The sequence below is a fragment of the Syzygium oleosum genome, unplaced genomic scaffold (genome assembly GCF_021117445.2).
Source record: "Syzygium oleosum isolate NSW1041296 unplaced genomic scaffold, Sole_v2.1 Sole_v2.37, whole genome shotgun sequence".
Lineage (NCBI taxonomy): Eukaryota > Viridiplantae > Streptophyta > Magnoliopsida > Myrtales > Myrtaceae > Syzygium > Syzygium oleosum.
In genome coordinates this window covers 2,120,270-2,264,448 of record NW_026607521.1, presented here as the reverse complement: position 1 = coordinate 2,264,448, position 144,179 = coordinate 2,120,270, and the positions used below count along the sequence as shown (strand labels likewise).

The following is a 144,179-nucleotide window of genomic DNA, read 5'->3' as shown; positions in this document are numbered from 1 at the left end:
TTCAATAAATTAGGCCACATTTTTTATCATTCATTTAGTCAAGTTCGTGTAATTGATCGATAGGCATTCGTTTCCAATAGAAATTTCCCAAAAAAAAAAATACATTGACTAATGGCAGTTGACCAATTAGTTTATTACTTGATCCAATGAGGCCGAAACCTTGCGCACCACATGACAACCTTGACGCGTCCCAAACCATATCCACACGTGCGATTGATTGGCGGTCCGTTTCGATGAATTCGTAATCGTACTGAGCCGTAACTACATAGCAATGTGTGCCGTAGTATTTGTGCTTTGGCGATGCATTTGCAGAAGGTGCAACATCTTGAATTAGAGTAAGGCGACTTCTTAAAAGTTGCAGGTATTGCTGTGACACGCGGGGTGTTGCAACCATCCATGTTTGCCAAACAAGTTACAAATACAGAAGTCGAAACAACCTTTTTAATTGATAACTGCAACGGCCGCACAGAAGCTGTATCTAATAACTTCTGAATACTCTTTGAGGAGCGGCATCTTATCAAGAGTCGTGATTCTCATATGATCCATCTTAGATGCGTCGGAACTCGCTAATTGGTTGACATGGTAAAAAAATCTGTTTAATTTCAGGTTACCAATACACTCGCTAATTGGTCGACGTGGTGAAAAGTCTTTTTCTTTGATAGAGCTAGAACTGCTTGTATATTTGTTTTTTGGTAAAGGTAAGAGTTTGTATTACTTTTCTGAATCACCAAATACAAGGAAATGACAAGAGAAAACCCCGAATCCCGAATCTACATGAAGTCCGAAAGAGGGGGGGCACTCAACAAGGCAAAAACGAAAAACTAACAACCAACAATGCTAGGTACAAGATAGAGAAACTACACAACCAAATTATGAAAAAATGGAAGGTGAGAGTTCCCAGTTCCTTTGGAGTCGCCTATTTGTAGGTGTGTCAGCAATTTTCCCTGAGGATAGAGCTTTATCCTTCACCAGGCTTGAGCAAGTGTTTGCGGATTCCGGAATAAAGATACTCTTGTTTCGAAAAGAGAGTTGTTCCGCTCAATCCATATGATGTGACAAAGAGCACCGAAGGAGAATCTAGCGATTCGGTGCCGGAAGGAAGTGCCTCCACAAACTTTGAAGGCCCACGAAAGAAGCTCCAGCCACGGACGATTGCGCCATGGCAGATTGCATTTGGTTGCCCAAAATGAGGCCAGCCTGCTGGTAACAGAATATTCGAAGAAGAGATGGTTGATGGAATCTGGGATAGTACGACAGAAAGCACATAAACCTGATTCAATCCGACGATTCTGCATAAGAAAGACCTGGGTAGGTAGCCGTTTTAATGACACAATCCATAATAAAAAGGAGTGGCGGGGGGTCAAGTGAGAGTCCCATATAAAGGAGTGCCAAGGTGCTGGATTGCCTTTCTTCCTTATGTGGTTCCAGGGCCCGGGCCACCGAGAAAGATTCATCGGGTTTGGACTCTAGGTAAAGCCTGTCCGAGTGTCATCATCTAATCTTGGAAGATGATCCATCCATTCCAGGATAGAGTGGAGGGTTGCTTGATGGTTGCCATGTAGAGTGGAAAAAATCCCGAACCGAAAAGTCCCGCGGGATCCGAGATTGGTATATTTCCGTATTGTTGAAAAGTAGGTAGAGGGGGCCTCTTGTGTGCCAGCAATCATACCAAAAGGATATCGACCGGCCATTGCCAATTTTCCACCTGAAAAGGGTCTGGGCTGAGACTCGCAAGTCGAGAATCTTCTTCCAAGTCCATGAGCAAAAGGTGGGCTTGGGTACAACCCAAAAGTTCTTCTTTAAAAAGTTAGAATGTATCCATTTACACCACATGGATTCCTTATCGGTGAAAAGGATCCATATGTGCTTTAGAGTCATGGCTCTATTATATTCAGTAAGCCTTCGTATCCCGAGGCCGCCTTCATCTTTTGGGAGACAGACAACATTCCAAGATACCTTTGCACCTCCCGTTCCTAAGCCAGGACCTTTCCAAAGGAAGCGTCGAAGGATAGCCTCAATGCTATTCAAGACCGATTTGGGGAGGGAGAAAATTGTGGCCCAGTAAACTTGGATGGAGAGTAAAACCGATTGTATGAGCTGTACGCGACCAGCAAACGATAGGAATCTTTGGGTCCAAGAACAGGCTCGTGCCGTTATGGATTCAATGAGGAATTTGCAATCCTCTTTACGCAGCCTAGAAGAGATAATAGGCACACCCAAGTATCGAAAGGGCAGAGACCCTTGTTGAAAACCGATGCATTGAAGAAGAGCACTACGGAGATCGGGATTACCGCCCGAGAGGTACATATTGCTCTTATTAAGATTTGGTCTTAAGCCAGAACAATTTGAGAACAAATCGAGGGATTCCTTTATGAGCTCTAACGATCTCATGTGTCCTTGCGAAAATAAAAGAACATCATCAGCAAAGAACAAATGGGATATACGAGGTTTCTTGCATCGCCAAAACCACCTGGAAGTCTGGACTGTCAGGTTTTGGACTTGAGGATAGGCTGAGAAGATTTCCATAGCTAGGATGAATAGGTACGACGATAGCGGATCGCCCTGACGTATCCCTCGGCTACTATGAAAATGGCCATGTAGTTCTCCATTAATGGAGACCGAGAACTTTGCAGTTGAGATGCATGTCATAACCATTTAATGAAAAAAGCCGGAAATTTGAAGGTCAGTGAGTACCCTTTCTATGAAGTTCCAATCAAGTGTGTCAAAGGCTTTATGAAAATCAACCTTAATGGCACATTTTGGTAGATAAGCTTCATGGTGAAAGTCCGCAAAAAGCTCTTGTGCAACCATGATGTTGTCACTGATTCGGCGGCCTTTAACAAATGCTGTTTGGGAGGATCCAATCAACGTCGGTATAACCTTTGCAATGCGCCCAGCAAGGATTTTTGAGATGCATTTATAAAGGGTGTTGCAGCATGCAATTGGTCTGAAGTCGCTCGTGGCCGATGCATTTGGGGATTTCGGTACCAACGTTAAGATGGTGTTATTAATCTCTTTAAGCAAACGACCTGTCTCAAAGAAGTCCTTTATAGCCGTCAGAATAGATGGGCCAATGATCCCCCATGTGTGCTTGAAGAACTCAACATTGTAACCGTCAGGGCCAGGAGCTTTGCTCTTAGCAAGTGAGAAGAGATTTGATTGAATTTCTTCCTCGCACTGTCGAGAAAGGATAGTCCTCTCGATTTCCATCTAAGACTTGGTCAATAAGAATCTCCAACTCGGGAACAGAAAGTTGGGCTGGTGCTGAATCGCCATTTAATAGACTCGAAAGTGGCGTACAATATGGTTCTTGACTTCCCGAGGTTCGATGAATTAGCACACCATCCTCTGTTGAAACAAAGGAGGATTCTATTGTGGAGTCTCCTCTTGTTAACAAAGTGATGAAAGTATTTAGTGTTCATGTCGCCTTCCTTGAGCCAACGAATTCTAGATTTCTGGCTGAAGAAAGATTCTTCTTGAGATCTCAAATCAGAGAAAGTTCGCAAGAGTGTGGCTTCGCTTGCATTTAGGTCTCGATCAAAAGGATTCGACTCCAAGGCTGTTTGAACGTCGAGAGATTCAATCTAGCCTCGCTTTCCGTCCCGTTGGAAATTTACGAGAAGGAAGCCCTATTCATAAGTTTCAACTTTGCTTTGAGGGCCTTGAGTTTACAGCAAACTATAAACATAGGGGTGCCAATGTAGTGAGTATCCCAAACTTGGGTAACTATGTCCATGAAGGCTGGATGAGAAGTCCAGAAGTTAAAGAACTTGAACGGCTTGTTGGAAGAACTAGGTGGAACAATCTTAATCACCATGGGGCTGTGATCAGATATTCCAGGCGGGAGAAAATTGGCTTCAGAGAAAGAGAATTGTTGGAGCCAACAGTCATTTATAAGTACCCGATCGATCTTACGCATTTTCCGATTTGCCCCTGAGGAATGTGTCCAAGTGTAACGACATCCTACATATCGAAGGTCCTCCAAACCGGCTTGGTTGAGGCCTTCTCTACATTCATCAAAAGATGGAATCCAAGGTGTTGAGCTGCCCACCCTATCCTCCGGATCTCTGATTGCATTGAAGTCCCCGGCAACAATCCAAGGTAAGTCGCCATTGGAGAGTCGGTATAGGTCAGCCCATAGTTGTTTGCGCTTTACAAAAGTGTGTTCACCGTATACAATTGTAAACAAGCAAGAATCCTGGAGGTGCAAAAACCGGAGCTGAAGATGCATTATTTGGCAAGAAGTATAAATGAGACTAATATCCAGCTCATTTGGGTCCCAGCCGAACCAAATCCTACCAAGAGGGGAGAAGCTGTAGTTGGAGAGCCAACGCCAGTTGGTGGATAAGCCTCTTGAAATCACAGCAAAAGAAGAGGCTTTAACTTTGGTTTCAATAATCCCAATACAGCGAAGGTGATTTTTAGTAATGAAGGCACGAATTTCAGCTTGCCTCAGGGGTGCTACTAGTCCCCGTATATTCCATACGCCAAAAAACATAAGTAGATACAGATAACTAACGCTGAGTTCTCCTTGGCTTCCTCCTTTTGGATTTCTTTTTAGAGGAAGACGGACTAGGGACTGTTCCAGGGTGCATTGCGTTATGTCCAGTACCGGAAGAGGGTCTAGGCAGTTCGTCCGAAGCTCCAGACAGAGAAGTGCGAGACCTTGTGTTGGGGGGGGAGGAAGGTGCTGCCCCCCTTTCCAGTATTCCTTCCGAGTCACTAGAGTTGTCCGGAATTGCCTGGGACTCAGGAGATCCTTCGGTGGAAGCCTGCTGAGGTAGAGAATGCTCCTCAGTCAGCTGATCAGTAGGATCTGCAGGACTTGAAGCAGAGGGCAGGCTTGGGCCTAGATCGGTGACCATAGGAGGTCTCAGGTCAGTGTCCCCTCTCTCAGGTTGCAGAGGTGAATGCAAAATAGCCGGAGGGGATTCAGTCGTGTTCAGATTCAAGCCTGAAGCAGGGCCTGGGATGAACTGCGCAGGAGCTGTAATTGGTGCTGAAAGGGACTGTCCAGCAGGTGCTTTGCCTTTATATTTGTAAGTCCCACTTTGTTCATATTTGGTCGTATATTTGTAAGTCTTTTTTTATTTATTTTTATCTAGGTCTTTTTTTAATCCTCTGATTAGACAAGTACCAACTCATTCAGAGTCTTTGTTTAAGTAAGTTGAAAAATTGAAAGATAAGAGTAATAGACCTGCAGAAAATGCTGTCATTTTTTTTTTGTTGTATTAAAGACAAGAAAAATTGTCAAGCAATAATTTGTGAGCATTTCTTTCTGGTGCCTCATATAATTGGCGGTTTCCTTTTTCTGTGTTGTATTAAAAATGAAGGACAAGCAATCTAAGAACAGATAAATCACACACCATCGATGGCTCAAAAATTATACACAACAAACCTCGTTCACACCTCGAATTGACTAAGTTTTGCTCTTGTTAGGTGTTGAAATTGGAGTCAACGCGAGGTCTCTATCTACCAAAACTCCCATTGGCGTTTTGCCAAGACCATATTCACTCCACCAGATGAGTTCATCTGAGAATTATAGTTTCCTATGAGACATCGGAAGAACAAGTCATGTTCCTCGTAGGTTCGCTTGTGTTTTGTCCAGTAAAACGAAAAGGAAATCGTGGATGTGTGTGTGAACATCGTGTAAGCATTTTCTTGTGCATCATTCGATATATATACGAGGATGCAAACGAGAGGCAATAAAAACACGCAGAGAGAGAGAGAGAGAGAGAGAGAGAGAGAGAGAGAGAATGGCTGATGCAGGAGCAGCCGAGATATCGTTAGAGTTCACGCCGTCGTGGGTGGTGGCTCTAGTTTGCTTCTTCATAGTCTTGATTTCTATCCTTGTTGATAGATTTCTTCTTTGCGCTGGCCAGGTGATGACTCTTGCTACCTAAGTTCTGAGAGTATCGACCTCTCCTAAAGTCTAACTCCGACATGCCGATCGCAATGCCTACTATTCTCTAACTCAAGTTTCCTTGCCGAATGCAGCTTTTGCAGAAGCGCAAAAAGTGGCCACTCGTCGGCGCCTTACAGAAGATCAAAGAAGGTGAGGGATCATTTTTTTCTCTTTTTTTTTTTGGACTATGTACAATGCTAATGTGCATGCATGCGAATTCTTTCCTTTGGTTTTTTGGGTACGATGATGATGCAGAGTTGATGCTACTGGGTTTCATATCGCTGCTCTTAGCGGTGTTCCAAACTAGAATAGGGAAGATTTGCATATCGGACCGACTCGCCAACTCCTGGCTTCCTTGCAAGAAGCCCAATTCCTCTTCCACTGTCGCCAGTTTCACTACTAGTTCCTTTGCTTCCAGCGGAGCAAGAGGACGCCGCCTCCTCGCTGAAGCTTCTGATACCTACTGCAGTAAAAATGTAATTTTACCAAAGCTGCTGCTGCTTCTTCTCCTTCTTCTTCTATAAATATAGAGATTTTAACGCTACAAAGGTTAGTTTAAAAGATTGACATACACAATTATATTGTAAACTGTAAACAGATATTAAAATAAGAGGGGATAAGAACACTAGAAGTGCCAAAACTTGTGTACGGCGCTCACTTTAGTGCCAAAAGTTTGTTTCGGATCACTTAAGTGCCACTTTTTTGAAAAAACGATTACTTAAGTGCCAACTCCGATTTGGGTCGTCGGAAATCTGACGTGACCATATTTTATTAATTTCTCAGTCCTACGTAGCACGTCGACGCTGACGAGGACAATATTTAATAATAATTTAATAATTTAAAATTTTTTTTGATTTTTTTTTTCTGTTTTTTCCTTTTTTCTTTTCTTTCTTCTTCTTCTTCGTTTGGCCAGTCACCGGACACCAGCCACTGGCCATGGTCGGCCGCCTGGCCTCGCCCAAACGAGGTCGCCGTCGCTCGCCACGGGCGAGGCGAGGCAAGGCCGCCGTGGCCTGGGCGACCGCCGGTGAGGCCGCCGTGGCCTAGGCGAGGGCCGGCCTCGCCTCGCACAGGCAAGGGCGTGCCCGGGCGAGGCGAGGCGAGCGAGGCCGGCCCTCCCCAAATCCGGCGGGCGCGGCCCTCGCCCGGGCCACGGCAGCCTCGCCGGCGGTCGCCTTCCCACAGGAGACCGCCCAGGCTAGGCCGAGCGGCCGGCCATGGCCGGTCCCGGCGAGAGCGAGGCTGGCCCTCGCCGAGATCCGGCGGGGCCGGCCCTCGCCCGGGCCACGGCGGCCTCGCCGGCGGTTGCCTTCCCCTGGCGACCGCCGGCGAGGCCATCGTGGGTTGGGCGAGGGCCGGCCCCCGGATCCGGCGAGGAGCCAGCCTCGCCTCGCTGGGCATGCCCTTGCCCGGGCGAGGCGAGCGAGGCCGGCCCTCGCCCGGGCCATGGCGAGGCTCGCCGGCGGTTGCCTTCTCCTGGGCGACCCCCGGCGAGGCCAGGCGGCCGGCCATGGCCGGTGGCCGGTCACCGCCCAATTGAAGAAGAAGAAGAAAAAAAAGAAAAAAAGAAAAGAAGGAAAAAACAGAAAAAAATCAAAAAATAATTAAAAATCGAAATTTACACGTGAAAATGCCACGCAGGACTGAGAAATTCAAAATATACACATGGAAATGCCACGTAGATTAACATTTTAATTAAAAAAGTCACGTATTAATTTGGCCGGAATTTCTCGCCATTGGCACTTAAGTGATCGTTTTTCTCCGATTTTGGTACTTAAGTGATCCGAAACAAACTTTTGGCACTAAAGTGAGCGCCGTACACAAGTTTTGGCACTTTTAGTGTTCTTCTCCCAAATAAGAGGATAGTGTTTTGTGACCCTTGAAGAGTGTATCATATCATTTAGGTTAATAACAATTTTCTATACAAGTCCTTGCTCATCTCCGGTGTTAAGAGAGATCTGAAGACTACAATGAATTGATACAATCTCTCACGGCGAATATTTGGTGCCATCGTCTTTTTTTCCAGGGGAAGGTGCCATTGTTGTCTGTTGAAGCACTCCATCACCTGGACATTTTCATATTTGTCCTAGCTACGTTTCACGTAGTCCTCTGTGTGCTCAAAGTACTCCTTGGATATGCTAAGGTATGGTGTGCTATGACATTGTTGTCACTTCAACTATTTCTTTCTGTTACTTCTGCTTACAACTTTCCCTCCACATTTAAGAAGAAAAATATATCGTACTTGAGTTTCGAAAAAACGTAAAAAGACCATATGTGATTCCTCGTGTATATTATTTGATATTTCAATAGGTTTCAAGTGCTTCGAGTCCTTTTTTTTGTGAGTTTTCCAATTTTAAAAAAGTCAAAAGTAAAACTCATCCAAAGTAGGAAAATCTCTAGAAAATTAGAGGTATGTCAAAAGTAACATAATTTTTGTCCTTCCATGCTGTTAGATACGTCAATTGAGCAAGTTGGAGGAACATGATGTAGGGAGCACGCATTATGATACGCTGAAAAGAGGTAATGTCGGCGAATTCATCCTGCTCAAGCAATGCCGTAAACGGGAGGCGAGGATGAGTGATCTTACTCACTAAAAATTCTTTTTCCAGTCTCCAAAAATTTTTCTAAATCTGATTGTGGAACTTCTATTCCGTGTGCATCTGCAGTATTCACGGAGAAGCTGCGTGATTATAACAACCGACGCCACAATGAATCAGCTGTACCAGGCTGGGCGGTAAGTCATTGAGTTTCTTAAAGTTCCCCACGACTGGAAATTTGTCCCGTTATAGTTATGGAATACGATATTTATGATTACCTGGAAGGAAGAGTTCTTCAACCTGAGACCCAACATTGTCTTACATTTTCCTTTTCTGCAGATATCATTTTTCAAGCAGTTTTATCCTTCTGTGACCGAGTTTGAGTACATCGCTCTTCGTCTGAACTTCATGGTGATACGTATTGGACATTCTTATTTGGAAATTCAATTTTGGTCCTCGTATGCTTATATTTTGCCTTGAAATGGTTCAATAAGTTCAAATTTCTGTCTTGTCCGCAGGCACATGATTTGAAAGATCCGAAGAAAGATTTTCAGAAGTACATAATTGGGGCCGTGCAGAAGGATTTTGAGAAAATGGTTGGAATCAGGTAGATAGATACCCCTTTATACAAAGCTATTTAATTGGATGTTGCCATGATGAAGGCTTGGTGATCAACGAATAGAACAGAAAGGAATGAAATGAGAGAGAAGAAAAATTTTCTTCTCTTTACAAGAAAGAACTCATTTTGCTAGGATGAAATAATTAGTCGTTGGTTTTACTCGCCCCGCTCCACATGACACAGGATAGATCTCTATTGCAGCATGTTGAATTACTCATCCTCATCTAAAGGCAATATATATGGCTGATTAATTTGTCAACTATTAATACGAGAATGTTATTGAGTAATCCAATCTTTCTTTCTACGACACTACGAAATTCATGAAAAACAAAACATTATGACTTTTCCACGAAAATAGTACTTCAAATATCAGAGAATGTTTAGTTCTTGTTCAGGCAGACTGATTTGCATTTTTATCATCATCGCAGCTGGTACTTGTGGTTATGCGCAGTGATATTTTTGCTCGTGAATGTAGCTGGTGAGTGACTTAAGCACATAAATTTATAATTATTCTGCATTTTAACATTAGCGGTAACTACAGAGTTGGTTACTAGCATGAGCAAAAATTTTAGGGAAATCAACTCAGGTCAAGTGCTAGTAAAGGACACAATACCCGGATCACATGGTCTTCCTCGAGGATGGTGATGACTTAAGGACATGAACATTCCGGTACTAATGGAGCTAAAATGATCAATTCTTACTATGCCTAGAGTTAGCCTAATCTGCATTGAAATATATCGTAGAGGAACGAAAGGAAAAATGCCTTCCATGATACAGTGTTTATCTTAAGGATGAGCAAATCATTAGTAGTGACACTGAAAAAATTGCTTTGGATCTTAACATTATTGGACAGTTAGTCTTCCTATTCGAAACCTGGAATATGCATGTCCAATTGGTTTCTGTCTTCTTCTTTTTTTTTCCTTTGAGATAACTAATAAGGTTGTATCATTTAGAAAAAAGGCATCCTTATTCCAATCCATTTCTGGGTACAATTGTTGCAGGATGGCATGCGTACTTTTGGATATCTTTCATTCCGTTTACTGTAAGTAGTGATAAAAACTCCCTTCCTAAGTCCTTATGTCTGGCAAATTCCAAATGATTCATGATGAAAAAAGAAGATGAGAGGGGTTCTCGCTAATTCTGCGCAGCTTTTGCTCATCGTTGGCACCAAATTGGAGCATATGATAACGCAACTAGCCAAAGAGGTTGCCAAAAAGCATTCACAAAATGAAAATAACTCTCCTACCATAGAAAGTGCAAAGGAGTTGGTTGTTAAATTTTCAGAAGACAAGTTTTGGTTTGGTAGGCCTCATCTCGTCCGCAACCTGATTCACATTGTGCTATTCGAGAACTCTTTGGAGCTTGCTTTCTTCTTCTTTATATTGGTGAGTATAAATAACTCAAATTGTCATTATCATTAGTGATGTTAAGCTAAGTTTCTAGCATATGGCAAAAATTCCAACTAATGCGCCATCGTATCTCTATGCAGTTCCAATATGACTTTCACTCCTGCGTTATGGGAAAGGTTGGTTTTGTCGTCCCAAGGATAGCAATTGGGTAAGACCTGTTGCTCATGTCATTTATATCATAGTCCTGTAATCTGTGTTGTATATTGTAAACAGTCGAGGCCTCACAATCAATTTCACATATGTGGCATTTGCCGCTCTCTCAGAGTGTTTGTCCAGTTCATGTGTATCTTCAGAACATTACCACTATACGCAATTATGAAGTCACAGGTGAGTTGAACTTACACCCTACTATGCTCTCAAGATTTGGAAGTTCTTTGTTTTTTTCCTCTCTTCGAGTTTAAATAACACGACTGAAGATGCAAAGTTCTTTTTATTTGTCTCATTAAGATGCATCCGAAGGAGAATCAATCAGATGAAGAGGAAGATATGTGGATTGTGACCAGGATTTCGAAGTGGATCGATGACAGAAAGAATTCAATATTAACAAAGGTGGCCACAAATACTGAATCGACCCAAACCGGTTCGAGAGAGGGATCTGCTGGAGATGAGATAACAGAATCCAGTGACATGAATGCGATAGGAGACATCGAAGCGCAAAATAGATAACCAAGCCTGCACCAACTTTAGTTGTTTCTTTTTTCTTATCGTGATATGTACATGTGACGAGAGCTCAAGTCTTGCTGCGCAATAATTCTTTCCTCTTCATTGGTGCAGCTTCTTTTATCTGAGCATCTGCTTCTTAGAGAGAGAGAGAGAGAGAGAGAGAGAGAGAGAGAGGACAACAATATGATATAGGGTTTTGCTAGAATGAAAGTCTTTGGACCACTGTGAGAGTAATGTCATGTTGTGAGTCACATATTCTTGAGGGACTGGATTTCACAATAAATTTTTATTATTTGTTATTTATTTTTTGTGGTCCATAACAGGTTATTAATTTCATAGTGGATTAAGGGCAGTCACTTAATCATTCTCCATGATATAAGAGACATTTACGTCCTGGCAACCGTCCGAAAAGAAAGAGACAACCTCCGATTCCTCACACGACAGAAAGGCAGTGCAAAGACAAACAGAAAAAGGATCCTTTTGGAAAAAACAAGCGAAAGAGATTATGCCAATGAAAAAGGTGAAACAAGCGACTTATTCGCGGGAAACCAAGGCCACCTGTGTCCCGACATTGCGACTACAAAACAGCCCGACCAGAGTTGCCAGACCGCTTTTGAGCCCTTGGGCAATTTCTTCCACATAGATAGTCCTTCCCACTTTGAGCTGAGGCAAAACCATATCCGGGAACGTTGGATAGAGATGCTAACAGTCAAGCACATTGATAACCTTCCATTCCAACCCGCCTCAGCATAATATGGATCAAGTTGTGTACACCTTCGGGGCAGCTCAAGGTTGTACTGCGAGATCATTCCACATGTTGAAAATATGTCTTGAGTTTAAACCCGAAGTGAAAATCTAAATATTCCGAATTGGGTATTTTACAGACGTCCGAATATATATTTCCTATTTAGTGTCAGAGTCCAAGTTGGATAAAGATTCCAAGAAAAAAACAGGGAAAAGGAAATATACGAAATTAGCTATCCTAGTATGTGTTGGAGTTCGGCCACTGAAAAGTCTTAAATTGGAAAGTCCGCATGGACTTTGAATTTGACCTTGATTCGAACATACATGGAGTTTATATATAAGTTTCCTGTTGAAGTTGAACTTCTTGTCTTGAAGCGCCTTTTCGTGAGTGCTTATGTGCCGTGGGCATTGTTGAAGAGTGCAGAGTGTGGTCTTCGTGCCGTTCATGTCCAGAGAAGAACTGAAGTGTCGAATCGAGTGCTTGATGTGAATCGAGTGGAATTACATCCTGGCGTTTTCTTCTTGCGTGAGTGATTTAGCAAATTAATTAAATCTTGTAGTAAGATTTGTAATTAATTCCTTCGTGAGATTGAGAGATTATTTCGTAAGGAATTGTGGAGCTAAATACTGCATGTGTTATTAGGTGTAATTGGGGCTTGGGAAACACCGAGAGTGTTTGAGCGATTCGAGTGTGATTGTAATCTCCGTTGTATCGCTTGATCTATAGTGGAATTTCGTGTTGCTCTCCCCATAGACGTAGGTCACTACGACTGAACCACGTGAATTTGGTGTCCGATTTATTTTCTTATTTTGTCAATTTTATTGTTCGATCGCTTGGCTTCCGTAATAATTGGTATCAAAGCGTGGCTTAGCTGAGTTGAAGCGAATCGATGGCGACAGAAGAAGGAAAAGTGAGAATCGAAAGATTTGATGGGAAGAATTTTTGTTTCTGGAAGATGCAAATTGAGGATCATCTATATCAGATGAAGCTGCACTTGCCCTTATCTGGAGAGAAGCCAGAGACGATGAAGCAAACTGATTGGGAATTGCTGGATAGACGAGCTTTGGGTGTTATTTGGCTGACGTTGGCACGTAACGTTGCGTTTAACATCGTGAAAGAGACAACTACTGCGGGTTTGATGAAAGCCTAGTCGGACATGTACGAGAAGCCCTCTACGATCAATAAGGTCTATTTGATGCGACATTTGTTTAACTTGAAGATGAACGAAGGTGCGTCGATTGCTAATCATATTAATGAATTCAATGTGATTATTAGTCAATTGAGTTCAGTTGACATTGACTTTGAAGATGAGGTACGTACTTTGATTCTATTATCCTCATTGCCTGATAGTTGGAATACTACTGTTACTGCTGTTAGTAATCCTCTGGGTTGATAAGTTTAACGTTTGATGGTATTCGAGATTTAATTCTGAGTGAGGATATCCGTAGAAGAGAATCTGGCGAACATGTATCTGCTGCTTTAGTAGGTGAAAATAGAGGAAGAACTGATACACGTGTTAGCAGAAGTAGTATGAATTCGAATAGACGAAGTCAGTCTAGGACTGGTAGTGTTGTTTGTTGGAGTTGTGGCAAGAGGGGGCATCTTAGAAGATATTGCCTTAAGCTGAAGAATGACAAGGGTAAGGGAATTAGAGTTGATCCTGCGGATGATGTTGCAGCTATAGCTGATGGTAATTCGGATAATGCTGATTATGTCTTGTCTGTCATTGATGATTTATCGTTTGATGGATGGATTATGGATTCTGGTTTGTCTTTTGTGACATCCCGAAAATTAGTCCATTTGGGATTTATAAAATACTGAATTTTATGAATGTACTTGTAGTTAGTTCTCACCTGGAACTGATCATTCCTGGGATACTAACCAGTAGGGAAAGGCTAATTAGGGATTTAAATTGGTACGACTAAAGAAAACTCGATCATGAATGGACTTTCGACCATAAAGTCGTCGATGTGATATGTTGAGCCACTGTTGGTCGATCCAAGGATAGTCAGGGGTCAGCTCGCCACTGTCATAGTTGTCACGCCCCGAACCCCATCGAGTACGCGACATCCCTCTTCGGTCAAATTAGTGCGACGTCCCAGGAAACGTCGCCGACCCAAACGAACCCATCAGAGTTTAATCGTGGCGGAAACATCAAACACCCAAACAATAATTCACTTAGGGTACTAGGGAAAATAAATTGCCAAACCACCAAATCATCAACTATACTTCGATTTAAGCATAATATCCATTTCTACATAAACTTATGCCACAACCGCCAATTTACAAACCACAAAGCAAAATATGCACAATGAACTACTAAACTGCAAACCACCGATATTACAGAAAGATCAGTAGCCTGGGTAAGCACTACACCAAAACGGGACACTTCCAAAGTCTTCTTCAGCTCCAAACTAATCCCTACGCTCTCTAGACGGCGTCCGCTCTGACTCACTCCCTTCGGAATCCTCGTCCGAATCCTCATCAGGTACAGCTTCATCCGACGACTCCAAATCGGCCTCAACTCGATCGGGAATTCTACCACATCATGATAAGTATGCATAACAATTCCAAATACGCGATGGTGGCGGCTGCAGAAGGTTCATGGCTCGGGCGGTTGATCTGAAATGGTTTGGTTGATACAACCATGAAACACTTCTCAATAAGTACACAACCTAACCCTTTTCTAGGCTACCACGTATTCCAGACAAGTCCAGACGCCGAATCAAGCAACACACAAACAACATCTGTGACATTCCGAATTTCGGCCCATTTTTGGGATTTATAAAACGTGTAATTCGTCAATGTGCTTATAGTAAAATCTCGCCCGGGAACTGATCACTCCCGGTTATTGTTTTAAATTTGAGATTTCGCTAGAATCGCATTTGATCGAATTTTGCCGTTATTTAGAGCCCAAACTTTGATGTCGAATTTCTCGGAGTTTCGGGATGAATTTAATTGGACGGTGTCGATATTATTGTGGCCAGCCTTGATATTGCCCGGGATATGTGAAAAGTGGATTTTTGACCGGGTGCAGATTTGGACTAGTAGACCTCCCTCGAGGTAGTTTGATTTAATTAATTTGGCCTTTGTCCCTTATTATATTTTAGGATTAATTTGGATCGGTAGATCGCTTTCGATTTTAAATATAGGCCATCGGATCGCAATTATTATTTGAATGTTTATTTATTTTTCTCTCTCTCTTTCTCTCTCTCTCCGGTCACTTTCCCTTCCTTCGCACGTCTGTCCCCCCCTGTTAGACCCATCCACTCCTCTCTCTCTCTTCCTTTTCTTTCTTTCTTCTTCTTTTCTTTTCTTCCTCTCTTCTTCTTCTTCTCCGTGGGTTTTCTCTTTCGACCGCGACTGCTTTGGCCTCCTACTTGCTGCTCACCAGGACCAGCCCAGCCACCATCCACCGTTCGCCTCGCGCCGACGTCGCCCGACCGAGCCGCGCCGCCGCTCGTCGCCCGCGACCGCCGCTGCCCGGCCACTGCTCGCTGTCGCTGGTCACCCCGCGTTACGCGAGCGCAGGCTTGTTCGCTCGCCTTGCATCCGCCGCGGTCCGGCGTCGCCCGAGCTGTCCGCCGGCCTTGTCCTCCGTCGCCCGGCCACCGAGACGCCGTCCCGTGCCACCTCCGGCCGCCGCGTGCCTCCTCTTCCCCGGTGCTTTCCCACGTCGGGCTCCCGGCTCGCCGCCGCCGCGTGCCGCTTCGTTCCGGCCGCCGCCGCTCCGCCCTCTGCCCCTCGGTCTTTCCCCTCGGTCACCTCCTCCGCCCAGTTGCCCCTTGGCCGCCACAGCCCCCTTTCCCCTACTTTTCCTTCCTCCCCGACGTCTCCCCTGTTTTTCTCTTCCCCGGCGTCGCCTCGTCCAGCCGCCGTCGCTGCTCCGTCCGCCACCACCCAGCCCCCAGCGACCTTGCTCAGCCGCCGTACTCGCCAGGATAGCCCAACCGCCGTTGTCGTCGCCGTCGCCCGAGCGTCCCGGGCCGTGGCCGAGCTCACCTAGCCGCTGCCCAACCAGCCCGAGCTTGCCCAGGCCGTGGCCGGACTGCCCCGGGCCGTGGCCGTGTGCCGAGCCTTGGCCGAGCTCCGCGCCCGTCGCACCCTCGTCGTTACTATTCACCCGGCCCGTTTTGAGCCCGTGCGAGTTTTTCCCCGGCCAAATTGAAATAAGTGACCTCCTAATCCTTATTTAGGACTATGGGTATTTTTAGACTTGTTTAGGATGTGATTAGTACTGGTTTAAGGGCTAAACGTGGATTATGGTCAATATTCGTATGTGCGTTTTTGTTAAATTAAATTGTGATAATTGTGGGGCTTAATTAGTGGTTAATTATGGTGGGTTAAGTATCCGTATTGTCGTGGCGTGTGTGGGAAATTTACGTGTGATTGTGGCCGGCTTGAATGTCGGAATCGTGAGCTTGTGAATTGGAATTGGGATGATTGTGGGTGCATGTTTGTGGCTATTGTTGGTGGGTTAATGATTGGTTTATCGTGGCATTTGTGAGTGGAATTGATAGCTGAATGTGACTGACTTGAAGGTCGGGTTGGTGGAATATTGTGATGAGCATGCCTTGAGTTCGATTGGTACGACTTGTGTGAATGGCGAATTGTGTGGTGATGCATGTGCATGAGAAAAGCCCGGATTGATCGGAGGGCTGCCAACCTGAGACGTGGTTACGCGGGTGTGGCGAGAAAGGCATGACCAGACCTGAGGCGTAGGTTACGCGAGTCATTGGAAGGGGAAAAATGTCCTGAGGCGTGGTTACACGGGACTGAGCCCGGCTTGATCTAAGGACTGAGCCTGAGGCGCAGTGGTGCGGGCTGTGAGATTGGGCCTGAGGCGCAGTGGCGCGGGCAGTGTGAGAGGACCTGGGAGGTCATGGAAAGTTGTTCGACCACGCATGCGAGTTGAGTGTGATTGAATTGATTGAACTGATTGGACTGGCTGATTGAATGTGTGATTGAATTGGTTGGATTGATTGAGTGCAAGTGTGATTGGCGTTTGATTGATTGTGATATGTTATTAAGTTAGTATTATTGTCTTGTCGCGTTTAACTAACGTGCAGAGCATGCGTTTGATGGCGAGGTAAGTACAATGACGTGAATTCTCTATGTTGAGGGTTAGATTGCTTGTACGACTTGTCTGGGTACGCATTGGCCTACGTAGGGTTTAGGGTGTTGCTTATTGAGACTCGTTCTCACGTTTATTATATAACCACTTTCAGATCCGCGACCGTGATCGATTCGGAGATGCCGCCAGAGTACTACAGGGATTGAAGGATAGATCAAATTTACCCTGTCTTTTGAGTACCTTTTTGTAGAGGAGATAAGCTTGTCAACCACCGCCCCCTTTTGAAAAGTGTGGTTTGAAATTAGTAGCCCAGGTGATCGTTCTGTAATAGTGACTACTTTATGATATTTTGGAATTATTGTTTTGCGCTATCCTTTCGTCATCATATTAGTTGTCTGGGTTGTTTTATTTCGCTTCTGCTTGCATAGTTCGTTTGGGTCGGCGACGTGTCCTGGGACGTCGCGTTCAATTCGACCATGGACGGATGTAGCGGGTTTGGTGGGGTCCGGGGCGTGACAACAACCACACAATCGTACTAATAATCACATGCGATCCTACCTGGGATCCATCATGCACATCCCTGCATGTTAAACAATAATACAGCCAATTCATTTATATCCATACTCATCCAGCACCATATCACGCGAGGCAAACCACACTCACACACTAACTCACGCCATGCGTCGACTTTCACAAACCTCACGCGTCAAACCAAATCCGGCTCACTCTCAACTTTTACACCACTACCTCGCCCGCATAAAACGCATCAGGCCAATGGTCTTCTGACCTCGTCAGGCATCGTCACCCCGTCGGGCCGGGCATCGTCACCTCGTCAGGGACGGCATCGTCCCATGTAAACGAACACGCCTCAGGACGGAATCCTACATTTTCAACTTTCCTTCTCTACCGCGCCCGCGTAAAACGCATCAGGCCAACGGTCTTCTGACCTCGTCAGGCATCGTCACCCTGTCGGGCCGGGCATCGTCACCTCGTCAGGGACGACATCGTCCCGCGTAAACGAACACGCCTCAGGACGGAACTTACCCCGCGTAAACGAACACGCCTCAGGGTATCACTTTTCCAACCAATCCTACATTCCCATACCTTCGTTCCACTCATTTCACACGCATCACACGGCCACACGCACACACGGCCACACACAATCTCACGCGTCACACTCACTTCGCAAATGCACATCCTTGCCACACAAACACCACACAATCACACATACTTGACACGTGAGCTCATTTCGCAATCACACCACACACCTCACGGCCATACACACAGGGCACACGACCACTCAATATTCAGCCCAACAATCATTCAGAAATCAACCAACGACTACAACCACTTTACAAACACACCATCCACATACAAACACACATTCAGGATCAATTCCCGTCACAAGGGCAGCAACTATTTAACCTCGACACCCCCACCATTTCGCTCACAAAAATGGACATATAAAGAATCGGGGTAACATTGGGCAGTTTACACAGTGACCGAAATCCCATTCAAATAAATAGTAAACAAACTCCAAAAATTCTGAAATTTGGATATGTTGCATAGAACAGCTTGGTAAACATTTTCCGTGAGGAACTCGAAACCCAGTTCCAACTGTAAACACCTCTTTTGGTCACTTGAAGTCAGATGAAAATCAACCCGTCCGGTCAGGCCGCCTGACCATAAAAATGCATCTCATCCAGTACCCAAATCACCTTGTAAAGCCTTGAAATTTTTATATGTCATAGTCACAAATGTCCCCAACAGGTTTTGTGAAGGAAGTATTTCGAAATTGGGTCTGGAAAAATTTATAAAAATTCGAACAGACCCGCAGCTCGGAGGAACAGTATTTCCAGCACACTAATTTCGGTCCAAAGATGGACTTTCGAATGGTCTCCAATGACTTCCACAAATTCTAAAATTAAATTATGTCATACTTCAAGATGTTAGGAGAAACTTTCATGAAGAAAACTTCCTCAAATTCAGCCCACACAATTCTCCACAAAAATAGCAAACCGGACGGGTACAATAACCGCGAATCCGAGAATCACACCAAACCTCCCGGATTCGAACCCCAATTGATTTCTACCGAATTTCAACCGCCAAAACTCATTCCGAGACGTCTAATCCAACACGCAACAGCCACTAACAGCCATGATCAGCCACCAACAACCACGATCAACACCCTAATCAACCCCTAAACTACCCTAAACCGCGTCTAAACGAGTCCGATAATACCCGATGTCCTAGGCAAGGGTTAGATTGCGACTTACCGAGTTCTAGACTAACGCGGCTAAAACGAAAAGCGGCGCCGAAAGGCGGGGACAGCAGCAAACGGCGGCGCGGCTTGGGCAGACGGCGAGCGGCGGCGGCCTTCCTTGGCCGACCAGCTCACAGCCAAGAGAGAGAATCGGGAGGGAGAGAGGACGGCGTGAGGGTCGGGGGCAGCTCGGTGGCGTGGTACGGCTGCGGTCCGGGCGAGAGAGAGAGAGAACGGAGGGGAGGCTCTCGGTGGGGGAGAGGGAACCGTGAGAGAGGAGAGAGAAAATGAGGAGAGAGAGAAGGTGGGGTCTTGACTAAATAGTGAAACTTGGACCAAAACGGCAAATTACGATCTTGCCCTTGTCTAATCTTTTCAATCAACGGTCCAGATTCGATCTTATCTTGAAACTGACGGCCGAGATCGAATCTTACCCAAAATATCCAAGGGCAATTTGGGAATTTCATACAATTTCAAGGGCAAATATGTCCAACCAAATATTTAGGGCAAAATTACCAAAATGCCCTTGCCCATTATAACTAACCCTTTATAAATCCTTATAGGTAAAATGGTCACTTTCTTCATTTCTCATCGAAATCGAATTTTCCCGAAGGAATCGGGACAATCCAAAATTGCATGATCCATTCACAACGTCATTCTAACGCCCCGTTGTGACTTCCTAATTTTTCCGGTGTCCGATTTGGGCTCAAACGAATAATTTAAATTTTATTAAACGCAACTCGAGCGTTTCTCAAACTAACGGGCGGCTCGTTGGGGAAATTCGCATATTCGAGCCGTGACTGATAATAAATTGGGTCACGTGCAAGTTCGTTCAGTTCGTGACGATTTTGGTTGTCATTTAAATCGCGAGGATCAATCACTAGATCCGAGGGGTACGATCGTTCGGTATAGGTTCAGGATCATTCGTCAATTCATTTCGTGGTCCGGCGGAATTACCCGCGATCCACTACTATGACAGTGGCGAACTGACCCCTAACTATCCTTGGATCGGCCAACAGTGGCTCAAAATGTCACCTCGGCGATTTTATGGTCGAAAATCAATTCACAATCGAATTTTCTCTTAGTCGCACGAATTTAAATCCATGATTAGCCTTTCCCCAAAGGTTAGTGTCCCAGGAATGATCAGTTCCGGGCGAGAACTAACTACGAGTACATTTATAAAACCAAATATTTCACAAATCCCAAATGGACAATTTTCAGGATGTCACAACTCTTCCCTCCTTACAAAAATTTCGTCCTCGAAATTTACAAATCCCATCACTACTCAAACAAATGGGGTATTGACGTTGCATTTGCTCTGCACTTTCTCACGTTGCGCCTTCTGTCCCGTGGTGCTCCCAAATAACCTTGACCATCGGGATAGTCTTGTTCCTCAAAACCCGTTCTTTCCAATCTTCAGTCTGTACTGGTTTCTCGACATATGACACCTTGTCATCAACTTCTATCTCCTCATAATTTAACACGAGTTGGGTCCGGTTCATATTTCTTTCTCTAACTTCGTCCCAACATTTCTACATGCTCTGCAATACAGCACTTCAAACGGTGCCATCCCAATACTCTGCTGAAAACTGTTATTATATGCAAATACTACTAAGGGCAATTGTTCTTCCCACTTACCTTGAAAATCAAGCACACATGCCCGAAGCATATCCTCTAAAGTCTGAATCGTCCTCTCAGACTATCCATCCGTTTGTGGATGATAAGTTGTGCTAAACTACAGCTTTGATCTTAATGCCGTCTGTAGACTTTTCCAAAAATTTGCGGTGAACCTAGGATCACGGTCCGACGTAATTGTCACTGGTACTCCGTGCAATCCGACAATCTGTCGCATGTACAATTTCGTACACCTTTCCGACTAAAAGTCCTTTCGCATTGCCAGGAAGTGCGTTAACCTGGACAATCGATCCACTATCACCCAAATAGAATCGTGTCCTCTCTGGTTCCTTGGTAGTTCCGTCACATAAATCATATTTATATGCTCCCATTTCTTTTTTGGGATTCCCAAAGTTCGCAATAATCTTCCAGGCTTACAACGTTGCGCCGCCACTTGTTGGCACGTCAACACTTGGCCACATTCCTTTTCAGATCACTCCACCGATAATGTTACCGTATCATCAGGCACGCACAATCATCCTTGAAACTTCAAAATTCTAACCTCGGACACTTGAAAGTCCGATTTCCCCTTAGCGCCATCCATTTCTAGACTCTTCCAAATCTCAGGGTCTATAGACTGCAACGCCTTAATCCTTGCTTGGATCTCCGGTTCGATTCTCAATGCAGTCATTAGATTAGACATCAGACTCACCTCGAACTCAAACCCTGAGTCTCTCAGCCTTTCCAACAAGATCTACTCCTTAACCATCATAAGCGCTATATTTCGACTTCCGACTTAGGGCATCCGCTACTCGATTCTCTTTCCCGGGATGGTACAGGATATCGCAGTCGTAATCCTTAAGAAGTTCTATCCATCGGCGCTGCCAACTCTAAATCATGCGTCGGATATTTCATTTCATGCGGCCTCAACTGGCGCGACGCATATGCAACTAATCTTCCAAGCTAAATTAATACACATCCCAGTCCTTTTTAATGGCGCGTTACCATAGACCTCAAATCTTCCTGATCCATACGGAATAGTCAAGATCGGGGCAGTTATCAGCCTATACTTCAACTCCTGACAACTCCTTTCACATTTTTCATCCCACTCAAACTTAGTTTCCTTCATACACAGTCGCGTCAACGGCCTGGCTATCGATAAGAATCCTTCTACCAAACGTCGATAATAACTGGCCAAGCCTAAGAAACCTCGAATCTCTATCACTGATACTAGTCTTAGCCACTTAGTCACGGCCTCAACTTTTAACGGATCCACAGAAATTTCATTTTCCGACATTATGAGTCCAATGAACGCTACCCTGCTAAGCCAAAACTCATGCTTACTCAACTTGGCGCAGAGTGTGTGTTCTCTTAAGGTCCGTAGCACATTACTCAAATGTACTTCATGTTCCTCAGGGTTTCTTTCGAATACTCTAGTATATCGTTACTGAAAACGGTGACGAACTGGTCTCGAAGTTCCTTAAACAACCTACTCATTATATCCATAACGGCAGCAGGGGCATTGGCTAGACCAAAGGGCATCACTGTGAACTTATAGTGCCCGTACCGCATCCTAAAAGCAGCCTCGGAATATTCTCTTTCTTGATCCATAATTAATGAAATTCGGTACGTAGATCAATCTTAGAGAACACTGGGGTTTCTTGCAATAGATCAAACAGATTATCAATCATCGGCAGTGGTTACTTATTCTTAATCGTCACCTGACTCAACTGCCGGTAATTCATACATAACCTCATCGTCCCATTCTTCTTCCTTACAAGCAGGACCGGCGTTTTCTATGGAAACACACTAGGACGACCGAAACCCTTGTCCAGTAGTTCCTGCATTTGGACTTTTAATTCCTCCAATTCTGACAACAACATCCTAAAAGGCAGCTTCGAGATTGGCTCAACCCTAGGGTCAACTCGATAACAAACTTTGTTTCTCTTACTGGTGGCAATCCCGGCAATTCCCGAGGAGAGACATCGGAAAATTGCACACCACTGCTATATCCTCTAACCGCACTTCCTCTGTCGTCAAATCAACCACACTTACTAGGTAACCTTTACAACCCTCATCCAACCATTTAGTTGCTTTTACTAGTAAAACTAATGGGATCAAGGTTCCTCTTCGACTCCCCATTAACTCGGGTTTAGGGTGTCCAGCCGGACTAAACTAAATCACCCAGCCACTACAATCCATCACGGCATTTTGATTAACTAACCAATCTATGTCCACAATTACATCGAGGCCATACATAGCCAGGACTGCTAGGTTTATCCTTTCTTCTCTATCATCGATCACAGAAGTGGCAGTCCTTTCTATCACCTCAGAATTATTTGCCTTGGCCCGCTCATAATTCTCCTTATAGTCCTTCAGACTCAGTGATATCGTCTGACTACAGAGGTCCGACTTCAATCCATCACGGAACCTCCGGGCTCTATCCAATGAGTCCTTCATTATTTTTGAGGCAAACCTAGATAACCGAGTGAACTCAGCCCCATACTGGTCCACTGTTCTCTGCCCCTGACGAAGCCTCATGAACTCCGCCAACTTCTACTCCCGGGCACTCTCAGAGGAATACTTACCATTAAGGGTTTCCACAAACATCGCTCAAGTCTGGGCGGTATCAACCGGGAACACTCTTCCTCTGGTGGCTTTTCACCAGTCATTTGCATTTCCTTGCAACTGATACACTACTAACGTTACTTTCTCCTCATCCGTACACCCCAATACCTCGAAGACTTTTTCTAATTCTTCTATCCAAAGTGATACGACCTCAAGATTATCTCTAACATCAAACTTAGGGGGCTTTAACTTCAGAAACTGCTCGACTAGCTAATGCATTAGTCGATTCGCATTTACCTGCCCCTGTCCTTAATTTCCATTGTTGCCATTAATGGCAACAGCTACAACGGCCTCAACCGCTTGGGCAATAGTGGCATATCGCTCCTGAGTCTGCCTGCCCATCAAAGTCCCAACTTCATCAAGGGTCCTTAAAATTCCATCCGCTCTGGGGTCTACTGCAACTCTAGCGTTAACCCCGATGTCCTCTACAACTCCAACATCAATTCTGGGGTCCTCCATAGCTCTAACTCGAGCACCACCTCGACTCCTTACTCTTCTTCTTACGCCCCTTCCTGTATCTCTTCCTGTTCCTCTTCCTACACCTCTTCCTTCACTGCTCATTATCCCAATTTCTATCACTCTCCTACCTACTATAATTCCATACAGGAATTAGAAACCTAGGCCAACTATACCAGTCTAGTCCTAGGCAGTGAATTACAACAATAATTCACTTAGCAGGCAATCCACCATCACAACACCAAATCACAATCAATGAGGTTCGAGCACATACCTTAGGTCCGGACGCACTTGCACTTCAATCATTACAACACTCAATTCAATTAGCAATCACCACAACAGTCTGGAAATACGTGTAGCGCTAGACACACCTATGGCTTACTAAGGTTTCCCTAGCCAACTACAGCTACCCTAGATGGCTACCCCAGGGTTCCCACTCCTTATCACTCCAGACTTCGACCGACCTAGATCGAGCTGTCATCGCTCTGATACCAATTCAACTAGGATGTCACACCCCGAACCCCATCGAGTACGCGACATCCCTCTTCGGTCGAATTAGTGCGACGTCCCAGGAAACGTCGCCGACCCAAATGAACCCATCAGAGTTTAATCGCGGCGGAAACATCAAACACCCAAACAATAATTCACTTAGGGTACTAGGGAAAATAAATTGCCAAACCATCAAATCACCAACTATACTTCGATTTAAGCATAATATCCATGTCTACATAAACTTATGCCACAACCGCCAATTTACAAACCACAAAGCAAAATATGCACAAGGAACTACTAAACTGCAAACCATCGATATTACAGAAAGATCAGTAGCCTGGGTAAGCACTACACCAAAACGGGACACTTCCAAAGTCTTCTTCAGCTCCAAACTAATCCCTACGCCCTCTAGATGGCGTCCGCTCTAACTCACTCCCTTCGGAATCCTCGTCCGAATGCTCATCAGTTACAGCTTCATCCGACGACTCCAAATCGGCCTCAACTCGATCGGGAATTCTACCACATCATGATAAGTATGCATAACAATCCCAAATACGTGATGGCGGCGGCTATAGAAGGTTCATGGCTCGGGCAGTTGATCTGAAATGGTTTGGTTGATACAACCATGAGGCACTTCTCAATAAGTACACAACCTAACCCTTATCTAGGCTACCACGTATTCCAGACAAGTCCAGACGCCGAATCAAGCAACACACAAACAACATCCACACAATCGTACTAACAATCACATGCGATCCTACCTGGGATCCATCATGCACATCCCTGCATGTTAAACAATAATACATCCAATTCATTTATATCCATACTCATCCAGCACCATATCACGCGAGGCAAACCACACTCACACACTAACTCACGCCATGCGTCGACTTTCACAAACCTCACGTGTCAAACCAAATCCGGTTCACTCTCAACTTTTCCACCACTACCGCGCCCGCGTAAAACGCATCAGGCCAACGGTCTTCTGACCTCATCAGGCATCGTCACCCCGTCGGGCCGGGCATCGTCACCTCGTCAGGGATGGCATCGTCCCGCGTAAACGAACACGCCTCATGACGGAATCCTACATTCTCAACTTTCCTTCTCTACCGCGCCCGCGTAAAACGCATCAGGCCAACGGTCTTCTGACCTCGTTAGGCATCGTCACCCTGTCGGGCCGGGCATCGTCACCTCGTCAGGGACGACATCGTCCCGCGTAAACGAACACGCCTCAGGACGGAACTTACCCCGCGTAAACGAACACGCCTCAGGGTATCACTTTTCCAACCAATCCTACATTCCCATACCTTCGTTCCACTCATTTCACACGCATCACACGGCCACACGCACACACGGCCACACACAATCTCACGCGTCACACTCACTTCGCAAATGCACATCCTTGCCACACAAACACCACACAATCACACATGCTTGACACGTGAGCTCATTTCGCAATCACACCACACACCTCACGGCCATACACACAGGGCACACGGCCACTCAATATTCAGCCCAACAATCATTCAGAAATCAACCAACGACTACAACCACTTTACAAACACACCATCCACATACAAACACACATTCAGGATCAATTCCCGTCACAAGGGCAGCAACTATTTAACCTCGACACCCCCACCATTCCGCTCACAAAAACGGACATCTAAAGAATCGGGGTAACATTGGGCAGTTTACACAGTGACCGAAATCCCATTCAAATAAATAGTAAACGAACTCCAAAAATTCTGAAATTTGGATATGTTGCGTAAAACATCTTGATAAACATTTTCCGTGAGAACTCGAAACCCAGTTCCAACTGTAAACACCTCTTTTGGTCACTTGAAGTCAAATGAAAATCAACCCGTCCGGTCAGGCCGCCTGACCATAAAAATGCATCTCATCCAGTACCCAAATCACCTTGTAAAGCCTTGAAATTTTTATATGTCATAGTCACAAATGTCTTCAACAAGTTTTGTGAAGGAAGTATTTCGAAAATGGGTTTGGAAAAATTTATAAAAATTTGAACAGACCCGCAGCTCGGAGGAACAGTGTTTCCAGCACACTAATTTCGGTCCAAAGATGGACTTCCGAATGGTCTCCAATGATTTCCAAAAATTCTAAAATTAAATTATGTCATACTCTAAAATGTTTGGAGCAACTTTCATGATGAAAACTTCCTCAAATTCAGCCCACACAATTCTCCACAAAAATAGCAAACCGGACGGGTACAATAACCGCGAATCCGAGAATCACACCAAACCTCCCGGATTCGAACCCCAATTGATTTCTACCGAATTTCAACCGCCAAAACTCATTCCGAGACGTCTAATCCAACACGCAACAGCCACTAACAGCCACGACCAGCCACCAACAACCACGATCAACACCCTAATCAACCCCTAAACTATCCTAAACCGCGTCTAAACGAGTCCGATAATACCCGATGTCCTAGGCAAGGGTTAGATTGCGACTTACCGAGTTCTAGACTAACGCGGCTAAAACGAAAAGCGGCGGCGAAAGGCGGGGACGGCAGCGAACGGCGGCGCGGCTTGGCGGCTTGGGCAGACGGCGAGCGGCGGCGGCCTTCCTTGGCCGACCCCGGCTCACGGCCAAGGGAGAGAATCGGGAGGGAGAGAGGGACGGCGTGAGGTCGGGGGCAGCTCGGTGGCGTGGTACGGCCGCGGTCCGGCGAGAGAGAGAGAGAACGGAGGGAGGCTCTCGGTGGGGGAGGGGGAACCGTGAGAGAGGAGAGAGAAAATGAGGAGAGAGAGAAGGTGGGGTCTTGACTAAATAGTGAAACTTGGACCAAAACGGCAAATTACGATCTTGCCATTGTCTAATCTTTTCAATCAACGGTCCAGATTCGATCTTATCTTGAAACTGACGGCCGAGATCGAATCTTACCCAAAATATCCAAGGGCAATTTGGGAATTTCATAAAATTTCAAGGGCAAATATGTCCAACCAAATATTTAGGGCAAAATGACAAAAATGCCCTTGCCCATTATAACTAACCCTTTATAAATCCTTAGGGGTAAAATGGTCACTTTCTTCATTTCTCATCGAAATCGAATTTTCCCGAAGGAATCGGGACAATCCAAAATTGCATGATCCATTCACAACGTCATCCTAACGCCCCGTTGTGACTTCCTAATTTTTCCGGTGTCCGATTTGGGCTCAAACGAATAATTTAAATTTTATTAAACGCAACTCGAGCGTTTCTCAAACTAACGGGCGGCTCGTTGGGGAAATTCGCATATTCGAGCCGTGACTGATAATAAATCGAGTCACGTGCAAGTTCGTTCGGTTCGTGACGATTTCGGTTGTCATTTAAATCGCGAGGATCAATCACTAGATCCGAGGGGTACGATCGTTCGGTATAAGTTCATGATCATTCGTCAATTCATTTCGTGGTCCGGCGGAATCACCCGCGATCCACTACTATGATAGTGGCGAACTGACCCCTAACTATCCTTGGATCGGCCAACAGTGGCTCAAAATGTCACATTGGCGATTTTATGGTCGAAAATCAATTCACGATCGAATTTTCTCTTAGTCGCACGAATTTAAATCCATGATTAGCCTTTCCCCAAAGGTTAGTGTCCTAGGAATGATCAGTTCCGGGTGAGAACTAACTACGAGTACATTTATAAAACCAAATATTTCACAAATCCCAAATGGACAATTTTCAGGATGTCACAATAGTAGTGGATCGCGGGTGATTCCGCCGGATCGCGAAATGACTTGACAAATGATCCTGAACCTATACCAAACGATCGTGCCCCTCGGATCTAGTAATTGATCCTCGCGATTTTAATGTCAACCGAAGTCGTCACGAACCGGATGAACTTGCACGTGACCTGAATTATTGTCAGTCACGAGTCGAATATGCGAATTTCCCCAACAAGCCGCCCGTTAGTTTGAGAAACGCTCGAGTTGCGTTTAATAAAATTTGATTATTTAATTTAGCCCAAACTGGACATCGGAAAAATTTGAAAGTCACAACAGGACGTTAGGACGACGTTGCGGATGGAACGTACAATTTTAGACGGTCCCGATTACTTCAGAAAAATTCGATTTCGATGAGAAATGAAGAAAGTGACCATTTTGCCCCTAAGAACTTATAAAGGGTTAGTTTTATGGGCAAAGGGCATTTTGGTCATTTTACCTTCAAATTTGGAAAAGACAATTTTGCCCTTGGACTTATTGAGAAATTACAAGATTACCCTTGGATATTTTTGGAAAGATTCGATCTCGGCCGTCGGTTTCAAGATTAGATCGAATCTCGACCGTCGGATCAAAAAGTAGAGAGAAGGGCATTTTGGTAATTTGCCACTTTGGGTCAAATTGCACTATTTAGGTCCAAATGACCGTTCTCTCTCCTCCATTTCTCTCTCTCCCCACCGAAAATCTCCCCCCTTCACCGTGAGCTCTTCCCCTCCGGCCGATCAACCCCTCCTTGGCCGTACGCCGGCGCCGCCGCCCACCGCCTGTCGAGCCGCAGCCACCGCCGTCCGTACGCCGCCGGTCACCACCCCGCCGTTTGCCGCCGTCCCTCCCCTTCTCTCTCTCTCCTCGTGTGGCCGTGGGTCTCGGCCAAGGCAAGCCGCGCCCCGCCGTCGCCGTTCTCGCCACCAAGCCTCGCTGCCGTTCACCGCTGTTCCCGATTAAGTGCCGCCGCTTTCCGTTCTAGCCACGTGAGTCTAGAACTTGGTAAGTCGCGCTCTAAACCCAATTTAGGACTTCGGGTATCGACGGGTGATTTTTGGTTGAAATCGGGTTTAAATTATGTGCGAATTTGCATGATTTAGGAGTGGAATTATGTGGCGGGCCTTAGGATTGAATTTGGAAATTTTTTGTGGAATATTTGAGAACAACAGTGGGCTGTGAGTGGCTGTGCAGTGGGCTGTGATGGGCCGATCGGGACGCAAATTGGATTTTTAGAACCGGTAATTAATGGTGAGAAAGTGTCGTGAATGACCGGAACTGATTTGACGCCATTTGTTTGGAGAAAAATGGCAAATTGTGTGTTTAATGCGTGTTTGATCTATGACTGAATTGTGGTGATTAAATTGAGTGCGTGGTTGTGTGGTTAAATGATTGAAATATGCCTGTTGGGTGCACGCTTGGGCCAGACTGATTTAATTGTTAGAATTGGCCATGTCAAATGCTGAGTGAGCATGGATTGTGTGTAATTGATGCGTGTACGGGCCACATGTGATGGGCCAGTTGAGTGTGGTAAATGCTTGTTGAGCATGTGCACGAGTAAGAAAGAAATGTGGTATGACATGTGTTTGTGGAAATTGTTCCGTCCTGAGGCGTGTTCGTTTACGCGGGACGATGCCCGGTATTACCGGAAGACTGCTAGCTTGAGGCGTGTACTTCAACGCGGGTTGCGCAGTATGTGACATCCCGAATTTCGGCCCATTTTTGGGATTTATAAAACACGTAATTTGTCAGTGTGCTTATAGTAAAATCTCGCCCGGGAACTGATCACTCCCGATAATCATTTTAAATTAGAGATTTCGCTAGAATCGCACTCGATCAAATTTGGCCGTTATTTGGATCCCGAACTTGACAGTCGATTTTCGGGAGTTTCGAGACAAAATAAATTGGACGGTGTCAATATTATGGTAGCCAACGTTGAGATTTTCAGGAATGATGGAAAAAGGGGAGTTTTTGACCACGTGCGAATTTGGACTAGTAGACCTCTCTCGTTATATTTTGGTCTAATTAATTTGGCCTTTGTCCATTTTTATATACGAGGCTTATTTTGGACCGGTAGATCGTTTTTGGTTTTGAATTTGGACCATCGGTTTGCAAATAATATTTGAATGTTCAAATTATTTCTTATTCTATTTCTCTCTCTCTCTCCTCCCCCTCTGCTGCGCACGATGGCCCCCTCCACGTGTCTCCTCACGCTCATTTGTTTCCTCGAGACCTTCTCTCTCTCTCTCTCTTCTTCTCTCTCCTTTCCTTCTCCCTTCTTTCTTCTTCTTCCTCCTTCCTCCCGCATCACGTTACGCTCCCCGCTTCGCTCCTTCTCCCTGCTGCGCGACGCCGACCGCTTTGAGCTCGCCAGCCGCCGCGCTGCGCCGCCGCCATCGACAACTAGCTCGACCGCCGCGCCGTCGTCCGCCAGTCGCCGCCCCGACCGGCTGGTTTCCCCCTCTGTTCCAGGTCTCGTTTCCCGATCCTTCCGCGCGCGTGTCTTCCACCGCGCCGCCGTTCACCGCCGCACGCCTCACCGCCCATCTAGCCGGTGTTCCTGTCTACCCGGAGCCGCTGTTCGTGCCGCCGATCGTCCGAGCCGACCGTCCCCGTCACTCCTTTCTCTTCTCTCTCTCCCTCCGGCTTGGGCCAGATCTGGCCGTGTCGGCGTTGCTCGCCGCCGCGAGCCGCGCTTCTGCCAACCGTTGCGCCATTACTCAGCCCGCCGACCGCCACCCCACCGCTCGGCCGACAACCCAACACCATCCCCTCCCCGTCTCGGGGTCACCGCTCTCTCCTCCTCGCTTCGCCTTCAACGCCCCTCGTTCCCGCCGCCGCCGCCGTGGCCGCCGCCGAACGCCGGAAGCCGCGGGCTGTTCCGGCGAGGCCTCGGTTCTCCCTTGTTGCCGCCGAGCTGTTGCTGCCTCAGCCGGACCTCCTTGTCGCCCGGCTGTGGCCGAGAGCCTCGCCAATCGCCGCCGCCGCCGCTGTTCCAACGACTTCCCCGCTGTCCAGCTTCATTTTATTGCTCAAATCAAGGTAAGCAACTCCCTAAACTTTGTCTAGGACATTGGGTACTAGTAGACTTGTTTAGGGAGCAATTAGTGTGGATTGAGGGCTGTTTAAGGACTGATTGGGTTGCTAGATTTGTGGACTGATGATGGCTGGATTTTGAATTGTTTATGGCTGATTCGGTGATTGAGTATGGTGGGCCTTAATGGCTGGTTTGATGGAGTGACATCGGTTGGGTTATCGAGTTAAATGCGTTAAATCGTGTTGGAATGGCGAGCTATGTTTCGGTTGAGCGTTGCTGGATGTGTGGGCTGATTTGGTGCCCGAATCGCATATGTCGATGGTTATTTTGATGGCTGGATTTTAGCGGGATGAGGAAGTGACGTTGGTTGGGTTATTGAATGAAATGCGGATTAATATGTGTCGGAGTGGCGAGTCGTGTCGCGATGAATTAATGCCGGGTTAGTAGGTTGATTTGACGCTCCATTGGCGTATAATATTCGTTGTTTCTATGGCTAGTTGTTGTTGCCTTGAGATAACCGATTGCGAGTGTGCATTTGTGATTTTAACTGTTAGAATCTCGGTTGTTTGATTTGCTAAGCGTGGCTGATTTTGTGGCGGGTTACGGCTGAAATTGTGGCTGAACTTATGGCTTGTTTGATGGTGGAATCTATGTCAAGAGCATTGGTTGTTTGTGTGTGATTCAATGCTCGATTGGCTGTCATTCATGTTGGTCACTTGTGATTGGGTTGACACAGTCTATGTGAGCTTGAATTACAGTGATAGATGTGCTTGTGTTAGCTTGACGTGTGACCGACACTTGGTTCGAGTGAATTGTATGGCGTGTGTGGTTGATTGAATAAGCCCGGATTGATCGGAGGGCTGCCAACCTGTAGGGTGTTGACCCGGGTTGTAAGAAAGGACCTGTAGGGTGTTGACCCGGGTCGTGAGAATGGTCCTGGGGCATGTTGACGCGGGACAAAGCCCGGATTGATCGGAGGCTGCCCGGCTGGAGCGTGTTGACGCGGGTGGCGAGAAAGGACGTGGGGTGTTGACCGGGTTATGAAAAAGTTAGATGAATGCGCATGTGTATTGTACCTAATGGAATTGGTGAATGTACGTGTGAATGACGTTCGAGTGATTGTGATATGTACGTGAAGTGTTATTGTATTACAGTGATTTGACTAATGTGTAGAGCTAGCGTGTGATTTGAGACAAGGTAAGTACATTATATGAAATTTGTTATGTGAATAATTAGATTGCCTTTTTTAGACTCGTCTGGGTACGCATTGGCCTATGTGGGGTTTAGGGGTCTGCTTATTGAGAAATATTCTCACGGTTATTATATAACCACTTTCAGATCCGCGACCGTGATCGACTTGAAGATGCCGCCAGAGTACTATAGGGATTGAAGGATATATCAATTTACCCTGTCTTTTGAGTATATTTTTGTAGAGGAGATAGGCTTGTAAACCACCGCCCCCTTTTGAAAATTGTGGTTTTTAAATTGGTAGCCTGGATTACTGTTTTGTATTAATGACTGCTTTATGAAATTATTGTTTCGTGCTATCCTTTTGTCATCTTGTTAGTTGTCTGGGTTGTTTTATTTTGCTTCCGCTTGCGTAGTTCGTTTGGGTCGGCGACGCGTCCTGGGACGTCGCGTTCAATACGACAGTTGAAGGGGTGTCGCGAGCCCGTTGGGGTTCGGGGCGTGACACAGTAGGTGGTAGATGTTGAGTCTGAGGCGCGTACTTCAACGCGGGTAAGAAATATGGCCTGAGGCGTGTACGTTTACGCGGGCCCGGAAGTGTTGTGGAAAGAGGTCGCAGCGTACCTGAGGCATGTACTGTAACGCGGGTCACTGGCGAGGCATGTGGAAACGAGATAATGAGAACGGAATGAGTGCATGTCATGAGATTTGTACAAGATTGTGATTGTATGTGATATGCCTGCTATGTGATGATTTGATTTGTGTGATTGTGTTTGTGTAATTATCTGGAGGTACGTGATAGCCTAGGTGGGGTTTAGGGGTGTACTTACTGAGATGTGATCTCATGGTTGTCTCAACCAATATTTTCAGAACCCCGACCTGAGCCATGAATCCTCCGCCACCGCCACCAGAGCGTTTTGGGGTGCCAGTGCACACCGAGAATAAGGTTGCAGAATTTCCGATGGGTGATGGAATGACCTGGATTAAGCATACCACAACGGTTTTCGTAGAAGTAGGATTACCTTTATGGGAGACTCATGTTTATACTGCCTGGTTCTTCCGGGATGTAGATGGGGATGAGTTCGGGCCCGTTAGGGGTTTTGATGTTTCGTTTGATCTCGTTGGGGATTGGGACCCGGCTGCCATACCCCCGATAGATGGAGAGTTGACCAGTACAGAGGTTAGCTTAGCGCAATCTGAAATGCATTCAGCACCCATCGCACAAGGATCTTCGGAAGCTGAGCACGCACCCGAGCCCGAAGCATCTCAAGCGGAAGACAATCCGATGGACATAGATTTAGAACGCATCCCCGAGGAGGAACCAGAGGAAGTGGAGCCCGAAGTGGAACCCGAGGACGAACCTGGCGAGTCTGAGGAGCCTGAGGAAGAACCGGAGTATATACTCTCGTATGAGCAGTATATGGATCCCAATTTCGTGCCTGAGTACAATTTCTTTGATTTTCTAGCCGAGGAGGATCAGAATGAAGTTCCAGCTGAGTCGGGTGACATTAATCACCCGATCGTGATAGAGGCAGAGTCGGAGTCCTCGGAAGAACAGGTTGATCAGGGAGGCTCAGATTCGGATGAAGAGGAGTCAGACTCGGAGTGGACGCCGAGTAAGGGTCGTAGGGGTTAGTGTAGGGATGGAAAGACAAGCTTTTAGCGAGTACCATTTTTGAGTGTAGGATGCCAGGTCATCGGACCTTTTTGAAAATCAGTGGTTTTAGATACGGTGTGCAAGTGTTCCTGGTGGTTGTAAACCGTAAATATTTTATAAGTATGAGAAATGAAAGTGTATATATTCTCCCTGACTTTCCCAGTTTCATTTTGTCCGGGTTGATTATGGTTTCTGCTGTGGAATTTAATCTCTGATGATATTATTAGAGGTCGGCGATACCCTGGGATGTCGCATAAATCGACCAGTAAAGGATGTTGCGTGCCCAATGGGGTTTAGGGCGTGACATCTTTTCACGCTATACCAAACAGGAACTGGTTTACTACTTATCAGTGCACGGATAGTAGTAAAGTGCAGTTGGGGAACAACGCTGAATGCGATGTTGTAGGTATTGATGATGTCAGAATCAGAATGCATGATGGTATTGTGAGGACATTGACTGGCGTGACGCATGTTCCAGAGTTGAAGAAAAATTTGATTTCCTTGAATGCTCTGGATTTAGCTGAGTGTCGGTATTCTTCAGAATGTGGAGTTCTGAAAGTTGTTCGAGGTACCTTGGTGATAATGAAAGGAATCAAGCATAATGGCCTGTATGAGCTTCAAGGTGAAATAATGACGGAATTCACTGCGGAGACGTCGAATGCATTGATTCGAGAGTCTGAATTGTGGCATATGCGTTTGGGGCACATTCGCGAGAAAAGCCTGAAGGATCTAAGTGAAAGAAATTTGCTGTGTGGTTATGTGGCTAATGAATTAAATGTATGCAGGTGCTGTGATATAGATCAACGGCGAAAAGTACAATTCAGTATGATTGTCAGAGAAAGCATGGAAATTATAGAATTAATTCACTTGGATGTTCGCAGGTTGTCGCGGTTTCCTTCGAGGAAGAGTGCCAGATTTATGCTAATAGTTATTGATGACTACTCGAGGAAGACTTGGGTGTTTGTGCTAAAGCACAAGTTTGATGCTGTTGTCAGGATAAGACAGTTAAAATCTTTGATCGAAAAGGAGATTGGTAAAACGATCAAGCAGGTGCGGACTGACATTAGTATGGAGTTTTGCTCGAAACTATTAAACGAATTCCGCATGAAGGAAGGCATAGTGAGACACCGTACTAGTGTCAATAAACCACAACATGTTGCAGAGTTGATGAGCAAAATATTACTAGAGATGGCCCATAAAATGCTCTCTAGTGCTAGTATGGCTAGGAGATTCCTGGCGGATGTGCTTAGTACGGCGAGCTACCTAAAGAATAGATCCCCATCAACTGTAATTAAATGTCGGACTCCCGAAGAAGTGTAGTCAGGTAACGATACTGATTATTCTGTTCTTAGAATTTGGTTGTCCATGTTATGTTTGAGTTAGTGATGGTAAGCTCGATAGATGGACAAGAAAGTGCATGTGCCTAGGTTATGCACACGGTGAACGGGGCTATCGGTTGTGGTGCTTGGAATTAAATTCACCTATTATCAGCAGAGAAGTTAAATTTGACGAGTTTCCAGTACTTCTGGCTAAGAGTGTTAATAGCAGTGTTTATACGGATCTGGATGGTGTTCAGCTTAAGGTGGAGTTGCAACCAGAAACTCCTGAGGTAGCGGGTGCTAGCGAAATCGACACAAATGGTGCTTGTAGCAAGGTGGAGCCTATTGAACCAACGGTTGTTGTAACTGCTGATATTGATAAGGTGCGTATTCAATCTCCCGATAGTTATGGATGCAACGATGATTTTGCTTTATCTGCGATTGAGGAAGTTGTGTCGGAAAATCTTTGTGAAGTGGTTAAAGGTGCATGTGGAGTTGGCGTTCTAATGAGGTCCACGGCTATGGTGAAGTTCAAGCCAGGCTTGGACTTGAAAGACATCTGTGGCGGTTGAGCCCATCGAGGGCTGTGGGAGAGTAGTAGCGAAATTCGGATTCTATCGAAGCGATTGTGACTTGGCTCAAACGTCGAGTCAATGTGGAGATTGTTGAAAATATGTCTCAAGTTTAAGCCCGAAGCGAAAATCTAAATATTTCGAATTGGGTATTTTACACACGTCCGAATATATATTTCCTATTTAGTGTCAGAGTCCAAGTTGGATAAAGATTCCAAGAAAAAAATAGGGAAAAGGAAATATACGAAATTAGCTATCCTAGTATGTGTTGGGAGTTCGGCCACTGAAAAGTCTTAAATTGGAAAGTCCGCATGGACTTTGAATTTGACCTTGATTCGGACATACATGGAGTTTATATGTAAGTTTCCTGTTGAAGTTGGACTTCTTGTCTTGAAGCGCCTTTTCGTGAGTGCTTGTGTGCCGTGGGCATTGTTGAAGAGTGCAGAGTGTGGTCTTCGTGCCGTTCATGTCCAGAGAAGAATTGAAGCGCCGAATCAAGTGCTTGAGGTGAATTTTCGTGGAATTACATCTTGGCATTTTCTTCGTGCGTGAGTGATTTAGCAAATTAAATCTTTTGATAAGATTTGTAATTAATTCCTTCGTGAGATTGAGAGATTATTTCGTAAAGAATTGTGAAACTAAACACTGCATGCGTTATTAGGTGTAATTGGGGCTTGGGAAACACCGAGAGTGTTTGAGTGACTCGAGTGCGATTGTAATCTCCGTTGTATCGCTTGATCTATAGTGGAATTTCGTACTACTCTTCCCGTGGACGTAAATCACTACGATCGAATCACGTAAATCTGGTGTTCAATTTATTTTCTTATTTTGTCAATTTTATTGTTCGATCGCTTGGCTTCCGCAACACCACATGCCACAGATTCAACCATGAAACATCATATTGCGTAGCATTGCATCCAACATCTTTCCCCCCACATTTTCATCATAGATGTCGATCCCCGAGGGAAGTATCCAAAGAATTCAAGATGGGAATTTCAACTCAAGTCGGCTTCACATATGTAACAGTGGTTAGTTCGCTCAATCATGATTAATGCGTTCCTAAACCTTTTTTGAAGCACATTAGTTCATAATTACAGAAAATACAACTGAGTTAAAGGGCATATAATCATCTGAACTGTTGTACCTCGTCATTAGTGAAATTTATAAATTGTTAGAGTAACTTAGAAAATGCAAGAAAAGGTTGGCAGCCGATGCGAAGCGGGCCACTGATCATGATACCAACCAACACGACCAATTCGTGAAACTCGACAGGTCCTCAACTTGAGAAACTTCAATTAATTCGGCCACGCTTTTCATCATCCATATAGTCAAGTGAACTGCCTCCCCCTCGGGAGATTCACAGCTCACTATCAATTCCCCAAAACTACATTGACTATTGATAGTTGACCAATTATTATATTATTTGGTCGACTATTTAAGTACTCCCCAGGAAACGATTCCTGTAACAGATTCAATGAGACCGAACCTGATGCCGAAGCGCGATAGAAATTAGGCTAAACAGAAGAATCGAAACGATAACGGGGTACAAACTGTTCTCTTAATCGATTAACAATCGATAAGTTTTCAAAATATCCAAAAACTACTGCCTCTCAAAACCCTAAAAACGAGTTTATAAAAGGTGTTAACCCTAATGACAAAAAAAAAAAACACAAAAAATACAAAAATACCCTTAATTTGAAAATTACTAAAATAATTGAAAAAAACCATCTAAACGACCCCGAATCGCGAAAATCCATTGTTAATCATAGCCAAAGGCTATATGTATTGATTAGTATGCCATTTCGCTTCAGCCGACCAAATTTGAGCTCAATCCGATATCGTTGACTTCAAGCCCGCCGGTTCGTCTAGCGCATAACGGGTCCGCTGGTCCCCTAGGTGCATCACCCTCCCCTGCTAGAGAAAGATTCGTCCTCGAATCTGCTTCGTCTTCATTATCATCAATCTCTTCAGGGTCTTCTTCCTCTTGAGTGTAGTAAGGTGACAAATCTGCTGCATTAAAAGTTCCAGAAACATTGTGCTCACCCGGCAACCCAGGTGGCAACTCTTCCGGTACGACATCAGCAAACTCCTCAAGCAAGGGCAGAACTTGGGTAGGAATTTTGGGACTGTCAGAATTCCGCTCCATCACCACAATGGTAAAAGCCCAAGCGCGTTCACTGCCTCTTCTAGAAATTATGACCTGGACAGTAGATTATTCTTCACTTCCTTTCTCAAATGTGAAGGACCTAGGGTAATGGTTCGGCCATCCTTCTTGAAGGTATAAGTATTTCTGAAACCATCATGCTGTGTCTTTCTGTCAAACTGCCACGGCCTCCCTAATAAAATATGACAAGCATCCATTGGGACTACATCACACCACACCTCATCGATGTAATTTTTTCCAATCGAAAATTGCACGAGACACCTTTTGCTCACCTTCACCTCGTTCCCTTTTCTAAGCCACGACAGCTTGTATGGTTGAGGATGATCTTCTGTTTTTAACCCCAACTTTTCCACCATAGTCATGGACACCACATTCTCGCAATTCCCACCATCTATTATCATGCTGCATACTTTTCCTCTACTAGCGCACTTAGTATGAAAAATATTATGTCTAAGTCATGATTCATCATCCGCTACAGCAACATTTAATATTCTTCTAATGACTAGGGACTCACCAGAATCAGCATAGATAATCCCTTCCTGTTCCGCATCCGCATCCTCTTCTTCGCCTTCAGATTCATCATAAACTGGACCTTCATCAAAGACTGGATTATCAACAAGCATTACAATCTGTCGGTTTGGACAATCAGCAGCAAAATGCCCGAATCCCTGACACTTGAAACACCGCTTGGCTGCAGTTCCTCCCCTGCTAGTTCCAACACTACTCTGCCCCTCCTTGGATGCAGGTTTAGAATTCGCATCCTTAACTGCAACTGGTGTCGAATTTGCTGCAGATGTTCATGTTTTTCCTCGGGATTCTTTATCTGACCACTTGGAACTGCTGCCTGACCATTTAGAATTACTGCTCTTTCTTTTAAACTGTCCCTCCACCTTTAGGGCTAGTCTGCACACATCATCATATGTCCAATACTGCTGTAATTGGACAACATCAGAGATATCATATCGCAGCCCTGCCAGATATCGTGCAATCGTCTGTTCGTCTTCCTCCACCATATCACAATGCATTCGCAAGCGATCAAATTCTTCTGTAAATTCCTCAACTGTTTTATCACCTTGCTTGACGTTATGATATTCGATAAATGCCTCTTGCCTATAATGGGTAGGCAAAAAAATTTTTTGCAATAACTTTTTCATCTTTTCCCAGCGATCCACCTTCGGCTTCTCCTCTCTAGCGCGTTGCTTTTTCACGTGTTCCCACCAAATCGATGCATGTTTTTGCAGCCTAATAGCCACTAACTTCACTTTTTGCCCCTCAGTTAGGTCTTTAAGATCAAAAATCCGTTCTACTGTATGTAACCAATCAATAAACTCATCAGGATGAGCCTTACCATTAAACTCAGGAATCTCGATCTTCATCCCGAAAATTTGCGAAGAGCGCTGATTTCCAGGTCGTACTCCTCGATTCCGCCCCTGGTTCAGAACCCCGAAAGGGTTTACGTCCTCCTCTTCATCATCGGATGGATCCTCAGATTCTGCTTCTTCTTCGGATTGAACGCCCAATCTCGCCTCCGCAAGTTGTCGCTCCAAATCCTGGATTCGTCTTCTCTGTTCTTCAATTTCTACGTCTCGCAGATCTCTTAGACGCGGTTGGTCGTCTGCTTCAGAAACGCCTCCACGCCCCCGGCCACCACGAGCCCGCCGTCCACCACCGTAATTCTGTTCAGCCATTGATTCAAGCAACCTGTGCTTTGATACCAATTGATGTCGAAGCGCGATAAAAATTAGGCTAAACAGAAGAATCGAAACGATAACGAGGAACAAACTGTTCTCTCAATCGATTAACAATCGATAAGTTTTCAAAACATCCAAAAACTACTGCCTCTCAAAACCCTAAAAACGAGTTTACAAAGGGTGTTAACCCTAATGACAAAAAAAAAAACGCAAAAAATACAAAAATACCCTTAATTCGAAAATTACTAAAATAATTGAAAAAAACCATCTAAACGACCCCGAATCGCGAAAATCCATCATTAATGATAGCCAAAGGCTATGCGTATTGATCAGCACGCCGTTTCGCTTCAGCCGACCAAATTTGAGCTCAATCCGACATCGTTGACTTCAAGCCCGCCGGTTCGTCTAGTCGCATAACGGGTCCGCCGGTCCCCTAGGTGCATCAGAACCTTATGCGCTCCATGTGATGAATTGGCGGTCCGTTCCATATAGTCACAATTGTACTTTATCGTAACTACGTGGTGGTGATGCGTGCTGTAATATTTGTACTTGACAATGTGTGTTTTGAAGGTGCAATACCTTGAAATCGAGTGAGATGGCTTCTCAGCAGTTGCAGGGTAATGCACCCTGGTGGTGTTGCAGTTGTCACACGTGTTCCAGAGAACGTACAAAAGCGGAAATACCCATTCTTTCTTTTTTTATAACTACAATGACTGCATAGAAGCTGTACCAAATAATCTCTAAATACTCATCAAAGAGTTATTGGATGTTTGTTTGTAAAACAAACAAAATAATGGTCTTTCCTTTGTCCCACATAGGAAAGTATTGAGAAAGTGGGCCGCTTTATAACTGTGAATATCTTCTTGCTCCTTAGAGTGAAGACAATGGGGTGTGTGCTAGTCCACAAAATACCCGCGTGCGGGTGCGCGAATAATTGCGCGATTTTGGTGCGATTATTAGGCGCACTTAACACTAATCCCTTTATATTTTTATTTTATTTCGTAAGGTTATCTTATTAATTTTTATTAGTTGAAAGGTCGTTTTTGTTTATTAAGTAAATTTCGAAATTATGAAAATTCGGAATTATATATATATTTATTTATTTTATTCCGAATTTTACGTGTGTCTTTCCAAGACAACTTTTGGAGATTATACCTGTTCAGTTTTCAATCTTTTCCGAAGGGTTGCATCTATTCAGTTTGCAACTTCTTCCGAAGGAAGATCTTTGTCAGCTTTGCAACCTTTCGTGAAGAGTTGCCAATGTTCTTTAAGACCGATTTCTATATATGTCAGTTTTTGGCAAGAAAGAAAACAGAGATCAATTTCTTCAAGTCTTCTTTCGAAAACTACAGCCATCATTTCTTTTGTTTCCTAGAGAGACCCTGGAGAAATACTAGAATTGCTATCTACTATTCTCATTTTGAGACTTTGTTGTATCCTGGAGGATTTTTGCCGGTGACCATTAGCAACAATTGTGGGGCAAATAAATCCTTAAGGAAAGTGATATCACGCCTCAAAATCCGATTTGATTGCTCTTTTGATTCGAAGCCATTTTACAAACAACAAGAGTGACATCTTATCAAGTGTCGTGATTCTCAGACTTTTCATCTTAGTTGATGTGGTAAAAAAGTTGGCCAGGGTCCCAATTTAATTGTGTGTTCTTCTTTGATAAAGCTATAACTGCTTGTATATTTGTAAGTCTTTTTTGTTGATATTTTATCGCACATTTCTAAGTTTTATTATCTAGCTCTTCTTTTAATCTTCTGTTTAGGTCAGAGAGCACGAGAAAGATGGAGGCAAGACTATTGCTGGCATCGATGGCGACATTTGCATATTCTCTCTGCTTTAAGTTAGCGGACAAGAACCATCTCTTTCAGAGAGTTCTTTTATACACCTCTTTGTTTAAGTGGGAGTTGACAAGAATAAGATAAGAGCAATAGACCCGCAAAAAAATGCTGCTATAAATTCTTTTATCGTAATAAAGACCAAAAAAATTTGTAAAGCAATAATTTGTGAGCATTATTTTTTGGTGCCACATATAGTTTTTTTTTCTGTGACGAATTAAAAAATTAATAAGCAATGTAGAATCGAGGAAAACACACCAGTGCATGTTCAAAAGTAATATACAACAAACCTCGTTCATACCTCGTGTTAGCGGGCTAATCATAATAATAGTTTCTATTAGACAAAATGTTGTTTTTCTCTTGTTAGGTGATAAGATTGAAGTCAACGCGAGGTACGTGTTTACCAAGACAAAACTCCCTCCACCAGATGAGCTTGTATGATAATTGCAGTTTCTTTGAGCCAGCGGAAGAACAAGTCACCAGATGCGTGAAAATGTACCATATGAGAATTCGAAGGCGGGGCATTTAGAGAGAGAGAGAGAGAGAGAGAGAGAGAGAGAGAGAGAGAGAGAGAGAGAGAGAGAATGGCGGATGCGGAAGAGGACAAGACATCGTTAGAATTCACGCCGTCGTGGGTGGTGGCTTTAGTGTGCTTTGGCATTGTGTTGATTTCTATCGTTGTTCATAGGTTTCTTCTTTGCGTCGGCAAGGTGATAACTTTCACTTCCTAAGTTCTGAGAGTATCGACCTCTCCAAAAGTCTAACTTTGACATGTCGATCGCCACATCGACAATTCGCTAACTCAAGTTTCCCGGTCGAGTGCAGCTTTTGAAGAAGTACAATATGTGGGCTTTCGTCGGCGCCTTACAGAAGATAAAAGATGGTGAGGATCCTTCTTTTTTTTTTTTTTACTATGTCACAATGCTAATGTGCTGCACATAAATGCTTCTTTTTTCTTTTTGGTTTTTTGGGTGACGACGACGTTGGCAGAGTTGATGGTACTGGGTTTCATATCGCTGCTCTTAGGGGTGTTCCAAACTAGAATAGGGAAAATTTGCATATCGGAGCGACTTGCCAATGTCTGGCTTCCTTGCAAGAAGCCCGACTCTTCTTCCACCGTCACCAGTTTCGCTACTAGTTCCTTCACTTCCAGCAGAACGCAAGGACGCTGCCTCCTTGCCGAAGCTTCTGTTGCTACCGATTTCTGCAGTCAAAAGGTAACTTTACTAAAGCTGCTTCTTCTTCTTCTTCTTCTATAACTATAGAAATCTTAAACATACAAAGGCTAATTTAAAAGATTGATGTACAAAATTATATGATAAACTGTAAATGGACACAAGTTTTTGTGACGGATTAAGAGTCTAACTAATCATTTATTATACAAGTCGTTTCAAATCTTCAGTGTTAAGACAGATCTGACAACTTAGACGAGCCAACACGATCTCTCACATTGAATGTTTCGTGCAACTGTCCTTATTTTTATTTAGGGGAAGGTGGCATTGTTGTCTGTTGAAGCCCTCCATCACCTTCACATTTTCATATTTGTGCTGGCGACCTTTCACGTGGTCCTCTGTGCGCTAAAAGTAGTCCTTGGATATCTCAAGGTATGGTGTGTGCTATGACCTTGTTGTCACTTCAACTATTTCTTTCTGTTACTTTCTGTTTCTCTTCAATATTTTACAAACAATATATTGCACTTAAGTTTCGAAAAGAAATGAGAAAACTATATGTGATCTCATGTGTACATTATTTGAGTTTTACAATTTCATAAAAATTCAAAAGTGAAAAGTAAAACTCATGCAAATCAGGAAATTCTATACAAAAGTTAGAGGCATCTCTTGGATCAACTTTGTGACATTATTTTTGCCCTTCCATGCGGTTAGATACGTCAATGGAGCCAGTTGGAGGAACATGATTCGGGGAGCACGCATCATTTTAAACTGCGAAATGGTACTGTCGTTGAATTCATCCTCCTCAAGCAATGTCGGGAAAGGGAGGGGAGCAACGTCATTGAATCCATCTATGTTTAGTCTCCAAAATTTTTCTACTCTGATTGAGATATTTCTATTCTTGGTAGAATTGCAGATATATTCAAGAAGAAGATGGAAAAATATACTAGCAACAGAACTCAACGCTTTTTCACCGAGCTAGGCAACAAAACAGCCGTACACGGCTGGGTGGTAAATCATCAAGTCTCTTGAAGCTCCCTCCGACAGCATAATGAGAAAGAGTTTGGAGGGTCTTGCCAAATTGAGTGTATCTTTACAACCTCAACTGTCATACAATTTTCAAAATGTTCTACAGTCTAATTTCATTGGATTATACTAAACTTCAGTGTTAGTTATGTGGATAAATATTTAACTTTTACATCTTTTTTCACGAACACAGTATGCTTCATGAACACAGTATGCTTAAATAGATCAAGTTTAGGGTATTTAGAAACTTAAAATGAGCAAAATATACCCAAAATTGTTACGGAAGATATTTATCAAAACCTGGAAGGAAGAGTTCTTCGACGAGAGGCCCAACATTGTCTTAAATTTTCCTCTTCTGCAGATGTCATTTTTCAAGCAGTTTTATCCTTCTGTGACCGAGTTTGAGTACATCGCTCTTCGTCTGAACTTCACCGAGGTACGTATAGGACATTCTTATTCTGAAATTTAATTTGGGTCCTAGTTGTATCATATTTGGCCTTGAAATGGTTAAATAAATAAGTTATTATTTCTGTCATGTCCATAGGCATATGATTTGGACAATCCAAAGGATGATTTTCAGTACATAATCAGGGCCGTGCAAAAGGATTTTCAGAAAATGGTTGGAATCAGGTAAATCGATTAGGCTTTACAGAAAGCAATTTAAATAGGTGTTGCCATGGTGAAAGTTAGGCTTGAAGAATGAATTGAGAGTGAAGAAAAATTTCTTTTTTTCTTACGAGAAAGAACTATATCATTTTGCTAGGGTGAAATAATGAATTGCGAGTGTCACTCGCCCCACTCTGCATGAGACAGGATGAATCTCCATTGGAACATGTCAAATTACTCATCCTAATTTGAAGGCACTACTACACATATAAATGTCTTTTGGCCAAAAAAAATATAGCACCAGACTTTACTTTATGAATAGGAGAATGTTATTGAACCAACCAATCCTTCTTGGACATTATTAAATTCATGAAAGACAATACAATATGACGTTCTCACAAAAATGATACTTAAGATATTGAAGAATGTTTAGCTCTTCTTCAGGCATACTGATTTGCATTTTTTTTTACAAATATTGCAGGTGGTACTTGTGGTTATGCGCAGTTATCTTTTTGCTCGTGAATGTAGCCGGTGAGTGACGTAAGCATGCATAATTATTCTGTTTAGTAGTGGTAACTAGAAAGTTGGTGACTATCATGGAGAAAAAGATGTTTGGTAAAGCAACTCAAGTTGAATGCTAGTATACAGACACAAAATTCCCAGATCACATGGTCTTCCTGGAGAATGGTTGTGAGTTATATACATTCTGGCCATAAAATGAGCTAAAATGATTGATTCTTACTATGCCTTGAATTAGCCCGATACACAATGTAATATGTGAAAGGAAAAATAAATTCTGTGAAACAGTGCTTCCCTAATACAAGGAAAATTTTCATTAAGGATGAGCAAATCATTATTAATGACGTTGAAAAATTGTTTTGGATCTTAATATTATTGCATTAGAAATCATATGAACACACTTGACTGTGAGTCCCTGTTTGAAACCTGAAATATGCATGTCAAACTGGTTTCGTTGTGTTTTAGCAGAACAAGAAGTGATGTTTTTCTGCAATTAAAGTTCGACTTTCCGAATGAAATCAATATTGGTTATGAATGGAGCTCGATAGTATCTTTCTTTTCTTATTTGCCTTTGAGAAGAAAGACATCATCATTGCAATCCGTTACTTGGTACAATCTTGCAGGATGGCATGCGTACTTTTGGATATCTTTCATTCCGTTGACTGTAAGTAGTGATAAAAACTCCCTTTCTGAGTCATTATATCTTGCAAATTCCAAATGATTTATGATGAAAAAAGATCATGAGAGGCATTCTCGCTAATTCTGCTCAGCTTTTGCTCATCGTCGGCACCAAATTGGAGCATATGATAACACAACTAGCCAAAGAGGTTGCCGAAAAGCGTTCACAAAATGAAAAGAACTCTCCTCCCAAAGAAAGTGCAAAGGAGTTGGTTGTTCAATTTTCAGACAATAAATTTTGGTTCGGTAGGCCTCATCTCGTCCGCAACCTGATTCACATCGTGTTATTCGAGAACTCTTTGGAGCTTGCCTTCTTCTTCTTTATATTAGTGAGTATAAATAACTCAAATTGTCATTATCATTAGTGATGTTAAGCAAAGTTTCTAGCATATGGCGAAAATTCCAATTAATGCGCCATCGTATCTCTCCGCAGTTCCAATATGACTTTCACTCTTGCGTTATGGGAAAGGTTGGTTTTGTCGTCCCAAGAATAGCAATTGGGTAAGACCTGTCGCTCATGTCAATTTTATCATTGTCTTGTAATCTGTGTTGTATATCGTAAATAGTCGAGGCCTAACAATCAATTTCACATATGTGGCATGTGTCGCTCTCTCAGAGTGTTTGTCCAGTTCATGTGCATCTACAGAATAATACCACTATACGCAATTATGAAATCACAGGTGAGTTGAACTTACAACCACAATCAAGATTTGGTAGTTTTGCTTTCTCTCCGAGTTTAAATCACAGGTCTGAGGATGCAAAATGTTTTTCATTTGTCTCAATGAAATGAAGATGCATGTGAAGGAGGAGCAATCAGACAAACGGAAAGAAATGTGTCGTGATCTTGAGGAAATTAAGACGCTTTACAAGGACCGTTCGGACAAATGTATGAAAAAGTGTCTTGATGATCTCGATGAAATTAAGATACAGTTGAAGGAGAATCGGACGGACGAAGAGGAAGAAATGTGGATCGTGACCAGGATTTCGAAGTTGATCGATAACAGAAGGAAACCAAGATTTTCAAAGGTGGACGCAAATACTGAATCGATCCAAACCGGTTCGAGAGAGGGATCTGTTTGAGTTGAGATAACAATCCGGTGACATGAATAGGAGACGTTGAAGCACAAAATAGACAACCAAGCCTTCACCAACATTCGAAACAAATGAGATCATAAATTGATTTGTTGATGAACTTCTGTTTCTTTTTTCTTTGCTTACTATGTACACAAAACGGGAGCTCGAGTCTTACTGCACAATACTTCTTTCCTCGTTGGTGATGCTTCTTTTACCCGAGAACCAATCGATGAGCATATGCTAGAGTCGTGCATGTAAGAGTTTTTCTGATATGACTTAAATTAATTGAGATTGTAATTTACCGTTATATGGGATTGATCTAATAAGATGAGATATAAAAATTCTTAACTTGTCTAATATGAGTCTGGCTCGCCTGTGATGAGAGGGCTTGTGGCTGAAAATTCTTTAAATAAAGCTCAAGTCTCTTCCGTAACCCCGATACACAAATAATCTCACATAAGTAGCAGTTGCAGAATATGATTGGTGAGTGGCAATCTCATTAAACTAGCGATACAAGGGGTAATAGAGGAGAAGCACTTGTGCTGAGGATTATCGCTATTTCGCATCAAGAACAATAGATCTTAAATTAGGTGCGCAAATCCCTTTTTTTTCAATTACAGTGTTCTCAATTCTAGCTATAGAGATCTTGGGTGTCCTTTTCGCAACTTACATGTGGTATTAGAGCCGCCATAGTCTAAAGCTAGAACCTTTGTATTTGGGCTTTTTTTCGGAATTTTTGGCCTATGAAAATTATTTTTGATCACATAAATGAAAAGAGCTCATCGACGCGAGCTTTTTGATGGGTGGCGCACCTCCAGGGGATGCCGCATGCACCGCTGCAGCGACGGCGTGCGATGCCCACGCACGCCACGCACGGGTATCGCCTAGCGCGCGCGTTGCAGGTGCTATGGTTGAGGTGCCCGGGGCTAATGTCATCATGACATCAACAATCCGCTGACGTGGGTTGACTCGGTTGACAGTGGGTCGACCCGACTTGAGGACCAGATCTGGGAACCAACCCGGGTTGACCGTTGACTGGTCAAAACTGGTCGGACCAGAAAATAAGGCCGAACCGAATCGGCAATTCAGGCCGGTTTGATCCAGCTAAGCATGTGCCACACGTGCTGCGCACTTAGGCAATGCTTGAGGGCACGTCCAGGCTCCGTTTGCAGCGTGCTTGGTATCGGCGTTCTCGTATCAAAATGCTCTACAATGTGGTGTATTTAGTTTACATGTTTGATGTTTTTAAAAATGTGCAATGTGGTCCCTGAACTTTTAATTTGTTCAATGTGGTTCAAGGACAACATTGAACATTTTTATAAAGTGCAAGGACTAAATTGAATATGTACCAAAAGTCCATGAATCACATTGAACAAATTATAAAATTCAGGGACCACATTGCATATTGGGATAAAGTTCATGGACCACATTGAATAATTTGAAAGTTCAATGACTACTTTGCACATCGGGCCTAAGATCAGGGGCTATTTGTGTCATTTTCCCAATAAGAAAACGGCATGAATATTGTGGTGGTTTCGCATCCTTCTTGACTGTAATCATCAGAATGAGGTGAGAGCACAACTCTTTTAATGGTTGTAAGTTTTGGGCAAGTGTACATAAGAAAGAGGTGGACGCGATAGCCGGTGTGATGACGAGTATTTAGGGGTGAGCATTGGGTCCAGTTCAACTCGGGAACTGAACCAAATTGTTCAGTGAACGCCGAGGTGGAAGCGAATCGGTTTACGAGAGAGAGGGCATTATTCATCATGTGGGCAAAATCCACTACCCTTTGCATCACCGCCACCTTTACGCCCCATCTCATAACCAACCCCAGAACTGATCCACGCAGGTGTTCTTATCCGTTATCGTGGCACTTACCCACATCTTCATGTTGCTCATGTGTCATGTGAAGTCCTAGCCCACGATCCGACCCGACCAACTGAGCTTCCTCACCGACTCGGCTAGCCAGCCCTTGGAGTCACTCATTCTTTAGGGGGAATAATTTAAGAAGAACAATTGCAAAGAACTGAAACCCTGTTCAGGTCAGGTCTGATTTAGGTCTAGGTCGGGGCACGTATGAGTAGCAAAAAATGTATAATGTGAAAATAAATCAATTTGGATCGGATCATTTTTTACCCAATTCAATCCACCCATTTGACGGCCCTAATGGCTATCAATTAAGGCTTTAATCGTGTATAATCAATGTGAAAATGTTGTTTATTTATTTTATTCATCCCCTTCTCATTATTTGTGTGTGCTGGTAACGTTTTGCTAATGTCCATCTGACCGTTGAATGTGATGCAAACATTACCTCATTTAATGAATTTAACAGTAAAATAACGTTATTAAAATTTGACCCAATGTGCAACAGACGAGATTTATATTGCTTAAATTTGAGAGGAAGCCTGGGACCAAAGAAATATTATCCGTGTTAAGTCAAGTTAATCACATAAAACATGAAGAAAAGTTGTATGGTGCCTATTGATTTCTACCTCAAAACAATAGTTTCCATACTCTTTCCACCATGTATTAGAACAATTAAGGTAATGGCCGTGTGGTCAACTGTTAAAACCTGTCTTTTCGATCAAGTTTAGCTTGAATGTGATGTGGCATTAGTTATGCAATAAAGGGTCCTCCGCTCGTAGTAATCTTGATGCCACACTCGCCACTCATGAATGGAGCATTATCCGGTAAACAAGGACGGAGCGATTATCTGCATTCATGGACATTAGTTGAATCTAGATATATGTACCACATTCAAAATACAACTAAATTGTGAGATTTTGTAGGACTAGTGTCAACTATCATAAAAACTTAAGCTATTAGATGAAGGCGTGATTTAATATTTAAGCTTTTAGAACATATGGAAGTGATCTAATATTTAATTGAGAAGACAAATGGAATCTGAAAAGATTTGAACTCAGGACCCTCAACTCTGATATCAGATTGAGAAATGTGAATGAACAAAATATTATTTTTCTCTTCCGTTCACATTTCCCAACTTAAATAAATCAAAATGCTATTTTTCTTAAGTCTGCCTCCTGTTTCAATACCCTTTTTGGTCTTGTCCATTGTCAACTCCCTTCTGTTTGGACAATTACAGCTAAACATCGATATTTGTTTCCACTGTTCTATTTTTTCCCCCCTTAAAGTCACTGGACAGTTGGAGATTAACAATAAAAATTGACTAATTGACATTGACCCAACTAATTTTTGTCGGCCTTAACATCGACCAATAAAGTTGACATTGCATAAAAATATTCCCCAACTAACGTTATTTGAAGCGGATTCATTGGAGCGGAAGCCCTTTTTTTCATTCTCATTTTTGTTAATTGGTCAAAATAAAATTATTTTTTTATTATGTCATGGAGCTTCTTCACCTCATATTGATAAACTCCGAATTCATCAACACCCCACCAATCATGATTCAAGACATATGACCAAACAGCTCGAATGAGTGAGCGAAGCGTGAAATTGACTTCACACTTGCTAATTGTTAGTTAAATTTTTTTGTCAGAAAACAATGGAAAAGATAACTTTTAAATGACGAACTTGCCTCTTGACAAAAAAAAAAATGACGAACTTGCCTGGTTGAGGGTTCATATGACTTGCACATGTCTTAAGTCTTTTCATCCGGGTCTTTTTTAAATCCTCTGTTTTAGGTGAGAGCACGAAAATCATGGAGTCAATGGTATTGCTCTTTCAGAAAATTAGATAGAGTCGTAAACACGCAACAAATGCTATATAAAAAAAGGGTTATAAGCAATCTAGAATCCACAAAAGATTATGGTTAATTGTTCGCTAAGAAATTACCACAAACCTCGTTGACTAGCTAAGAACAGTGAGCCAGTGAAAACATATAACATGCAAGTTTGCACAATCAATAAGGAAATCCTAAAGAAATCCTATTTGTTATAACGAAAGGCACGATAATGTGCAATTAAACACTATGAAAGTAGAAAACCACCCGAATTCACGTTGAAAAGACGGATTTTGAGTCCGAAAACGACCTCGAATGGATGCCTTGATTTGGCCGAGACATTGCATTCTGAACCAACTTTTCCATTTGGTATCGCAGGCCCCATGACTCCATCTAGATCAAACATTATGACTCGCTCATCGAGTATTGCGCGATTATTCATTTTGAGCCCGCCTTTTGGAATACGTTCCAAAAAGTCTTTAACAGCGACGTCCATGTCAAATAGGGACAAGAACTCCAAATTACACCTAGAATACCCAAATCTGATGATCACAACCATAGAGGAACCGGAACCGGGGTGCATAGATTATTATGAAATGAATTGGAGCTCAAACTTATACATTCTCCTGTCAGAAGCTTATGTTAAATCAATTTTGCATGAGCTGCCTTGTCTCCGTAGCTGTGAAGTTTGCCTTACAATATTTCCCGATTTTTAGCGACAAACTGGAGTCAACGGGAGGTGTTATTCGGGGCATTGGAAGAGCAATTTTCAAGTTCTGTATTGCCGCGTTCTTGTTAATTAAGTCCATCTTCATCGCACAGATGAGTCTGTGCACTGGTATTCTATTAACAAATAAGAGTAGCACATGGGTTCATATTTACGTGTCTATGTCATCCTATATATATGGGTGTGTGAGGATATGAAGGAGGGTACATCAAAAACACGCAGAGAGAGAGAGAGAGAGAGAGAGAGAGAGAGAGAGAGAGAGAATATGGCGGATAGCGGAGCAGAAGAGAAGACGTTAGAGTTCACGCCGTCGTGGGTGGTGGCTCTAGTTTGCTTCAGTATAGTTCTGATTTCTCTTGCTGTCGATAGATTCCTGCTTTGCGCTGGCCAGGTGCCTGTCTTCTTTCGCTCGTATCACCTTTCTAAAGATTTAGCTCCAAGACACCTCTTGGTATCAAAGAACGCTGTGTAACTTTGAGTTTACCGTCGAATTAATGCAGCTTTTAAAGAAGTCCAGATGGGAGCCGCTGTTCGGCGCCTTACGGAAGATCAAAGAAGGTGAAGGATCTACTTTTGACCCCTCCTTTTGACAACGTCAAATTCAGACGGGTGCGAATATGAATTTTACATTAACGTCATCAATGTTGGTGCAGAGTTGATGCTGCTGGGGTTCATATCGCTGCTCCTGGCGGTGTTCCAAACAAGAATAGGGAAGATTTGCATATCGGAGAGGCTTGCCAACGTGTGGCTTCCTTGCAAGAAGCTCGACTCGTCTTCCACCCCAGCCCGTTTCACTAATTTCTTTCGGTCCAGTGAAGCACGAGGGCGCCGCCTCCTTGCTGAGGCTGCTGCTTCAACTGATTTCTGCGGTGAAAAGGTAATTTTATTCCACCAGCCTGCCCCGCGAAGCTCTGTCTTCATTAACTTCGTTTATGTGTATTCTCCTTATCGTGACAACGGAGATGATATAAGTAATGATGGGGATACAAATGCTAGTTTCCTAATTTGTTTATAAAATTGCATGATTTACTGTAAGGTGAACACAACAAATAATCAAAGTGTGCATTTTAAATATTCATCAATAGTCTGTCACATCATTTAATAAATCAGCACAATTAAGTCTCTGCACATCTATAACGTTACGAGAGAGAGAGATATCGAAAAGATTATATGAGAAAAATATACAAGGTCTCACAAAGAACATTTTGGTGCAACTTTAATTTTTCCAGGGGAAGGTGCCATTGCTGACAGCTGAAGCACTCCATCACCTGGACATCTTCATATTTGTGCTAGCTACCTTCCACGTGATTCTGTGTGTGTTCAAAATAGTGCTTGGATATTGGAAGGTATGGCACATATACTACATTCTAAATCTCTCCAAACGTATCTTGGACCAATTCTGTGACACTCGCCTTCCACATTGCTGTGTTCATTAGATACATCGATGGGAAAAATTGGCGCACCCTGATGTCGGGAGCAAGCATTATCACGAACTGCATGACAGTAAGCAAAGACCGTCACACTAGACTCATTTGCTTCTCGAATTTCTGGTACCAATTGTCTCCGTTTGGGGGAAGAACAGCAGAAGTGCCAAAAGTTATCTATGGAGCTCACTTTAATGCCAAAAGTTTCATTTGGATTACTTAAGTGCCAAAAGTTTACGCCGGCGATCACTTAAGTACCAAATCGGAGAAAAAACGATCACTTAAGTGCCAACGGCAAGAAATTCCGATCAAATTTAATACGTGACTTTTATATTTAAATTTTAATGACATGTGGCATTTCCACGTGTATAATTCAATTTTTTAAATATTTTTTTTTCTGATTTTTTTTTCTTTCTTTTCTTTTTTCTTTTTTCTTTTCTTTTTCTTCTACCATGGCCGGAGGCCAGCCACCGGCCAGGTCGGCCTCGCCGGGCGTCGCCTTCCTCCGGGCGAGGCCCGGCTAGGCAGTCGTGGCCTCGGCGAGGGCCGGCCTCGCCGCATTTGGCGAGGCGAGCCCTCACCAAGGCCACGGCGGCCTCGCCGAGGTGTCGCCTTCCTCCGAGCGAGGCCCGGCGAGGTCGATGTGGCCTCGGCGAGGGCCGACCTGGCCGGATCTCGGCGAGGCGAGCCCTCGCCAAGGCCACGGCGGCCTCGCCGAGGCGTCGCCTTCCTCCGGGCGAGGCCCGGCGAGGCCACCGTGGCCTCGGCGAGGGCCTCGCCGAGGCCACGGCGGCCTCGCCGGGCCTCGCCCGGAGGAAGGCGACGCCCGGCAAGGCCGGCCATGGCCGGACGCCGGCCATCGGAAATAAGAAGAAAGAAAAGAAAAAAAAGAAAAGAAAGGAAAAAAGAAAGAAAAGGAAAAAAAAAGAAAAGAAATGCCACATCAGCCTCCGGCGAGCCACATCAGTCTCCGGCAAGCCACATCAGCTCGAGAAATTAATAAAAAAAATGCCATGTCGGATTTCCGGTGAAGTGGCATTTAAGTGATCGTTTTTCACAACTTTTGACACTTAAATGATCCGTTTGAAGTTTTTGGCACCAAAGTGAGCGCCGTACACAACTTTTGGCACTTCTAGTGTTCTTTCCCCGTCTCCGTTTTCTGTGAATCTGACTAAAGTGGTCATATCTATGTCGTTTGGACCTGCAGAATTACTACAGAAGCAACCAGAAAACCGAGGTTGTCTCGCTTTAGGCAATAAACCGAAAGCGTTTGGCTGGATGGTAATAGTCTCTATGAGTCTCTTGATATACAATGCAACAACACTCTTCAGTGAAGAAGTTCACGTAGAGCTATAGGCTTCTCTTTACATATCTTCGTGTTCTGCAGTGTTCATTTTTCAAGCAGTTTTATCCTTCTGTGACTGAGTTCGAGTATCGGGCGCTTCATTTGAATTTTATGGTATGCCATTCTTCTGCAAATGTAGAATTAATTTTCCATCGTAGACTAGTCATGCACTAATTTCGATGAAATGCTTCATACAATAATTTTTCCGTCTTCTTTACAGGCACGGCATTTGGATAAGCGGGGGGAAGCTTTTCGCAGCTTTGTACCTGGTGCCGTGAAAAAAGATTTTGAGAAAATTGTTGGAATTAGGTAATTACTAATTAGTACACCTTTGATGCTAACGAAGCATATTTTCTTTCTTTTTTTTGGGAGATTTAAACTTGGCGAGCGAGTAATCGAGTTGAAAATGACGGAACAAGAGAGAATATGTCACTTTATCGACAAGAAGGAATTATATTTCCACTTCAACTATTCCGTTTGTATTTTGTTTTTGGAAAAACAGTGCCTTTCTCTATGCTGATAGATTTTCGAAAGAATTGGCAAATGTTTGAATAAAAAAATGGAAACCGGTTATTTGATTTTTCGGTGAAATTATTAACTCGTTTTAATGATATGCAAATTATCAACTTTTCTTATCTTTTATCACAATTTATTTTGCCTTTCTTGTTAATGCTTCACAATAACTAACTCTTATATGAATTTTCCAATCTTTATTTTAGTAACTTATCAATTTTTTTTCCGACTAAATTACCAATTAGTTTTGAATTTATTAACTTTCATTTGTGTTACTTACCAATGTTTATTTGGTTTTTCTTTTGTTAATTTATTGATGTTTTTTACCAACTTTTATTTGTCTTTCTTACAAACTTTTGTATGAATTTTCAATATTTGTTTATGTGATTTACTAGCCCTTCTTCATTAGGTTACCAATCAATTTTGATTTATCAACTCTCGCTTGGATTATTTGTCAACTTGCAATTATTTATTTTTTAAAACCTTGCAATATCTCTATTGAGTTACCAACTGTTTTTTGCCCTACTTACTGCCCGTTAAATGTACCGACTAATATTTTTTAGAAATTACAAATCTTAATTAGAGTGATTATCAACTTCTTCCGTTGATTTACCAATTTTTTTTGTCTTGCTTACCAACCCGTTCAATTTATTGACTAACTTTAGAAATTACTAACCTCAATTCAAATGATTATCACCTTAATTCCCATTAAGTTACCATTTAGTTTTGTGTTACCCATTCTTATTGAGTTAGCTATCGATGTTTATTTGATTTTTCTTTGAATTACCAACTTCCCTTAATTTTGACAAACCAAAAACTTATAGTGTACCAACTTCCAATTATTTGCCTTTCTTACCAACGACTTAGACTTACCAACTATTGAAGGATTTTACCAACCTTCATTTGTGTCATGTACCAACTATTCTTCAATTAAGTTACTAAATTATTTTTGGGTTACCCAACCGTCCTTTAAGTTTATTAGCAATGTTTATTACTATTCTCTTAAATTTACCAAATTTTATATTTTTTTTTGGTCAGAACCAACTTTTCTATTGAGTTGTACAATTATTTGCCTTTCTTACCAACACTTTACCAAATCCTTTTAGAAATTTCCAATCTCAATTAGAGTAATTAACGACCTTTGTGCGGTTAAGTTATCAATTAGTTTTGCGTTACCAACTTTTTTTGAGTTAGTACCAACATCAAATATTGTTTATTTTTTAATTACGAACTCTTCTTATTTCTGGCCCCCCCAAAAAAAAGCTTCTTTTATATTTCACCAATGTTTATTTACCTACTCACGCCTTATATTAACCACCTATTATATGAAATTATCAACCTTTTATATGTGATTACCAACTTTTCTTCGATTAAGTTGTCAATTATTTTTGGTTTATCATAGAGTCGCTTAACGACTTATATTTGTTTCAAAATTTTACAACCTTTACTATTGAGTTACTAGTTTTATTGTCTTGCTTACCGGCCTTTTTTATGATTATATTACCTACTAGTCTTGCATTACTAACTCTTTTATGAGTTTGTTGCCCACATTTATTTGGTTTTTTCTCAACTTACAAACTTCATTTTATTTCTGACAAAAAGTTCTCTTATTTTTTACCAATTTTTTATTTACATTTCTTACCAATGCCTTAAATTTACCAACTATTATGTGAATATATCAACTTTTCATGGAGTGATTTACCTGTTTTTACACTTACCAACCTTTATCGAAGTTTATTTTGACGGAAAAAAATTCCACATTTTTGGCACTATATAATAGAATTCTGCTATTTAAGTTTGCTTGCCATTCGGAACGTGGTAATGCTGGTGTCTTTTGGGTTGGGTGTAATTGCCACTCCTAATCTCCAAACTCTTCTCATAATTAAGGCCCAATTATTCTCAACTAAACAAAATGAAAAAGAATTGAAAAGCTAGACGTAAGTTTAGTAATCGGAGACAAAGTACTGAATAACTACGGCAGTAATGACGGACTTTTCATGGAAGACAGTACGTTATGACTTCTCACAAGAATATATATAGTAAACAGAGAGTGCTGAGCTCTTGGCTTGTTGGTTTCGGTTTTTGGCCATTGCAGTTGGTACTTGTGGATATTCGCAGTGATCTTTTTGCTCGTGAATGTGGCCGGTGAGTGACTTAAGCACAATTCCGCAGCATTGTTTCATTGATGATAGTATTATCATGTCTATCGACTATGTATCTTCTTTCCTTTTGCAGGATGGAATGCGTTCTTTTGGATATCTTTCATCCCCTTGACAGTAAGTAGTGGCAACTTTACTAGTCATTATGTTTGCTTGCCCTTCAAGATATGGCATTTTGCTCATCCTGGAATTTACTCCAGAGAGTGGATGTCCCTAAGAAACGTTTTCCATCTGAAGAACAAGATGTGTTGCATTGTAAAATTCTGAAAAATATAAGATGTTTATTTCTCCCACGGAATTAAGGAGACTCCACATGTAACTGGTGCTTCTCACTTCTGTGCAGCTTTTGCTTGTTGCCGGCACCATACTGGAGCATATGATAACACGACTCGCAGAAGATGTTGCCAAAAAGCATCCTGAAAATGTAACCCGCCCTGATTGCAATGTTGTCGAATTTCAAAGTCACTATTTCTGGTTCCGTAACTCTCAATTCGTCCTCAACTTGATTCACATCGTGCTATTCGGGAACTCCTTGGAGCTTTCTTTCTTCTTCTTTATATTGGTGAGCATTATTACCCCTCAAATTATCATCCTCATTTCAATTAAGCAAAGTTACTGGCCATATTGGGGAAATTCCAACTGTATAATGCTTTCTCGTATCTCTATGCAGTTCCAATATGATTTTCACTCCTGCATTATGGGAAAGGTTGGTTTTGTCGTCCCAAGAATAGCAATAGGGTAAGACCTATTGCTCATGTCAATCATATCATTGTTCTATACTCCGTGAGTTGTATAGGGTTAATAATTGAGGCCTAACAATCGATTTCACTTATGTGGCATTTGTCGCACTCTCAGAGTGTTCGTGCAGTTCATGTGCATCTACAGAACATTACCATTATACGCAATTGTGAAATCGCAGGTGAGTTGAACTTACAACTTACTATGCACTCCAGATTTGGTAGTTTTTGTTTTTTTTTCCCTCTTTGAGTATAAATCATGGAACTGAACATGCCGAATTCTTTTTATATGTCTCAATGAAATTAAGATCCCTCCTCCGAAGGAGAAGCAATCGGACAAACAGAACAAAAGTCATCTTCTGAAGGAGAACCAATCGGAAGAATGTAAAGAAGAGCGTCTTGCTGATCTTGATAAAATTAAGATAGGGTTGAAGGAGAATGAAATGGACGAAGAGGAAGAAATGTGGATCGTGACCAAAATTTCGAAGTGGATCGATAAAAGAAAGAACTCAAACAAGGTCGCTGCAAAAAATGGATCGACCCAAACGGATTCGAGAGAGGGATCGGTTGGAGTTGAGGCAACAGAATCCGATGACAGGAACTCAAGAGGAGACATTGAAGCACAAGAAAGATAATAAAGCCTGCACCAACATTCGATACAAATGAGACCATATATCTCTTTATTCATGAACTGTTGTTTTCTTTTCCTTTTCGTAATATGAACACATTATAAGAGCTCGAGTCATGCTGCACCATAATTCTATTCTCTTCACTGGTGCTGCTTCTTTTATCCGGAATCGATCGATGAGCATCTGCTAGAGTTGGAAATAATAATAATAACAATAATATCAAATTTGCGTGTAGTCTGGTCGATCTAAGCAAAGAAAATATTTTTGATCGAATAGAGTGGCTACAGTCGCAACATATAACTCTCACCTGTTTATGTGAAGAATATTATAAATTTTTAAGGAGTTAGAAAATTGGTAATAAAATTACCGGCCACCTGATTCCCCCCCACCCCCAGCTTATTAAAAATCCTTTGAGACAGTTACGAAGGTGCCCACTTTTTAACAGTTTACAAATCACAAACTTTCTTTTTTTATCTCCTGCACCTTTAGATTGTTGTCAAAAAGTGATTTGCAAACTGTTAAAAAGTGACCAAAACGCCCACTTTTTCACAGTTTGCAAATTTGGTCACCGTTAAAAACTGGCGGTTGTCGTTAAAAAGTGATCTGGTCACCGTTAAAAACTGGCGACTGTTGTTGAAAGGAAGGTAAACTGGCGATTGTTGTTAAAAAGTGATTTGCGAACTGTTAAAAAGAAAGTTTCCAAATTCCAAGACATATAATTTATGTCTTGGAATTTTGATTTTTCTTTTGCGGGATGGCATATGTTCTTTAGGATATCTTTCATTCCCTTGATTCTGTATTTCTGTAAGTAGTTTTTAACCTTTCGGATGTTTGTTTCTCTATCGTAATTAAGAAGACTCTACATCCTACTAGGTTTCTCGCTTCCGTGCAGCTTCAGCTCATTGCTGGCATCATACTGGAGAATATGATAACACGACTCGCAGACGAGGTCACCCAAAAGCATTCAGCAAGTGCAGACCGCACTCGTAGCCAAAAAAGCGAAGAGGACTTGGTTGTCGAATTTTCACCTTACTATTTCTGGTTCCGTAGGCCTCAATTCGTGCTTCACTTGATTCACATCGTGCTGTTCAGAAACTCCCCAGAGCTTGCTTTCTTCTTCTTTATATTGGTGAGCATTCATGTAGCTCAAATTATTTTTTCATTTGTATTGAGCAATGTTTCTGGCCGTATTGGGGGAAGTTCCAATATGATTTTCCCTCCTGCATTATGGGAAAGGTTGGATTTGTTGTACCAAGAATAGTAATCGGGTAAGGCCACTGATTGCTCATATCCTTGTCCTTCGATTATCCCCATGTGCCAGATTAGATCGAAATTCCGAAAGCCGGTTGATGCTCTAGAGTAGCTGCTAGAAAATTCCGAATCCTCCTCGAATCGAATGCACCAATCCCTTTTTCCTCTCAAGGTCTTTATTCCCCTTCAGCGTTTCTATCTTCTGGCTCGCATATACTGCCTAGTGCCTAGTGTGCCCAGAATTCTCTCACAGTTTGCTCGAGAATTCTGTGCGAGAGGTTGCTGTTTGTGCCATGAGTTCTCTGTTATGGGTGTGTGCTCTGCCCCCGGAACTCATCCTCTCTGTTTTTGCTTCTTTTTCTTTTCCGGCAGCATCCAGTGACCGAGGATATCTCACTCCCCTTGGCCAATTGTCATCTCTCCTTTGTATCTCCGAACTGCACCCCTTTCTTCTCTTTCTCTCTATCTCTGCCTCTTTCTGCACCAAGGCTCTACCTCTCTCCTCTGTTCAGCGCCTATGCCCTGCCATCTCTTTGCTTCACTCAACCTTCTGCTCTTTCTCTGTTTTCTTTATCTCTTTTGGGTTTTTTTTTTTTGGTAAGGACTTTATCTCTTTTGGGTTTATCCTCGCCTGCACGAATAAGGAGTACTCTTCGTTTTTCTCTCTTCTTGCTAGCACCGACTGAACCCACTTTGTCATTTTGTGTGCCGATGACCTGCTTTAATCCTCGGTTGCTTTTTTTTTTATCTCCCTCACGATTGTCTAGCTGAAAGTGGCCTAAACGAGGGCCATTTCGGTGAACAAGAAGGAGGGAATGGTAATTAGGGGTGAGCAAGATGACCGCCCAAACCGGGATCGGATCGGACTGGACCAGACCAACCAGTTTTGTCCGGTTCTTGGGAATATCGGTCCGATTCCCAGTTCCTAAAAGTCGAACCGATTCCGGTTCTAGGGTGAGAACTGGACCGGACCGATAAATATATATTTTTCTAATTTTTTCATATATATATATTTATTTACATTTTAATTTTTTTAAAAAAATAGAAAGCTTAATCTAATTTCCTTAATTCTCATTTGCCTTTACCAATAAGTGATTGGTCCCATTGGAATCGGACTAGACCGATGATGGTCCGGTCCGGTTCACGGTCCCAAGACTAGCTGGTCCAGTCCCCGTTCCTAGAAACTGGGAACCAGTCCTCCCGGTCCACTTCTCGATTCTTGGTTTGGATCGGACCAGACTGGGAACTACTCACCCCTAATGGTAAGGATGAATTTGGAGAGATGGAGAGGGAGATCGGGCTTGTGGGATCAACCTTAAGTGACGGAATGGGATTAGGCTTCGCCTGGATGTTAGGGCCTTATCCAAAACCTCCATAAAAATTCTTGTTTAGGGTGTGTTTGTTTGGCCAAATTCCAAAAAAAACCCCAAACTTTAAACTTTGTCCCAATTATACCCTGAACTTTTTTTTTGTCTCAAGAAAAACCTCAAACTTTTCTCCCAGTCCCAAATCTACCCTACCGTTATAACTCCATCCAATTAACGTCGAAAAAAAAAAAAAAACAGAACCGAAGCGGCGCGCTGCCAAAGCCTTCGCCGGTGGCCGCCGCCACGACTCGGCCCGGGAAGGAGCGGCGGCCCTCGCCCGGGCCTTCCCGAAGGCCGGCGACCTCGCCGGCCCGGGCGAGTCGCCGGCCTCCGGAAGGCCCAGGCGAGGGCCGCGACCCCCGTGCGAGGCCTCGCACAGGGTCGCCCACCCTGGCGAGGCTCGCCCGGCCTTCTCGAAGGCCGGCGACCTCGCCGCCCGGCGAGTCGCCGGCGAGGGTCTCGCGGCCCGATCCGGGGCGAGGGTCGCGCCCTCCCCGGATCGGGGCCGCACCCTCGCCGGCAACTCGCCGGGGCCGGCGAGGTCGCCGCCTCGGAAGGCCTGGGCGAGGCCTCGCCCGTGGCCGCCGACCCAGGCGAGGTCCGCAGCCCCCCGATCCGGGGAGGCGCGACCCTCGCCCCAGATCGGGGGCTGCAGACCCTCGCCGGCGACTCGCCCGGGGCCGGCGATGTAACAGTCTGAATTTTCGATCCTTTTTCCCGGGATTTAGGAAATGAATTTGACCAATGCGCTATAGTGAGATCTCACCCGGGAACCGCGCATTCTCGGGATGCTAACCTTAGGGGTAGGGCTATTACGGGATTGAGTTCGCATGACCAAAGAACTCGACTGGGTTCGATCTTTGACTATATGGATTGACGAGGAATGTTTTGAGCCAACCGAGACCGGTCTATTTGATTGATCGTGTCCGAAGGGCACTAAATGATGACCCTCGCAATTATATGACGATCGAGGTCGCCTTGGTTCGAGCAAACTTAAACGTGATTTGACTGAGTGTCAGTCACAGGTCGAGAGCGCGTAATCCTAATGAGCCACCCGTTAGCAAGAGATAAGCTAAAGTCGCGATTGGTCAATTTTAGTCATTTCTTGGAATTCGGGCCCGGGAATCGAGAATTTTGAAAGTGACAATTTTGAGCGGCCGAGGACGTTTTCGGCTTGGCCAACCTTGGGGCCACCCATTTCTGCAAAAAAATAGATTTCGGTCCGGGGCTGGAAAAATTACGGTTTTGCCCCTGTGGACACCGATGTTGGATTTTGAGGTCGTTTGAGGTTATTTTTCGAGGTCAAGGTCATTTTAGAGTGGCCACGCATATTTGGAGTGGTTACGGCCAAAAATTAGAATTTCGACAAAAATTGGAAAAATAATATTATTTTATTCCCGGAACTTCGTAGTCGATTTTCGAGGACTTAGAAAGTGAATTTCGCGATTCTGACGCCATATTATGTTGGCCACGCACATATGGAACACGTATGTGCGAAAATTGGAATTTCGCCCCGGGACCAGAAAATTACGATTTTGCCCCTAGGCCTATTTTTGGGTATTCCGAATTTTGGGGATTTTGGAAATTGAATTTGGGGATTAAGTGTGGATAAATATCAGCCCCAAAATATTGGACAAAAACGCCCTTAGATATTTTGGTTTGGAAGAATGTGGACCAAGTGTTTTAGGGGCAAAATTGGAATTAAGAAAAAAATTGGTCAAACCTTGGACCAAATATTTAATTGTTTCTCTCCTCTCTCTCTCTCCTCATTCCCTCTCTTCTCTCGGCAGCCCCCCCCCCCCCCCAACAGAGAACTCTCTCCCTCTCTCCCTCACCAAAAATCCTCTCATCTCTCTCTCGGCCTTGGACCACCGATCATCGCCGGAGCATCGCCGGAGCAAGCCGCCACCACCGATCGCCGCCGGCCAGCCGTTCCCCCTTGCAGCTCTAGCCGAGTTAGTCTAGAGTTCGGGTAAGTCGCGATCTAATCCCTATTTAGGACGTCGGGTATTTTCGGACTCGTTCGGGTATGGTTTAGAGGATTTAGAGGTTAATTAAGGCGTTGATAATGATTATTGGTGGTTGATCATGGTTATTGGTGGCTGAGTATGGCTGGTAGTGGTTGTTGCGGGTTAGATTAGACGTCGGGAAATGACTTTTGGCGGTTGGAATTCGGTGGAAATCGGTTCGGGTTTGAATCCGTGAGGTTCGGGGTGAATCGCGGATTCACGGTTACTGTACCCGCCCGGTTTGCTATTTTTGTAGAGAATTTTGTGGGCTGAATTTGAAGAAGGTTTCTTCATGAAAGTTGTTCACAACATCTTGAGGTATAACATACTTTAATTTGGGAATTTTTGGAAATCATTTGAGGTCATTCGGAAGTCCATCTTTGGACCGAAATAAAACTGCCCGATTTACTGTTCACCCGACCTTCGGGTCTGTTCGAATTTTTATAAATTTTTCCAGGCCTATTTTCAAAATTCTTCCTTCACAGAAGTTGTTGGGGACATTCGTGGCTATAACATATAAAAATTTCAAAGCTTTTCAAGGTGATTTGGGTGTTGAAATAAATGTATTTTGAGGACAAATTATTCTGTTGGAGCAAACTGATTTTGGTCTGATTTCGAGGGACAAAAAGGCATGGTTGCAGTTTGAACCGGATTTCGTGTTCTGCCTAAGAAATGTTTATTGGAGTGTTTTTTGTGACATATCCAAAATTGAGAATTTTTGGAGTTCGTTTACTATTTATTTTGATGGGATTTTGGTCACTGTATAAACTGCCCAATTTTACCCCGATTCTTTGGATGTTCGTTTTTATGAGCGGAATGGTGGGGGTGTCGAGGTTGAATGGTTGCTGCCCTTGTGGCGGGAATTGAGCCTGAATGTGTGTTTGAATGTGGATTGGTGATATGCCGTGTGTGTTTGGCCGTGAGATGTGGTGGTGTGATAGTGCATTCGCGTATTGTATTCGCGTGCCAAGAATGTGTGATTGGGTGGCGTGTTCGTGTGACGAGAATGTGAAATATTGAAATGTGTGTGAGGTGTGCGTGTTTGGCAGTGTGTAGGTATGGCCGTGTGACAAATGTGATTTGAGTGGAATGAAGGTACTGGAATGTAGGATTGGTTTGAAAAGTGAGACCCTGAGGCGTGTACGTTTACGCGGGGTGAGGTCCGTCCTGAGGCGTGTACGTTTACGCGGGACGATGCCGTCCCTGACGAGGTGACGATGCCCGGCCCGACGGGGTGACGATCCCTGACGTGGTCAGAAGACCGTTGGCCTGATGCGTTTTACGCGGGCGCGGTAGAAGGAAAGTGTGTGTAGGATTCCGTCCTGAGGCGTGTTCGTTTACGCGGGATGATGCCGTCCCTGACGAGGTGACGATGCCCGGCCCGACGGGGTGTCGATGCCTGACGAGGTCAGAAGACCGTTGGCCTGATGCGTTTTACGCGGGCGCGGTAGTGGTGGAAAGGTTGAGAACGAGCGGGATTTGGCTTGACATGTGAGGATTGTGAAAGTGATGCATGGTGTGAGTTAGTGTGCGAGTGTGTTTGTATCGCGTGATGCAGTGCGCGATTATGGGGTAAAATCTGCTAGGCATGGTATGGGACGTGCCCAAGTAGGTTTTGCTTTATAATCGAGGCACGCGCGCGGCTGTGATGTACTGCTGTGGTATGATTGGCGTGTGTATTGATATGTGGAAAGTGTGTGATGGCATGTGTGCAAGAATTGTATGTTGGGATTGTGGGCTAACGTGCATGGTGCGTATGCAGAGAGTCCAGGTATGTGTGAATGTTTGATTGCTGGTTGTGTGGTTGTTTGGTTGCGCGTTTGGATGTGTCTGGAATTACGTGATAGCCTAGGTGGGGTTTAGGTTGTGACTTATTGAGATGTGATCTCATGGTTGTTTCAACCAAACCATTTCAGAGCCCCCACTTGAATGTCGAGATTGAGGTCGACTCGGAGTCGTCGGGTGAGCAGACAGCTGCGGAGGATTCAGGTGGTGATGCCGAGGACAGTGAGTCAGAGTGGACGCCTTCGAGAGGGCGTAGGGGATAGTTCTGGGAGGAGGATGCGCCCCATTTTTGGATAGTGCTGACCTAGAGAGCTGATCTTGATATTTTGGTGGTTTGGAGTTTATAGTTCGGTGTGCTTATAAATTATTTTGTGGTTTGTATTGGCGGATGATGTAAATATTTGGAAGTGTAATATATGCTTGGTGGTTTGACGATTTGTTCCTTCCTGGTGTTCTCCAATTTTAATGTCCGGGATTTTTTTATTGCTTCCGCCGCGAGTTAACTCTGATGGATCGTTGGGTCGGCGACGTTATTCCTAGGACGTCGCACTCTGTTCGACCGGAGGCGGGATGTCGCGGGCTCGACGGGGGTTCGGGGTGTGACAGGCGAGGGTCGCCGGCCTTCGGGAAGGCCCAGGCGAGGCCGCCGACCCCGAGGCGAGGCCTCGTCCGGGCCTTCCCGAAGGCCGGCGACCTCTGGCCCGGCCGGGCGAGTCGCCGGCGAGGGTGCACGGCCCCGATCCGGGGAGGCGCGACCCTCGCCCAGGATCGGGGCTGCGGACCCTCGCCGGCGACTCGCCCCGAGGCCGGCGGGCCGGCGAGGTCGCCGCCTTCGGGAAGGCCCGGGCGAGGGCCGCCGCTCCTTCCGCGGTATGGCCAGGCGGCGGCCACCGGCGAAGGCTTGGCCACGCCGCAGCTGCTGGTTCTGTTTTTTTTTTTTTTTTTTTTCTGACGTTAATTGGACGGAGTTATAACGGTAGGGTAGATTTGGGACTCGGAGAAAAGTTTGAGGTTTTTCTTGAGACAAAAAAAAGTTCAGGGTATAATTGGGACAAAGTATAAAGTTTGGGGTTTTTTTTGAAATTAGGCCGTGTTTGTTTCATGTAAAGTTTTTGGAAAATATTTTCTAGGAAAACTGTTAATTTTCTTTTGTCTGGTAATATATGATCGAAAACATTTCTTGGGGTTTGGATATTATTTGGAAAATGATTTTAATCTCATGAAATTTTTCGGACAAAAAAAATCGATTTTTTTTAATTTTTTAATAAAAAAATTCGAATTTTATATTATTTTTTATATTTATTTTCTTTTTCTAAAAATTCGAATTTTTAATGATTTTTCTTTTTTCTTTCCTTTTTTTTTCCTCTTCCTTCGGCCGCAAACTGGTCGGTCATGGCCACGGACGAGCTCGAGGCTCGGCCGATGACGACCACAGGCGAGCTTGAGCTCGTCGGCCTCAACAGAGCTTGGGCTTGCTTGGATCAACTAGTCGTCGGCCGTCATCGAGGCCGGCGACTGGCGAAGGAGGAAGAAGGAAAATAAAAAAAGAAAAATAAAGAAAAGAAAAAAGAAAAGAAAAAGAAAAAAACAAATAATAGAAAAGAGTAAAAGAAAAGAAAAGAAAATAAAATAAAAAAGAAAAGAAAAAGATTAAAAAATTCAAGATAGCAATTCCGGAAAGTGTTTTTACCTTCTTACATATCGGAATTCACCTTTCTAAATTTATACATGAATATTTTTATTGACCGGAAAGCGTTATTGGTTGATTGGTCATTTTCCGTGAACCAAACCGATGAAAGTCCGAAAAATCAATTCCCGGAAAATATTTTCTTCAAAATAAACGCACCCTTAAATTCATGAAATACTCCGAGTCGGATTGTGCAACAGGCCTGTTCACGATCTCGCCATAAGTAGATGTTCTATACGGAGATGCCATTCTAGAAAAAGGTGCCTAATTTCTAAATGCCAAAAATTGAATAAAGAATGCGAATGCAAGACTATGCCATGTCGATATTTTTTTTAGGGTCAAATTCCATTACTATCGACAAATTCAATCCCCAATTTTCTTACGAAATGCATAAATAGTTTACTAGCTAAAATTTATCTGTCAACACACAATATAGTACATCAATGCGATGAAAAGTTTTTGAATGATTCGGGTGTTTAAGAGCCTATTAATCTCAGTTGTTGAGTTATATGCCTGTGTTGATCATGTTGATCAGAAGGTTGATCATGTGATTCAACAGTTGAGATTGATTAGGCTCATGTGCACTCAATTTATGAAAGTATTGTTCCAACGTGACTCACAACCTGTAGCAAAAAATTGAAAGAAGAAAAAAGCGACTCCAGAGTCCTGTGCAAGTAAAGAATATTTCGTGTGGTCTTTGTAAGAAAAAGACCAAAAAGAGGAACATTACCTACGGTCCAAGTTGAAAAAATAAAGGAAAAATATAAAAATCACACCTTATCTTTTACCCATTGAACACTTATATACATCTACATTAGAATATACTCAATATCTAGTTGAGTTTTTACCTTTGAAGGCCACTTTGTACTTTCACATCAATTTTTCTTGTATCCTTATTTATGAAAGTGTACTTTTCTCCATAAAAACGAAAAATCCAAGCCTAAATCCTAAATTCTCACACCCATTCAAAATATTCAAAACCAACTAAAACCACACCACCCAGATCCTCAGAAATATGCTAAATCGAGTTTGCAAGGAGGGGCAATCAAGTCTTTTCAAAGTAGGGTTTTGCTTAAAGGTATGTGAATGGTATTTGCCTAAATAGAGGTTGTAAGCAGTCCCTGGATAAATGGTAAGATATGTTTTTGGTATATTCCCCATAAGAAAAGGACTCAGTCTAATATCAATGTAATCCCCGCTATACAAAATTGAACAACAAAATGACACACTGATTTGTAGAAGAAATGACGCAACAAACTTTGATTAGCTACTTGAACAAGTGAGTAATGTTTAAATATTCAATAAAGATGTATCACGTGGTTCACAACTCGGTTTCAAAAACTAGTTTTATATTTTTAGTATTAATAAAAAGAAGGGACAACACCAACATTTAGTTCTGTAACTCTTAATCAATGTTCAATTTGGTCGTAAATTTAATTTTGGTCAAATTAATCCTTGTGCTCTTTGATTCGAATCAATTTTTGATATGGTTTTGCAAACGAGGAATTAATCCTCATATAATAATTTATGACTAATATGATTAAACAATACCGATCCATTCTTTAGCAAATATATATGGTTTTGTTAGATAACGTGGATTTTCGATTTTTCAGATCAATATACTTTTATGAATGCATGCAAACCACCCTATTCATGTGTATATATAGCATCGTATAAGACTCCATCTATAAAATGGTGAGCACAGTCCTTAGATTATTCCAAGTGAGAAACACTAGGGTTTGAATATGATTCCGTTGTATCTTTACAAAACGTGTAGCTCTTAAGCCAATTTGTCGAGTGTTGAATGATTTTGATAATTCTCGCTTGAATATTTTTTTGGCATTTTGCAGAGTTACTGAATTCTTTGACTAGGTTGATCTATCTTCGATTGATGTAAAATCACTGGATATATAAAGAGAGTAACCTATATATAAATTATAAATTTGAACCATTTATTGGTCAAGTTTTTTATACTTGAAAGGGTGAGTAGACACAACTAGCGTGATTACCTCCTTTTGAACGTAACCCACACATAATTACAAATTTGGCTTATCGGATTCTCAATTTTAAGTTGGTTTAAGACGACTTTTCTAGACATGGAAGATAACCTACTTATCCTATGCAAGCATGCTAATATGATTTGCTAGATAATATCATATTCATTAATAATATTAATAGTCATGTTTGATGTGGTATCACGAAACATTTCACTAAACTAATCGTAGATACTAAGGGTGCGAATGATAACTATTATGTTTCTCTGTTTTTCTATTTTTCTATTCTCAGGAACAAGTTTAGAACATAAATCCATCTTGGTAATGCAATTTTATTTTTTTTTATTTTCGGGACAAATTTTTAGCCCGAATATAAATGAGAAGTAGAAATTTTCTACTTTTCTATTTCTGGAATAGAAACATAAATAAAAACTCTTTTCATCGGTCACCCTCGCCGCCCGCGGTCTTTGCCCATCGCCCGTAGCTGCGACCCGCCGGTTGCTGCCTACTGCCGCCCGTTGCTGGCTACCACCCTCTGCCGCTCGCCGTTGCTTGCCGCCCGTCGCCACCTCTCGCTCGCCGCCTCCCGCTGCCCTTTGCTTGCTGGCTAGTCGCCCGCCCGCCTGCCGCCCACCTGCCTTGAAATTTAAGGCTTATAAAACGAATTTATGTTTTGTTCCGGGAACATAAATTTGGTGTCGTTATCAAACGTGTTTCTCTGCTCAAAAACTCGTCCGGGGAATAGAAAGAGGAGATTTTATTTTTGGCCATAAATTATTGCCGGAAACAGAATGGTTATTATCGCGCCCTAAAGTTTCAGAAATGGATGTGCAAGTAGAATTAACATGGTATCGATTTGATGGTAAAGTATTAACCCGACAGAAAAGTAATAAGCATCATCCATGCATGAGATGCTTTTCTTCTGCTATTCAATGCATGAGATACCTTAGTTGTGTTCGTTCGCGGAATAATTGGTTCACTATTCTTTTACCTTCTTGGCTTTTTGAATATATACTTTCCTTTGATAAACAAGCAAGGAACCATTTCCATATGAACGCATATGGGATAATTACTTAGTCAGTCTTAAACTTATTTATAGATGTCAATTAAGTCCTAAAGTTTTTTCATATTGCTAATGTAGTTCTATGCCTTTGTGTGAAATTCCATATAGTCTTTTCGGCCAATTGCCCCGGAAATTATTGACGTAAAAACTCGATATTATTCATTTGTTGCCGCAAATTTCAATGTAGTCCTAACCATCATAATACTCGTTCATCAAGTGTAACGCGAATTTTTGTTCTCGCCTGTCCTTTTGAAACTCGAAGTTGCTCAATTTGAGCAGCTTCAATTAATTAGGCCCCGTTTTCACCCTCCATTTAGTCTATTCCCTCCTCCTCGGACAATCACGGTTAAACATCAATTCGTGTAATTGGTGGCATGGACATTAGTTTTCACTGTTGACTAATTGATATATTGACTATTGGGTCGCAGAATTGATGCTACTGGGTCTCATATCGCTTCTCTTGACGGTAATCCAAAATAGAATAGGGAAGATTTGCATATCAGAGCGACTCGACAATGTCTTGCTTCCTTGCAAGAAGTCTGATACAGTAAAAATGCAGAAGATGGCTGTGCTTTGCAAGCACCAAAAAGAAACCCAGAAAGGAGAGACACACTGGTTGAAGATGCTTACTGCATTCGTCCATCTTATTGAAATTAACAACTTAGCCGTTTTATAGGCTGTACATCAACAAGAGATCCCAACAAAAATAGCAACTACTTTGATTCAAAATGGTGAACGTGTGCGCAACATGCGCCAACTAAGTCCCGAAAACTAGGACCCACTAAGTAACAGAAACACACGACTAGCTATTAATTGAAAAACATAAAAAAACAACTTTGACTCTTTCTAACATGCCCTCCCTTAAACTAATACTACAAGTGATCAGTTTAAATGTGTAGAAATAAACTCTCCTTTAATCTGAGGCATCCATCGAACAAACTCCAAGGAGCTTCCTTAACTTCTGAAATGTGGCCATTTTAAGAGGTTTTGTGAACAAATCAGCAACTTGATCTTCACTTCTGCAGAAAACAAGACCAATCACACCATCTTTTATAAGATCCCTCAAGAAATGATACTTCACATTTATATGCTTGCTTCTCCCATGTAGAACTGGATTCTTTGACAATTTGATGGCTGAATTGTTGTCACAGAAAATTGTCGTTGCTTCTTCTAGTTTAAACCGAAGTTCTCCAAGAATCTTCCTTAACCAAATAGCTTGACAAGCACTCGAGGTGGCAGCCACAAACTCAGCCTCAGTGGTCGAAAGAGTAACAATTGGTTGCTTCTTTGAACACCATGAGACAGCCCCTGAACCAAGCATAAACACATAACCAGAAGTGCTTTTTCGGTCATCCATATCACCAGCGTAATCACTATCAGTAAAACCAAGCAAATCTGATCTTTCTCCTTTCTTGTAAAATAACCCAAGAGATGATGTCCCTTTCAAATAGCGTAAAATACGCTTTGTAGCCTGAAGGTGTTTTTCGGTGGGACTCTCCATGTATCTACTGATGAGACTAACACCATACATGATGTCAGGCCTTGTTGCTGTTAAGTACATGAGACTTCCCACAATTTGCTTGTACATAGTGCTATTCACTTTCCTTCCACCAGGATCCTTGGTGATCTTTAATCCAACCTCTATCGGTGTGGCAACTGAATTGCAATCCTTCAACTGAAACTTCTCTAAAATCTCCTGCACATATTTCTTTTGGCAAACAAATGTACCAGCTGCAGATTGATTAACTTCAATGCCTAAGAAATAGTGCATTAACCCAAGATCTGTCATCTCAAATTTATGCATCATGGATTGCTTAAATGTCTCCATCATGGCACCATTATTCCCTGTGTAGATGAGATCATCTACATACAAGCATACAAGAAGTAGTTTCCCACCATGATCAACCTTAATAAACAAAGTATGTTCATAAGGACACTTCGTAAAGCTTTCCTTCAAAAAATAAGCTTCAATCCTACTGTACCAAGCTCGAGGAGCTTGCTTTAATCCATATAAAGCCTTCTTTAATTTGTATACTTTATTCTCACAACCAGGCTTCACATATCCAGGAGGTTGGTCAATGAATACCTGTTCTTGGAGATCACCATGTAAAAAGGCAGACTTGACATCTAACTGATGGATAGACCACGATTTCTGAGCTGCTAGCGCAATCACCAATCGAATTGTGTCAAGTCTCGCAACTGGCGCGAACACCTCTTTGTAATCCACTCCGTATTCTTGCCTATAGCCTTTTGCCACCAAACGCGCCTTGTATTTGTCAATGCCACCATCCTTGTTCAGCTTTGTCTTGAAGACCCACTTGACACCAATAGTCTTGTGGCCTTTGGGAAGATTTGTTAAGTCCCAAGTATTGTTTTTCTCAATTGCTTTAATTTCAGCATCCATTGCATCTCTCCACTTTTGATGTTTTACTGCTTCATCAAAAGTAGTTGGATCACTATCTGCAAACAAAGCAAAGTGAGTTAACGGATCTTCACCTTGATCAACTCCAGACACCTCATAATCTCTCATCCATGCTGGCCTTTGTCGGTGACGTTGGGGGCGTTCATCATGTGTTGCGCAATATCTCGAATTGGCAGCTGCTCCTCCGTTTCAATAGGGTCGGAATCTTGAAGCGAGACCAAATTGTGTTGTTGGTCTTCCTCGCCAATCTCTTCAAAATCAGCTACAATTGGTGTAGCCCCTTCAGCTTGATCATTCCAAAGCCAGAAATTTTCTTCGTCAAATACTACATCACGGCTGATTATAATCTTCTTGGTCACAGGATCATAGAGTTTGTAAGCTTTTGTTTGATCACTTACACCAAGAAAGATGCATTTTACTCCTTTATCGTCAAGCTTTTTCCTTTTTTGATCTGGAACGCGGGCATATGTTATACACTCGAAAATTTTGAAGTAATCAACCGTCGGCCTTCGTCCATTCCAAGCTTCTTCAGGAGTCATATTCAGAACAGCAAGTGTGGGACTTCTGTTCAAGAGATGGACACTCCAATTTATAGCCTCTGGCCAAAACTTCTTCGGAATTCCACTACTTCGCAATAGACTTCGCACCATGTTGAGGATGGTTCGATTCTTCCTCTCACATACACCATTTTGTTGTGGTGTATAGGCTGCAGTAAGTTGCCTACGAATTCCATGCTTCGTACAAAAATCATCAAACTCAAGAGACTTGTACTCTCCTCCACGATCAGTTCGAAGAACTTTGATTGGATTGCCACTTTCTTTTTCGACAAGACTCTTGAAATTCTTAAATGCTTCAAAAGCTTCAGATTTTTCATGCAAGAAATACACCCACACCTTTCGACTAAAATCATCAATGAATGTGATCAGATATCGTTTACCTCCATTAGAAACCGGTGAAATTGGACCGCAAAGATCTGAATGAACCAGCTCAAGCTGCTTTTTTGCCCTCCACGCCTTGCCTTGTGGAAACTGAGCTCGATGTTGTTTACTGACAACACAATCCTCGCAAACTTCTGATGGGATTTTGATAGCAGGGAGTCCCTCCACCATTTGCTTTTGGTATAGTGTCCGCAAACCACCAAAATTAAGATGCCCATATCTAAAATGCCATATCCATGCTTCCTCTTTTAATTTTGCCACGTAACAAGCATGATCAGAATCATGAAGGTAAAGAGGAAACATTCTATTTGATGTCATATCAACTTGAACAAGCAAGTTCTGCTGCTGATCATAAATCTTGCAAACTCCACCTCTAAATACAATTTCATACCCCTTCTCAAGTAATTGGCCAGCACTCATGAGGTTTGTTTTCAATTCAGGAATATAGAAAACATCATTAATGGTCTGCATTTTCCCTCTTGAAGAAATTTGAACAGTACCTTTTCCCATGACTGAAATGGCAGAATCATCTCCAAGCTTCACTTTTGTGCGGTGGGCTTCATCGATAGAAGAAAATGCCTCCTTGTTGCCACACATATGATTACTACAACCAGTGTCAAGGTACCATAAATTTGGTGAAGACATTTCTTTCTCTTGACATGCCATTAGGAGCTTCTCTCCTTCTTCTTCATTTGCTGCAGCAAAATTTGTTGCTTCCACATGTCGACTAAGATTGGTTCGACATTCGGACTTGTAGTGTCCATATTTGTGGCGTCTAAAGCATTCAACTTTAGATTTATCTGTAACATCCTGAATTTTGACCCGCTATCGGAACCAGTAAAGCGTATATTAATTCTCGTGTGATTTTAGTGAGTCTCGCCCGGACTTGATCAATCACGGGATACTAACCAAATGGGAAAGGCTAAAATAGGAACAGGTACGTGGACCGAGAAAGACGATCGCGATTGGACACTGATTTCGAGAAACGTCGAGGGAATATCTTGAGCCAATATGGGCCGATCTTAGGAAGATAATAGATTTGATATAGTTAGTAACGTACGATTGGATCGCGGGTGATTCCGCACGACCGAAAGTACGCCTGACAAACAAATCCCAAATTATATCCTAACGATCGCGACCCCCGGTACTAGTGATAATCTCTCACATTCTCTCGAGATTTGAGACTATCGAGACTCGGACAGTCTTAGGTCGATACGCGTAACACCTAAATGGCCACCCGTTAGTGAGAGATCCTAAGATTTCAAAACGAGTTATTTTGATCGCGATATTGAGCCGAACTCCGATATCAAAATTTCAAGGGTAATTATGACTATTTTATAGGAGGGACGTCATTTTATAGTGGCCAAGTAAGTTTGGGACAAGATCGGCTGAAAATAGGAATTTCGACAAAAATTGGGAAAATTACGGTTTTGCCCCCGTGGGCACCGGGGCGGGATTCGGAGGCCGTTTGAGTTTATTTTTCGCGGCCAAGGTCATTTTGGAGTGGCCACGTACATTTAGAGTGGTTTTGGACAAAAACGGGAATTTCGGCAAAAAATTGGAAAAATAATATTATTTTATTCCCGGGACTTCGCAGGCGATTGTAGAAGGCGTAGAAAGTGAATTTCGTGAATCCGACACCGTATTATGTCTCCCGTGAACATATAGGACCGGTATGGACAAAAATTGAAATTTCGGTCCGGGATCGGAAAATTACGAAAATGCCCCTAGGCCATTTTAACTTATTCCGAAATTTGGATAAAATTTGGGGACTAACTAAGGTTAAGTGGACCAAACCAGACCTGGTCAGCCTTGGTTAGGGGCATTTGACCTTCTCACCCTTGAATTATTGGAGAGAAGTGAACCTAAGCCATTGGATTCAAGGGCAAATTGTCCAAACCCTTGGATTGTTGACACTTGGATTCCACTCACCCAAGTTTGACCACTTTTGACTTGTTTCTTCTCTCTCCTCAGACCTCTCAGCTCACGTTCTCTCTCTCTCTCTCCCGAGCGGCCTCACGATCGTCTTCTTCACGCCACTCCTCGGTCGTTCTGCTCCGCCGGCCACTGTTCACGCCGGAACAGCCGCGCCGCCGGGGCTGCTGTCCTCTGGCCGCCGCACAGCACCCCCTGGCACCGCCCCAACCCCCGTCGACCAGCCCCACCCTCTGCATTGTCCGCCCCACAGCAGCTGTTCCAGGCGAGGGAGGGAGAGAAACACCGCCGGTCTTCACCTCGCCGGCACCGCGCCGCCGTCCACCGCCGTGCGCCGCCCTCGTCGACCACCTCACCCTCACCGTCTCTCTCTCCACCATCCTCAGCCCGTCCGCCCAGCAGCTCCCCTGTTCCGATTGGGTGTGTGGCCGTGAATCACACCGGCGCCGCCGTGACCGCCGGCTTGCCACCGGAGCGCCGCCGTCGATTCTCACCGCGTGTCGGTAATCGACCGCCCGCTCCCGTCGCCTCGAATCGATTTTAGGCGAGTATAAACCCCTAAACCCTTAATTAGTTTATTTGTGCATTTTAGAGGGTAATTAGGGGGTTAATTAAGCCTAATCATGGTCTAGATATGCCTAATGTTGTGTGGGGTGATTAGGGGGCCTAATTAGTGCCTAATGAGATGATTTAATGGTGGATTAAGGCCCAAAACAGCCCTTGTTCTGGTACTGTTCACAAAGCACCGAAAATGTGCATATTTGTCTAAGTTTTGCACAAATTGAATTCAATGATTCAAGGCTTGGAATTAGATAATTAAGGTGTTAATTAGGCTCATTTGAGGCTTAATTAGGTGTATTTGGTGGTTGGATATTTAGGGTAAGTGATTAGGCCCTAATGAGATGGTTTAAAGGTGGTTTGGTACCTAAATGTGAACTATTCCTGGTACTGTTCATGGGGCTCCGAAATTGTGTAAAATTGTCTAAGTGTGGCACTAATTAAGTTCAAGCACTAATGACTTGGAAGTGGATGTTTTGGGGATTATTTAGGCTTATTTGAAGCTTAAGTAAGTGTATTTGGTTGTTGGGTGATTGGGGTTAAGATTAGAGCCTAATGAGGGTGTTTAATTGTGGTTTAGGGAGCAAAATGTGTCCTCCCCTGGTACTGTTCATTGAGTACCGAAATTGCGCAATTTATCCAAGTTGAATGCTTAGTTGAGTCATTGGTTGATGGCAAGGAATTAGGCATCTTTAGAGGTTACTTAGGACTTATATAAATCCTATCTTGTGACCCCGTACCAATGAGAATGAGAACTAAGTTCGATTTACCCAAGGCGGGCCTTAGGTGCATTACATTGAATTGTAATAAATGCGCGAATCAATGTCGGGTGGATTGGGTGAGAACGGAAGTAAATTGATTGTTTTGAGGATGAGTTGAATGCGTCTAAGTCGAGAATGAGTATGCTTGGTACATTAGTGTGGGCGATTAACCTTGAGTGCCTTGGCTTGTATTCATCTCTCGTGACGTTGATTTATCAATATTGGACGCATTGGTGTACATGTTTGAAGTGATTGAAATTGTGGCCTTCGGGTCGGGCCTTCGGGTCGAGAGAGATTGTGGCCTTCGGGTCGAGAGAGATTGTGGCCTTCGGGTCGGGCCTTCGGGTCGAGAGAGATTGTGGCCTTCGGGTCGGGCCTTCGGGTCGGGCCTTCGGGTCGAGAGAGATTGTGGCCTTCGGGTCGGGCCTTCGGGTCGGGAGAAATTGTGGCCTTCGGGTCGGGCCTTCGGGTCGATTTACTCGCATATGTTTTATATTTATATTAAAAGTCTAACCTGCAGGACAAAGTAGTGAATTGGGCTGTGGGCCCGGGTGAGCTTATTGATTGTTGTACTGGTTTATTTATCTATATATGTGTTTTATTTACCCTCTGGAGGTGCACGTTAGCCTAGTTTAGGATTAGTGGTTTTTACTTGCTGAGTTTTCTCACGGTTGTGGTAAAACCGACTTTTCAGATCTCCCGCCATGAACTTCGACAACGCACCGTTACGCTTTGGGATTCCCCACCATATAGAGCGTACGCTGACCGTGCACCCCGTGGGGAACGGGGAGAAGTACTATAGACACTATGCTTTAGTATGGGTAGACGTAGGCTTAGCTCACTTTGAGACTCACGAGTATCTAGCCTGGTGTTTCCGGGATCGTTTTGGAGTAGAGTTCGGTCCCATCAGGCCCGCCGACGTTCCGTTTGTGGGAGAGGGTCTGCTAGATATTCAATGTCCAGACGGTGATATAGTAGATGTCGATATGGAGGGCAATCCTGATTCTGAGGTTGAGTACGAGATTGTGGAAGAAGAGGAAGAGCACGAGGAGCTTGGTGCATTAGCTTTTGAGCCGGAGATAGTCGATCCAGCTCCAGAGCAGGTGGACGCAGAAGCCCCTGAGCCTATGGACGTAGACGAGTACGAAGAACAAGACCCTGAGCCAGAGATGGAGTTGGAGGCCATGAGTTCTGAGGAGGATCAAGAGCGACTCGAGAGTTCTTCGGAGTCGTCGGGTTCTGATCCTGACTGGGTACCGTAGGTTAGATATCAGCATAGGAGTGAGGGTCGACACTTTTTGACCGTACCCCTCCGGTAGTTAGTTTGACACCCCTAGGTCACCGATCCCTTTTTGTTCGTGGCCTTTTGATGTACCTTTTTGTTTGTAGACGGATAATGTATATGGGGGTTTAATCAATCGTAATTTATTTTTCTCTTGCCACTCGTGGTTGCTTTTAAATTGTCTGGGTGTATATGTATATTTATTACATATACGTCGTTTCTGCATGTGGCGTGTTTTCTCTGATTTTGGTTTTCGGGTCGGTGACGTAACCTGGAAGCGTCGCGCTACTATTTCGACCTATAAGCGGGATGCTCATGCTTCGTGGGGTACGGGGCGTGACATCTATCTGTTGGTTTTGGCTTGAAACCACCTGAATACCAACCTCGACCTCCACTTCGTGCATCATTAGAAGAAGAGCCTACAATTCTTGGATTGATGTTGCTGTTGCGTTGGTGGAATCCTCTTCCTCTCCCTCTACCATTATTCATTCTTGTTGCTGAAGAATGACGGAAATTAGTAGAGGTCTTCAAGGCTTGTTCTTCCGTATCTTGGTGTTGGAGCTTCTGTTCATGAACCAATAAAGAACCTTGCAGTTCATCAATTGAAAGTTCTTCAATATCCTTAGCTTCTTCTATGGCGCAGACAACAAAATTGAATTTTGGCGTCAAGGATCGAAGAATTTTTTCAACAATGGTGACATCCTCCGTCTTGTCACCGTGGATTCGCATCTTATTAACGATTGCCATCGTTCTTGAGAAATAATCTGTGACCGACTCCCCTGATTTCATTCGTAGCGTTTCGAACTCCGTACGAAGAGCTTGCAGTTGTTGCCTCTTTGCTCTTGCAGAGCCTTGATACTTCTTTTTCATAGAATCCCATATTTGCTTGGAAGTATCCTTGCAAAGGATTGTCTCCAAGACAGATCTGTCAATGGCCTGAAAGAGATAGTTCTTGGCTTTAAGATCTTTCAACCTAATTGCTTCTAGAGCCGTCCGCTCTGCTGCTGTCAACGTGGCTCCTTCTTCCGGTTCAGGAATTCCAGAAGAAACAACTTCCCAAAATTCTTTGGACCTTAGAAAATTTTCCATCAACATGCTCCAATGGTCATAATGACCATCAAAGCGAGGGATTGCCGGTTGGACAAAATTGGAATCTGTGGCCATGATTGCTGCTGCAAACAAAGTGTCAAGAAAAAAAAACTTTGCGGCAAGACTCTCTTTCCTCACGTGTTTAACTCTCAACACTCAACCCTCACTTTCTTTTTTGCTAACCTGGCTCTGATACCACTGATACAGTAAAAATGCAGAAGATGGCTGTGCTTTGCAAGCACCAAAAAGAAACCCAGAAAGGAGAGACACACTGGTTGAAGATGCTTACTGCATTCGTCCATCTTATTGAAATTAACAACTTAGCCGTTTTATAGGCTGTACATCAACAGAAGAGATCCCAACAAAAATAGCAACTACTTTGATTCAAAATGGTGAACGTGTGCAGCAACATGCTGCCAACTAAGTCCTGAAAACTAGGACCCACTAAGTAACAGAAACACACGACTAGCTATTAATTGAAAAACATAAAAAAACAACTTTGACTCTTTCTAACAAAGTCCGACTCTTCTTCCGCCGTTGCCAATTTCACTACTAGTTCCTTCGCTTCCAGTGAAACACGGGGACGCCGCCTCCTCGCCGCGGCTTCTGATACTATGGATTACTGCAGTCAAAAAGTAACTTTACCAGAGCTGCTGCTCCTTCTTCTATAATTATAGTTAAAAATGCAAAGGCAAGTTTAAAAGATCGATATACAAAATTATATGATAAACTGCAAACGGCTATTAACTAAGTTCAATAGTGTTTTGTGACTGATTAAGAGTCCAACCGTATCATTTATTACACTAATTTTCTATACAAGTCTTTGCACATCTCCAGCGTTAAGAGAGATCTGAAGACTACGGCAAATTGGTACGAAGCGAATATTTGGTGTAACTGTTTTTTCTTTCCTTCTTTTCAGGGGAAGGTGCCATTGTTGTCTGTTGAAGCAGTCCATCAGCTGGACATTTTCATATTTGTGCTGGCTACCTTTCACGTTGTCCTCTGTGTGCTCAAAGTAATACATATGGTGTGCCACGAACTCCTTGTCACTTCAACTCTATCTTTCTGCTACTTTCTGTTGCTTCTGCTTACGACTTTCCCTCCGATATTGTAAAAGAAAATATCGTATTTAAGTTTCGAAAGAAACATGAAAGTATTTGTATGTGATTCCACGTGGACATTGGTTGATATTTCAAAAGGCTTCTAAGTGTTTGAGTATCCCTTTTTGCGACTTTTCCAATTTTTACAAAAAGTTAAAGTTGAAAAGGAAAATTCGTCTAAATTAGAAAAATCACTAAAAAAAATTAAAGGTATCTCTTGGATCAATTTTTTAACGTTAGTTATTTTCGTCCTTCCATACTGTTTAGATACTGCAATGGAGCAATCTGGAGATATATGACACAAGGAGCAAAAATTATGACATCCAAAAAGGTGGTAACGTTGTTGAGTGCATCCTCCTCAAGCAATGCTGTAAAAAGGAGGAGAAGATGAATGATCTCACTCCCTCAAAATTCTTGTGCAGTCTCCATTTTTATTTTCTAATCTGATGGAGAGGTATGTCTATTCTGTGTGAATCTGCAGTACTCACAAAGATTCGGGAACATTATAACAGCCGACTTTACTTCTTCAGAACTTTGGTAAGTCATTGAGTCTCTTGAAGCTCCCCGCGAGTGCAAAAGAGTCTTGCGAAATCAAGCATATCTTTGCGACCTCAACTATCATCCAATTTTCAAAATATTCCGCAGTATAATTTTATTGGATCATACTAAACTTCAACGTTAGTTATGTAGATTTTTATGATTTTCTCTTTTCGGATATTTCAACTATCCATCTCTGTTCACGAACACAGTATGTATGTTTAAATGTATTAAGTTAAGGGTGTTTAGAAACTTGGAATGAGCAATATACTTGCTACAATTGTTATGGAATGCGATATTTATGATTACCTGGAAGGAAGAGTTGTTTGACGATAGGCCCAACATTGTCTTGCATTTTGCTCTTCAGCTCTTGCCAAGTCTGCAGAAAGCGTATACTTCTTTGACCGTGTATGAGTATATGGCCCTTCGTCAGAACTTCATCGCGGTACATAGAGGACATTCTTCAGCTGAAATTTTAGCTTTGGTCCTCGTTGTGATATAATTGGCCTTGAAATGGTTAATTTACTTGTCATTTCTGTCGTGTCCGCAGGCACGTGATCCCAAGGATTCAGGGAAAGGTTTTCAGAAGTACATAATGAAGACTTTGCGAAAGGATTTTGAGAAAATGATGGTAATCAGGTAAAACGATAACCCTTCATACAAAGCTATTTAATTAGGCCTGGTGAGCATTGAATGGAGCAGAAAAGGATGAAATAAGAGAGAAGAAGATTTTCCTTTTTTCTTTACAAGAAAGAACTACTTCATTCGAACACGTCAAATTATTCGTCCTAATCTAAAGGCACTACTATATATGTTAATTAAGTCGCCTCACTTTTGGCCGAAAATGTTATCGGATCGACCAATCGTTCTCCGACATTACTAAATTCATGAAAAACAATACAATATGACTTTTCCAGGAAAATATTACTTAAAATATCAGAGAATGTTAAGCTTTTCTTCAGGCATACTGATTGCATTTTTATCAATATCGCAGCTGGTACTCGTGGTTAGTTGCAGTGATTTATTTGCTCGTGAATGTAGCCGGTAAGCACATATATGCGTACTTATTCTGCATAGTAACTATTTCAATATTTGTTACTCTTAAATCATGTCTTGCGTTTGAGCCCATGAAGGAAACATGATCCAACTAGTATTTCCAAAATCCAAATTGGACTTGAGGTATGATGTCCGAATGAGTTAGAAACTATTGAACTACTTTCCATGTTAGAGTTGGATTCGTAGTTTGAGTAGGCTTTCTAGTTTGAGTCGGCAAGTCACATAAGAACATATAAAAATGTAATTCTTATTACTCACTATAGCAAACAAGATTAGTGTTAGGGTTTTCTCTCTATAAGTCTTCTGAATGAGTTATTTGTGAGTGATTGTGAGATCACACTTATGGGTTTTACTTTAGATGTAACTAGAGTTACGAAACGCTTGAACAGTTGAGCGATTATAATCTCTATATTTTTTGGATTCATAGTGGATTTCTTTGCGATTAGCTCTCCTCATGGGTTAGTTACTTTGGTGTTTCTTGTTGATTTCTTTGCTAATTTCTTCTTCTCATATTAAATATGAATTAGAAGATCCATTAGCTTCCCCATTATTTTATAAGAGCGACTATCATAGAGCAAAAGATTTTTGGTAAAGCAACTCCGGTTTGAGTGCCAGTAAAGCGGATCACGCGGTCTTCTCGAGAACGGCAGTGACTTAGGTAGATAAACATTCTAGTACTAAAATGATCGATTCTTATTACGCCTAGAATTAAGCCTAATACGCATCGTGATATATCAATTAAAGGAAAAAAGAATTGAGTGAAACAGTGTTATTCTAATATAAGGAAAATTGCCATTAAGGATGAGCAAATCACTAGTGACACTGAAAATATTATTTTGGATCTTCTGTTACTACATTATAATTCACATGAACAGATTCTACAGCGAGTCTTCCTATTCGAAACCAGAAATAGGCATGTCAAACTGGTTTTGTCTAAGTGTCTGCAGAAAAGCAGTGACGTTTTTCCGCAATCAAAGTTCAACTTACCGAATAAAATCCCTATTAATCCTGATTAAGCTCGACTGTATCTCTCTTTCTTTATTGGCCTTTGACAATAAAGACTTCATTGTTGGAATCCATTTCTTTGTACAATTCTTGCAGGATGGCATGCGCACTTTTGGATATCTTTCATTCCACTTACTGTAAGTAGTGATAAAAACTCTCCTTTGAGTCATTATGTCTTGCAAATTCCAAATGAGTCTATTTTTGTATCTAATTAGGCATTCTCACTAATGCTGCGCAGCTTATGTACATTATCTACGTGAAATTGGAGATCATGGTAGTGCAACTCGCCCGACAAGTGGCCGAAAAGCATACACAAAACGAAAATGAGTAGCAAAAATAGTGCGGAGGGGTTGGTTTTTGAATTTTCAAAAGACGATTTCTGGTTCGGTAGGCCAAATTTGATCGGCAACCTGGTTCACACCCTGCTATTTTTGAACTCTTTGGAGCTTGCTTTCTTCTTCTTTATATTGGTGAGTATAAATGACTCAAAATGTCATTATCATTAGTAATGTTAAGCAAAGTTTCCAGCATACCGGGAAAATGCCAACTAATGCGCTATCACATCTCTATGCAGTTCCAATATGGTTTTCACTCCTGCATTATGGGAAAGGTTGGTTTTGTTGTCCCAAGAATAGTCATGGGGTAAGACCTATTGCTGATGTCAATTATATCATTGTTCTATAATCTGTGTGTTGTACATGATTAATGACCGGGGACTGACAATCAATTTGGCCTCTATGGCGTTTGTCGCACTCTCAGAGTATTCGTCCAGGTCTTGTGCATGTCCAGAATATTACCACTATACGCAATTATCAAATCCAGGGTTGTTGAACTTACGACCTATTATGCACTCAAGATTTGTTAGTTAGTTTTTTTCTCTCTTTGAGTTCAAATCTTGGGACTGAAGATGTCACATTCTTTTTATTTGACTCAAATGAAATTAAGGTGCATTTGAAGGAGAAGCAATCGGACAAACATAATATTGAGAAAATTAAGATGCTTTTGAAGGAGAACCAATTGGACGAACTTATAGAGGAGTGTCTTGATGATCTCGATGAAAAAAAAATACGGTTGAAGGAGAATGGAATGGACGAAGAGGAAGAAATGTGGATCGTGATTTCAAAGTGGATTGATAAAGGAAAGAAGCCAAGTTCAACAGAGGAGGCCACAAATATTGAATCGACCCGAACGGATTCGACAGAGGGATCTGTTGGAGTTGAGATAACAGAATCCGGTCACATGAATTCAACCGGAGACATTGAAGCACAAAATAGACAACCAAGCTTGCACCAACACTGAAAACAAATGAGATCGCGAAATACTATTAGGGCGAAATGTAACTACCACAGGTTGCATCTATCTTAGGCGAATGCAAGTAAATAAGGAACTCTCATTTCATATAATTGTCTAGTTACAATAGGCAAAAGAACTGCCACTCTGCAATAAGATGGGTCAGGTATGTTCCGAGAGTATGGACAGCTGAAGTTGGAGGGAAAAAACACTTTAAATTGGTTCCAGTAGTTGCATTGCTCGATCAATTTCAACATGAAGAAGACCCACCTATCTTTCTTGTCAATATCACATTTTCTACTTGGTCAATACGAAATATATAGATGTTACTTTCCAGAATGAAAGAGATTAACACAAGGGACCGTTTATGAGGCTCAACGACGATCCAGCTTCTGAAATTGGTCAATCCAAAACTGTAAATTCCTTCGTTCGTGCTCATTAAAAAGGTAAATAAGGCCATGATGACAAAGAAACAATCATATTTATGAGGAAATGTTTTGGGATTATCGCTTAAAAAGGTAAATAAGACCAATGACTCGATTGCGGAAGATTCACTAGATCTTACATGATCTTCTCCACTTCTGCAATTAAACTAAAACGTTGCAAGAAATGTTTCAGACTAGAAGCAGCCATCAAACACCAACATGCTTAAATTAGAGATACAGACGCATTCCCACAGCCAAAATCAAAACACAAAGAGCCTATCAAGAGACAACGGAACCTCAGCAGAATCCCAAAATGATTGTACATCTGAATTTTTTTTTAGGGTTAATACCACAAAAACCCCAAATTGGTACACCGGTGACAAATTTACTTCAAACTAATTTTTTAACCACAAAAAACCCCAAACTAGTACACCTATGACAAATTTATCCCAAACTAATTTTTTGACCACAAAAAACCCTAAACTGGTATACTTGTGATAAATTACGGTCACGTGGAATGAGAAAAAAATTAGTTAGCCTATCTCACACTTAGGATTCGAGGACAATTATCGAAAAAGTCCTAAACCTATTACAATTATGCCAATTCAGTTGTAAACCTTTTTTTTTTCCAATTCAGTCCTAAACCTTTTGCATTTGCAACAATTCAATCCATTTAGCAAATTTTGGCCGGTCGGCGCTGATGTAGACGTCGGCCGACGCCGGTCATTTGACAGACGCTGACATGACAATTTTTAATTTATTTTTTCCAAATTTATTTATTTATTTTCTTTTCTTTTGTCGCAACCCGCCCTCGCTCGCTCGCTCCGGAAGGAGGAAGGCGTCTACCCTGGATGCGCTAAGTCTAGGTCTATGACTTAACTTGGGCTCCCCCAAGCTCATACCATATCACGACTTGTGATTTAGGTTTTTAACCTGCAAGTGATTTTTATCTAGTAGTCGCCACTAATCAGTTGATGGTGGATCGATTAGACACCTAAGTAAAGCAGTGGGAGAATTGCCTTACTTCTTCGAACAAAAAATTAAATGATTTCGAGGACTTGATTACACTAGTTGAGTAACAAGTGCCCTTTCGGTACCTTTAATTCTGTTCATTTCAGAAAATATTTATCATGCATTTTGAATTGATTTTAGGATCTATTTTCCAACATGTGATGTAATCAAACGAGTGCACAAGCATTAATGATTAGCAGTCAAGATATATATGCAGCATAGGATTCTAATCCTAACTAGGAAAACGACATTCAACACATGACAATTTATGCAATTATATACTAATTAGAAATAATAGGCATAACAATAATACAACAGTAGTAAAATTAACACCCGAAATCCTACCGTATAGCCATATAGGCTTATCCGATTTAGACATGATTATTAATAATATAATTCACATAATTTAGAAAAATATTTAAAAAAATACTAATTTCTAAACTATTTCCTACTTAGAAAATTTTAAAAAAATAAATTATATATATTTTTATTTTTTAAAAATAATATAATATTAATATCAAAATAGACCGAGTTGGGTCGGGTTGGCAGATCCAGGTCGAGTCAGAATCGACCTAGGTCAACGGACTCGACCCAAACTCATTGACCCGGGTCTTGAACCGGATTAGGCCCAGCCTGGTGGAAAAGGACAAAATAGGGCCAGTTCTACAGGATCAAACCGGCCCTATTTGGCCTGCAGATCGGTCCGACCGGGTGTGCCAATTGGTTCAGGCCAAATCCCTGCCCTTTCAAAGCTTATACGATTTGGATCGGTTCGTATCTCGGTTCGATTTTTCGATTTGGTTCTGACACCCCTAGTTGATGGTTTCTTCACTTGTGATAGCTCTTTCCTCCCCCTCCATTTCTTTGACACTGCCATTGACGAGCTTGCTCTCTCTCTCTCTCTCTCTCTCTCTCTCTCTCTCTCTCTCTCTCTCTCTCTCTCTCTCTCTCTCTCTCTCTCTATTAAATGCTTTTGAATTGAGCCAGAAGAAGACAACTACCAACGAACTAAAACTCTCTCTCTCTCTCTCTCTCTCTCTCTCTCTGGCTTTCCCATTTGTGTCGTGGATGGTCTGTGCTCTATCTTTCTTCCCGTCTTCATCCTTTGTCGGATGTCCCTACTGTCTATTTGTCCCTCTCGGCTTTCCAGTGTCGCATAGTGACCAATTAGTCAATGTGAATTGGAGAATTCATTTAATTATTGAGGGAAGCAGAACTTTCATGCCATTTCTTAATCTCCCTTCCAACGTTTAATTCTGTTCCCTCTTAATTCGGAGACCTAATGACATCTCTCTCTCTCTCTCTCTCTCTCTCTCTCTCTCTCTCTCTCTCTTTGTGGCTTCTCCATTTGTGTCGTGGATGGTCTCTGCTCTATCTTTCTTCTCGGCTTCATCCTTTGTTGGATGTCCCTATTGTCTCTCTATCCCTCTCGGCTTTCCAGTGTCGCATAGTGACCAATTAGTCAATGTGAATTGGAGAATTCATTTAATTATTGAGGGAAGCAGAAATTTCATGCTATTTCCTAATCTCACCTGCCAACTTTTAATTCCGTTCCCTCTTAATTGGGAGACCTAATGACATCTCTCTCTCTCCCTAGCTTCTCCATTTGTGTCGTGGATGGTCTGTGCTCTATCTTTCTTCCCGTCTTCATCCTTTGTTGGATGTCCCTATTGTCTCTCTGTCCTTCTCGGCTTTCCAATGTCGCATAGTGACCAATTAGTCAATGTGAATTGGAGAATTCATTTAATTATTGGGGGAAGCATAACTTTCATGCCATTTCCTAATCTCAACTGCCAACTTTTAGTTCCGTTCCCTCTTAATTAGGAGACCTAATGACATCTCTCTGTCTCTCTCTCTCTCTGGCTTCTCCATTTGTGTCGTGGATGGCCTGTGCTCTATCTTTCTTCCTGTCTTCATCCTTTGTTGGATGTCCCTATTGTCTCTTTGTCCTTCTCGGCTTTCCAGTGTCGCATAGTGACCAATTAGTCAATGTGAATTGGAGAATTCATTTAATTATTGAGGGAAGCAGAACTTTCATGCTATTTCCTAATCTCACATGCCAACTTTTAATTCCGTTCCCTCTTAATTGGGAGACCTAATGACGTCTCTCTCTCTCTCTCTCTCTCTCTCTCTCTCTCTCTCTCTCTCTCTCTCTCTCTCTCTCTCTCCGGCTTCTCCATTTGTGTCGTGGATGGTCTGTGCTCTATCTTTCTTCCCGTCTTCATCCTTTGTTGGATGTCCCTATTGTCTCTATGTCCTTCTCGGCTTTCCAATGTCACACAGTGACCAATTAGTCAATGTGAATTGGAGAATTCATTTAATTATTGAGGGAAGCAGAACTTTCATACCATTTTCTAATCTCATCTGCCAACTTTTAATTCCGTTTCCTCTTAATTGGGAGACCTAATGACATCTCTCTCTCCCTAGCTTCTCCATTTGTGTCGTGGATGGTCTGTGCTCTATCTTTCTTCCCCTCTTCATCCTTTGTTGGATGTCCCTATTGTCTCTCTGTCCTTCTCGGCTTTCTAGTGTCGCATAGTGACCAATTAGTCAATGTGAATTAGAGAATTCATTTAATTATTGAGGGAAGCAGAACTTTCATGCCATTTCCTAATCTCACCTGTTAACTTTTAATTCCATTCCCTCTTAATTGGGAGACCTAATGACATCTCTCTCTCTCTGGCTTCTCCATTTTTGTCGTGGATGGTCTGTGGTCTATCTTTCTTCCTGTCTTCATCCTTTGTTGGATGTCCCTATTGCCTCTCTATCCCTCTTGGCTTTCCAGTGTCGCATAGTGACCAATTAGTCAATGTGAATTGGAGAATTCATTTAATTATTGGGGGAAGCATAACTTTCATGCCATTTCCTAATCTCACCTACCAACTTTTAATTCTGTCCCCTCTTAATTAGGAGACCTAATGACATCTCTCTCTCTCTCTGGCTTCTCCATTTGTGTTGTGGATGGTCTGTGCTCTATCTTTCTTCCCATCTTCATCCTTTGTTGGATGTCCCTATTGTCTCTCTGTCCTTCTCGGCTTTCCAGTGTCGCATAGTGACCAATTAGTCAATGTGAATTGGAGAATTCATTTAATTATTGAGGGAAGCAGAACTTTCATGCCCTTTCTTAATCTCCCTTCCAACATTTAATTCCGTTCCCTCTTATTTGGGAGACCTAATGACATCTCTCTCTCTCTCTCTCTCTCTCTCTCTCTCTCTCTCTCTCTCTCTCTGGCTTCTCCATTTGTGTCATGGATGGTCTGTGCTCTATCTTTCTTCTCGGCTTCATCCTTTGTTGGATGTCCCTATTGTCTCTCTATCCCTCCCGGCTTTCCAGTGTCGCATAGTGACCAATTAGTCAATGTGAACTGGAGAATTAATTTAATTATTGAGGGAAGCAGAACTTTCATGCTATTTCCCAATCTCACCTGCCAACTTTTAATTTCGTTCCCTCTTAATTGGGAGACCTAATGACGTCTCTCTCTCTCTCTCTCTCTCTCTCTCTCTCTCTCTCTCTCTCTCTCTCTCTCTCTCTCTCTCTCTCAGGCTTCTCCATTTGTGTCGTGGATGGTCTATGTTCTATCTTACTTCCCGTCTTCATCCTTTGTTGGATGTCCCTATTGTCTCTCTGTCCTTCTCGGCTTTCCAATGTCACATAGTAACCAATTAGTCGATGTGAATTGGAGAATTAATTTAATTATTGAGGGAAGCAGAACTTTCATACCATTTCCTAATCTCACCTGCCAACTTTTAATTTCGTTCCCTCTTAATTGGGAGACCTAACGACATCTCTCTCTCTCCCTAGCTTCTCCATTTGTGTCGTGGATGGTCTGTGCTCTATCTTTCTTCCCGTTTGCATCCTTTGTTGGATGTCCTAATTGTCTCTCTGTCCTTCTCGGCTTTCCAGTGTCGCATAGCGACCAATTAGTCAATGTGAATTAGAGAATTTATTTAAATATTGAGGGAAGTAGAACTTTCATGCCATTTCCTAATCTCACCTACCAACTTTTAATTCCATTCCCTCTTAATTGGGAGACCTAATGACATCTCTCTCTCTCTGGCTTCTCCATTTGTGTCGTGGATGGTCTGTGCTCTATATTTCTTCCCGTCTGCATCCTTTGTTGGATGTCCCTATTGCCTCTCTATCCCTCTTGGCTTTCTAGTGTCGCATAGTGACCAATTAGTCAATGTGAATTGGAGAATTCATTTAATTATTGAGGGAAGCATAACTTTCATGCCTTTTCCTAGTCTCACCTGCCAACTTTTAATTCCGTTCCCTCTTAATTAGGAGACCTAATGATATCTCTCTCTCTCTCTCTCTCTCTCTCTCTCTCTCTCTCTCTCTCTCTCTCTCTCTCTCTCTGGCTTCTCCATTTGTGTCATGGATGGTCTGTGCTCCATCTTTCTTCTCGGCTTCATCCTTTGTTGGATGTCCCTATTGTCTCTCTATCCCTCCCGGCTTTCCAGTGTCGCATAGTGACCAATTAGTCAATATGGATTGGAGAATTAATTTAATTATTGAGGGTAGCAAAACTTTCATGCTATTTCCTAATCTCACCTGCCAACTTTTAATTTCGTTCCCTCTTAATCGGGAGACCTAATGACGTCTCTCTCTCTCTCTCTCTCTCTCTCTCTCTCTCTCTCTCTCTCTCTCTCTCTCTCTCCGGCTTCTCCATTTGTGTCGTGGATGGTCTATGTTCTATCTTACTTCCCGTCTTCATCCTTTGTTGGATGTCCCTATTGTCTCTCTGTCCTTCTCGGCTTTCCAATGTCACATAGTAACCAATTAGTCGATGTGAATTGGAGAATTAATTTAATTATTGAGGGAAGCAGAACTTTCATACCATTTCCTAATCTCACCTGCCAACTTTTAATTTCGTTCCCTCTTAATTGGGAGACCTAACGACATCTCTCTCTCTCCCTAGCTTCTCCATTTGTGTCGTGGATGGTCTGTGCTCTATCTTCCTTCCCGTCTTCATCCTTTGTTGGATGTCCCTATATTCTCTTTGTCCCTCTCGGCTTTCCAGTGTCGCATAGTGACCAATTAGTCAATGTGAATTGGAGAATTCATTCAATTATTGAGGGAAGCAGAACTTTCATGCCATTTCTTAATCTCCCTTTCAACATTTAATTCCGCTCCCTCTTAATTGGGAGACCTAATGACATCTCTCTCTCTCTCTCTCTCTCTCTCTCTCTCTCTCTCTCTCTCTCTCTCTCTCTCTCTCTCTTTTGCTTCTCCATTTGTGTCGTGGATGGTCTGTGCTCTAACTTTCTTCTCGGCTTCATCCTTTGATGGATGTCCCTGTTGTCTCTCTATCCCTCTCGGCTTTCCAGTGTCGCATAGTGACCAATTAGTCAATGTGAATTGGAGAATTCATTTAATTATTGAGGGAAGCAGAACTTTCATGCTATTTCCCAATCTCACATGCCAACTTTTAATTTCGTTCCCTCTTAATTGGGAGACCTAATGACGTCTCTCTCTCTCTCTCTCTCTCTCTCTCTCTCTCTCTCTCTCTCTCTCTCCTTCTCCGGTTTCTCCATTTGTGTCGTGGATGGTCTGTGCTCTATCTTTCTTCCCGTCTTCATCCTTTGTTGAATGTCCCTATTGTCTCTCTATCCTTCTTGGCTTTCCAATGTCACATAGTGACCAATTAGTCAATGTGAATTGGAGAATTCATTTAATTATTGAGGGAAGCATAACTTTCATACCATTTCCTAATCTCACCTGCCAACTTTTAATTCCGTTCCCTCTTAATTGGGAGACTTAATGACATCTCTCTCTCTCCCTAGCTTCTCCATTTGTGTCGTGGATGGTCTGTGCTCTATCTTTCTTCCCGTCTGCATCCTTTGTTGGATGTCCTAATTGTCTCTCTGTCCTTCTCGGCTTTCCAGTGTCGCATAGTGACCAATTAGTCAATGTGAATTAGCGAATTTATTTAAATATTGAGGGAAGTAGAACTTTCATGCCATTTCCTAATCTCACCTACCAACTTTTAATTCCATTCCCTCTTAATTGGGAGACCTAATGACATCTCTCTCTCTCTGGCTTCTCCATTTGTGTCGTGGATGGTCTGTGCTCTATATTTCTTCCCGTCTGCATCCTTTGTTGGATGTCCCTATTGCCTCTCTATCCCTCTTGGCTTTCTAGTGTCGCATAGTGACCAATTAGTCAATGTGAATTGGAGAATTCATTTAATTATTGAGGGAAGCATAACTTTCATGCCTTTTCCTAATCTCACCTGCCAACTTTTAATTCCGTTCCCTCTTAATTAGGAGACCTAATGACATCTCTCTCTCTCTCTCTCTCTCTCTCTCTCTCTCTCTCTCTCTCTCTCTCTCTCTCTCTCTCTCTCTGGCTTCTCCATTTGTGTCATGGATGGTCTGTGCTCTATCTTTCTTCCCGTCTTCATCCTTTGTTGGATGTCCCTATTGTCTCTCTGTCCCTCTCGGCTTTCCAGTGTCACATAGTGACCAATTAGTCAATGTGAATTGGAGAATTCATTTAATTATTGAGGGAAGCAGAACTTTCATGCCATTTCTTAATCTCCCTTCCAACATTTAATTCCGTTCCCTCTTCATTGGGAGACCTAATGACATCTCTCTCTCTCTCTCTCTCTCTCTCTCTCTCTCTCTCTCTCTCTCTCTCTCTCTCTCTCTTTTTTGCTTCTCCATTTGTGTCGTGGATGGTCTGTGCTCTATCTTTCTACTCGGATTCATCCTTTGTTGGATGTCCCTATTGTCTCTCTATCCCTCTCGGCTTTCCAGTGTCGCATAGTGACCAATTAGTCAATGTGAATTGGAGAATTCATTTAATTATTGAGGGAAGCAGAACTTTCATGCTATTTCCCAATCTCACATGCCAACTTTTAATTTCGTTCCCTCTTAATTGGGAGACCTAATGACGTCTCTCTCTCTCTCTCTCTCTCTCTCTCTCTCTCTCTCTCTCTCTCTCTCTCTCTCTCTCTCTCCGGTTTCTCCATTTGTGTCGTGGATGGTCTGTGCTCTATCTTTCTTCCTGTCTTCATCCTTTGTTGAATGTACCTATTGTCTCTCTGTCCTTCTCGGCTTTCCAATGTCACATAGTGACCAATTAGTCAATGTGAATTGGAGAATTCATTTAATTATTGAGGGAAGCATAACTTTCATACCATTTCCTAATCTCACCTGCCAACTTTTAATTCCGTTCCCTCTTAATTGGGAGACTTAATGACATCTCTCTCTCTCCCTAGCTTCTCCATTTGTGTCGTGGATGGTCTGTGCTCTATCTTTCTTCCCGTCTGCATCCTTTGTTGGATGTCCTAATTGTCTCTCTGTCCTTCTCGGCTTTCCAGTGTCGCATAGTGACCAATTAGTCAATGTGAATTAGAGAATTCATTTAATTATTGAGGGAAGTAGAACTTTCATGCCATTTCCTAATCTCACCTACCAACTTTTAATTCCATTCCCTCTTAATTGGGAGACCTAATGACATCTCTCTCTCTCTGGCTTCTCCATTTGTGTCATGGATGGTCTGTGCTCTATATTTCTTCCCGTCTGCATCCTTTGTTGGATGTCCCTATTGCCTCTCTATCCCTCTTGGCTTTCCAGTGTCGCATATTGACCAATTAGTCAATGTGAATTAGAGAATTCATTTAATTATTGGGGGAAGCATAACTTTCATGCCTTTTCCTAATCTCACCTGCCAATTTTTAATTCTGTTCCCTCTTAATTAGGAGACCTAATGACATCTCTCTCTCTCTCTCTCTCTCTCTCTCTCTCTCTCTCTCTCTCTCTCTCTCTCTCTCTCTCTCTGGCTTCTCCATTTGTGTCATGGATGGTCTGTGATCTATCTTTCTTCCCATCTTCATCCTTTGTTGGATGTCCCTATTGTCTCTCTGTCCCTCTCAGCTTTCCAGTGTCACATAGTGACCATTTATTCAATGTGAATTGGAGAATTCTTTTAATTATTGAGGGAAGCAGAACTTTCATGCCATTTCTTAATCTCCCTTCCAACATTTAATTCCGTTCCCTCTTAATTGGGAGACCTAATGACATCTCTCTCTCTCTCTCTCTCTCTCTCTCTCTCTCTCTCTCTCTCTCTCTCTCTCTCTCTCTCTCTCTCTCTCTTTTGCTTCTCCATTTGTGTCGTGGATGGTCTGTGCTCTATCTTTCTACTCGGCTTCATCCTTTGTTGGATGTCCCTGTTGTCTCTCTATCCCTCTCGGCTTTCCAGTGTCGCATAGTGACCAATTAGTCAATGTGAATTGGAGAATTCATTTAATTATTGAGGGAAGCAGAACTTTCATGCTATTTCCCAATCTCACATGCCAACTTTTAATTTCGTTCCCTCTTAATTGGGAGACCTAATGACGTCTCTCTCTCTCTCTTTCTCTCTCTCTCTCTCTCACTCTCTCTCTCTCTCTCTCTCTCCGGTTTCTCCATTTGTGTCGTGGATGGTCTGTGCTCTATCTTTCTTCCCGTCTTCATCCTTTGTTGAATGTCCCTATTGTCTCTCTGTCCTTCTCGACTTTCCAATGTCACCAAGTGACCAATTAGTCAATGTGAATTGGAGAATTCATTTAATTATTAAGGGAAGCATAACTTTCATACCATTTCCTAATCTCACCTGCCAACTTTTAATTCCGTTCCCTCTTAATTGGGAGACTTAATGACATCTCTCTCTCTCCCTAGCTTCTCCGTTTGTGTCGTGGATGGTCTGTGCTCTATCTTTCTTCCCTTCTGCATCCTTTGTTGGATGTCCCTATTGTCTCTCTGTCCTTCTCGGCTTTCTAGTGTCGCATAGTGACCATTTAGTCAATGTGAATTAGAGAATTCATTTAATTATTGAGGGAAGTAGAACTTTCATGCCATTTCCTAATCTCACCTACCAACTTTTAATTCCATTCCCTCTTAATTGGGAGACCTAATGACATCTCTCTCTCTCTGGCTTCTCCATTTGTGTCGTGGATGGTCTGTGCTCTATATTTCTTCCCGTCTGCATCCTTTGTTGGATGTCCCTATTGCCTCTCTATCCCTCTTGGCTTTCCTGTGTCGCATAGTGACCAATTAGTCAATGGGAATTGGAGAATTCATTTAATTATTGGGGGAAGCATAACTTTCATGCCTTTTCCTAATCTCACCTGCCAACTTTTAATTCCGTTCCCTCTTAATTAGGAGACCTAATGACATCTCTCTCTCTCTCTCTCTCTCTCTCTCTCTCTCTAGCTTCTCCATTTGTGTCGTGGATGGTCTGTGCTCTATCTTTCTTCCCATCTTCATCCTTTGTTGGATATCGCTATTGTCTCTCTATCCCTCTCGGCTTTCCAGTGTCGTATACTGACCAATTAGTCAATGTGAATTGGAGAATTCATTTAATTATTGGGGGAAGCAGAACTTTCATGCCATTTCCTAATCTCACATGCCAACTTTTAATTCCGTTCCCTCTTAATTGGTAGACCTAATTACATCTCTCTCTCTCTCTCTCTCTCTCTCTCTCTCTCTCTCTCTCTCTCTCTCTCTCTCTCTCTCTCTGGCTTCTCCATTTGTGTCGTGGATGGTCTGTGCTTTATCTTTCTTCCCGTCTTCATCCTTTGTTGGATATCCCTATTGTCTCTCTATCCCTTTCAGCTTTCTAGTGTCGCATAGTGACCAAGTTGGAAATGTGAATTGGAGAATTCATTTAATTGTTGAGGGAAGCAGAACTTTCATGTCGTTTACTAATCTCACCTGCCAAATTTTAATTCCGTTCCCTCTTAATTGGGAGACCTAATGACATCTCTCTCTCTTTGTGGCATCTCCATTTGTGTCATGGATGCTCTGTGCTCTATCTTTCTTCCCGTCTTCATCCTTTTTTGGATGTCCCTATTGTCTCTCTGTCCCTCTCGGCTTTCCAGTGTCGCATAGTGACCAATTAGTCAATGTGAATTGGAGAATTCATTTAATTATTGGGGGAAGCAAAACTTTCTTGCCATTTCCTAATCTCACCTTCCAACTTTTAATTCCGTTCCCTCTTAATTGGGAGACCTAATGACATCTCTCTTCTCTCTCTCTCTCTCTCTCTCTCTCTCTCTCTCTCTCTCTCTCTCTCTCTCTCTCTCTCTCTCTAGTTTCTCCATTTGTGTCGTGGATGGTCTGTGCTCTATCTTTCTTGCCGGCTTCATTCTTTGTTGGATGTCCCTATTGTCTCTCTATCCCTCTCGGCTTTCCAGTGTTGCATAGTGACCAATTAGTCAATGTGAATTAGAGAATTTAATGAATTATTGAGGGATACGGAACTTTCACGCCATTTCTTAATATCACCTGCCAACTTTTAATTCCATTCCCTCTTAATTGGGAGACCTAATGACATCTCTCTCTCTCTCTCAAGTGGAAAATTCTTCTGATAGAAGACTTAGTTTGGATGATTATGTCACTGTACAATCATGTGAAACATGTGGATTTGTATGTATTTTTTATATTGTGGTTGCTTCTGTTCACTACATTGACAATGAAAAATGATCGATACGAACATTTATTGTTTGTGTCAATATGAAAAATCTAGGCGTATTCAATAGCTTTATTGCTAACTTAAGAGTCCTAAAATTGTATTCCTTGTGTACACATACAATTGTATGTGAGATGATTACGTTGATTGACCATACTATCCAACGATTTAATGGAAGGCTTTGGCTTTAAAATTTGAAGAAACATAAAAGGTTATTTTTGAATAAGTAGATGAATACTCAACGTCATCAAATAAAGGCATTTCAATCAAAGATATAGGTAAGGATTAGATGAAAAAAAGAAAAAAAAGAAAGCATGAAAAGCAGTTGAATCGCATTGTGAGCACAAGAGAGAGATTGATCTAGTTGAATAAGGTAAACGCCAAATGGTGGCTTTAATTTAATATAATGTAAATGTAGAAGAGTACCTTAGATCGTAGGAATGAAAGGTTGCGCGGTGATAATTTTATAAAAGGTAGGAAAATTTGAAGCGATGGGGTCGTTTCGTGATGTTAGTATCATAAACAAGTACAAATAATTGAATAATCACTTATTCCAACATGAAGGAATTCCCCCTAACTATTTGTTCAAAAATAGATCGAAAGACACAATTTTTGAACGGATGGTCATGTCATGTTCTTTGAAAAGCACAATTTTTGAATGGGCATACTACTTCACAAATAGGCGCAATTCTCCAAGAAAGGACAAAGCTTCACAAATAAATCTTGAAGCACATTATTTTATTATAAGAAAAAATACAATAATATATAGAGCGACAAGGCACGGATTGATTGGAAATACAATAGTATAATGTATCGTGATACCAATGACAACGCCCAACGTGTGAAACGACATTGCTCAATTAGTTAGGCCCCGTTTGTCATCATCCATTAGTCAATTCAACTCCCCCCTCCTCGCACAAGCACAGCTAAAATCAATTCTTATAATTGGTCGCCTAGACATTCCCTTCCACCATAAATCCATAGAACCATTGACTTTTGTCAATTGGCCAATTAATAAATTATTTGTTGGGCTTTTAGATCGAACAGTTAAATCGGCTATTTAAGAACTCGTCCCCCACCAACGTTGCTGTAACGGATTCAATGAGGCCGAACCCTACGCACCCCATGACAAACCTGACACGTCCCAGACCATGATCCACAGGGGCGATTGATTAGCAGTCCGTCCGATGTATTTGCAATTGTGATGTGTCGGTTACTATGTTGCGATGCGTGCAATGATATTTGTGTTTGGCGGAGTATATTTTGAAGGTACGATGCCTTGAAATCGAGTGAGGCGGCTTCTTAAAAGTTGTTGAGGGTACCGCACCGTGTGGGCGTTGCAACCGTCACATGTTTGCCAAATAACATAAGAGCCGAAACACCATTTCTTTCATGACTGCGATGACCCCGCAAACGATGTACCCAATAATTTCTATATACTCTTTGAGGAGAGAGATCTTATCAACAGTCGTGATGCTCAAACTATTCATCTTAAATGCATCGGAATTGTAGCGGAAACTGATCAATCAACAATAAAATAGACGGAACAAGGAAATAAATTTGTTCGTTTGGAGTGACCTACGTTCACGAGAAAAGCAGCAAAAGATTTCACTATCAATCAAGCGATACAAAAGAGATTACAACTACACTCGAGTCACTCAAATGCTCTCGATGTTTCTCAGCCCCCAATTACATCCAAATACTCCAATTCTTCTATGGAAATTGTTGTGTGCTTCAATGAACTTGTATCCAAATACAAGGTCCAAGATTGACTATCCATTATTGATAGTCACTTCAACACAGAAAGTATTTTCGTATTTTTTCCATATTCTTTCTCGGGTGGTTTCATCTGATAAGTTCAAACTCGAGATGTGTTTTAACGCTCAGTATAATTTAACTCTAAGCCGTTCTTGTCCTTTGGGTGAAAAAGGAAATTCATTGGTAAACAGGAGTGTGGCAAACTCGCACATTCCAAGGTGAAATAAACCATTGAAAAAGTGAAGCACCGGTTCGGTATTGCTAGCGGACAAAGCATACAAGCATAGTCATATCTCGTCGCATGGAGATATATAAATGAGCTTGGTATCGGTAATTTGTGCAGGGCTTCTTGTTTTTTTTTTTTTTTTGATAACCGAGGATCCGCCACCATTCCCCGGGGACGAGCCCGCACGGGTAATCGGGGCGCCTATACCTCGGGGGAGACTAGCCCAGCAACCCACCGCCAGGGCCCCCCACTTAAATTACGGAACCGAGCGGGGATTCGAAACCAGAACCTCTAGGAGGAAAGGAAAGCATCCACCAACTCGGCCATGCGCAAATCTTCAAAATCTGAAATTCACATTGAATAAATTTGTCTATGCGATATCCTGCCTCTCCTTTCAGAGCTCTCTATGACAAAGTCTTGGTGTTTTTTTTTTCCTCTCTAACCATTAAAAAAGCGATGGCTTTGGCAAACACTACATGGGTAGTTAGATTGGGGGAGGATTACCAAAAAAGTCTTAAACCTTACAATTGTGCCAATTCAGTTCTAAATCTTTTTTTTTATCAACTGAGTCCTAAACCTTTTATATTTATGCCAATTCAGTCTATCTGGTTAATTTTGGCCGGAAATCGCTAACATGGACGCTGGCCGTCCTACGTGGCGCGATCGGCGTCGACGTGGACATTTCAAGAATTTGAAATTGAAAAGATTAAGGTCACTGAGGGGATAAGCACCGGCCAAATTTTCGTATTGTGGATTATCGATGGAAATTGATACAAGAAGACCAGGCCATCGAAGCTGTCGATAAGAAAGAAGCACATGGCTCTATACGCGACTGTTTCATCGGAATACGCTAATGATAGCTTATCACACGCGGAAGGACAGATGTCAGAACGGGATAGCATCAATGACGGTTATCTCACTAAGAAGGACAGATGTCAAAATAAGGAAGAGATCGATGACAGTTATTTCATGAAGAAGAACAAATGTAAGAACGGGATAGCATCGATGACGATTATCTCACTAAGAAGGACAGATGTCAAAATAAGGAAGAGATCAATCACAGTTATTTGACGAAGAAGAACATATATCAGAATGAAATAGCATCGATGACGGTTATCTCACTAAGAAGGATAGATGTCAAGATAAAGGAGAGATCGATGACGGTTACCATATGTAGGAGGACAGATGTCAAAATAAAAAAAGGAATCGATGACGGTTATTTCATGCGGAAGGATAAGTGTCGAAACAAAGACGAGGTCAAACAAACAGTTACTAAAAGATGTCAGAAAATAAAGGAAAATGATAAGATCGATAGCAATTAATGGACATATATCACAGGATGAACGATGAAGATGAGATCAATGGTCGTTGGACAGATGATATTGGAGGAAACAGTTACCATGCTTGCAATATAAATACCACCTGATAGCCAGGAAAACCCCCCACGAACACACAATCAAAATGTTATCTTTCAATTATCTTTACTTTCCCGCACTTTACTTTCAATTTCCTTAGTTGTAGTTATCTATGTTCCAAGCACAGTTCTGTAATATGGTGTCAATGGAGTTCGGATGCCGCCAATCAATAGTTGGACGGGTCTATCTGAATTGTTTATAAAGTTTGAAGTTCTTGTTGATCGAATCTTGTCATGGATTGAATTTGTGTTGCTAATCAAAACAAATGAGTTCTTTGTTCACTCCTGGATATCTCTTGTCCGGAGTCGCCACAGAATCAGGTCTCCTCTCATTAAAAATTGAATAACAACTTTCGATGAATTATATTTCGTCACGGACACAATTCCAGCAAAACACATTCATTTTGTTTAGGTTAGATAGCTTTTGCTTGATTCCCTGGAATCCGTACTCAATTTTTAGTTGGTTGAACGTTTATAAACTGTGTAGTCTCTAACTTGGAACCTTGTATCCTAGCCATGCTGGTCATACTTACACTCATAAAACTCTTCAAGCTGCATATGGATATTTGCATCCTATGTTCCTCAGCGATCACCCATAGGCGAGGGCCGGCGAGGTCGACCTTGCCAACTCAGCGATGTTGAGCCTCACCCACCCCTGACGAGGCTCGACCTCACTGGCCCTCGCCTCCGGCCAATCACTAAACAAAAAAGAAAGATAAAGAAAAGGAAAATAAATAAATAAATAAATAATTCAAAAAATTATAAAAATATTATTTAAAAATGTTCACGTCAACATTGACCACGTCACGTAGAACAGCTGATGTCCATACCAGTGATTTCTAGCCAAAATTGGCCGAATAGACTGAATTAGCACAAATACAAAAGGTTTAGGACTCAATGGCAAAAAAAAGTTTAATACTGAATTGACACAATTGTAATATATTTAGAACTTTTTTGGCAATTTTCCCGTTAGATTGGAGGAAAATTAGAAAATAACTGGGTGGGATGATCTCTCGTTCCATTTGAGAAAAAAAAAGGACAAAAATTCCCGTCTTTGGTAGATTTGTGAAAACTGTGGTAAGTTTCACATTTTTTTAATTAAAAAAGTTGCTGGTAAATTGCTTACCCATTAATTTGTTAGTAAGTTACCAACCCTCATATTAAATTGCCAATGTTTATATTATTGTTTACAAATTACCAACTATTCCAATAAGTTGTTAACTTTTATCAGGAAAGCTCATGAAAGTGTTGAAGTTATCAACTTTTATATGAAATTACCAAAATTAATTTGAGTGACTACTGACATTTTTTCCAATGAAGTTGTCAATTAGTTTTAGATAATCAACTTTCATTCGAGCCACTAACCAATAGGTTGGCCAAGTCCCAATTGCTCCCAGCTTCTCAAAAGTCTCATTTCCTTAGAAGCTTTTTCAATTTTGTCCATACGGGAAAATATTAAATTAAATTTTCATGGAAAATTATCTCTCAGGTGTCTGGCACAAGAAGGCTATTTCTTTGTGGTCACCTATAATGAAGGGCATGGCAATTCATGTTGAGTTGCACGTGTGAGTTGTGTTATAAAATCTCATATCGGAGAGTTGGTGTGTTATTGAGCAATTAATAAATCATAGTTGCTTCATAACTCATTGCTTTAAGCTTTTGAGTGAAGATGGGTTCAATTGGATATGTTGACAGACTTGAAGCTGCTCTCTTTGGCGATCTCCCAGATGAAGATATCGGGTTTCTGCTAGTCTCTTTCACTTGTGATAGCTCTTTCCTCCACCTCCATTTCTTTGGCATTGCCATTGACAAGCTTGCGCTCTCTCTCTCTCTTGGCTTCTCCATTTGTGCGGTGGATGGTCTGCTCTGTCGTTCTTCCTCTCCTACTCCATCTTTTGTTGGATGTCCATATTGTCTCAATAATTAAAGAATTGATTTAATTATTGAGGGAAGCAGAACTTTCATGCCACTTCGTAATCTCACCTGCCAACTTTTAATTAGAAAACCCAGTTTGGGTGATTCTGTCATTGAACAATCATGTGAGACATGTCTGTCTGTATGGATCTTTTATATTGTGGTTGTTTTTATCAACTGCATCAACAATGAAATATGACCAATATAAGCATTTATTGTGTTGCGGAAGCAAGCGATCGAATAATAAATAAACAAAATAAGAAAATAAATCGGACGCCAGATTTATGTGATTCGGTTGTAGTAGCATATATTCATGAGAAGAGCAGTAATGAATTTAACTATAGATCAAGTTATACAACGAAAATTACAACCACACTCGAGTCACTCAAATACTCTCAATGTTTTTTAGGCCCCAATAACACCCAATTACATATACCGTGTTTAGCCCACAATTTCTCACGAAATAATTTCTCAATCTCATAAAGGAATTATACACAAATTCGTATCACAAGAATTTAATTGGCTTCAACACACTCGGATATCTTCAGGGTGTAATTTACATGCAGAAGCTCCTCTTTGATACTCTTCACAAAAATATCCACTTCTTATATATAGGCAAAAATTGGATCCAAAGTAGGAAACTTTATTTTAGGAAGCCTGAAACCTATTCAAAATAGTAAATCTACTTGAATTAGAAAACTTTCTTTTTTGGACTCAAACTCGAGACATAATTTCAATATACTGTTTATGTCAATATGAAAAACTAGGTGTATTCATTAGCTTTTGGTGATGCACCAGTCGGCGTCGTTGACTTAGGAGTCCATAAGAAAGTAAAATGGTATTCCTTGTGTGCACGTACAATTGTATGTGAGATGGTTACGTTGATTGATCGTATTATCCAATGATTCAATGGAAGGGATTTAAGTGTGAAGAAAGGTAAAAGTTTATTTTTGAATAAGTAGATGGTTACTCAGCATCATCAAATAAAAGCATTTCCATCAAGGAAATAGGTAAGGTTTAGATTTAAAAAATGCACGAAAAGAAGTAAAATCGCATTGTGAGCATGAGAGAGAGAGAGAGAGAGAGAGAGAGAGAGTTGAATAATGAATAGATTCCAGAAAAGTGATCAAAATTGAAGACTAATATATGGAAGGAAGTAAAAACGAAGTGATGGATTTAATTTAATTTAATTTAAATATAAAAGAGTGCCTTAAATCATATGATGAAAAGTCTTGTGGTGTGGTCTTTTCTTAAACGGTAGAAAAATCTAAAGTAATGTGCTCATTCGATGATGAGAGAGTATTGTAAACAAGTAAACAAATGAATATAGACTTACTCGAACACGAAAGAATTTTTCGTAAAATAGATTGAAACACACTTTTTTTTTATCTAATTATCAAGTTTCATGAAAAAAAAAAAAAAACAAACACACTCACAACACTCTTGAAGGGAATACTATTTCATTAATAGAGTCAACTCTCCACGGGAGGACACAACTTTACCAATTTATTTGGAAGCACACTAGTTCATAATAACAAAAGTACAATGATTTATTGTACGAAAATAATAAAAATTGATTTAAATATTGTATCTTGTGATCATAGAAATTATGTACAAGGTAAGGATAAATTAGAAGATGCAGGCAATGCGGAGCCGGCCATCAATGATGATACCGACCACCACGTCCAATGTGTGAAACGCGATATTGCTCGACTTGGGCAGCTGCAGTTAACTAGGCCACGTTATTCATCGTTCATTTAGCCAAGTCAACTCCCTCCTGCTCGTACAATCACATCTAAATATCAATTCGGCTATTTAAGAAGTATTCCACAATTCAATGAGGCCGAACCCCACGCACCCAGTGACAAACTTGACACGTCACAAACCACAATCCACTCATGGAATGCATTAGCAATCCGTTCGATAGAACTGTAACTGTACCGTGGCGTAACTTTGTTGTGATGCGTGCTATGATTTTTTTATTCGGCAGCGCATGTTTCGAAAGTACAATACCTTGAAATCGAGAGAGATGGCTTCTCAAAAGTTGTTGGGGGTATTGGTGTTGAAACAGTCACATGTTCATTAAATAACTTACAAAAGTCGAAACACTTTTCTATTTCATTATTACCGTGACGGCGTAGGAATTACACCAAATAATCTCTAAACAGTTTTCGACGAGCAACAACTTATCAAGAGTCCCGATTCTCGGACTATTCATCTTAGATGCAGCCAAACTCACTAATTTGTTGGCGTGGTAAAAAATCTGTTACAACTTCTAAGTTACCAAGGCACGGAAGATTGTTGTCCAGGGTCCAATGTACATGTATATTTTTTTCTTTGATGGAGGTCTAACTGCCAGTATATTTCCACGTCTTTTTCGTTTATTTTTTACTGTATATTTCTAAGTTTTTAATCCTCCGTTCAGATCAGAGCAAGTCATGTCACCGTTTGTTATTGGGCCAAAAGGGAAAAAAATAATAAAATAAATTCGCGGTCGGTTTTCTAAGGTTTTCCAAACAGTGGATGAGAAGAGAAGGTGAGACGGAGACGTGTTTTGCATGCAGAATGAGCCTTAAGACCTCGCAGTCTAGATTGATAAGCAATCAAAAATCGAGATTTTATTAGACCAAAACTCCCATTGGCGTTTACCAAGTTGGAATGTAGTTCGCCACGTAAGACTATGGAGACGTAATTTTTTATTTAAATATTCTAATATTTTTCTTCATGCGTAGAGGCAAATAGAGGCTCGAGAGATTTGAACTCATGACCTCCGATTCTGATATAATGTGAAATTTTATGTGATTACTGCTATCTATTTTAAAAATTTAAGCTCATGAATGTGTAATTTATTATATAAAAAATTTCAACACGCGGCGTGAATTTATCTCTTACTTAAGACTTTCTTTGAGACATACAAGTCATGTTGCTCTCAGGTTCGCCTGGGTTGTCCAATAAGACAAAAACGAATTTCGTTGATGTGTGTGAACATCATGTCAACGTTTTCCTGTGTGTATCGTTCGGTGTATATATATGTGTGGGTGTGTAAAGATAAACAATGCGAGAATTCGAAAGTGTGGCATTAAAAACTCGCACACGCAGAGAGAGAGAGAGAGAGAGAGAGAGAGAGAATGGCGGATGCGGGAGGATACAAAATATCATTAGAGTCCACGCCGACATGGGAGGTGGCTCTGGTGTGCTTCACCATTGTGCTGGTTTCTATCATTGTTGAGAGATTTCTTCATCTCGTCGACCAGGTAATAACTCTTGCTTCCAAAGTTCGGAGAGTATCGACCTCTCCTAAAGTCCAACTTCGACATGTCGATCGGGATGCCGACAATTCTCTAACTCAACTTTCCTTGTCAAGTGCAGCTTTTGAAGAAGTGCAATGAGTGGCTCAACGGCGTTTTACAGAAGATCAAAGATGGTGAGGGATCTGTCATTTTTTTTTTGGTGACTGTGTCACAATACTAATGTGCAAGCATATGAATTCTTATTTTTGGGTTTTTGGATTGCAACAATGATGGCAGAGCTGATGTTGCTCGGTTTCATATCGCTGCTCTTAGCGGTGTCCCAAACTACCATAGGGAAGATTTGCGTATCGGAGCAACTCAGCAAAGTCTGGCTTCCCTGCAAGAAGCCCGACTCTCCATCCACTGTCGCCAATTTCACTGCCAGTTCCTTCCCGTCTGGCGCAACACGAGGACGCCGCCTCCTCGCCATGGCTTCTAATACTACTGATTACTGCGGTCAAAAAGTAACTTTACCAAAGCTACTTCTTCTCCTCCTTCTATAACTTTAGAGATCTTAAAAATTTAGAGGCAAGTATGAAAGATTGATATACAAATTTGTATGATAAACTGTAAACAGATATTAATAAGTGGATAGTGTTCTGTGATCGATTAAGAGTCGACCGCATCATTTATTACGCTATTTTTTTATACAAGGCTTTGCACATCTCCAGTGTTAAGAGAGATCCGAAGACTACGACGAGTTGATACGATCTTTCACGGTGAATTTTGGTGCAACTGTTTTTTTCTTTTTTTTCAGGGGAAGGTGGCATTTTTATCCGTTGAAGCAGTCCATCACCTGCACATTTTCATATTTGTGCTGGCCACCTTGCACGTGGTCCTCTGTCTATTCGAAGTACCAGCTATGGTGTGCTATGACATCCCTGTCACTTCAACTATATCTTTCTGTTACTTCTGCGACTTTTACTCCAATATTGTAAAAAGAAATATATTGTCCTTTTTTTTTGGGTCTGGGAAATATATCGTATTTAAGTTTCAAGAGAACATGCAAAAAAATTGTACGTGATTGCACGTGTACATTGTTTGATATTTCAAAAGGTTTCAAGTGTTTTGAGTATTTCATTTCGAAAGTTTTCCAATTTTCACAAACAGTTAAAAGTGAAAAAGTAAAACTTGGCCAAATTATGATAATCACTAAAATATGAGAGTTACCTCTTAGATCAATTTTGTAACGTTATTTTCGTCCTTCCATGCTGTTAGATAATTCAATGGAAGAATTTGAAGATGTATGAAGATGATTCTGACAAAGGTAATGCCGTCGAATTCATCCTCCTCAAACTCAAGCAATGTCGTCAAAGGAAGGAGAGGATGAGTGATCTCACTCACTCAAAATTCTTGTGCCGTCTCCAAAAAATTTTATAATCTGATTGAGGTATTTCTATTCTGTGTGGATCTACAGAACGCAAGAAATCTTATGAAAACCCACCTGGCTTCTTCAAATCTTTGGTAAGTCATTGAGTCTCTTGAAGCTCCCCTTTACTGCAAAACGAGGAAGAGTTTGTAGGCTCTTCCGAAATTGAGTATATCATTACCACCTCAACTGTCATGCAATTTTTGAAATGTTCTGCCATCTAATTTCATTGGATATATATGATTTTCTCTTTTCGAAATTTTTAACTTTGCGTCTTTGTTCACGAAGACTGTATGTTTAAATATATCAAGTTAAGGGTATTTAGAAGCTTGAAATGAGCAATATATATATATATATATATATATATATATATATCGTATAATTGTTATGGAATGCGATATTTATGATTAACTTGAAGGAAGAGTTCTTCGACGAGAGGACCAGCATTGTCTTACATTTTCCTCTTCTGCAGAAAGTAGTTATGCTGAAAGGGACTACTTTTATGTCCCCGGATGAGTACAACGCTGTTCGTGCGAACTTCATGGCGGTACGTATCGGACGTTCTTATTGTGAAATTTTGTCTTGGTCCTCGTTGTACTGTATTTTGCCTTGAAATGGTTAAATTAGCTATCATTTCTGTCGTATCCACAGGCGTGTGATGGGAAAGCTAAAGGGAAAGATTTTCAGAAGCGCATAATGAGGACTTTGCAAAAGGAATTTAAGCAAATGATTGAAATCAGGTACACCGATACCCCCTTTATGCAAAGCTAATTAATTAGGCTTGGGGAGCAACGAATGGAACAGAAAAGAAATGAAATAAGAGAGAAGAAAGTTCTTCCTTTTTTTTTTTCATTTTGCTAGGATGAAATAATGAGTTGCGGGACCACCGCCCTCAGCGGCTGCGCTGGCTTCGGGCTCCCCTCCCCCCACGAAGGGTAAGAGTTCGAATCCAGCGCTGGCGTTAGGGATTCTTAAGCGTGACGTCGTGGTGGTGGGTCCTGCACTAGCGTTACCCCGGGTTTACCTCCTCGGCTGTCGGCCGTGCGGGGGGTTCCCGGGTTACCAAAAAAATAAAAATAAATAATGAGTTGCGGGCCTTACCAAAAAAAATAAAATAATGAGTTGCGGGTTTTAACAAAAGAACGTTATCGGATCAACCAATCTTTCTCCGACATTGCTAAATTCATGAAAAACAATACAATAAGACTTTTCCAGGAAAATAATACTTATAATATCAGCGAATGTTTTAGCTCTTCTTCAGGCACACTAATTTGCATTTTTCTCGACATCGCAGCTGGTACTTGTGGTTATTCGCAGTGATTTTTTTGCTCGTGAATGTAGCCGGTGAGTAACTTGAGCACATAAATGCATAATTATTCCGCATTGCAACATTAGCGACAATTACAAAGTTTGTGACCATTACATTATGTCTTGTGTTTGAGAACCCGATCCAAGTCAAAATTCGAAATCCATATAGGACTTGTGGTTTGACGTCCGAAGAAGCAAGAAAATATTGAAATACTTTCCATGTAAGAGTTGAATTCCTAGTTTGAGTCAGCAAATTATTACGCACTAGAGCAAACAAGAGTAGTTTTAGGGTTCTCTGTGTGTGTAGGTTTTCTGAGTGAACTCTCCGTGGAAGATTGTGAGATCACTTGTGGATTTTGCTTTGGGATGTAAAAAATGGCTGGGAACAAATGAGCAATCGAGCGATTGTAAACTCTATATTCTCTTATTTAATAGTGGATTTCTTTGTAGTTGTCTCTCACCGCAAAATACATACCGATACTCAAACCGAACTACATAAATATCTGGTGTCCTTACAATTATGGTTGACTTATCTGATTATTTCTTCTTCTTGCGGTAGACATATATTGTAAGATTCATTAACTTTCACATTATTTCATAAAAGCAGTTATCCTAGAGCAAAAGAAGCAACTGAGGTGGAGTACTAGTAAAGGGTAGAATACCTGGATCACTCGGTTTTCCTCAAGAATTGGTTTGGCTTAAACTTTTGGGTTGAACATTCTAATATGATATCAGAGTTAGGTTGTACTTTTCGCATCTGTGTCCACCCCATTGGTTAAATTCCACGTGTCATTTCTAATATGGCTTGCACTTGAGAGGGTATGTTAAAATATCTCACATCCTTTGACAACGAGATTTATATGCTTTTTACATACGTGCAGTCTTCCTCCATCTATTGGCTTAAATTTTTTGGTTGGACATTCTAACAATATGAACATTGATTCTTCCTATTCAAAACCAAAAATGCGCATATCAAACTGGTTTTGTCAGGTGTTAGCAGAAAAAGAAGTGACGTTTTTCCACAATCAAAGTTCAAATTTCCGGTTCCAATCACTATTAATCCTGAATGGAGCTTGATCGTATCTTTCTTTTTCTATTTGCCTTTGAGAAGAAAGACATCATTATTCCAATCCATTTCTGGGTACAAATCTTGCAGGATGGCATGTGCTCTTTTGGATATCTTTGATTACGTCGATTGTAAGTAGTGATGAAAACTCTCCTTTTGAGTCTCCATGTCTTACAAATTCCAAATGAATGTTGATGAAAAGATGAGCCTATTTTTGTATCTAATTAGGCGTTCTTGCTAATTTGGCGCAGCTTTGGCTCATTTTCCACTTCAAATTGGAGATTATGATAAGACAACTAGCAAAAAAGGTTGTCGAAAGCCAGAAGGTTGTTGAAATTTCAGATGGCGATTTCTGGCTCGGTGGGCCTCGTCTCGTCAGCATCCTGATTCACTTCGTGCTCTTCGAGAACTCTTTGCAGCTTACTGTCTTCTTCTTTATATTGGTAAGCATAAATAACTCAAATCATCATTATCATTAACAATGTTAAGCAAAGTTTCTAGCATATGGTGAAAATTCCAACTAATGCTTTCTCGGATCTCTATGCAGTTCCAATTTGGTTTTCACTCCTGTATTATGCGAAAGGTTGGTTATGTCGTCCCAAGAATAGCAATAGGGTAAGAGCCACTGCTCATGTCATTTATACCATTATCATTAACAATTAATGATTGAGGCCTAACAATCAATTGGCTTCTGTGGCATTTGTCGCGGTCTCAGAATGCTCGTCCGGGTCTGTTGCGCCTATAGAACATTACCACTATACGCAATTATAAAATCACAGGTGAGTTGAACTTACAACCTATTATGCACTCAAGATTTCATAGTTTTGTTTTCTCTCTGAGTTTAAATCACAGGACTGAAGATGCAAAATGTTTTTCATTTGTCTCAATGAAATTAAGATGAATATGAAGGAGAAGCAATCGGACAAACTGAAAGAAATGTGTCATGATCTTGAGAAAATTATGACGCAGTACAAGGACCAATCGGACAAACGTATAAAAAAGTGTCTTGATGATCTCGATGAAATTAAGATACGGTTGAAGGACAATCAAATGGACAAAGAGGGAGAAATGTGGATCGTGACCTGGATTTCGAAGTTGATTTGTAATAGAAAGAACCGAGGAAAGGAGCCAAACTCACGGGAGGAGTCCACAAATATTGAACCGACCCGAATGGGTTCAAGCGAGGGATCTGTCGGAGAGATAACGGAAGCCGGTGGCGTGAATTTAGTAGAAGACATTGAAGGACAAAATCAACAACCAAGCCCACACCAACATTCCAAATAAATGTGATCATGGATTGATTTAGCCATGGAATTACGAGTTAACTCTTTTATATCAAGGCAAATACTGTCAGGGCGAAATGTAACCGTCACAGATTGCATCTATCTTAGGCAAATGCAAGTAAATAAGGAATACTCATTTCATATAATTGTCTAGTAACAATAGGCAAAAGAACTGCCACTATGCAATAAGATGGGTCAGGTATGTTCCGATAGTATGGACAGCTGAAGTTGGAGGAAGAAAAACACTTTAAATTTGTTCCAGTAGTTGCATTTTGCTCGATCAATTTCAACATGAAGACCCACCTATCTTTCTTGTCAATATCACATTTTCTACATGGTCAATAGGAAATATATAGATGTTACTTTCCAGAATGAAAGAGATTGACACAAGGGACCGGTTATGAGACTAAACGATGATCCAGCGTCTGAAATTGGTCAATCCAAAGCTGTAAATTCATTCCTTCGTGCTCATTAAAAAGGTAAACAAGGCCATGATGACAAAGAAACAATCATATCAATGAGGAAATGTTTTGGGATTATCGCTTAAAAAGGTGAATAAGACCAATGACTCGATTGCGGAAGATTCATTAGATCTTACATGATCTTCTCCACTTCTGCAATTAAACTAAAACGGTGTGAGACATGTTTCAGACTAGAAGCAGCCATCAAACACCAACATGCTTAAATTAGAGATACAGACGCATTCCCACAGCCAAAATCAAAACACGTAGAGCCTATCAAAAGACAATGGAACCTCAGCAGAATCCCAAAAATGATTTTACACATCTGTTTTTTTATTATACATTCACGCCATAATACATCTTTTTTGGCAACATTAATCCTGACGTGAAGATTTTTATTTGGTTTTTAAAGTACTTTGCAATATTTATTTTTTCCCACACCTCCCTTTTTTCAGTATATGTTTTTTTTTTCAATTTTACTACGGGGTACGGATAGAAAAGGAAAACATATTGTTTACCAAGAAAATAATTTTTTGTTTTATGGCTTTAGAAGGAAAGAATTGGTGCGACCATAACCATACCATTTTTAAATTACGGTTATGTGGAATGAGTAAAAAATTAGTTAGCCTATCTCACACTCAGGACTCGAAGAAAATTACCAAAAAAGTCATAAACCTATTGCAATTGTGCTAATTCAGTCCAAAACTTTTTTTTTTGGCCAATTCAGTCCTAAACTTTTTGCATTTGTGTCAATTTAGTCCATTCGGAAAATTTTGGTCGGTCGATGCCGGCCATCTGACAAACGCTGACGTGACAATTTTTAATAATATTTTATTTTATTCAAATTTTTAATATATTTTTTCTTTTTTTTCTTTTTCCTTTTATTTTTTCTATTCTCTTTTCTTCCTTCTTTCTTTTTTTTTTTTCCCATAGTGGGTGGTGAGGCTCGGCAGCCACTAGGTGAGGGAAGCGAAGTCCTCACTGGCCGCCGGCGAGGGTCATGGGCGAAGGTGGCCTCGCCCACAACTGGTGAGGCCATGGCTGCCTTCGCTTGCAGCCCACAGGCCTCGTGCCCAGATTTAGGTGAGGTCGCCTTGCCTACAGCCCCCAGGCCTTGTCGCCAGATCGCGAGGCACAACTGCGGGAGAAGGCGACCATGGCCTCGCCATAGCTAGAATCTAGAACATAGTAATTGAGAAAAAAAGATTTGCGCAATTGATTTAGGATCCATTGTTCTTGATGCAGAATAACGACGATTTTGAACACAAGTGCTTCTCCTCTGTTACCCTTTGTGCGTAGCCATAAATCCTATTTTGTAGTGATTGAGATATGTTGACTTTGTATACCATTCCATTGTTAATAAACGATCTTATCATAGATTTATTTTGGTCTTGAAATTATATAATAATGGAAACAGCAACCCTAGTTGCCATCTCTAGATCTGTTTTACTTGTAAGTTTTACTAGGTGCACCTTATATACTGCTTTTGGGCAATCTTCTCAACAATTCACTAGCTCAATGAGACTACCCCTCACGATTAGGGTTTAGTAATTGTTCTTGTGCATCCGAATTAGAGGAGAGACTTGAGTACTATTTATAGAGTTTTTGGCCACAGATCCTCTCATCACAGGCCGGGTTTTATTCGGCTCACACTAGCCAGTCCCATATTAAATTAATTAAGAATTTTTATATCTTACCTTATTAGACCAAGCCCATAAAACGGTAAAATTATAATCTCAATTAATATAGCCCACATCAGAAAAACTCTTATAGGCTGGCATATCTTCTTGTATAAGTAATTTTGATCACGTAAAATTCTAAAAAAAAAACCAACTTCAAAAAACGAGCAAATCTACCAAAGATAAGAGATACAATGCATACTATATAGTTGCATATATTAAACTATCTACAAGTAAAAGTTTTTAAAAAAATACAAGTAAAAGTCATAGAAGCTCTTTTTCTTCTCCTGTGCACGCATACAAATTCTAGTTTCGGATTGGTAGCTGTCCATCATTTACTTTGCGAAGACGGGCTTTAATATATAAGTTTCACGCAAAAATACTTGAATTAAGGAAAATGAGTTCAAGGATCACCTTTAAATGAGTTCTTGTGGCATGTTTTCCCGAAAGAATCTCCAAGAACGAAAGATTAAATACGCAAAAAAGTGAAAAAAGAAAAAAAAGATCAAGTTTATCTTTGAGGAATTTGACGAAGTGGTCAAATGTCCGGTTTTTTCACGTGATATTTTCACTTTCGAGTCACGTCTTTTGTCCAAAGTACCCTACACTATGGCCGGCACCCCACCAACAATATCTGAAAGGAGTTCTAATTTGGCGATGCACTTAGAAAGGACGGTTTGAAAGTTTTATTAAGGAGTAGTCAAGTCGAAAGTTTAAAGTCCCCGCGCTAATAGAAAAAGGAGAATGATAAGCATCAAACTTAGGACTCAAAACGGAGATATGAATCCATTCCCTGAAAGAGGAGGAAGGGATGATGACCCCTCCCACAAAAGAGAAAACAGAAGAATTATTCCTCAATGACTTCCGGTTCGTTTATAAAGAAATAAAGTCCTACTTTTACATTTTTAGATTTTCCTTATCTCACCCTTCACATGTGCCTGCTAACTCTCTTGTCCACTGCGTGCATGAAAGCTGATACATTTAAATTGGCCTAATTTCCTACAAAATCATAACTTTAGGTTCAATTTTTAATTTTGCCCCGAGCTTTGTTTTTGCCATAAAAAAATCATCAACTTTCATTTTAAGCCCAATACCGCCTAGGGTCCAAACACCAATTTTTTTCAAAATTATCAACATCAGGACCACTTAGAGGTTCATTATCAGATTCTATGCCTTAATCAACACCTCCACTTTCATATGGAATTATAGTAGATATTGATAATTTTGAAAAGAAAAAACTCATGGAAATTTTTGGACGAAGAATTCATAGGGTAAATTTGGAAGTAAAGTGAAATTTTGTGATTTTTTTAGACAAAAAAGTTCGAAGCAGAATTGAGATTAGACTTAAAGGTGGAGGTTTTTTAGAAAATTAAGGCTACCTAAATTTGAGACGGGAAAAAGCTGACGTCAACTCTTGCGTTATAGATTCTAAAAAATGACGTGGGCAAAGGAAATTCCGAAAGTCCATAGCAAGTCATTTTTTAGGCCAAAAAAATCAACAGCTAGCAAATCTTTTTTTAGAGTTTTATTTCCTCCCCGTCCCTCCCAAAGTCAATACTCAATCGCAGTCATCTTTTAGGCCCAAAAAATCGATAGCTGCCAAATTCTTTCTATTAATTCCAGCATTCATTGCCAATACAAAAAAAAAAAAATTATACAAGCGGCTTTACTAACCCATGATTTGTTGGTTAGTGAAAGGGTTGGTGATTAGAACCCTCAAATTAGAGAAGTTTTAACATCAGCTTAGTTTATGTAGACCAAATCATAGGGTCCTCGCTTGGCTATGATTTTGTTCTAAGTAGGTTGAGTCTTTATAAAAAAAAATTCTTAAATTAAGGGTGGGTAATAAGATTACTTGTATAAAGTGTTGTTTATACCGCGGTGTATGATCTGATTTTTTTTTATTTTGACCATATCCAGAAAAGCTACAAAAGTTGATTTATTGAAATTCTTATCAAGAAATGGTGGACTGCTTCACCGTACAAAAAGTTCAGTAACTAAAGTTATTGCAACACACTCTTGACCGCCGAAGCCTAAACAACCACATGAATAATTTTCTTAAGACTATGGAAAGTTTTATTGCATTCTCTATAATTTTCGGTTATGATTTTATAGACATTCTTAAATCGGTCTACTAGTCTTGATCTAAACAGTCGTGAAGCGTTCACATATCTACTTCGTTCATAAAAAAACAAATATGAACGTGTGAATGGGAAGATTTTGTTTATCCATCTATATATGTTATACAAGGTGCGTCTGTATTGTGAAGACATTAAGCAAGGTACAATCACTGGGGAGAGAGAGAGAGAGAGAAGGCTGCTTGAGAGAGAGAATGGTGGAGGCAGGAGCGGAGGCCACGGCGTTAGAGTTCACGCCGACGTGGGTGGTGGCCGTTGTTTGCTGCGCGATAGTGCTGATTTCTTTCCTTGTTCACAGGTTTCTTCAATGCGCAGGGCAGGTCCGCTCTTAGTTTCCTTTCTTTTACTATGATTCTATCCCCTCCTGAGGTAGTCCTCTCATGATCTATGGTAAACATGTGACCAACTCTTGTTCACCGTAGCTTTTAAGCAGGCCGTCCACACAAGGCCCGAGGGCCGGCAAGGGCAGGCGAAAGCATCTCTTTGATGCCTCACAGAAGATCAAAGAAGGTGAGTGCTTGAAACCGAAAGATTTTATAGGACCATTGCCAACTACTCTAAAACTTAAGATATTAGATGAATACGTAGTTTATTATTTAAATATTCCAACACTCCCCCTCATACTTAGTCTGGTCATTTTGCTAGTACTAAGTGTGGAAATATTTAATTGGGGAGGCAAATAGGGGCCTGGAAGATTCGAACTTAGGACCTCCTGCTCTGATACCATGAAAGATTTTATGGGACCATTGCCAACTGTTCTAAAAGCTTAAACTATTAGATGAAAACGTGATTTATTATTTAAATATTTCAATAGAAACTGTTAGAGAACGAGACGGGTTCATATCTTTTTATGTGTTATCATACACATGGAATTAATGTGCATTGGTTCTGTCCTAGGACAAATTTATAAGAAAGTAAAATGTGTTCATAACTTTATGTGATAGTTTTGTTTTCGAAAATTTGGCAGAGTTGATGCTGTTGGGGTTCATATCCTTGCTGCTATCGGTGTTCCAGACGAGTATCGGGAAGATTTGCATATCGAAGAGACTTGCCAACGTCTGGCTTCCCTGCCACAAGCCTGCTGACTCTTCTTCCTCCACCACTGCCCACTTCTCGACTAATCCCATCGCTTCCGATGGATATCGAGGACGCCGACTCCTCGCCGACACCGCTGATTTCTGCAGTCAAAAGGTGAGTGTACTCTCTCTCGAATATCTTAATATTGGCAAACAGACAGCCATTGGGTGTATTAGCAAATGATGAATCTATCATATAGTATTAATAATACTCCAATGAGTGTGCAAAATATGTGTGTATATATATAGGATAATATAATCTTTGATGCGTGTTGTTTCAGGGGATGGTGCCATTGTTATCTCTCACAGCACTTCACCATCTACACATCTTCACATTTGTGCTAGCTACCTTTCACGTGATCGTCTGTGTGGTCATAATTCTATGTGGAGAAGCCAAGGTATATGATTATGGGTGACACAACATTTTCCATTTTTTTAAATGTCTTGAACCAAAGTACATACCTACCTTGGATTATCTCTGTGTATTTTCGTACCATGCTGTTTATTATAGCTGCGCCATTGGAGGCACTGGGACAAATCCATTATTAAGAACGGACAGTAAATCAACGAAAAGGGTTCGTGATTCTATTTTATTAAAGCTTTTTCCTTTTCCCCGAGTAATCTCGAGCGCACAAAATCTTTTTCTCGAACTGAATTCTAGTAACATGGTAAAATATTATCGAATGCTTCAAAATATACCTTACTTATATACCCATACGAAAGTTGTCATTTCATGGTTATTTACCAATTTTATATATCGAACTTTTAACCAATATGAAGTATCTATTTTGGAGAGCTGCAGATCGTTACACGAAGCTAACCCAGCTTGCCAAAGAAGATGATCGTTTTTTCGGCAGAGGCAAAGATATGCAGTAATCGGCTGGTTGGTAAGTTTTCTGTGTCTCTTAAGCGAAAAGTTATTACATGGTCAATAAACCATGGACCGTTAATTATTTGGATCATACCGTGGGACTCATATAATCAACGGTTGAGATTGACTTGATCTACGTGGTTTTTAAATTATATAATATTTTTTACTCTCTGGCTATTCCTTTGATCACGTTACTGTCAAGTAATCCTGGAGGAAATTTTTGTTACTTCGGGGGATCAATCACGACCATTACATGAGAAGAGAAGATATATAGCCATAGGATCAACAGCACACAGATGAAATCACAATTCATGGTTGAAATTATATCGGCATACTAATAAAAATTACTCTTAAAGTAACTAACCTCTGTCAATATAATTTAGTTACCTAAGGTAGATTTGCACTGGCCAAATATCTCCACAAGTCTATAAATAATACTACTACAGAAGTCACATATGGTAAACCAACACAGCTGTCAGATTTGCTTCCTTATAACCTCTAGACGAATTGACAAATACAGTCAACGCCTGCACACTAGCTTCATCACCAATTGTTAAACTTCTTAGTCAACTTTCTAGTCTTCTTTTTTTTTTTTATCATTCATTATTGTGGCCCCATCATGAGTGTCCCTTATACTAAATAATTCTGCTAACTACTATCAATTTGTCATGTAGCATTTCTTTTAATGAGCCACTAATTAATTTTTACTAATTAATGTAACTTCTAAAAAATTATGCAACGAACAACCGATGGAGAATTGACGGGATGACTTTTGGGTTGGGGTCTCCTCTTTGTGTATTGAGTCATAATTCTCTTACATCAAGTCACTTACTCGAGTAAGAAGTCTCTGGGCAGCGACTTAGTCCCACGTCGCTTGGGTATGCACAAGAGAGGTTGTATGGATGTCTGGTTCCGTGGAAGATGAAACTGTCTTAACCTCCCTTTTTGGCGTGCCTTGGGCCTCTATATACACTTCATCTTTGTCCCTCAAACCTGTGACATTTGTCTCGTCGATATTTTTTGACTTCATGCCTATTGTTGAACATGAAATGTCTATCGCATTATTCATAAATTCACTTGAAAATATTGATCGTGCGTTGTATGTACTCAAATGCATTTGAGGCTTCAGACCTGGTGGGTGTCACCAGATTTCATTCCCATATAGATATTAGTACATATCGCACGCTCAAAATTGCCCTATCTTACCCAATACCCTAGTCCGTGTAGAAACCAATATCTAAAGCTCCTTTCTCTGGAATGAAGATGATGAGATTGTCTCTTGACCATTCTTCCTCTTCTGCAGCATATATTATCCAAGCACTTTTTTCCTTCCGTGACTAAGTTGGAGTACATTGCAATTCGTCTAAATTGCATCAAGGTAAGAAATTCTTCAGAAACGTAATTTCTCTGGTTGTGGTCAATATTTCTCCTTACATTTAATTGGCTCATCTTGTCCGCCATCGTTATAGGACCGAGATTTGAAAAATCCCGTTGACAATTTTCAGAAGTTCATCATCGGCGGCGTGCAAAAGGATTTCGACAAGGTCGTTGAAATCAGGTGAACAATACTGCTTTGTGTCTGTTTAGATAAACAATAGTTACATTCACAAGGAACAATTTGTATCTTCTGCAATTGACATTGTTTCATGACAAAGATTATCTCGAAAAAAAAAAACATTCAGCAGGTTCTTCAGGCATACTGATTTCTCTGTTCTTATCAATGCAGTTGGTATTTGTGGTTATTTGTGGTGCTTTTCTTGCTCCTGAATGTTGCTGGTGACTAATTTGGGCACGAAATGTGTTACATTCTACATTGTGTTGCTGCTATTAAAGTTCGAGACATCCAAGTCATTAGAGTGTTGCATGAAGTATCTCTCTTTCTTTACAAGAGATATTATGTTCATTTAGACTGGTCAACGAAATTGATTTCTTTAAGTGATGTGGTAGACTGCAAGTGGACATTTAAATAAGTGGGGCACTTTCAACACTTACAGCAATCCATCATATCACTTAGTGAAGTAATTTCGTGAGCGAACCTTAGTAATTACTTCGCATTTCTCTCTTTTTTTGCCTTTGAAGTGAGTAATATACTATTATTACAAATAAAGACATCATATGTATCTGTCTTGGATAATATTTCTTTGCAGGATGGAATGCCTACTTTTGGATATCTTTCCTTCCATTGACTGTAAGTGTAGTGATGAAAAGTAGTCCTTTTTGAGTAGTTGCACTTTGCAGAAGTAAAGTTCATATGTAATATTATTAAGTCTACCGTATCTTGGGATGTAACATCCTGAATTTCGACCCATTTCCGAGTTCCGACGAAGTGGATATTATTTCTCATTTGATTTTAGTACGTCTCGCCCGGAGCTGGCCCCTCGCGGGATACTGACCAATGGAAAAGGCTAACTAGGAAAACGGTACGTGGACCGGGGACCCGATCGCGAATCGGGCGCCGATTCCGAGAAACGGCAGGGAAGTATTTTGGGCCAGTGTGGACCGATTCTAGGAAGGTGACGGATCTGGTTTGGCCAACGACGTACGATTGGATCGCGGGTGATTCCGCTCGACCGAGAGTGCGCGTGACAAATAAATCCCGATCCTGAACCGAACGATCGTGACCCCTGGAATAATCAATAATTCCTTGTGCTATCCCGGTAATCGAGACCGTCACGACTCGAGTGACCCTAGGTCGATATGCGTAACCCCTAAACAGCCACCCGTCAGTAAGAGGCTCTAAAATTCTGAATTGAGCAATTTTGATCGCCAAATTGGACCCGAACTTCGATGTCGAAATTCTATGGGTGTTTGCGACTATTTTGCAAGGCCAACGTCGTTTTGGTGTGGCCACATACATTTGGGGCTAGTCCAGCAGAAAATTAGAATTTCGGCCGAAATTGGAAAAATTACGATTTTACCCCTTTGGACTCCAACGTCGATTTTCGAGGCCGTATGAGATTATTTTTCGAGGCCGATGCCTTTTTAGGGTGGCCACGCATATCTAGAGTAGTTACGGTCGAAAACTGGAATTTCGGCTAAGAAGTGAAAAAATTACTATTTTGCCCCTCCAAACTCTGCAGTCGATTTTCGAGGGCTTAAAAGGTTATTTTTGCGAATCTGACGTCATATTATGTTGGCCACACACATTTGGGGTCGGTACGATCGAAAAATGGAATTTCGACCCAGGATAGGAAAATTACCGTTTTGCCTTTATGGCCTGTTTTTGGGGTTCCGAATTTTGGACAGTTTTGGAGAATTATTGTGGATAATTATGAGTCAAAATTTAGAATTATTGATTGACTAAAAGGGCTCTTAATTATTGGATGAGAGTGATTAATGGCCATTGGATCAAAGGGTAGAATGGTCAAGTGTCCAAGATTGTGACAAGTGTCTTCCACCTTTGACCATTTGACCACTCTCTCTCCTCCTTCATTCCACCTTCCACGGCCACTTCCTCCTCCTCTCCCTATTTTTGCCGTTCACTCTCTTCTTCCCCCTCTCTCACGCCTCACTCTCTCTTCTCTCTTCCCTTGGCCGTAAGGGGCAGCCACCGCCGAAGCAACCGTCGCCGCCGCCGTTCACCGTCAAGTGCCGCCGTGAGGACGCCGGAGTGCTGCCGCTGAACCGGTTCAATCCAGCCACTGTTTGGCCCGTTTCTCCCCTTGTTCAGCCCACTTTTGAAGCTTAAATCTAGTGAGTGGAAATCCTAACCCTTAATTAGGATTAGGTGCACTTTGAACAAGTTTTAGGGGTTAATTAGTGGGGGCTGATTTGGGCTGATGTCGTGATGATTTTAAGGGCCTAATGTGATGATTTAGGGATGATTTTAAGGCTGTGGAGACTTGGTTTAGAGGTTGTATGAGCTGGATTTGCTTAATGGTGCAAGTTTAATGATTCTCGGATTACTGATTTTACTGTACCTCTGCGATTTGTTATTTTTTTTGTGATCATTGTGGGCTGAATCTGAAAAAGTGTTCTTCATGAAAATTGTTCCCAACATATTTAAGTATAACATACTTTAATTTGGGAATTTTTGAAAATCATTTGAGGCCATTCGGAAGTCCATCTTTGGACCGAAATGAGTCTGCCCGATTTACTGTTCACTCGACCTTCGGGTCTGTTCGAATTTTTATAAATTTTTTCAGGCCTATTTTCAAAATACTTCCTTCACAAAAATTGTTGGGAAAATTTGTGGTTATAACATATAAAAATTTCAATATTTTCCAAAGTGATTTGGGTACTGGATGAGATGCATTTTGATGGTCAGGTGGCCTGACCGGACGGGTTGATTTTTTGTCTGATTCAAGTGACAAAACGAGGTGTTTACGGTTAGAACTGGGTTTCGAGTTCTTCACGAAAAATGTTCATTGAGATGTTTTGTACAACATATACAAATTTCATAATTTTTGGAATTGATTTACCATTTATTTCAAATGGATTTCTGTCACTGTGCAACTGCCCAGTTTGGACCCGATTTTGTATATTTCCGGTTTTTCTCTCTCTCGGACTTATTAGTGGCTGTCCTCTTTGGATCCGAATTTGATTAAAATGGACTAAGTTGAGGATAATTAAATTCTTGCCATGAATGGTCCGAATTAAGCGATTCAGTGGCAATTTGGTACTTGATTGGGTTCCATTGTGTGGTGACACGTGTGTATATTTGTTGGTCAAGATTGATATGATATTAGTGGGCCTTGATTGCGCAAGTTTTTGTGTGTGCCAATGTTGTGAATTGGGTGCCATGCTGAATTATGTTTAATTGAAATTGGGCATGCCAATGAAATGCTGGTTGATTATGTTATGGCACAATTGAGTATGTTGGTATTATGGAAGTGCATTCCCGTTATTGAAATTGGTGCTCATTATGCGTCGTGTGATTACCCGAGTGCGGGAATTTGCATGGCTACGCATTTTATGTGCAGAGAATGAGCATGTGTGATCACCCTAAATGCCCAAATGTGTTTACGCGGGGCTCAGATAAAATTGGCAGTGTGCCGTGTGATCACTTAAGGCCTTCGGGTCGTGGCCTTCGAGTCGTGCCGTCCTGATGCGTTTAGGCGGGACGATGCCCGGTTCGTCCAGATGATTAAGGAGATCGGTGTTGCGCTTGAGGCATTTTACGTGGGCTAGAGACACTGGGCCATATGTGCTTTGGCGCGGGCCGCGAAGTGTTGTGGGCCTTCGGGTCGGAATATTTATTGGCCTTCGGGTCGTGACCTTCAGGTCGATTTATAAAATTGCTAAAATGAGCCGCATGCCAGAGTGCATTGTTTGAGGCAATTCATGAGCATGGCAAATGTGTGCCATAGTATGTGACTAATGTGTGTGCCGGTGATTTGTGGGTGAGGCAGGCACTATTGAGCATGAGCATGCATGTGGCGTACGTGTGACCAGTGTATCGCGTATGTGCCGTGTTTTATACAAAATACCTAACCTGCAGGGTCAACAAGGTAAGCGATCCGGGCTCAAGGGCCTAGGTCGTTTGATTGACATTATTGTCCGTTGTTGTGTTGATTTGCTTGTCGGGAGGTGCATGTTAGTCTAGTTTCGATTTAGGAGGCCTACTCACTGAGATTCGTCTCATAGTTGTTTAAACCCTGTTTTTCAGACTCCTGATAGAGGTTGCCTGGTGTACCCGATCCATATAAGGATCCGGAGCCCATAGAGCAGGATCCCGAACAGGTTGGTGAGGTCGAGCAGATGGATTCGGAAGATGAGATAATCGAGGCTGAGTCCGAGTCATCAGGATCTGATCCCGATTAAGTTTCCTATGATCAGTCTTAGCCTCCCTTAGGTCGGGCCAGTAACCCTTTGATTGTAGCCCCACCTTAGACTGCCTCCTTGGCCACTTAATCATTTTGTTAGTAGTGGTCGTCGACCTGCTTTTATTTGGAGATTTGTATTGGTGTATCGTGGACATTGTATATGTTTTGAAGTTCAATGCAAGTCTTGATTATTAGGCTTTTAATTGTTCGTCGTTCTTGCTACCCTTGGTCATGTATTGTTTTGTACGGGTGTTTTAATTATTGCTTCCGCATGTGCCTTATGCTCTGTTTTGGGAGATGGGTTGGCGACGCGTCCTGGGACGTCACATCAAGATAGACCGGTACGTGAGATGATCGCCCTTCGAGGGGTTCGGGGCGTGACATGGGATGCTCAAACTATGGCAGAACATGTAGTAAATGCAATTTCATTGGCTTTTGGATCAAGAACATAAAGTGATAAAACCACTGCTACTAATTAGAAGGAGGTGGACTGGTGCGGGCTTGTACTAATAGCAAATTGAATTCAAGACCTACATTGGAATTAAACCATGTAACCCTCTTGCTTGCACTCAGAGATCATTTTGCTCATCGTGGAATCCATTCAAGATCATGTCGAGACTTGGAAACAATATTTCTCTTTCTTGGCTTTTCACAGCTTCTGCTTGTTGTCGGCGCGAAACTGGAGTTCGTAGTAACACAGCGGACAAAAAAGATCACCGACGAGTATAATTCAAGTGCAGGGGACTTGACCATACTTACAGCCGTTGGGTTTTCAGACGATGATTTCTGGTTCCATAAGCCACACCTCGTCCTTGACTTGATTCACATCATACTATTCCAAAACTCTTTCGAACTTGCTTTTATCTTCTTTATATTGGTGAGCATTGATTTCTTAAATTTCTGTTTATATTGGTTATGAGAAAATCGGTTCCCAATATGCGTGTGAAAATAGTACTAATGCCCGTGTCTCTTCTTACAGTTCCAATATGATTTTAACTCATGCATTATGGGAGGTTGGTTATGTCGTCCCGAGACTCGTCATGGGGTAAGAATATTACTCATCTCTTCAACCTGTACGTCATATAAGATCGACAATCTGAGTCCTATAATCGCTAACTGGTCCAATTGTCTTGTTTAGAGTGCGTGCCCTGCTCATGTGCAGCTATAGGACACTGCCACTATATGTCATTATGAAATCACAGGTAAATAAGTTGAGTTGCTGCAACTATCAGACATATGTGCGAGTCACCTATGTGTTCTCTTTAATTGGGTTCAAATATGGGACTGAAGGTGCAACATTTTCTTTTGTTTGTGTCTTGATGAAATTATAAAGATGAGTCCGAAGCACGATCACTCGAAAAAAGAGAGAAATGAAGATTGTGACTTGGATTTGGGACTGGATTGAGAGAGATTCAAAGAAGGTGGCGACTAATAATGAATCAACCCAAGCGGGTTCAAGAGAGGGACTAGTGGCAAATGAGCAAACAAAACCTGGGGAAATTGAGTCAGAGATGGAAGCAGGCATTGAAGCACAAGATCGAACCAAGCCTCAATATACATGAAAAACCAGGAGAGCAACAATCGGTTTAGTCATATAAGTTTTGTTCCGTTTCTTTCCTTCAACGTTACTTGGCCAACGATGAGATCATGATTCATGAGAGAGCCAGACTCTTCACGCAATAATTCTTTCATCTTCATCTTCATCTGTCGATTTATCAGACTTTGAATTACTCTTGTCGTTTATTAGGGTTTCACAGGGGGCCATAGTCCTGGAATCGATCGACGGACACTTGATGAAGTCATGAATAAGGATGAACCTGTTAGAGCTTGGTCGGCGTAGCCGCAAAAGTTTTAGTCGATTAGAACAGAAATTTTGTTAAGATTACCATACTGATGCATACACAGATTTCCTAAGGTTTGGCCTTATCTATAAGTAATAAGAAAGTCAAGTAAAATGGAGGTCTGTGGTTGAGTTAGATCATCACAAAACTCTATTCGCTTACCGTTTTCTTCACATTACTAGGAAACAATTATCATTTGCATTAATTAGATATAAAAGTTAATTATTCCACGTTGATGTTCCTAGGAAATAAAATGGTTTCATGCTATATATGTAGAGGTTATTAGTTATTAATTGTATATGTTGACATATACGTAATTTACTTAATTAGGCACATACAAATTGAGCAATCCATGACTTCGGAGAGTAGTTTCAAGTGGGATAATGGGAGGATTTGATGGATGAGAAGAGGGACTGGCGTGAGGCAACGAGACGCCCATGTTTTACAAGCAAAGGGGAGAGCCAATAAGATTTGCATGTAAAGATGCAGAGGTAGAAATGAAGTGCGTCGCTTCCCAGGTTGGGGCAGGATCTGCTGCTATCCCAACCTTAGTTACCTATGCCGGTTCTTCCAAACACACCCATACAATTTCATACCTAATTGCATAGTCTAAATATGTCATTCCCAAATCAGTCTTTAATGTATAATTAGATCGGTAAGGATATTTATCGCACATTTGATTTGCTTAGATGGGTATCAAGAATGGAATAAATGCATATGATTCCAACTTATAGATGGGTAATAAACTAATCGCTTCTGAGAAATAAATTTTTTTTTGGGTCAAATCCTGCAAAAAAATTTAAGTGCTTAAATCTTTTCTTATTTTTTTTTTCTATATTTCAAGGGCTTAACATGAATAACATTCGATAGCCAACATGTTCTTAGCTTGTGCAAAGCTATCTTACCTTAATAAACACCATAACACAAACATTCTGTTCGAAAACCACAAAACACAAAATAATAACAAGGCCGTCTCCACATCAGAATCAACGGCGACAATACATATACGACGTTGGACATGACGAATTTCGGAAATCGCAAGGCCTGAGATTTCCGAAATTCGTCATTTTCAACATTCCTCGCGATTTCCGAAATTCGTCATTTCCAACGTCGTCGCCACCTGATCATTGCTGAAGTCCAAAACCAGAGGCCGCGTGTATGCCTCCGCTGTCGTCCACCCCGCCATTCTCCAAAATTCGCCATCTTCAACATCGTCGCCACCCGATCGTCGCTGAAGTTCAAAACCAGAGGCCGCCTCCACATCAGAATCAGAGGCACATCTCCGGCCTGACGCTGTCTTCGGCAAGCAAAAGCCTGACCTCGATCCTCGATCTCATGGACTCCGCTTACTCGCAGCTCGACGATCTCACGCGCCGCCTCGATCGCTCGCCTAGTGAGATCTCCAAGGACGTCGACGCCTTCCACTCCCTCCTCCACGAGAGCTTCAAGGTTGTTTTGTTCTTGCGTTTCCGATTAGTTTGCTGCAGGATTTAAGTATAGTAAATAGCAAGTGCTTGATGCTTAATAAGCTCTGGTTAAGTGAAAGTCTGAAATCCTTGAGATGATGCATCAATGGGGCGAATCAGACATATTATGCCAATTAAAATCTCTTAACCTCCACATCTAACTGTGAATTAGCGATTTTCTATTGTCTGATGCAAATTAATAACTCGTGATTCATCCTTAGGTCTTGTTGGCTATTTCTACTTCCTATCACAGAGAGATTCCGTCAAAATCTGCCAAATTTTTGTAGTCATAGTAATATATGTTCTTCAATACTAAGATCTGATTATGTCTGAGGATGATTATCACTCGGGATGCTAATCTTAGAGTGAAATGACGTCAAATCTGTTATTGATGCATTGTAGGCGGACTCTCGAGGCAGTACAGCATTTCTCTTGTACATTTGACTATCATGAACCGAGGAGATGTGATGTGGACATCGAACCCTATCGAGGAGGAGGTGCTAGGGACCCGTTATTCTATCCGCTAGGCCCGATCACTCGAGCGAGAGCGAAGGAATTCAAACAAGCTGTCGGTATCATGGTTCAAGATACTTGGAATGGAGACAATCTGGATTCGAGACTTGAAGATTCTGAAGCTCCTTGGCGCAACATGATTACTCTTGGTCCAGCGAATTCCGAAGGAGCTTAGAATTGACGAACCCCGAATTGGCTCAAATTTGGATGGACGCTTGGAAACGGGTCGCTGATCAATACTCACTACTTTAGTAGTGATTGATGATGTTTTTTAGCGATTTGGAGTCGTTTAGATGAACTTTTAGGCCTTTTTTCCATTTTTGGACGAATTTTAGCAATTAAGGTTATTTTTGTAATTTTAATCCTAGTAGGATTAGGATTAGGGTTAGCACCCTATATAAGGTTGCTTATAGATTTCTAAGAGAGGAGGCAGAATTTTATACAGAGAAGTTTTCTTCTTGAGTTCTCTTGAGGACTAGATCTTATCAAGGCTCCCTTGTGGCGATCGAATTCAACTTATCGAGCAAGATCGCGAATTCTCTTGTTCGTGGCGTTATAGCGTGGATTGGTTGACACAGGTTCGTCAATAGGTCGCGTTCATACCGAGATTACCAATCACAGGTTCGATTGGGGGTTGAGGTCAGCAATTCGTAACTCACAGATCTTCGTAGAACGATCATCTTCCGCACAGATTCATATCAAGATGTCCTTCAATACTAAGATGTGTCAACTGATCGTTTTATTTTTCTTTAGGGCAAATATATCCAGTTGTTTGCTTATTCAGCTGCTTTGGCTTAGTTTTCATAGCCATGAATTTACGAGTTACTATCAATTGTGCACGTGGAGTTCAGTAATGTTCCTAGTTAATTTTTGCTCACTGATATCTTACGTGACATTCCGAATTTCGGCCCATTTGTGGGATTTATAAAACGTGTAATTTGTCAGTGTGCTTATAGTAAAATCTCGCCCGGGAACTGATCACTCTCGGTTATTGTTTTAAAAATTGAGATTTCGCTAGAATCGCATTTGATCGAATTTGGCCGTTATGTAGACCCCGAACTTGGCAGTCGATTTTCGGGAGTTTCGGGACGAAATAAATTGGACGGTGTCAATATTAGTGTGGCCAGCGTCGATATTGCCCAGGATGGCCGAAAAGTGAATTTTGGAACGGGTGCGGATTTTGACCGGTAGACCTCCCTCGGGGTAGTTTGATTTAGAAAATTTGGCCTTTGTCCCTAATTATATTCTAGGATTAATTTGGACTATAAGATCGTTTTCAGATTTGAAATCGGACCGTTGGATCGCGCAATGCGCGTTGACTTTTGTTCTCTCTCTCCCCGGTCACCTTTTCCCCCCGCGCACATCTGTCCCCTTCCCTCCTGTCAGACCTATCCACTCTCCTCTCTCTCTCTCTTTCTTTTCCTTCTTTTTCTTTTTTTTTCTTTCTTCTTGTTCTTCTTCTTCCCCGCGGCTGCTCCTGCTTCCCTGTTCTTGCTGCCTGACGCCGCCCGCCGCTCGCCGGGACCAGCCCAACCACCGCCCACCGTCGGCCTTGCGCCGCCGCTCGCCCAGCTGCCGCGCCGTCCGTCCGGCCACCTTCCCCCGACTCGGCTGCTCTTCTCCTTCGCGTCGCGCACAGCAGCAGGTCGCCGCCGCGTCCGCCGCGGTTCGGCACTGCCCAGCCGCTCGTCGGCCCATCCTACGTCGCCCGGCCGCCCGCGATGCCGCCGTGCCGCCTCCGGCCACCGCGCGACCACCCTTTCCCCTGTTTCTCTCTTCCCCGGCGCCTTCCCCTGTTTCGAGCCCTGGCTTCGCCGCCGCCGCGTGCCGCCGTTTCGGCCGCTGCCACTCCACCTCCGCCACCCAGTCTCTCCCCTCAGCCACCTCCGCCGCCCTGTCGCCCCCCCTTGGCCGCCACCACCTCCCTTCCCCTGTTTTTCTTCCTCCCTGACGCCTCCCCTGTTTTGAACTCTCCCCGGCGCCGCCTCATCCAGCCGCCGCGCATCGCCGTGCCCGCCGCCGGCCGCAAACCGTCCGCCACCACCCACCCCTCGCCGACCCCCGGCCGGCCACCGGCAGCCGACGCGCCACTGGATAGCCGGGGCCACCCTACTCGGCCTTGGCGGGACTGGGTCCCGGCCGTGGCCGAGCCTCCGCCAGATCCGGCCCTGCCGTCGCCGTCGGCTGTCGTCGTGCCGCCCAACCAGCCGGACAGCCCAGCTCGCCGGCCAGCCCTGATTCGCCGGCCCAGCCAACCGGAGCGTGCCGGGCCGTGGCCAAGCATACCTCGGGCCGTGGCCAAGTCGCCGGGCCAGTATAGCCGAGCCGTAGCCCGCTCAGCCCAGGCCGTGCCCGTCGCCTAACCCGTGCCTAGCCGCTGCCCTTGCCGTGGCCGAGTGTCCTAGGCCGTGGCCGAGCGCTGCGCCGAGTCGCCGGGCCGTGCGCCGAGTCGTGGCCGAGCCCCTTGCCCGTCGCGCCCTCGCCCGTGCCGGATCAGCACTGTTCACCCGGGCCATTTTAAGCCCGAGCCGACTTTTCCCGGGCCAAAATCTAGTAAGTGACTTCCTAAACCCTACCTAGTATTTTAGGTATTTTATAGACTTGTTTAGGGTTCAGAACGGTTAGTGCACGGTTTAATTTGATTATATTATTATATAATTGTGTTAGTTGGATTGGAGGAAATTATATGCATGATTTGGGTGTTCGTGTGTGGCCGACTTGAATGTCGGATTTGTGGGTTGATGTGGCGAATCGTGAATTGGATTAAGTTGTGAATATGGATCGTTTGGTGCAAATGGCATGAAATTTATTTAAATTGGGTGGCGTGTGCATGCCTGTCGATTACAAGCCCGGATTGATCGGAGGGCTACGGACTTGGGACGTGTTGACGGCGGTCCGTGTGAAGGCATGAATGGCCGGTGTGCCAAATGGATGCGAGCTTGAGACGTGTCGACGGTGGCCCGTTAAAGGTGTGTTGGACCGGGACGTGTTTACGTCGGTCATTAGAATTTAGCCCGGATTGATCGGACGGCTACGGACTTGGGACGTATTGACGGCGGTCCGTGTGAAAGCATGAATGGCCGGTGTGCCAAATGGGCCTGAGGCGCAGTGGCGCAGGCTGTGAGAATGGACCTGAGGCGCAGTGGCGCGGGTCGTGAGATGGTTGGTTGGGCACGTGTGCGAAATGTGATTGGTTGGATTGGCTTGAAGTACGTGTGAATGTTTGATCGGATTGATTGATGGTACGTGTGGATATTTGGTTGGATTGGTTGGGTGCAAGTGTGGATGGCGCTTGAATGAGTGTTATATTATCGGGATATTATTTTATTATCATGATTTGACTAATGTGCAGTGTGGGCATGTGATTGGATGGCGAGGTAAGTCCATCGATGTGAATTATATATACGTTATCGGTTAGATTGCATGTTAAAACTTGTCTGGGTACGCATTGGCCTACGTGGGATCTAGGGTGTTGCTTATTGAGACTCGTTCTCATGGTTATTATATAATCACTTTCAGATCCGCGACCGTGATCGATTCGGAAATGCCGCCAGAGTACCACAGGGATTGAAGAATAAATCAAATTACCCTGTCTTTTGAGTGCCTTTTTGTAAAGGAGATAAGCTCGTCAACCACCGCCTCCTTTTGAAAATTGTGGTTTGAAATTGGTAGCCTGAGTTATCGTTTTGTAATAGTGACTGCTTTATGATGTTATTCAACTATTGTTTCGTGCTATCCTTTTGTCATCATGTTAGTTGTCTGGGTTGTTTTATTTCGCTTCCGCTTGCGTAGTTCGTTTGGGTCGGCGACGCGTCCTGGGACGTCGCGTTCAATACGACCGTTGAAGGGGTGTCGCGAGCCCGTTCGGGTTCGGGGCGTGACATCTTATCTTTGGGCTTTTTTCCTAATATAGAAAACAAAAGGACCATAGTTAATTTTGATTTGTTAATGATTACGAAAGACCTGCTCGCGTTATCTTTCTATGAGTTGGAAGGACGCCTTTTGATACTGTGTTTCCCTAATTTTTCTGTCTTCTAGACGTACTGAATACCATACCAGAAACCTAACGAGTCAATTTTCTCAATTGACATCGTGTTCCATATTGAATGTCATAGATCCTGGCACAGGCATTTCAACAACTCAATGATGAAGTGGACAAGGAAATAAGATGGGAGAAGATGAGGAAAATTATAGATGCTTTGAAGGTAGTGATAATGATACAGCAACTCGAAGCCAATCTTCTTCAGAAGTTTCTTGATATCCTTTCCTAACCAAATATGGAAACAAATGGTTCTTTACAGGCAATGATGGGAATCATGGAAGTTGCTAAAACCTGCCCATGTCACGGTATGATCATCCTGGAACCTGTCTCTCTTGAACTCCTTTTTATTGTGTAAAGAGACCCTTACCTCGCTTATTAAAAGCAAGATCTGATATGCTCATGCAGAGAAACTTAGGTTGTATGATTATCTGAATCCTTTAGGAATGATCCCGTCGAAAATCACAGCTCAGTCCCACCAAAGTTGCCAAATTACTCAAAAGATTCAAAACGTGCTCATGTTTTGGTTTCTGTAGAGCTTGCTTGGCTTGGTTTATTGTTTAATGCATACTAGCATGTTCTTTTCTAAATTTGTGAGGCTTCTAGTCCAGTTTCTTATTACATCTTTTGTACGGGAAAAGGTTTAACAATCATTCTAGTCATATTCATGTGGCCAGCGTGGAGTGCATCATACAATTTACGGGGGAAACTAACATTTCACTTCTTTCAGTGTGCACAACATCCGTCGAGGAATATTCCCAGAGCTTTAAAAAGTTCATGGATGTCTCCCTCAGCCGTTTGGGAGGTTCCGCAAGTTAGTTGATACTCATCAATTCCACCTTGCTTGGGTGATTGACACCCTTCTTGCGAATGGCTTTGAGTAACTCACCTTGCACGGCATTATCATACGAAGCCGAACAGGAGACCTTACGTGCTCTTGACCCACATGTAATCCACCTAGTTTAATGTTCTTAAATAGGATCCAGATATCTCGATTTCACAGAATAAAACGTGGAGCATCTCTGTCGGTGCACTCATGTCATAACGAGCGAAAGTGGATCTCTGTGTACTGCTTTTAGAGAAAATGCAGGACAGGACGCATGTATATTTTTCCCTTATCTTTATGCAATAGTTGACACTACAAATACGCAATACGATATATTGCGGTTTACTATACGAAAATACAACTTGATCTCATCACAAACTTAACGTATTTGGGTTCACATTAAATGTATTTAATGAAAAAGTAGATATTTTGCACTTAAGGTAAATCGCTTACACATTCGGTCTTAGAACTTTGCCATGGTCTTTCGATTATGTCAACATGCCCTTGTCTTGTGATATGGAGTATCGATCTGGTAATTTAGATCCATGGTTCAAGTCCTGGATGCTTCCTGTTTAGATTGATCGTAACCTACTAACCATGAGTCTATGGTAAACTCTGCATGATCCGGCAAACGCTTAGCGATTGCTCAAAACGTGCCGTTGCAGATTGATGGTTGCTATGAACAATTCAATGTGATTCAGAAACCTCGCACTCTCTTAATAACCAACCACTGGGGAAGACAACTAGAGATGGACAAACAAACACGTCAATTCAATTCCTAGGTTCCGTAGAAAAGCTGCCCTCAAGAGGAAATCACTCCCACGCCCCACAATTAAACGCGACCTTGAGGAGCCCGAGGGGCTTTGGACCCTCTCCGGAGAAAGCCAAAAAGACCAAGAAATTAAACGGAGACCACGGTAGGGATGACAATAAGGACGACGAAGATAACGAAGAAGAGGACGCAAGAGACCAAGGCATAATGCCAGAAGTTGTGACCAACAGTATGATGAACTGGATGGCTTTCTCAGTCGTTCATCGGGCTCTTGTTCTTCCCAATATTCTACTACTCAAAGGTGGGGCTCATCGTGCTCATTGTATCGATTAGAAAGTCTAACCAAAAAATGGGGAAATTTGACGAACAGGGTGGACAAACATGAAAAATAAATTGGGACAAAACTAGCTCTACTGTGCCGTTCGGAAATTCCAACCCAATTAATGACATGCAATATATGAGCCCACGTAATTAAACATCCACCATAACCCAAAATAGGAAATAAACGTCTTAAAGATTAAAACCCCAATTATATGCGCAACTCGAAAGAGTTGTGACACGCCTAAAATCACTACAAAAAAACACGAAATTTGCGACGAACGTTTTTCCGTCTCAAATTTGCGACGGAATTTTTCCGTCGCAAATTTGCGACGGTTTATTTCCGTCGCAAATTTGCGACGGATTTTGCGACGGTTTTATTTTCCGTTGCAAATTTGCGACGGAAAATACAATCCGTCGCAAATTTGCGACGGAAAAAATGTTCGTCTCAAATTTGCGACGAAAAATAAAACCGTCGCAAAACTGTCGCAAATTTGCGACGGCATTGTAAGTCCGTCGCAAATTTGCGACGAAAACTTCCTCCGTCGCAAATTCGTAGTTTATCAACCCTTTATATTCCAACCCTATCTCTCACTCTCGCTCTCTCTCGTTTTTCTCCCTCTTTCATTTGTCTGAAATAAGCAAAATCCGCGCACGCACATATTAATCTCGGTGAAGCTTTTGTACCGGTAAGTGTCGTAGCTAGCTTCGTGACTATTCGTCGTTGCATTGTAATTTCCATTTTTTTAATATATGGTTATGTTTGTTTTTTTTTTGTATCTGCATCACCGGTTTAACGACCGGCGACACCTCGCCGGCCTTTGGATGAGGCCGAACGGCCACGCCGTTTTGCGACGGAAATAGTTTCCGACGCAAATTTGCGACGAATAAATGAAATTCCGTCGCAAATTTGCGACGGAACGTAGTATCTGTCGCAAATTTGCGACGGATACCTGATTCCGTCGCAAATTTGCGACGAATGAATGAAAATTCCGTCGCAAATTTGCGACGGAACGTAGTATCCGTCGCAAATTTGCGACGAATAAAGAAAATTCCGTCGCAAAATTTGCGACGGATTTGAGTATCCGTCGCAAATTTGCGACGAATAAATGAAAATTCCGTCGCAAATTGCGACGAAGTTGAGTATCCGTCGGAAATTTGCGACGCAAAACTAATTCCGTCGCAAATTTGCGACGGATACATTCCGTTTTCATCGCACATTAAAAATTATTAAAAAATGATTCTTAAGTGATTATTCTTTTTTGGGTATGTGCCTAATTGAAGGTCTCGCAATCCAAGTGGACGTTGCAATTCTCATCAAATTGATCACTTTCTCCTACAAATATTTCAGTCAAATATTTGGGTAAGTCTTCTTTACATTGTAGTTTTTTCTATTTTTGCAATTTGATATTAATTGTTGCGTGAATAACATAAATTATAATTTCCAAAATTTTATGGTTTTAATTAACAACAATAGATATGATATTTTAAATATTTTACCAGAATTTTTTATTTTAATACAGACACAATGCAAAGAGAAAGGGCTTGGATGTATAATAAGAACTTACCTGGACGTCAAGGATTGACAGATGAGTTTCGTACTGGATTGGAACTATTTTTAGACTTTGCTAGTAGTAAATATGAGTTTATGGATGGAAATAAGTTAAGGTGTCCGTGTAAAAAGTGCGGTAATGGTAAATTTCTTGTGTGTGATCAAGTTAGAAAACACCTTATTAGATTTGGGTTTACTCCGAACTATTATAATTGGACTTCCCATGGTGAACCATTTATATCTGATGAAGGATATTGAAGAAGTGACCAATTTTCAGTTAGGGAAGAATGTGGCTATTATGAGCAATTGAACCCATACGAGAGGATGGTGATTGATGCAGCTAGTTATAATTTTGTCACAGAAGCAAATCATGCAAGTACTAGTTTTACTCCTACACGTGAACAAGTGGGTACTAGTCATGCTTCACAATTGGAAGATATAGGAGTAACGGGTTTTGAGGAGAATGTGTATAATGAAACTTTTCAATCTAATCAGTTCTGGGATGTCTTGAAAGCAAAGAGATGAACCTCTATGGACAAAGTTGTGAGGACCACACTAAGTTATCTGGGTGACACCCGACTATTAAATATCAAGGCGAGCATAATGTGTCTCAACGGATTGCTTCAACTCTTTTGTTGAAGTAATGCGGGAATCATTACCTCGTGATAACAACATGACAAGTGATTTTTATGATATGAAAAAGCTAGTGGATAACTTAGGTCTTCCGGTTATAAGGATTGATGTATGTAGTAGGGGTTGTATGATATATTGGAGAGATGATGAAAATGCAGAATCTTGCAAATTCTGTAGCCAACCTAGGTACAAGATTAACGGGAGGCAGGGTCGTAATCAGAAGCGTAAACCATGCAAGCAAATGTTTTATCCGCCCTTAATCCCTGTATTGCAAAGGCTTTATGCGTCTAAAGCCACTCACTGAACACATGACTTGGCATGCAAATCATGAAACAGAAGAGGGTCTAATGTGTCATCCTTCAGATACAGAGGCATGGCAACATTTTGATAGAACATACCCTGAGTTTGCAATGGAGCCTCGGAACATCGGGTTAGGTCTCCGTGCCGATGGATTTGCTCCATTTGGGAGAACAGAAAAAGTTATTCATGCTGGCCGCTTATCTTAACGCCGTACAATCTTCCACCCGGTATGTGCATGAAGACACCTTATATGTTTTTGACATTGATCGTGACAGGGCCGCAAAATCCGAAAAAGTTGATAGATGTTTATATGCAACCATTGATTGAGGAGTTACAACGGCTATGGGTTGAAGGTGTCCCTACGTATGACGTTTCTACCGATCAAACATTTGTTATGAAGGCTGCCCTTCTTTGGACGCTAAATGACTTTCCAGCTTACGGAATGTTATCTGGATGGAGTACAGCTGGGATCTTAGGATGTCCGATATGTTTGGAGAGGACAAAGTCATTTAGATTAAAACATGGAAAGAAGCCTAGCTATTTTGACTGTCACAGACAATTTTTACCGCCAAGTCATCTTTTCAGAAGGAATAAGAAAGAATTCAGCAAGAATAGGACTGAAAGAACGCGTCCACCATTGAGGTTGACTGGCAATCAAATTTGGGAGCGTGTGTAGGACTTTCCAACTGTTGTTGAAAACCCGCACGGCACGACTTTTGAGTACGGAAGTACACATAAGTGGACAAAACGCAGTATATTTTGGGATCTACCATATTGGAAGGCCCATCTTATTCATCATAATTTTGACGTCATGCACATAGAAAAGAATGTTTTCGACAATGTCATAAATACTGTGATGGATGTCGCCGGAAAAATAAAAGACAACTTGAACGCAAGAAAAGATATGAGAGATATTTGCGATCGGCCAATACTAGCTGTGGATACAAGCAGCAGGGGACCAAAACCGAAAGCAGTTTATACATTGGATGAGGAGCAGAGGCGAGTTGTTTGTCAATGGTTGAAATCTGTGCGGTTTCCTGATGGATATGCTTCGAACCTCGGGAGATGTGTTGATTTGAAGGAATGCAAGTTGACAGGTTTGAAGAGTCATGATTGTCACATCCTGATGGAAAGACTAATTCCAATAGCTTTGAAGGAAGTTTTACCGAACTTTGTATGGGCGCCATTACGCATTAAGCAATTTCCTCCATGATATTTGCTCGATGCTGTTAAAAGCATCGCACATGGAAAAACTAGAGAGAGATATTCCAATTATTCTTTGCAACTTAGAAAGGATATTTCCTCCAGCGTTTTTTGATTCGATGGAGCATCTCTTAGTTCACTTGCCTTATGAGGCCAAAGTTGCAGGTTCCGTCCAATTTCGATGGATGTATCCATTTGAGAGGTAATGTTTTCTTTAAAATACAGTTCAAATGAGTTTATCATATAATATGTCCCGATAAGCTTCTTTCTATTTCAACTAGATTATTATATCATTTGAAGAAAAAAGTGAAGAATAAGGCACATGTTGAAGCTTCAATTTGTAATGCATATATTGTGGAAGAAGTGACGATATTTGCATCATACTATTTTGAGCCGCACGTTCAATGCAAGAGGCGGAAAGCAGGCAGAAATGATGAGGGCCCCATTGATCCCAATTGCACAGCATTCTCTATTTTCAATTATCTGGGTCGACCAAGCGGCGGATGTCAGTTTCGTTATTTATCAGGCGAAGAACTTCATGCAGCCCATACTTATATTTTACTGAACTGTCCAGAAGTCGAGCCATACTTCAAGTAAGTGTAAATTTGTAAATATATGTTTTGCGTGTCAAATATTTGCTAATAATGATATGATTTTTAATATTAGGATTTTCCAAACTTCAATGTTTGGACTACAACCAAATGAGTTTGACCGTTTGTGCGATGAACAATTTGCAGCATGGTTCAAGACATATGTAAGTTGCATATGGATCAAAACCACGTTTTTAAAATTATATACATCATTTAGTTAAATATATATTATTAACTTTGCATGTATAACCTTAGGTTCACAGTAATTATGATGAAATTGGAGGGCAAGGATTGCTACATTATCTGTCATGGGGTCCACAGTTAATAGTTCGAAGTTAGCCAGCATATTTCATAAATGGATATAATTTTCATACTCAAGAATATGGAATGGGAAAATCCACAATGAATAGTGGTGTGTCTGTTCGGTCATCCAATGGTGACAGTTCGAAAGATGATTTTTATGGCTTGTTGGATGAAATCATAGAAATAGAGTACCCTGGACCATTAAAGATGCGGGTTGTGTTATTTAAGTGCACGTGGTTCGACCCCGTCAAAGGAATGAAGGTACATACGAAGTTCAATTTGGTTGAAATAAATCACAAGAAAAGGTATATGAAGTATGAACCATTTGTCTTGGCACAACAAGCAATTCAAGTATGTTATGTATCATATCCTAGTTTGAAACGTGACAAAGCTGATTGGTGGGCTGTATGTAAAATCAAAGCACGGAGGAAAATCGAGGAACACTGGACGGATAGAGCCTACCAACAGGAGGAAGTGTCTAACACGTTGAAATTGAGGAATATAACGTACCAACTTTACGAGATCCGTGTGGAGTAATGATAAATGTGGAGCCAACTGAAATTTGCGAGTTAAATGTACAAGAATGTTCAGAATCTGATTTTCAGACAAATGACGAAGACGAGGACAAGGACGAGGACGAGGACGAGGATGAAGATTAAAATTTTTGTCACAAGACACTACAGATGTGTAATTATTAATGTTACAGGTGCTATTTTGGTTGTTATCATTATTGTTCTTGTTATTATTGTTATTGTCGATTATTCTTTTTATTTTAATTGATTATCCGAAATTTTGTCCCTAAATGCCGACAAGTATAACATTATTAGCGTGCCCTAACATTTCCGATATTCTAATTTCTATTGCAACATTTGAGATGCCTAAATTTTGGATTAAAAAAAGATGTAGCAAATTTAGGACCCAAATAAATGAGATGCTAAATTTTTGACCGAAAAAAAAATTCACAAATTTACAACGTTCATGTAGTATGTGCATATTTGCGCCAGACTCAAGCTATCCGTCGCAAATTTTGCGAGAGAATTTGTACCGTTCGAAATTGTATACGGATAATTTAATCCGTCGCAAATTTGCAACGGAATTTTTTTTATGTCGCAAATTTGCGACGAATTTTTATTTCTGCTGGAAATTTTTTGTCGATCGCAAAATTTACGACCGATATAGAAGGTCCGTTGCAAATTTGCGACGGATAGTTGATTTTGCGATGAGATTTTTACCGCTCGAAATTTTCGGCGTAAAAAAATCCATCGTAAATTTGCGACGGACTAAGATTTCCGTTGCAAATTTTGCGACGGACTATGATTTCCGTCGCAACATTTGCGACCGACGGCTGAGTCCGTCACAAATTTGCCGTCAAAAATTTGCCGTTTAAATTTGCGACGGCAAATCATTCCATCGCAAATTTGCGACGGAAAATTAATCGGTCGCAAATTTGCGACGGACAGCTGAGTACGTCGCAAATTTTGCGACGGACTGAGGTTGTCCGTCTCAAAATTTGCGACGGACCAAGCTTGTCCATCGCAAATTTGCGACGGAGAGTCCGTCGCAAATTTGCGACGGACCGTGGTTGTCCGTCGCAAAATTTGCGACGGACAGTTGAGTCCGTCGCAAGCTGTCCGTCGCAAATTTGCGACGGACTCAACTGTCCATCGCAAATTTTGCGACAGACAACCACGGTCTGTCGCAAAATTTAGGAAGGAATTGTTGCCGTTCAAAATTGCGACGGATTAATTAATCCGTCGAGAATTTTTGTCGGTGGCAAATTTGCGACGGACGTGAGCGTCCATCGCAAATTTGCAACGGACCAAGCAAGTTCGTCGCAAATTTACATGTTATTACCCCTTCCCGACGCCGCCCCGCCGGATCTGCGCATTCCCTCGCCCCGTCGCCGTCAGCTTGGCCAAAGGCTGCCGCCGCCAGTATGCTGTCGTCGGTCGGCCCGAGCCCCCGCCCGTCGCCGGTCGACCCGCAGCCCCCGCCCGTCCACATAGTCTCCCTGCAGCCCTCCCCTGCGGCACCCCCGCCCGCCGTCCGCCCGCCGCTGGTCGCGCCCTCGCCCCCGCCTCGCCGACCGCCCCCGCCTCGTCGCGCCTCGCCCCGCCTCGTCGCCCGCCCGCTCGCCGCCACCGCCGGCCCGTCGCCCGCCCCCCCGCGGTCACCCCCTTAGCTCCCCCTCGTCGCCCGCCCCCCGCGGCCGCATCCCAAGACCTGTTGCCGGTCGCCGCCAAAGATCGCCGCCGGCCCTCGCTGTCGCCCACCCGCCAGAGGGAGCCACCGGCCGCCGCCGACGCCATCGTCATCAGTCCGCACGCCCAGTAGCAGGCCGCCGCCGTGTTGCCGCCGACCAGACCACTCGCCACCCGCCTCCCGGCCGCCGGCCGAGGCCGTGGCCCGTCCGCCACTTGCCGCCGCCGACCAGTCGCCGCCCCCCACGCCGTTGCCGCCGCTGACACACCGGGTTGCCGCCCCGACGCTGCCGCCTGCCGAGCTCCGCCGAGCTCCGCCGTCGTTCTCCCGGTCGTGGCCGAGCACCCGGCCGACTAGTCACCATTTGAGCTCACGCTGCACCGCACCGCCACTGTTTTATCGGCCGATTTTTATTGTCCTTGAACCAAGTAAGCAACTCTCTAAACCCTAGTTACTATAATTAGGTAATTAGTCGGACTTGTTTAAGGATTATTTAGGGTCACTTTTCGTTGGCTAAATTACTGGTCGATTTCAGGATTGCATGTGGCTTTGATCAATGGTCGACTGGTTAATTTGTCTATTATATGGATGATTAAGCGTTAAATGACGATAAGTTGATTGATTAAGCGTTTTCACAGAAAATGCTTGAAAATTGAATAATTCTATAAAAAATCAAGGAAAATTACGGAAAATTAAAACAATGGTATATGTTGGCAACAAATATGAAATTTGACCGTAAAAGTTTTTTAAACTTTTTAAAAAACAAAAATTTCAGAATATCACAAAATGGAAAAAATTAATAGTGACAACCCATTTTCAATGAAATTTAGATTTTTTAACGTTCCGGGAAAAAATATATTAAAAAATTAAAATTTTCCATAACATTATAAAATGGCTTAACATAAATGTGGTCATCCATTGTGAGTGAAATTTTTATTTTTTTTGGGTGAAAAAAAAATTTAAAAAATATAAAATTTCAATACTGCACAGAATTGCCTAGAAAACATTTGGCCATCAACTTGCAGCGAAATGTAAATTTCTTTAGATGGCCCAAAAAAAATTAGAATTTAAAAATTTTCAAAACTTCACGGAATGACTTATAATACCTGTGGCCACCCACTTTTAGTTATATTTAATTTTTTTAACGTGCCCTAAAAACTATTAAAATAAATAAGGACAAAAATTTTGGAAACTTTACCTAATAGCTTAGACTACCTGTGGCCACCCAATTTTAGTATGGACAAATTTTTTTATTTCACGAAAAAAATTTATATTAAAAAATAATATTTTAAAAATGCTTAAAATAATAAAATTTCAAAACTTTACAAAATGTCTTAGAATATCGGTGGCCACTAACTTTTAGTGAAATTTTTTTTTAGGGCCCAAAATTTTTTTTGCAATAATAATAATTTTTTCTTACAAAACCTGTATGTAATGACTTCGTAATACTGTGCCACCCACTTTCAAAGAAATTTAAATTTTTGTACGTTGTAAAAAAAAGTTTAATCAAAATGAATGCGATTCATATAGTGATGTTTAATACCTGTAGCCACCCAAATCGTGCTCATACATTGATGTTTCATATCAAAATGAATGGGATTCATAGTATATTTGTTTGTAGGAAATTGCACGTCATAAACACTCGACATTGGCTCATTTCAAGGAAACATTTTCTCAGTCTTTCCATCAAAATGGTAAGCTTCGTCATGTACATCATTATGTGTTCGTAATACGTGTCAATAGTTTTGTATATATTCGCATAACCTTCCTACTTGTCAGTTTAAACGTGGAGGTCACATGCCTAGAAGACAAAGCTCTTCCTCGTCCTCGTCCCCGGCCCTTTCCTCTTCCCCTGTCCCAGCATCTAACCCTCAACCACAGTATGGTCCGTCACAATATGGACACGTTGGCCCTTCCTCCAACACTCAACAACATGTTACGGGACTTGGCCACATGCGAACTGAACGTTCTCCAGTTCAATCTCCTTTAGCTCCCTCTCCTTCCGTTCCACCCCATTATTCGGCGGAACAATCGAATATTGACGGAAACATAGGTCAAGAAGATAACCGATTCTTCATATGCCCATTTGGAGATTCGTAAGTACTTCATTTTTATTTTAGTATATGTAATATTTAGGGCTTTAGATATTGATGTCAATTGAATTGTCCATGTTGCACAATATTCATATGAATGCAGATTCACGGATGCTCCGTCTGTTGTGAGGGAATTGAACAAAATAGTAAGAAACTTTTGGATGGGAGAGTTTATTACTTACAGAAATATTCCACAAGAAGTGAAAGAAATGTGGTGGAATGAGTTCAAGGTAAGTTTTACATATTTTATTTTCTCACCAATTAAGTGTGGTGCAGTATATTGATGGTCAAGAATGATGTAAAGGGACCAGAACAACTCTGTAGTTTTCGATACCTAAAGGACTAGATATTTTCCCTGACATGAACTTTACAAAATCTGTCTATATTTGTCTGGTGCATGGTTATGGATATGTAATCATCATAATAATTTTTAATTTGTGTTTTTATTCATTGCAGCGGAAGTTCAAGTGGGAGGAATCGGAAGACAATGAAGTGAGAAGAATTTTCGATAAGAAAATAAGTGATTTTATGCGAAATGTCATGAATAGAGCGAAGAGCAAGCAAGCGAAGCCGTCTTTCTTTACAACTGACAATTGGGAGGCAATTAACACATTTTGGGCATCTGAACAGAGTCGGCAACTCTGTGAGCGGAATAAGAAGAATCGATCTTCTAGTTCTAGTGATGGGTCAGCCACATATGCTGGGGGCTCTATCAACATTGCGGAGCATCGCAAACGAATGGCAAGTCTGTTAAATGAGTTATCAGTTAATTTAATTCAATTACTCATGTTTACATTTTGTAGGCACATGAATTGGGGACGGAACCGACATTTGCAGCTACATTTGAACGCACATTTCAAAAGAAAGATAAGACATGGACTGGCGATCGAGCAAAAGCTGTTAAGGTATGTAAGGTTATACTTTGTCTTATATGTAAACTATAATGAAAACCGTGAATGCTTTCAATATTTTTGGTAGATATATATATATAGTGATTTTATTTTCATCTATATTGTTAATGTAGGAAAAATATGATGAACTTTTAATGAGCAGTGCTAGTGGTAGTGATGATTGTCCTGAGTCCCGGCCACCAGTTGATAATATGGCATTATGGATGGAGGCAACGGGTAGGGCGAAAAAAGGGAAAATATTTGGGATTGGATCATTATCAAGGATGTTCATGCCGAATGGTCCTGGAAGTTCATCATCCACTGGGACTGGTCGGAGGAGGTCACGACCAGACGAGAATTTGACCCAAGAAGTGCATCGTCTCAATAATTTACTTGTTAAGAAGGATGAACGAATACATAACTTGGAAGAACAAATGAGAGTCGTTATGCAACACCTTAACATCAATCGCTATGGCGATCCTCCTGTACCTCCAGCCAATCCAGCAGGTGATGGGTACAATGATGACCAACACATTGATGCCGAGAATGCATGTGATGATGATGATGATGAAGATTTTCTCCGGTCTTTCTAGTTAAAATTCTCAAAATCGGGGTAAGCTTGCTTCATAATCTTGATTTTTCATAATTTCACTCATATTCATATGTAAGAACATTTATGTTCGTCCCGAAACGTATTTTTGTTAACCCTTTTGTTATTTTACACCTAGTTCCACATCCATGCATAAACGCTTTTTTTATATTCTGGATTGATTTATGTATCGACATTTCCTCAGGTCTCGACAAAAGTGACTACTTTTGGTGTCCTGCCATCGTACCAAAGCCGCGTCTTCTTTTGTATGATTTTTTTGCGTCTTCTATGGTTGTCCCGTCTCTTAGTTCATGTTTTGACTGTATTGTAAGATTGGATATCAAATAGTATCATGTAAGACTCTACAACTTTCCTTCTGTTATTTGTTTCAATTATATGTCATTGTGGCTGGTTTGTCAGAATTTATGGTTTGTTCGTTTTTCTGTTTCAATTATATATCATTGTCTCCTTTGATTGATATGGATAAGAATTTATGGCCGAAATGATATAAAAATAGCGACGAATATTTTAAGCCGAATTTTGCTATCATTAAAGTTTGTCACTAATTTGCGACGAAATTCGCGACGAATTTTCTAACGAAATTCGCGACAAATTTTACGACGAAAATTGCGACGAATTTTGCGACGAATTTTGCGACGAAATTGTGACGGATTTTTGCTACGGACAAACGTTCGTCGCAAATTTTGCGACGGACAAACGTTCGTCGCAAATTTTGCGACGGATTTTTTGCGACGAATTTTGCGACGGACAAACGTTCTTCGCAAATTTTGCGACGGACAAACGTTCGTCGCAAATTTTGCGACGAAATTGCGACGGACAAACGTTCGTCGCAAATTTTGCTACGAAATTTGCGACGGATATTTGCGACGGACAAAGTTCGTCGCAAATTTGCGATGGAATATTTGCGACGGACTATGTGCCGTTGCAAATTTGCGACGAATTCTTTTTCGTCGCAAATTTGCGACGAACTTGTGAATTTTCCGTCGCAAAATTTTGCGACGACCGATTAGCGACGGAATTTTTTCCGTCGCAAATTCGATTTGCGACGGATTTTTCCACGTTTTCCGTCGCAAATTCCGTTGCTAATCCGGTGTTTTTTTGTAGTGAATCTTCACCAAATCAAGCTAGAATCTTAATATGAATACTGAAATTGAGAATCGGTTTAGGGAAATTACCTAAATTGAGACCACAACTTCAAATTGTAACCGGCTAAGGGGTAATTATGGCAGCAACCAGCAAGGCTACAGTGCGGCCAAGAACGGCAATGGATAGTTGTTGACACATATTTTTAATTGCTCAAAATTAAATTACACAAAATTTAGGAGTTAATGGCCTTAATTCCTAAATAAAAAATATATATAATTTTAATTACATTGCATTTAGACATTAGGTGCATTTTACATTATTAGAATGTATTTTTTACTTTAAAAAAAGAAGAAAAAACACGGAGCGTAACCGGGCCGGGTCAACCCGGCCCCCTAGTCCTTCCCCTGGCTGGGCCTCACCTAGCTCCTTTTCCTCTCTTTTTCTTTTCTCGCTGGGCCCAGTCCAACCCTTTCTTCTTCTTTCTTTCCCCAGCCTAGCCTTTCCTTCTCCTCCTTTCCTCTCTCTGCTTCGGTTGACGCAGAAGAGCCGACCGCCGCCTGGGATAAAGCGGAGAAGCCGCTCCACCACGCAAAGCTGGCCACCAAAGTCAAGGGAAGATAGAGGCCGGTGCAGAGTAGTTAATGGAGAGGATAGGAGGGCAGAGGGCAGGGGTTCGTCGGCCATAAAAGAGAAGAGGAGGGGGAGCTCGGCCGACCGGAGAGGGAGATCGACGGCGGCCGTGGCTCGCCAAGCGCTGGACGTCACCTGGCGTGGGCGCCTGGTCGACGCCGGCGCCTCTCGGCGGCCGGCCAAGCGGAGCCCTGAAGAACAGGGGATGCAGAGCGTCGCGGGTGAAGAAGAGAGGATCCGGGTCGGATCCGGGTTGGGCGAAAAGCCTGACCCGGTTCCCTTTTTTTTTTTAATTCTTTTCTCTTTCCGGGTCGAGTCCGGGTCGGTTCTGACCAGATCCGGTTCCTCCGACCCGGTTGATTATTATATTAATATTTTTTTAAAATATTTTTAATTAAAAATATTTTTTAAAATCGTATTATTATTATTATTATTTCTAACAAATAAATAAATAAATCGTTTTTTATTTCTTTTAAAATTAGGAAATGGTTTAGAAATTAGTATTTTTGAATATTTTTCTAAATTATGTCTAAACCGGATAAGCCTTTTAGGCTATATAGTAGAATTTTGCATGTTATTTTTACTACTGTTGTATTATTATTATGCATGTTAATTTTTTAGAATATAATTGTATAAATTGTCATGTTTTAAATGTTATCGCCTTAGTTAGGGTTAGAACCCTAGGCTGCATATCTAGTTTAACTGCTAATTGTTAATGATTATGCACTCGTTTGATCACCTCACATGTTAGGAGAAACGTCCTTAAATCAATTCAAATTTGCCTGACAAATATTTTCTGAACTGAACAAGATAAAAAAGGTACCGAAATGGCACTAGTTACCTAACTAGTGTAACCAAGTCCCCGAATTCACTTAATCTCTGGTTCGTAAAAGTAGACTAATTCTCCTATTACCTTACTTGGGTTTCTAATCGGTCCACCCCAAATTGATTAGTGGTGACTTCAAGATAAAAATTATTTACAGGTTAAAAATCTAAACCCTAAGTCCCGAACATAAACTTAGCGCATACTAGGCGAGACCCCCTTTTCTTCTTAAAACCCAAGGTCGGTCGCAACAGTAGTAACTTAGAACGAGACGTCCGGCAATAATGGACAGGCAGTGGTAGGGAGTACGACAGGGGCTAAGGCATCGGGCGGCAACAAGTAATCATGCTGATGCAGCGGGACTCTTGATGGTATTGAAGTTATATACAGGGAAAGGTTTACTCATGTTATAGAAAAATCTAGGGAAAATGACACCAACAGTCCCTAAACTTTGTCCCAATATGTAATTTGATCCCTGAACTTTTAATTTGTTCAATGTAGTTCCTGAACTTTAACTTAATGTTCAATGTAATCCCTGAACTTTTGATTTGTTTAATATGGCCTTTAGACTTTTGGTACATGTTCAATGTAGTCCCTAAACTATATGACAATGTTCAATATAGTTCCTAAACTTGAATTCATGGAAAGACTATATTGAACATTTCCATATAGTTCAGATTGAATATGTATTAAAAGTTCAGGGATGACATTGAACAGATTAAAAGTTCAAAAATCATACTGTATATTGGGGTTGAACTTCAGGGACTACATTGAACAAATTAAAAATTCAGGGATCACATTATACATTGAGCCAAAGTTCAAAAACTGTTTGTGCCATTTTCCCTTTTGTATTTTGATAATTTAGTTTTTGCGTACCTTTTACAATTAATGATACCCTAAAATGACGTTGAATATATGTTAAGAAATATTTAAGTATACTCGTGTGTGACGATC

General features: G+C 41.9%; 6 protein-coding genes, 1 long non-coding RNA gene and 1 pseudogene across 7 annotated transcripts; all 8 read left to right on the top strand.

Annotated features, from left to right (window-relative positions):
• The first annotated feature begins 5,756 nt into the window (after positions 1 to 5,756).
• On the top strand, positions 5,757 to 11,136 carry LOC115666429 (MLO-like protein 1). The gene is made up of 14 exons (XM_056305342.1): positions 5,757 to 5,882; positions 5,998 to 6,055; positions 6,161 to 6,381; positions 7,932 to 8,048; positions 8,359 to 8,425; positions 8,572 to 8,639; positions 8,782 to 8,853; positions 8,937 to 9,049; positions 9,490 to 9,539; positions 10,063 to 10,103; positions 10,210 to 10,446; positions 10,551 to 10,618; positions 10,734 to 10,797; positions 10,918 to 11,136. The coding sequence occupies exons 1-14, from the start codon at positions 5,757 to 5,759 to the stop codon at positions 11,134 to 11,136; spliced, it is 1,521 nt and encodes a 506-aa protein (XP_056161317.1).
• Positions 11,137 to 42,171: 31,035 nt separating this feature from the next.
• On the top strand, positions 42,172 to 46,665 carry LOC115677007 (MLO-like protein 15). Its single transcript, XM_056305341.1, has 13 exons — positions 42,172 to 42,297; positions 42,413 to 42,470; positions 42,578 to 42,804; positions 43,075 to 43,191; positions 44,144 to 44,218; positions 44,327 to 44,412; positions 44,870 to 44,919; positions 45,531 to 45,571; positions 45,678 to 45,914; positions 46,019 to 46,086; positions 46,202 to 46,265; positions 46,378 to 46,417; positions 46,496 to 46,665. The coding sequence occupies exons 1-13, from the start codon at positions 42,172 to 42,174 to the stop codon at positions 46,663 to 46,665; spliced, it is 1,359 nt and encodes a 452-aa protein (XP_056161316.1).
• Positions 46,666 to 51,334: 4,669 nt separating this feature from the next.
• On the top strand, positions 51,335 to 57,899 carry LOC130135721 (MLO-like protein 15). Its single transcript, XM_056305340.1, has 14 exons — positions 51,335 to 51,477; positions 51,587 to 51,644; positions 51,740 to 51,963; positions 52,316 to 52,432; positions 52,523 to 52,589; positions 53,718 to 53,791; positions 53,898 to 53,969; positions 54,019 to 54,164; positions 56,464 to 56,513; positions 56,604 to 56,644; positions 56,871 to 57,089; positions 57,198 to 57,265; positions 57,383 to 57,446; positions 57,573 to 57,899. The coding sequence occupies exons 1-14, from the start codon at positions 51,352 to 51,354 to the stop codon at positions 57,897 to 57,899; spliced, it is 1,653 nt and encodes a 550-aa protein (XP_056161315.1). The 5' UTR covers positions 51,335 to 51,351.
• Positions 57,900 to 62,312: 4,413 nt separating this feature from the next.
• On the top strand, positions 62,313 to 64,746 carry LOC130135731 (uncharacterized). The gene is made up of 2 exons (XR_008814975.1): positions 62,313 to 62,483; positions 64,437 to 64,746. It is a non-coding gene; the product is annotated as an uncharacterized LOC130135731 (long non-coding RNA).
• A 4,062-nt stretch (positions 64,747 to 68,808) lies between these two features.
• On the top strand, positions 68,809 to 80,813 carry LOC130135720 (MLO-like protein 15). The gene is made up of 9 exons (XM_056305339.1): positions 68,809 to 68,848; positions 69,478 to 69,596; positions 78,553 to 78,669; positions 78,954 to 79,061; positions 79,402 to 79,504; positions 79,616 to 79,671; positions 79,988 to 80,116; positions 80,222 to 80,310; positions 80,666 to 80,813. The coding sequence occupies exons 1-9, from the start codon at positions 68,809 to 68,811 to the stop codon at positions 80,811 to 80,813; spliced, it is 909 nt and encodes a 302-aa protein (XP_056161314.1).
• Positions 80,814 to 82,055: 1,242 nt separating this feature from the next.
• LOC115677055 (MLO-like protein 13) lies at positions 82,056 to 83,031 on the top strand. Its single transcript, XM_056305338.1, has 5 exons — positions 82,056 to 82,202; positions 82,307 to 82,374; positions 82,492 to 82,555; positions 82,678 to 82,708; positions 82,790 to 83,031. The coding sequence occupies exons 1-5, from the start codon at positions 82,056 to 82,058 to the stop codon at positions 83,029 to 83,031; spliced, it is 552 nt and encodes a 183-aa protein (XP_056161313.1).
• Positions 83,032 to 103,338: 20,307 nt separating this feature from the next.
• On the top strand, positions 103,339 to 107,881 carry LOC130135719 (MLO-like protein 15). Its single transcript, XM_056305337.1, has 11 exons — positions 103,339 to 103,483; positions 103,599 to 103,653; positions 103,757 to 103,983; positions 104,277 to 104,384; positions 104,738 to 104,849; positions 104,937 to 104,983; positions 105,307 to 105,435; positions 105,540 to 105,628; positions 107,353 to 107,393; positions 107,491 to 107,705; positions 107,810 to 107,881. The coding sequence occupies exons 1-11, from the start codon at positions 103,358 to 103,360 to the stop codon at positions 107,879 to 107,881; spliced, it is 1,221 nt and encodes a 406-aa protein (XP_056161312.1). The 5' UTR covers positions 103,339 to 103,357.
• A 5,115-nt stretch (positions 107,882 to 112,996) lies between these two features.
• LOC115677005 (MLO-like protein 15) lies at positions 112,997 to 122,125 on the top strand (annotated as a pseudogene).
• Positions 122,126 to 144,179: the final 22,054 nt, after the last annotated feature.

Bases quoted from the DNA above. Each gene is read 5' to 3' on its own strand.
- LOC115666429 (XM_056305342.1), top strand. From the start codon at position 5,757: ATGGCTGATGCAGGAGCAGCCGAGATATCGTTAGAGTTCACGCCGTCG. The intron at 10,447-10,550 runs GTGAGTATAAAT...ATCTCTATGCAG, and splicing joins CTTTCTTCTTCTTTATATTG to TTCCAATATGACTTTCACTC. The intron at 10,619-10,733 runs GTAAGACCTGTT...CCGCTCTCTCAG, and splicing joins GTCCCAAGGATAGCAATTGG to AGTGTTTGTCCAGTTCATGT.
- LOC115677007 (XM_056305341.1), top strand. From the start codon at position 42,172: ATGGCGGATGCGGAAGAGGACAAGACATCGTTAGAATTCACGCCGTCG. The intron at 44,920-45,530 runs GTGAGTGACGTA...ACAATCTTGCAG, and splicing joins TTTGCTCGTGAATGTAGCCG to GATGGCATGCGTACTTTTGG. The intron at 46,087-46,201 runs GTAAGACCTGTC...TCGCTCTCTCAG, and splicing joins GTCCCAAGAATAGCAATTGG to AGTGTTTGTCCAGTTCATGT.
- LOC130135721 (XM_056305340.1), top strand. From the start codon at position 51,352: ATGGCGGATAGCGGAGCAGAAGAGAAGACGTTAGAGTTCACGCCGTCG. The intron at 56,514-56,603 runs GTGAGTGACTTA...TTCCTTTTGCAG, and splicing joins TTTGCTCGTGAATGTGGCCG to GATGGAATGCGTTCTTTTGG. The intron at 56,645-56,870 runs GTAAGTAGTGGC...ACTTCTGTGCAG, and splicing joins TATCTTTCATCCCCTTGACA to CTTTTGCTTGTTGCCGGCAC.
- LOC130135720 (XM_056305339.1), top strand. From the start codon at position 68,809: ATGGATGTGCAAGTAGAATTAACATGGTATCGATTTGATG. The intron at 69,597-78,552 runs GTAAAAATGCAG...TTTCTAACAAAG, and splicing joins CTTGCAAGAAGTCTGATACA to TCCGACTCTTCTTCCGCCGT. The intron at 79,062-79,401 runs GTGTGCCACGAA...CATACTGTTTAG, and splicing joins TGCTCAAAGTAATACATATG to ATACTGCAATGGAGCAATCT.
- LOC115677055 (XM_056305338.1), top strand. From the start codon at position 82,056: ATGAGTAGCAAAAATAGTGCGGAGGGGTTGGTTTTTGAATTTTCAAAA. The intron at 82,375-82,491 runs GTAAGACCTATT...TCGCACTCTCAG, and splicing joins GTCCCAAGAATAGTCATGGG to AGTATTCGTCCAGGTCTTGT. The intron at 82,556-82,677 runs GTTGTTGAACTT...AATGAAATTAAG, and splicing joins ACGCAATTATCAAATCCAGG to GTGCATTTGAAGGAGAAGCA.
- LOC130135719 (XM_056305337.1), top strand. From the start codon at position 103,358: ATGGCGGATGCGGGAGGATACAAAATATCATTAGAGTCCACGCCGACA. The intron at 103,484-103,598 runs GTAATAACTCTT...TGTCAAGTGCAG, and splicing joins TTCTTCATCTCGTCGACCAG to CTTTTGAAGAAGTGCAATGA. The intron at 105,436-105,539 runs GTACGTATCGGA...TCGTATCCACAG, and splicing joins TTCGTGCGAACTTCATGGCG to GCGTGTGATGGGAAAGCTAA.